Below are 114,021 nucleotides of genomic sequence, written 5' to 3' on the forward strand. Positions count from 1 at the left end.
CAACACCCCACACAAAAGCCCCAGAGGAACCCAGGAGAAAGCCTTGTCCAAGTCCACAAAACACATGTAGACTGGTTGGGCAAACTCCCAGGACCCCTCCAGCAGTCTTGCGAGGGTAAAGAGCTGGTCCACTGTTTCACAACCGGGACGGTTTTGGTTTTGGGTCCCCCTGCTACCGCCTTGTCAGCTTAAGCGTATGATGGGAGACCCGACTATGCACTGACCAACGCTTGTCACTTGATGCCCCTGACGTTAGATCTTCGACCCTGGTAAGAGTTCCTAAATTGAAAGGGAGTCAGGATTTATTAGTAAGGGCCACTATTGAGTATAAAAGAATTTTAAGAAGGAGAGGCTGTGGTCCCAGCTGAGTCCGGCCCCCGAGCCCGAGGTGGTTGAAGTTCGTGTTACGGTTTTTAAAGAATTAAAACCTATGTAGTTCGTTAGGAAGCGACTGAAGGTCTGTGGTAAAGTGGAATGGTGTGAGCAAGCAGGAAGCAGAGCTGTAAGGGGGGTGTGGATACACCGAGCACCCTTACTCACCTGGATAGGCGAGTCTGCAAACCTACCCGTCACTCCATTAGTTGGGAGCGTCGGGAGGTGGGAGGAGTTTTAATTTTAATTCTAAAGTAATTTAAGCGTTAATTTTATTTATTTTGATTCCTAGTTTTATTGGAGGTCTGTGTTATTATTAAGTTGTAATTATTATAATACTTGCAGGTTTTTTTGAAGGTAAGTTTTTAATTAAACCTAATGTGACATTGTATTAATTGTATTGGTGACATGGTTTTCAGGTAAGTTACTGGTAGTGGATCTCAAGTTCGAGCGTCGTTGCCTTCATAGTTAGAGGTCAAAGGTCAATTTGTGGACCCATTATTCATTCAAACATCATAGGTCTGTCAAGTTGTTCCAATTCTAAAGTCCCCATATAGCCAACCACGGTCCAGATGCCCGGATGGGACTTGCTCCACTTTACCGAATGCAGAATGCATTTCCCACCAGCATCAGGGAACAATGGCGGAGGAGACAATACACAACTGGAAATGTAAACTTTGAAATGGTATTTTCTTGAGGTGAGATGTGAGTTGTTTAGGCATCACATCTGTGGTCGGGTTGTCAAGATTAAGCCTCCATAAAAATGGATCTGAGTTGATGATGTCGTCAGGTGAGCTGCTGGTCTAATTGCAGGATGACCGTACTGCATCCTCCCGTGCCTGGGACTCCAAAGTACACATCTGGGGGCGGAGCTTCTTCAGGATGATCTGCACCAAAACCTCTCCTACAGGATGAAACCTATTGCCAACCCCGCCACACGCGAGGGAAGGCTGTCTGGTGCTTTGTCAGTCCTGCCAGACATAAAGGTTTAAAATCCTGCAGCGAACAGGCTGGGGGTCTCAATCCGAGTCGCTGTCCTCCTCCCACTGCCAGTGTGTTCTGTTTGTGGAGGATCCGAGGCCTGAAGAGGAGGGCGGAGATCGTGGTCCTCATCTCAAAACCAGTTCTTGTCTGAACTTGTGAAACATCTCAAGTCTGTCAAGTTGTTCCAATTCTGAAGTTCCCATAGAGCCAAAGTGGGAGGAGTCACATCTGAGCCCAGATGTAACTTGCTCCGCCCACTTTAACAGTGATGCATCCTAAATGACTTGTCTGTACTTGGGATAGACAAATATCCCAGAATGCTGCCTCCTTAAAATTGTGCTGGGACAATTTGGTGGCGTGATGTTAAAAATGCTTCACAGGGAGGAGCCCGAGTAAACTCAAGAGCAAGAGCAGCTGATGTGATGATGTAATCAGGTGAGCTGCTGTTCTAAAGGCAGAATGACCGCACTGTGTCCTCCTGACCATGGGACTCCAAAGTGCACAACGGGGACGGAGCTTCTTCAGGATTGACCGCACCAAAACCTGTGCTGCAGGATGAAACCTATTCACAACCCCGCCAGACGCGAGGGAAGGCTGTCTGGGGCTTTATCAGTCCTGCCAGACATGAAGGTTTAAGATCCTGCAGCAAGCAAGTGGTCGGCCTCAATCCTCGTCGCTGTCCTCATCCGTCCGCCAGTATCTTCGGAAGGTAGCAACGTCCCCGAAGTCCTCTTCTCTGGTCCTCTTGGTGGAGGGTCCCGCGCCGTCCTCTTCCCTGGTCCTCTTCACGGAGGAGCCGAGGCCGGAGGTGGAGGGGGCGGAGTCCTCTTCTGGCCGGGGGAAGAAGGGGGGCGGCGCACCAAGGAAGGGGATGGGAGGAAGGAAGGGCTGGTCATCTTCTTCGTCCTCCCTCTCGGACATGGAGCCGTAGCCGGAGTCCTCGCTGTCCGAGATGGCCTCCTCTCCCTCGTCGTCATCAAATGGGACCTGGGGACGCCACCAACCGCGACCCCAACCACCGCGACCCCAACCACCCTCAGGCATGGCCTGACCCACAAATGCAATCACAGCCTCACCTCGATTACCTTCGTCGTCTGAGGCGATCCGGATGACGTCCAGCGCAGGCAGCGGCATGATGTCGTTCAGAGCAGCTAAGAGGGAAAGGTTCAAACCGTCAGGATTTTTCGTAACAGTAAATAAATATTTCTGTATTACATTTAGCAATAATATATTATTATTAGAAATAATAGAAAATAAAAAACCACAGCGTATCCTAACAACGACAGACCACATAAGAGTGCTTAAGAGCCTTTTATACATTTAACAGTTATAGCCAACATAGTGCAGCTCTGTTTAAACAGATGAGGGAATGAGAATCAAGTAATGCTGCTTCCATGTGACACTTCATGTTAAACTTTAATACATTTTGTAAATATTAAAAACATGTTTCACAAAGATGGACATGTTGACTATATAATAAAGATGTATTCTTTATGGAAATCATAATAATAATAATAATTATCGTTATTGATAATGTCAGCAGTATTTGCATATGCCCCAAACAACAAAGTGGGGTTCATAATGAATTAGTTAATTTAATCATTATTAATTCATAAAGTTTGGGAGCCTTTCACAGCTTCTGGTGGTCAATTAAGCGACAGTTGAGCTCTCGGCAAAGACATTTATTCAGGACGTCGGTGTTTGTGAATAAAAAGATGAATAAGACAATCTCCGGTTGTCTTAACTGTAACTGTTTTAATGTGTTGTACGGCAACCTCGAGTGCCTTGAAAGGCGCCTTATAAATACAATGTGTATTATTAATTATTATAATAAATGGTTCGCGATAAACGGCGTGAACGTATTTAATATACATTAAACCACGCGCGTCATGACGCACAGTGAAACATGGCGACACAGGAACCTCTTTGGTTTATAACTCATTATTCTCCCGTTCACGAGGTGCTGGAGGCAGCGCGCGCTCTGCGCTCCCATCAGTTAACGCTACTTAACAGATCGCTCTCTTGTCCCCCCGAAAGCAAAGCACCGCAACAACGAGCACAGTGCATTTCAATGTTAAATGTCAAATAAATCACTTTAATATGTTAAAGTAAAGGAGCAGATGTGTGTACAGTAAGTCCCGTTTCAACCGGAACAACAGAGCAACTCAGGGTCACGTGCATGCAGGTCACGTGACCGCGGAGGCCCCAGCGCTTCACATCGAACAAAATAAATGCACTTTGCAAATTTTACTTGAAAATTCTATAAAAACGTTCGAGGCGCCATCTTTTTTCTGTAAATGCCAAGTTAAACTTCGACGTTTTGATGCCTTAAATCCACAATCATCGGGGTTTCGATGCCCTACACTAATTGTCAACACACTCCGCACATCTTCAGCAATTTTCAAGACAGTCTGCAGCTCAAATATCTTTTTACACGACGAATCATCGACTGAGGCTCACTTTTCACAAAACATCGTTTTCCCCTCATTGCCAGACACCATTTTAAACCTTAAAAGTCAAACAGTTTCACTGATTTCTAAACTAAGAACACTTTTATGGATTTAAGGGGACACATTAATAATATAAATGCTAAATTAAATGTAAAATGGGTCTTACCGTCACAGTTATAGTCCAAATCAAAGCCCAGTCCGTTCAGCAGGGGCTCGTCCTCGGTTCTCGGTCGTCGGAGGGCCTCTTTCAGGGTCTCTCGTAGTCCGGATCTGGTGTCGTTCGGTTCGCCAACAAGTTTTGTATCCAGCAAAAAGTCTCAAGAAGTGCAAAAGCCTCAGAGTATCCTTCACAGGTTTGGGTTCACAGGAGAGTCCACGGGGGGTTCAGCTCATGTCAAAGTCCAAAGTGCAAAGGGAAGAATCAGAACGTCCGCGGCCTTTTTATAGCCTCGGTCCGGTTTCCATGGCATTGACGTTAGTGCACGTGCGTGCGTGCGTGCGATTGAGCAATACAGAGAGATATTAATTATTTCCCCCATATTTTTCATATATTATATATTTGATTCAAACGAGAAATATTATTATTATTATTATTAAATTACAATAACAAATCACTGACATCAAAACACAGAGTTGCGTTTCATGTTTCGTGTAGGCTACCTGCGTGCAGGTACCGGAGGCAGAGAGAGGGGCTGCCGTCTCAGCCGGTAGCTGAGTTTACAATAATTTGCCATTTTTTAAAGATACAAACTGTTAGCTGAACAGGTCGGCCACATACAGACAGCTTTAGCTTATTTGACAACGATTTGCTGCTAGCTTAACCAGCGCTGTGGTGAAGTACAACTTACCGAGACACCGCGGTCAAAATAGCGGAAAATAACGCTATTCTACAAGTTGTTGAGCGGCCGTTCGCCTCTCATTGGCTTTTACCTGCGAAGGTTGTATTGCAGGTACAGTGACACGGTAGTTGCTGTTAGCTCAAACCTTATCTTTACTTCACCTGGTTCACTGTTTCTTCAACACAGCTTCCCTGCTCTGCTTTGTTACGCCCCACCCTCAGTCAGTATCTAAGTCGAAATAATGAGATAGTATCTCATAATTATGAGATAGTAAGTCGAAATAATGAGATAGTATCTCATAATTATGAGATAGTAAGTCGAAATAATGAGATAGTATCTCATAATTATGAGATAGTAAGTCGAAATAATGAGATAGTATCTCATAATTATGAGACAGTAAGTCGAAATAATGAGATAGTATCTCATTATTATGAGATAGTAAGTCGAAATTATGAGATAGTATCTCATAATTATGAGATAGTAAGTCGAAATTATGAGATAGTTAAGTCATAATTATGACTTACAGGATCTTAATTTTTTTATCACAGTGGCGGAAACGGGCTTCCATAATTATTTCATGAAAAATAATCCAGCAATACCAGAGATGACCTGAGACACCAGAGATCCACTGTGGTTGTATAAAGTAAGTACTAATAATACAATCATGCTTTGAATAGCATTATGCAGAGGGGGCGCTTTTTAGAGGCTTTAATATTTAAAACTAACATTAAAACAGTCTTTTTAAAGAAATGACCTTGCGTAAAATTCAAAGTTTACAAGTGTTTGCACGATGCAAATACTCTACAAAGTACCTCAAAATAACAGATAAAAGCATTGGAGTAAAAAGTACAGCATCTCTTTCTGAGATGTGGTGGAGTGGAAAAATAATTGCTAAAAATGTCCCTCACTCAAGTGTAGTAAATCATTAAATACATATATAATTCTCAGCACTATAGTTGTTGTATTATTTACTTTTTTTCAGAAATGATGTCCGGATGATGTTTTAAACACTACACTTTTTAATTGTTTAAAGATTAAAGACCTTGAGAGAAGGGTCCAATGTAGTGTCCCTCTAAGATGTTTTACATTCAGCTGATGTGATTTCAAACTGATTGTATACTATAACACAAAGTGATGAAAATATGGGAGACATTAACCCTATTATTATGTGCAGGCTGTAGAATAAAAGTGGAAGTACAGTGTTTCCAGTCAGTACTTCACTGGTACTAAATATTGGCAGTATCAATATTTACACTCATTTACAGACAAATCTGAAGCATTACCAACTGTTTTAGTATAACATGTGTGTGAAGCTTTATTCTCACTCCCTCCTTCATTCAGAAGTCCCAAAAAAGGAGAATATAAATGTGTAAATCCAGAGCGCTCTTGTTCTGTATGCCTAAAGAACCTGAGAAGCAGGGGTACCTGAAGGCAGCATGAGCAGGAGACAAGAAACAAAACGAATAGAATCATAATGTTTTATTCTGCAACGTGGGGATTTTTATTGTCATTATTTCATGTGCTTGTGAATTTACAATTCCACTCGTGTGCTTTCTATTACCAAAAAGCTACAATCATCATTTTTCATGGGATCATTTGACGCATCGCCGTGAACATGTTCATCATGTCGCGATGCGTCTTTGCGCAGTAACCTTCCGCCAGGTGTGTCATCGTATTTCGTCTTGCATGAAACCAGGCCATCGTAGCTGATCTCATCATCATAATCGACATCCACCAGCGTCGCGTAAGCCGTGCTTAAAAAAACCAAATCCACAACATCTCTTTTGATCTCCGACGTCTCACGGTTGGTACGGCTTGGCGCCTTTCGATTGGTCACTGGAGCTGAGATGGGAGGTGGAACGGGTCCCTACGTCTGCGTACCTCCTCGGGCTCCCCAACAGCGACTCCATTGGGCTGGAAGGTCTGCGAATGGGGGGGGGCCTATCTCCAATACTGTGTGTGGAGCCAGGGGCGGAGTAGCCAAGGGCGGAGAAACCAGGGGTGGAGTAACCAGGGGCGGACTGACCAGGGGCGGACTGACCAGGGGCGGACTGACCAGGGGCGGTCTGACCAGGGGCGGTCTGACCAGGGGCGGTCTGACCAGGGGCAGTCTGACCAGGGGCAGTCTGACCAGGGGCGGTCTGACCAGGGACCAAGGGCTTAGAGCCGGGGGCGGAGTAAGGGGCATTGTGACCAATGGGGGAGAAACCGGGGGCGGAGTAACTAGGGGCGGAGTAACTCGTGGCGTACTGACCAGGGACTGAGGGCTTGGAGCCAGCAGAAGGAATCAGAGGATCCAGCTTCACCACCGGTTTGGAGGGGAGCGACACGTAGGAGACGCCGGTGCCAGCGCCGGGCCTCGAGCAGCCGCCGCCGCCGCCGCCGCCGCCGGCCCCCGAGCCCGAAGCTCCGCCCGCTTTGGGCTCGCGGCTCTGCTGACCACCCGGGTTTTCTTCCTGCAATGACATCATTAGCTGTAGTGTACGCGGAGAATGGAGTGAGAGAAGGTGAGGGAAGACCCATTAGGGTGAAATGAGAGTCGCATCATTTACATTTAATAGAAAACGTACACTCTTTTTCTTCTTTTCCGCCTCGCTTCCCGACGAGCCGGAACTCTGGAGGAAAAACAGGAGGAAATATAGTCATTTCACATTCACACACGTAATTCGATGGTCATCCCATTTTCTGAGTGTTTCACCTTCTTCTTGTCCTTCTTCTTGTCCTTCTTGTCCTTTTTGTTCTCCTTGTCACTGCCACCGCAACCATCGGATGAACCGGACCTCGAGTCCTGCTCGAACATGAAGCATTTAGAGCTCCATCAACTAGGTTTTGTAAAACAAAAAAATATGCATACACATGTTTCCCCTCACGAATAAAGTGTTTACCTTTTTTTTGTCCTCCTTCTTCTTCTTCTTGTCATCACTGCCAGAAGATTCTGAGTCCTTGACGGATGCAAATATGATAATTGTGTTACTGTATTATTAAGGACTTCCCATCTTGATATACAGAGGAAACATATTAATATCTAATTATTAATATAATAAGCAGGAAGCTGCGTTGGACACATACGAGACATTCCCTTTGTTTTACCTTTTTCTTGTCTTTCTTTTGCTTCTTCTTTTTCTTGTCATCACTGCCAGAAGAATCCGAGTCCTTGACGGATGCAAATATGATAATTGTGTTATTGTATTATTAAGAACTTCCCATCTTGATAATGATATTAAGCCAGAGGCTGCGTTGGACATTCACTTTGTTTTACCTTCTTCTTGTCTTTCTTTTTCTTCTTCTTCTTATCCTTCTTCTTCTTTTTCTTATCGTCATCGCTCGAAGAATCGCTGGACGATTCAGAAGAAGAACCCTGGACACAAAGAGAGATACGCTCTAATAATGAGACGCATAATATTTCATACACGTCCTCGTGATGCATCCTCCTGTTTCATGACCACATCGCCTTGTTATTTATATAATCAACCAAAGACCTGGAATGAAAGACAAAAGGATGAGATATTCTCACCTTCTTCTTTTCCTTCTTCTTCTTCTTTTTCTTGTCTTTCTTCTTCTTCTTCTTCTGAAGTAAAAAAGGTAGACACGTACACTTCATGAATTATGATGCCATTTGATGAATAATTTATTAAGTAGGGATAGTTGTGTGTGTGTGTGTGTGTGTCATTTTACCTTGTCATCCTCACTATCAGAGGAAGAGGAGGAGGAAGAGGAGCCATCGTCAGAAGAGCTGGACTTCTAAAAATAAAAAAAGAGGATGCCAGTCGATCAGAGAAGTGCATCCTGGTTTATTCAGACTCATTTATAGCTGCCGGGGGACGTTTTAGGATGCACTGAGTACCTATCTCCTCTTTTTTCTCTCCTTCTGAATTTTCATCTCTCAATCTTACTAACTCTGCTTTCTCCTCCTTTTGACTTTACGTCTCATGGGGTCATCGGACCCTATGAGAGCAGATCCCATCTGCCTGATGGATCGCCTGGGTCGTGAAATTTGCTCTCATGACTACGCACTGTCCTGTTGTTGAGACTCACCCTCCTCTCCCCCACGCCATCTCTGCCTGGATCGGGAGGTTCCATCGGGAATATGCCTACTATGAACTATTCAGACACTCTGTCATATTCATTGAATGTATTTTAACTCTAAATCTGTCCTTCTGTACACATTACATCTATTGCATCTGTCCATCCTAGGAGAGGGATCCTCCTCTGTTGCTCTCCTCCAGGTTTCTTCCTTTTTCCCCCTGAAGGGTTATTTGGGAGTTTTTCCTGGTCCGATGTGAGGTTTTGGGGCAGGGATGTCTATGTGTACAGATTGTAAAGCACTCCGAGACAAATTTGTAATTTGTGAAATTGGGCTATACAAATAAACTGAATTGAATTGAATTGAATTGAATTTCTTCCACTATTTATCTAGAATCGGGAGCGAGAAACTGATTAATTAATTTGTCCCATGTGTTTTACCTTCTTCTTCTTCTTCTTCTTCTTCTTCTTTTCATCTTCACTTTCAGAAGAGGAAGAGCTGGAATCCTGTAAAGAGAGCAGATGAATGCTTATTAACATAAAACTACACACCTACAAAAGTAATGCACAGAAGTGTTGCAGACACAAACCTTATCCTTCTTCTTCTTCTTCGTCGTCTTCTTCTTTTTCTTCTTCTTCTTCTTCTTGTCCTCTTCACTATCCGAGGACGAAGAAGATGAGGAGGAGTCCTGTTGAGAGATAGAGCCGAGGATGATATAATAACCGTAAAATAAGAGCACAAATACAACAACATTTAATATTGAAACACGTTGTAAACACAAACCTCATCCTTCTTCTTCTTTGTCTTCTTCTTCTTCTTTTTCTTCTTCTTGTCCTCTTCACTATCCGAGGACGAAGAAGATGAGGAGGAGTCCTGTTGAGAGAGAGAGAGCCGAGGATGATATAATAACCTTATAATAAGAGCACAAATACAACAACATTTCATATTGAAACACGTTGTAAACACAAACCTCATCCTTCTTCTTCTTTGTCTTCTTCTTCTTCTTTTTCTTCTTCTTGTTCTCTTCACTATCCAAGGATGAAGAAGATGAGGAGGAGTCCTGTTGAGAGAGAGAGAGAGCCGAGGATGATATAATAACCGTAAAATAGGAGCACAAATACAACAACATTTAATATTGAAACATGTTGTAAACACAAACCGTATCCTTCTTCTTCTTTGTCTTCTTCTTCTTCTTTTTCTTCTTCTTGTCCTCTTCACTATCCGAGGACGAAGAAGATGAGGAGGAGTCCTGTTGAGAGAGAGAGAGCCGAGGATGATATAATAACCGTAAAATAAGAGCACAAATACAACAACATTTAATATTGAAACACGTTGTAAACACAAACCGTATCCTTCTTTGTCTTCTTCTTCTTCTTTTTCTTCTTCTTGTTCTCTTCACTATCCGAGGATGAAGAAGATGAGGAGGAGTCCTGTTGAGAGAGAGAGAGAGCCGAGGATGATATAATAACCGTAAAATAGGAGCACAAATACAACAACATTTAATATTGAAACATGTTGTAAACACAAACCGTATCCTTCTTCTTCTTTGTCTTCTTCTTCTTCATTTTCTTCTTCTTGTCCTCTTCACTATCCGAGCATGAAGAAGATGAGGAGGAGTCCTGTTGAGAGAGAGAGAGCTGAGGATGATATAATAACCTTATAATAAGAGCACAAATACAACAACATTTCATATTGAAACACGTTGTAAACACAAACCTCATCCTTCTTCTTCTTTGTCTTCTTCTTCTTCTTTTTCTTCTTCTTGTTCTCTTCACTATCCGAGGATGAAGAAGATGAGGAGGAGTCCTGTTGAGAGAGAGAGAGAGCCGAGGATGATATAATAACCTTATAATAAGAGCACAAATACAACAACATTTCATATTGAAACATGTTGTAAACACAAACCTCATCCTTCTTCTTCTTTGTCTTCTTCTTCTTCTTCTTCTTCTTGTCCTCTTCACTATCCGAGGATGAAGAAGATGAGGAGGAGTCCTGTTAAGAGAGAGAGAGCCGAGGATGATATAATAACCTTATAATAAGAGCAAAAATACAAATAGATTAAAATCGAGAGATGTTGTAAACACAAACCGTATCCTTCTTCTTCTTTGTCTTCTTCTTTTTCTTCTTCTTCTTGTCCTCTTCACTATCCGAGGATGAAGAAGAGGAGGAGGAGGAGCTGGAATCCTGTAAAGACAGAGAGACCCGAGGAGGATATATTAAGAATATTAAACAATACACATACATAAATATTATATACAGAAGTGTACATTATACAATCATTCTTATTCTTCTTCACCTTCTTACACTTCTTCTTCTTCTTCTTCTTCTTGTCATCTTCACTCTCTGAGGAGGAGCTATCCGATGAAGAAGAGGAGGAGCTGGAGGAGTCCTATGGATCAGATTAAACACAAATATTCACAAACAGACCATTGAACATGTGGTATTCATCCAGAAATACGACACTATAGATCCCTATTTATTTGTGTGACCTAATTATTATTATTTCTTTAAATAAACATTATTCCAGCTCCGTATACCTTTTCTTTCTTCTTTTTCTTCTTTTTCTTCTTGTCTTTTTTATCATCGTCACTGTCTGAGGATGAGCCAGAATCCTGTGACGAAACAAAACAAATAAACGTCATTGATTACCCTTCATCATGAGTATATTTAGCTGTAAGTCTTCCATCAGTACATTTTGGAGATGCCTCATTTTGTTTGTAAAGTGCAGCTTGTACATCCCATAATCACCTTTTCCTTCTTCTTCGTCAACTTCTTCATCTTCTTCTTATCCTTCTCCTCCTGCCCTCCTTCGCCCTCATCGTCACTCAGCTGGCCATCCTCGATACCATCGGTGAATGCGTTGGCGCCCCCTGCTGGACGGGAAGCGTCATTACCACCAAAACCCAACCACACTTCCACCCTCCAACCTGTGTCGTGTGTTTAATACAAGCAGCACACATACCAGCAGTGGGCAGTTTGCCTTCAGCTTTTTCTTTCAGGTCTTTCTTGGCCTGTCGTGACAAAAAAATCAATTTGTTCGTTAGTGCATTGGCACAATTCATAATTATCACGCATACATATATATATGTGAGTATTTCACCTTGTCAGCTGATTCATCTTTCTTCTTATTTCCCTCGGGACCCGACCCTGCAGTCTCACCGTCTGCAGAAAAGTCCAGCAGTACGGCATCAACCTCACGAACACAATGATCGTTAGTGTCTATTTGTTGTTGTTGTTGTGGTTGTTGTCAGTGTGTTGACACTCACTAGCAGGGACACTGCAGAGCTCATTCTGCTCTTCATCCTGCGGAAATCACGAGAAAACACGAGCTGGGGTTTACTGTGTAAGAACGACCCGGTTGTTCCTCTAAAGAAAACGTACTGGATCACGTAGAAGCTTTAAAAAAAAGAACACAATCAGCATTATTTCACCTTTTTCTTGTCCTTCTTCTTCTCGCCTTCATCGCTGCCAGAAGATGAGGAGCAGGAATCCTGGATGAACGAATAAGATCTCTATAGATAAAGAATTAGGTTGCCACAACAATGTGTGACATGATTGTGTGTTCAGCAGTCGAAGCCAATCAAACATACCATAAATGATGTATTGTAATTGTATATGTGTTACGGTAATCCTTCCAATCGTTACCGACACAGTAAGCAACAGCAGCGTTGGTTTACCTTGTCTTTCTTTTTCTTCTTCTTCTTCTTGTCATCCTCGCTGTCAGAAGAGGAGGATGAAGAGCTATCTGAGGAAGAGGAGCTGGAGTCCTTCTGTAATAAAAACGTTAAATAATAGGTAGAACATAGAGATGAAACCCAACGTCACCACAATATTATAACTGCATTGAGTCGAACACAGCATACCTTCTTCTTTTTCTTCTTCTTCTTCTTTTTCTTCTTCTTCTTCTTTTCATCCTCACTGTCGGAGGACCAACTGTCAGATGAGGAAGAGGACGAATCCTGGGACAGAGGAAGTACGGTAAATATTTAATTACATACAATATATATATACTGTATCTATACTATATATATAGATAGAGAGAGAGAGAGAGAGAGAGAGAGAGATTTCTCAGCGCCTGCAAACTCACTCCTCTACAAACTCTTCACTTTAATTATCTCCATGAAACCAAAAAACAACTTTTTAAATGTTTTTGTCTGTAATTCAGTCGTTGCTGTCAATTATTGAGTGGGGGAGGGGATTGTTATGTAATGTCTTAACTAGTTAAAAATATTACTGCAGAAGCTGATGTTTTATTGAAAATGTGTACGTACCTTCTTCTTCTTCTTTTTCTTCTTCTTGTCCTTCTTCTTCTTCTTTTTTTTCTCTTTCTTCTTGTCATCCTCGTCATCAGACGAGTTGAAATCCTGAAGCGAGACAAGGACCAGAGTTACACGATGACATTTGAAACAGCAAAAATGTGGGAAATAAAAGATGAATGAATCTCTCTCACCTTGCTTATCTTCATATCTTCTGCACACTGCTGCTCCACTTGGCCTCCAGGACCTGAACACAATTTAATAAAATGTAAAGCATGTACATGAGAATTATATTCTGAGAGACATTTCTGGGGCAGAAAACTAAATATTTAGACACTATCGACGCAATTGTGAATATATATCATGTAATTACAGCCATCCAATTTTTTTTTTATTAAATAAATAACAAATCTGTAAACACAGATCTTTGTAGACATTTGTTTCACGAGTCACGACTGTAGGAAAGGGCCACATGTGAAATAAATATCAGAGCGTGCATGTCAGATTTTAACTGACAATCCAAGTGAGTCTCTTTGGTGTCAATGCACTCTTAATAATAATAACTTTATTTATATAGCACCTTGAAAAACAGAGTTTACAAAGTGCTCTACAGATAATCAAGGCAAAACAAATAGAATGGTAAAATGCAAATATAAAATAAAAAACAACAGACAAACTCAATTAGGGGAACCAAAGAACTGCATAAAAGGACGACGTCACTTAAAAGCTGTTCTATAAAAACTGGTTTTAAGAAGTGATTTAAAGAAGTCACTGATTCTGTGAGTCTTATCCACTCCGGTGAAGGTAAGGTAAGGATGTTTATTATTATCATTGTAAAAACATACAATGAAATGAAGTTGGGGACTCATCGGCTATGAGGCTCTATAACAGTTCACCTCTTGCCAGATCATAGTGTTGATCTGCACTTCACACATCTCATTTGTTTGCACTACACACATACACACACATTTCATTTCATTTGCTCTGCACTCATACACACACTTTGCTTTTTGCACTCTGTCTATATTTAATCTTTTTGTATTTGATCTGTCAGTGTTGTTGTGTGTTGTGTATGCATGTGTGTTGTATATTTATTTACATATATATTTAGTTTGTATTTTACTTTTATTTTACTTGTATACTTCTATATCTTTCATCCCTGTTTCTTATATTTTGTGTTTTGTTTTTATTCTTGTGTGTTGCTGCTACTGTCACGACAAATTTCCCCTTGGGGATTAATAAAGTATATATCTATCTATCTATCTATCTATCTATCAGTCGGTACAACAGTAACAGGTAAAAACAAGTATGAAAAAAACATTAAGACAGGACATTCCAATTAATAAAAAAAGGCATCTATTTTGGAAATGATGGTGGTTATGGAGATTGTGGTGATAGAGGAAACCGCTGTGGGGTAAAACTGTCACTCCGTGCCATTTTAACCAAATAATGTGCAAATGTGGGCGTCAGGGTGGCGCTCAGAGAAGCGCTGAACAAGGAAGTTTAAACTCAATCCGTCAAGGTGCCCTTATAAGGCGGGCAAGACCCCGCCCCCATCCACGTGGAGGCTGACCTCTGTGTGACAGATGGACTCAACTCAATTCTTGCAAATAATAGTTTTTATGAAGGAGAAGCATGAGAAATGTTGTGTTGCACTTACTAGATATGATAACACTGTTCCAGACGTAGTCTTTCTCTCCTTCATCGTCCTTCTTCTTCTTCTTCTTCTTCTTCTTCTTCTTTTTCTTCTTGTCATCCTGAAAACACATGTTGATTCTTTCAAAAACAGAACGTTTAGATCACAGGTGTCAAACACAAGGCCCGGGGGCCGAATTCGGCCCGCCACGTCATTTTATGTGGCCCCTGACGGCTTGAAAGACATATGATCGGCTTTTCTTTAAAAAAAAAAAAAACTTTTATTTTGAAGATTTCAAATAAAATGGGTTTATGTGATAATATTAGAGAGATGTTTGTATGTGAAATATTTTTACACTGCAATAAACTATAATCAAATGCAATGAGAGTTAGGGGGGGGGGGCTGCATGGTGATCGATTACATATATCTCTTGTTCTGCCTGTTTTGTGATATACATGCCTAAAAGGTGCCTAATATTTCGAGACTGAAATAATATCGGCATTATAATTATTATAACTATGAGGATTTTTTTTGTTACCTATTTTGTGGTGCCCCCTCAGGACTTGGTGCCCTACGCACAGCGCGTAGTGCGCGTTATGGGAGCGGCGGCGCTGCTTGTTTGCCAAGTGAATGTTGTACTTGCAAACATGTAAAAAGATAAAGTCATCAGAATCAGGGTTGGGTGTCACCTAGTTACACATTAAGAAGGATTTGCCTTCAATAGTAAGATAACAAAGATCCACACCTTCTGTGGAGAGGCAGCAACAAACAAGATATGAGAGTTGATATATGTCGAGTGACTCATTACAGACGTACTGGATGCATGAGAATACAGTAAATGCAATTATAATGACATATACTGTTTCCATTAGTATACAAAATGTGCATTTGTGATACAGAAGTTGCATAACACATTGTCAATGGGTGTGTTCCTCTGCTGTCAGTTACCACCTGTTATCAGACCCCGGAGCCTCCGCCTTAAAATGCATTCCAATGTCATGTCCAACGACTTTTTCTTCCACTCGACATTTTTTTATTGCTTTGTCTCAGCGCCGTTAAAGGAGTGAGTCAGAGGTACATAAATGGGTGGCGTAGACGTCGTCTCTTGTGTTGAGCCGAGTTGCTCGCTTTTCCTGAATCACCTGATTTTCCAGCCCACGCCCTCAGTGAACCGGCGGCACGCCGTCGTGTAATAGCAGTCGCTGGAAACGTCGTGAACCGAGACAAAAGAGGTGACGACTACAGTGGGGGAGTTTTGGATTAGAGCTAATTCAAAAAGTGAAACTGTTGACACATCACACCTGGGGAAAGTCGATTTTCTCTTCCCCTCACTTGCCAAAAGATGCAATAAAAGCTCTAAAATACGGTCCATTTTAAAGCCATTATACCCTAAATAATCTTATAACAGACTGTATTTTGACAATAGTTAGAAGGGAATATCCACCCCCTGTGAGCTGATGGGAAACAGTTTGTGCTCGTGGACAAGGACGTACAATTGAATGTGTTTTTTGGTCACGTGACATCTATTCTTCTGTCCATTCTGGAGAGGGATTCTCCTCTGTTGCTCTCCTGAAGGGTTCTTCCCTTTATTTTTCCCCGTGAAAGTTTTTTCTTCTTCTATTTCTTGGGAGTTTTTCCTGATCCGATGTGAGGACCTGGGATAGGGATGTCTATGTGTACAGATTGTAAAGCCCTCTGAGGCAAATTTGTGATTTTGGGCTATATAAAATAAACTGAATTGAATCCAGCAGCGCTGCAGGGAAGACTCGTGAAGGATTTACATCAACAAAACAAAAAACGCATCGGAGAAACGTCACTGCGACACTCCCTCCAACTCCTGTCATAGGAAACATGTTGCTTCCAACTGAGAGAATTCGGGGAGCTGTGCATCAAGCACAATGCTAAACGTGTGCTGAGTGTGTGTGGGAGTGTGTGTGTGTGTGTGTGTGTGTGTGTGTGTGTGGGAGTGTGTGTGTGTGTGTGACATGTTAGAGCAAGACAGCCTCTGCATGGAAGCAAAAGCATCGTGTAAACCACGTGATCCTCGAGCAGCACCCGAGGCTCAACCGCGACTCACCTCGCTGTCACTTTCCGAAGAGCTGCTGGAGGAGGAGGAAGATGAGGAGGAGGAGGAGGAGGAGGAGGAAGAAGAGGAGGATGATGAAGACGACGACGAGCTGGATACCTGTTGAGAAAGAAACGGGGGGAAGTTGTCGATCGAGTCGGTCGGACGGGATTATTTACGTCTTCCTTTTCATTTGGTGAAAGTGATAAACGAGAAACCAAACCAATGAGTCACTGCAGCCGAGAATCAAGGCAACACCTTCAGAAAGCCGTCGGATTAACCGATCTTAGAGACTCGATGTGACCGGGCATGAAGAAAATACCAAATAATTGGCAAGATAAGCATTTTCTTTTAACACGTACTTTCTTCTTCTTCTTCGTTTTCTTCTTCAGCTTCTTCTCCTTCTTCTCCTTCTCCTTGTCTTTCTTGCCGATACCCTCGTCCTCGCTCTCCGAGGGGGACAGAGAGCTGCCGCATGTGTACATCTCCTGGTGACAGATGAAAAAAAAAAAAAAAAAAAAAGGCAGATATATTATCTCGCACGATCTTTAGAATTCAGCCTGGTCGGGAATAATTACATAAACAGAGCTGACAAACAATTTGCATCTTTACTTTATTGCATTTCATCATGTTTGCAGTTGCCAGTGCATCTTTTTATAGTGCCATGACGTCAATTACTACAAATAGTGAACAGTGGAGAGTATTGAATAGAGGGCGGAAAAAGTAACAAAGGTCAGACATTGACCTTTTATCCAAATGAGTGTGCTGCTCACCTTCCCATCCTTTTCTCCCGCAGGGTTTCCAGGCGTGCACTTCTTTACCTCCACCTGGTCCGGTTCTTCGGGCTCTGGTTCCTCAGCGAGGCACTTCAACCCACCAGGAGGTGGGGCCGCCGGCTGCTGGACACCTGCAGCTCCGGCTCCTACTGGAGCTACAGCACAGAGTACAGTGACGCTGGTCTCCTTGTTTTTTTATTTAGGATCCTAAAAGCTCAGCTGATGAGTCGCCAGCCTCCACACACACTGTGGAGGATCAGCTGTTGTAGCAACCTGCACTTCCTCACTGTACGACTTCCTTAAACGGACCGATTACTTTATTACCGTCATTACCGATTGCCCCACTCCCTTCCTTGCAAGACATTTACACCACCCGCCTCACCCGGAGAGCGACCTCGATTGTGAATGACACCAGCCACCCTGCACACAGTCTGTTCAGCCTCCTACCCTCTGGAAGAAGGTATAGGAGCCTCCGTTGCCGCACCACCAGACTCAGTCATGGCTTCATACACCAAGCTGTCAGGAAGCTAAATTCTCTCCCCTCACTCCCCCCAGCCATATCCTCCAGTCTGACAGGAAGCTGAAAATCCCCCCGCCCCCCTCAAAAATCACTCAAAACTCTGCACTTTAATCACTTGTATTCACTTGTCTAAAATTACATTACATATTTATATATAGTATTTATAGTATTTATATATATATATAGTATTTATAACAACTGTACGTGAATCTTTATCTTTATGTTTACTTAGTATTAGGAAATGTCTTGTCTTATCTGTTGTGCCTGTGCACTTTTATATGTTTCACCGTGGGAGAGTGGGAAACGTCCTTTCGATTCCTTTGTATGTCTAACATGTGAAGAAATTGACAATAAAAGCTACTTACTTACTTACTTACTTACTATTATAACATGGAAGAGGACAAAGAAATCAACCATACAAGGTGCTAAATTAATGAAATAGTGCTTGGAGGTTAGTTAATTTGTGCTTCCATTTTTTTCCGCATACATTTAGCCAATTGCATAAGAGTTACCACAATCCAGAAAAGCACGACACCCTGTACTGTATAGAAGGAAAGACATGGTCTTTGTTTTGTGTAAATAGTCTATAGGCTACCTGTCGTAGAAACACCTTTATGTGAAAAACAAATGAACACTAGAACGGGCACTCGGTAGAGCGCATACCTTCGCATATCACAAGATTGGGCATTGAATTAGGAACCTGTTGGCATTAGTTGCCTGCCAATTGGATTTAAATATGGTAAAAAGAAGATTTTGACCTTTTCATGACCTTAACCTTTGACCCGATCGATCCCAATATCTACTCAAATGGTTCCCGGATAATAACCAATCATCCCACCAAATTTCATGCGATTCGGTTTAATACTTTTTGACTTATGCGAATAACACGCACGCATACAAATACACGGCGATCAAAACATTACCTTCCGCATTTTCAATGCGAAGGTAAAAATGGATCATTAGCTTTCTTGCTGAAGTTGTAATATGTTGAATAAAGAAAGCGACGTGCCATAATAATATTAAATCCACACTTTGCAAACTACAAACTAAGTCGATCGCTGAAAAGAAAAAAACAATCATATTAAAAAAGACAGCACACCTTTGAGCTGGGGTGAATCCATCGAGGTCCACACCTGTCCTCTGTCCAGGGTCCCGCTTCTCGTCTCACGGACCCACCTGTGCACTTCTATGGCAAAGTGTGTACCTGACGCTTGAGAGCGTTGTGGGTGTGGACATTCGCAAAGTGTCCAAAATCACGAGTTTCAAAATAAAACCCACTTTGGAATACAATGTTGGACATTAACAGATATGTACCCCGTGCAGGCTATATTTAACGTACCAGCTCAAATGGCATGACTCGGTTTACTGTGACATAACTGCTGACAGATTGGACAATTATATTTCACAGGCTATTATTATGCAGCTGGTTTTATTTTGAAAGCAACAATGTTTTGCACCCATGTCCTGCTTTGTATCTTTCTGCAGGTGTGGCATGTGTGACTTGCAGTCCAATGGGCGGAGCCTGTCAGTGCACAAAGGCACTGAGTGATTTATGAATCCTCAAACTGTAAGTAACAATATTTGTTTTCCTCAACAAGGCTGTTGACAAGACATATGTTTCCTGTCATCCGGACACCCAGTCATACTATAGTTTATAAAGTGAGTTATTAGTGGGTTGAGTTCATTCACCTAGACTTCAGATAGGTCCAGGCGGATAATTTAAAAGTGTAGATATTAGTAGAAATCAGAACAGAGAGACATAACTGCGATTATTGCTAATTACGAGTCAATAAATTAACCGATTTACAAACTTCATATAGAGCAACAACATATGAATTAAGTTACACTAATTTTGTGGGGGTTTTTAAGAACAATTTGCTAGAATTTGAGGAATGGCAAGTGGAACGTCTAGAGTTACATGCCTGACACGTTTTAGTGGTGAGGCTGCAGATTGCGCTCACCCCTCCCTTTCCTAGCGTGTTAGAGAACTACGGGGCCCTGTGGCAGGATCGGGGTGTTGAGTGAGGTTACTGCTTACAAAATAACAATTAATTAATAATTAATTAACACAATTATGAAAACCATCATTTCTGTCATCAGTTGGGACATTGACTTCCACTATTTTAATGGTACAATGGTTGCACATATTATTGAATAGGCATTGACTGTTGGTGGGGGGAAAGTACTTTGTGAAAGAGGGATTACTCACCCTGGACGTGACACACACACACACACACACACACACATACATACACACAAACACACGCTGCAAACTGAAGAAGAGAGCATAACATTTTGAAAAGTGCAAAACGAGTGAGGTCCAGGTGATGAGAGCCTACAATACATTATCAAGGCCTTAAAAATAAGTTTTAACTCAGCAATACGTGGTCTCTCAAGCAAGTGTTGCCTTAAGGCTTTATTACGGCAGAGAGTTATAACAAATATACAATGAATTGAATGATCACTAGCATGGTGTGTTTGGGCCCCCTGATGGTTTTGGGGCCCCAGGACAATGTTCGGCTTTTGTTTGAAGTGGTCGTGTACCTACACGAGTTAAAGTGAATACTGATTTAATTAACACCATATGTTGCTGATGAGTCACCTGATATAAACACATTAAGAGGATATTCAGAGTTTACATCGTATCATAGACTGTATCTAAGAAGGGTAGTATACTCCTTTGATTTCCCACTCCTTTCCAGCTTCCTAAATATAACAATAGCGTAAAGTTACCCAGAAACAACCGAGTGAGCACCATTCCGGAAATTGAATTGTGTTTTCAAAATAAAAGTGAGGATACCAGAATTCAATTAAAATATGATTCAAGAACAAACACTGGGTCACACATGACTATTGTATGTTATATGAAGCACTCACTCATTACACGTAGAATCAGATAAGATACAAACACGGGCTAATGAAGGCGATACAAGACGAGACAACGATTTTATTTTGACATTTTTCAGGAAACGTTATCGTTCAACGACACGAACGACTTGACGTCCGCGTATCTCACACTGGCGAAATAGTCATGGAAGTACACGGCACTTTGTATTCCCACTTTCGTGTGGGCTTCTCTTATTGTTTTGACTTTTTACTGCAACGTAGAGTAACGCGCCCACGTTAGCTCCACTCGGAGAAGACAACAGACGCACGGCCTTCTCTAACCGACACGCCGCCCCTCCGCCGTTACGGGACTTTGCCTGAAAGAAACCTTGTTTTGAGATAATGAACGGTCAGTTCTTTGTCAGCCACTCGGTTGCCAGAGGACCGAAGGGACGCCATGACAGCGGTTTAACCGGGCGTCTGGCCACACTTGCGTGACCATGCCGACGGTGACGGTGACGGTGCTGGCCGCTTTGTGGGTCGGTTCGGTTCGGTGCCGCGTCGCCGGGTCACCGGGGCCGGGATGCGACAACGGAAAGGTAGCACACCCACAATGTGGTACCTGTCGAGGGCATGGTGTGGACTAACACTTCGGTCCAGTCATAACATGTGTGTTTGTGTGTGCGTGCGTACGTGTACGTGTGTTTGTGCGTGTGTGTGTGTGTGCGTATCTGTATGTGTTTGTGTGTGTGTCTGTGCATGTGTGTGTGCGTGCGTATGTGTCTGTGTGTGCGCGTGTGTGTGTGTATGTCTGTGTGTTTGTGTGTGTGTCTGTGCATGTGTGCGTATGTCTGTGTGTGTTTGTGTGTGTCTGCATGTGTGCGTATGTGTGTGTGTGTGTGTGTGTGTGTGTGTGTGTGTATGTGCGTGTGTGTGTATGTGCGTGTGTGTGTCAGCTGTCTTTGCACAGGGACCTGCCAGCGGATGCTGTTTCTTGGGACTGTCCTGGGTCTACATGGCCAAAGTCTTCTCAGGTAACTATGGATACAACCGGCCTCCTCTTCCTCTTCCCATCACTGGCTCAGATGGGTGGGGCCTCCCGTAGACTGGGTACCAGGACGTTTACACAATCGGGGGAAAGTACACAGTCAAATTGTCAGTGTCAATTGAACACTTAAAGAGTAAATGTTAACACAAAGCCAGTGAACATATGGTCCTTATCTACAGAGTGTTAGAGGAACACTGAACATAGTGTTAAACATTTCAGAGTTAACGCAACGCTGGTAAGAGTTATTATTTTGACTCTACACTACACTGAGAAGTGTTCATTTTGATGAACACAAATGTAAATCACATTATTTACATTTGACACTCGGACAACCATGTTTAACTCTGAATATTTATACCAACACATTGAGGGCTAAATTGTTTGTATGTACTCTTGCTATTGTTGTAATAACTGAGAGTCAATATTTACTGTGTAATTGTGACAGTCGGTGGTGTAAAGTCAGCTGCTGACCCCACCCGGTTGGTTCACGTTTGCTCCATCAACCAGTGTCTCTCTCTCTCTCTCTCTTATCCACAGAGACGTCCCAGTGTTGACACAGTGTATGATCCTGTGGTGAGTAAACACTTTATGTGACCTTTGGCCCCTCGAACAAACAAACAAACAAAAATGATATGATAAAATGTTTTAGTTGCGATAACGTAAACGTCCTCCTTGTCCTGTTATTGTTGTCAACAATTTTTAAAAAAAAGGTGCAAACGAGATGGAAACTAACTGAATGTTTGTCTTCGGTGACTGGAGTGTTTATAACCGATGTGATTGGGCAACACAATACCATGTGACCTGATTTCTTTCCCCCTGCAGCCAGCCAGGCAGATCTGCATGGATGAATCCATCTCCTACAACCATACCATTCCCAACAGGTAAGGCTGTGTGGACAGACAGGTGTGTAGACACTGACACACACACACACACATATATTAATATGGACACCTTTATCCACACAAATATATATTATCGCAGTGTTTTTGATGTCCTTTACTGCCTTCGGTTGCTGTGCTTTGTATTTCTGCAATAAAGTTCTCATGAGGGCTTTTGAGGACATTGCGATGTGTATGTGTGTGTGTGTGTGTGTGTGTGTGTGTGTTATAGTGGAGCGTACAGACCAGTAAGGGCCAAGAGTGGAGAATACTTGTACTGTCCTCCTCACCGGTGGCTCAATAACTTGCACGTAAGTCTCAACATCCGACACCTCTTGGTTTTCTGTCTCCACTTCTTCACGGGAGTTGAATGAATCTGTCTGCTTGGAGCAGAGATCCCGGCCGTTAGTGTAGAAACTCCCGTCGGCCCATTTGAAGTGATGATGACATGAACCCAGACATTCCCCCTTCACGAATAAAGTGAAGATGACGAAGATGTTCACACGTGTGCGCTTGTGTTTTGTGTATATTTACCAGCACGGCGCGACTGTGTTGCTCTACCACCCCTGTGCTCCTCTCCGCGAGCGACTGCTTCTGTCTGTCCTGGCCCGCTCCTGTCTGCCAGACCACGTCGTGACCTCACACCCACACCTCAGTGAACACAGGGTGAGCCACAGACGCTTTCTGACTGTTTCTATTGTCATTTTTAGCTTTCAGGATGTTTTAAAACATGTGATGCAAAGTGTCTCCGTTGAGTGAAAGCAACGTGAGCTTTGCGTTCCAGCCGGTAGCGTTTGTGTCGTGGGGTCACACCTTGGAGCTGTCCAGCGCGGCGGCGGCGGACGTCTACGGCTGGCTGGAGACCACCGCGTCCACGAGAAGGGCGGAGGTCGTTGGCGTGAGCCGGAGCGGGAAGTACAACCTGCTGTTGACCCGGTCAGCTGAGCAGCACCGGCAGCAACACGCACATCCAGAGGAACGCGCCGCAGAAATGAAGGTCCGCAGACTTGGCTGATGAATTTATTTACATGTCACTTATCGTGAATATTCAATGCGTCGATGTGTCTCTTAAGGATCTGTTGTTGTAACCCCCCCCCCCCCCAGGAGTCTCTGAGGCAATGCTTCGAGCGGACCGTCTCCTCTCAGCTGACCGCAGCGATGGAGGCGGAGCCGGAGTCCAACGTGAAGAGAGAGAGCTCGAGACGAATGAAAGAGAGAGGCCAACGCAGGCGGATCAGAGCCGCCGTTAAAGGAGAAGAGGGGAACCAGAGAGAAGACACGATAACACACCGGAGCAACAGAACCACAAACATCAGCGGGACACGGGACATCCAGAACCACAACTTCACGCTGGGTCCACCTACGGATCCACCTGAGATCCTGAACTCAAATCAGGGCCTTACTCCCAGGTCCACGACTCCTTCGCGGACACACATGTCCAGGACGACACTGACGAGTGACATCATAAACCCTCTTGCGGATGGTGTGAACGGGGAGGGTAACCAGACCGCCGGGCATGAAGATGAAGATGAAGGTACACACTCAGTGGAGCAGAGAGACGAAGACTTTGTGAAACACAGCCTGAGATACAATGTCTCCAAAGCGAACGTCTTCAGCGAAGACCACCCGGCAGGCGGCGGCAGGAGGGGTGACGAGGCGGTCGATGTCAAAGGGAGGGAGTTGGAGACGGAGCCAACACACGGCGACACACACGCCGACGGCAACGGCTTCCATTCCGTCTCCAAACCTCGATCGGAGTCTCGGCGACACCAGAACCCGCAGCCGGCCGGCCGCCCGCCCGACTGCGACGGCTGCAGCGCAGGCGGAGGCTGCGAATGCGACGAGGACTCGGGGGCCTCGGGCGCCGTGAGTAAAAAGGGGCTGCCGGGGACCCCGAGGACCGACGAGGCGGCGTGGGCGGCGGCGGCGGCGCTGGGCTTCCTGCTGATTCTCCTGACGCTGTCGGTGCTCCACACGCGGCTGTACCGCCACTGGAGGACGGCGCCCAGTCTTTACTGGCGCGACACGCGGCAGAACTACGACAGCGTGGCAGGTAGGTGGGGAACCAGAGAGCTGCCAGTTAATCGTGTTAGGAGATCCCACTAATGTGTGTGTGTGTGTGTCTAGATGTGATCCGCAGGAGGATACGGATCGCAAACACGAGGCGGAAGCGAGGCCGAAGGCGAGAGTGTGTTCTCCTGCCCAGCTCCTCCAGCTCAGATGAATCCCCATAGAAGAATGAAGGACTCAGAGGGCACCCAGGAGTCACCGTAGAGACGATGAACTGAAACTCATCATTAGGGCAGCATTCCTAATAATCAATATATCATACAGTATATATATATAGCATAGAGCAGCGTTCTTAACCACTGCTGGGCCTCAAAGCGTCATCTAGTGGGCTGCGAGGGTACTGGGAAATGATTAGATCGGATTTAAGGAAAAGCTGGCTATTTTTTAAAATCTAAATGGGCTCAAGAATTTACAAAAATAGAGATTTCACATTTACATTATTTTTTAAAGATTGGGAACCTCGTTGTTTTTACCTTCCATTGTGTGTTTCTGTTTTTTTGACCATTCAAAATGAGCGTTGAGTTATGGAAAGTCAGAAGACAGGCCAAAAAGCATCAAAGAATATCTTTATTTAACCCTCCTGTCGCCTTCGGGTCAATTTGACCCGATTCAATGTTTAATGTCGGTGTTCTTTCGGGAGTCAACAAACAAACATAAAGTACCTCACACTTAAACTTGGAAAACAATATTAATTCTAATAATTTTCTGGAGATTTTAATAGCTGGGGTCATATTGACCTCAAGGGTAAAATATGTTAGTAAATATAAAGGTAACAGGAGGGTGAAACATTGAATCGGGTCAAATTGACCCGAAGGCAACACAAGGGTTAAAAGAGGCTAGTGTATATTGATGTGAGCTCACACAACCCCTCATCGGTCATGTGGTCCTGGGTCAGTCCCCTGACCCCCCCCCCCCCCCCAGGACATCAACATCAAAGAGGCCGCAGAGAAGCCCTTTTGATTGTCTTAAGTCATTTATGTTTTTGTACAACTTCTAATGCGTTGGTCTGGTCGTACTCCTTATTGTGCTCTCTCGTGTATTACTACACTATTTGACAATTCTTCTGTCAGGATAATTTTTTATTGTGCTCCATTTTGTACAAACTTTTTTTTAAATATGTCACTTTTACCTGTGAAGGTTTATTATGTGATTATGTAAGTTGCTGTTGTAAGCAGCGCAGTGTGTTGTCATTGAATGGTATGGATGTCATTTTAAGGGCCTTCAATTTGTCATTTTAAGGACCTTAAATGTGTCATTTTAAGGACCTTCAATTTGTCATTTATAGGACCTTAAATGCGTAATTTAAAGGGCCTTCAATTTGTCATTTATAGGACCTTCAATGCGTAATTTAAAGGGCCTTCAATTTGTCATTTTAAGGGCCTTAAATGTGTGATTTTAAGGGCCTTCAATGTGTCATTTTAAGGACCTTAAATGCGTAATTTAAAGGACCTTGAATGTGTAATTTTAAGGGCCTTAAATGTGTCATTTTAAGGGCCTTGAATGTGTCATTTTAAGGACCTTCAATTTGTCATTTTAAGGGCCTTAAATGCGTAATTTTAAGGGCCTTCAATTTGTCATTTTAAGGACCTTAAATGTGTCATTTTAAGGACCTTCAATTTGTCATTTATAGGACCTTAAATGCGTAATTTAAAGGGCCTTCAATTTGTCATTTTAAGGACCTTAAATGCGTAATTTAAAGGGCCTTGAATGTGTAATTTTAAGGGCCTTGAATGTGTCATTTTAAGGGCCTTGAATGTGTCATTTTAAGGAGTCGTGATGAAGATATGAACTGATCAGGACTGCATACCCAATAAAAACGTAGTTTTTTTGAAGACCTATAATGTGAAAGGGTTTCTTATCACGCTGTGGCGGGTAGCCGCGGTCACATCGTAACTACGTACTTCTCCTTCGGCGTGTGAGTAGAATACAAAAGCTGTGGCACCAACAGCGGACGGCTCGTCTTCATCAGGGAAGCGAGATCTCAGCGAAGAACCAGCTCGACATAAAAAGAGCGAATGACCTTTAAAGTGTAGAAGTGTGAACCAATATTCTAGGGGCCATCTGCAAATTACCTTTGTCAATGAATGAAAAAAATAACAAGTAACAATTAAATGCGGCTTAATGTCATCATAGAATGAATTTTTTTTTTTTTTAAAGCCAGAAGAAACGTGACACAAGATCCCGGACAATTGACTTGTTTTACTATTTCATTACAAATGTACAGCTTATGCGTTTCCATTACGTTTGACCCTCTGAGTCGTTTCTTCTACTTTATACAGTTTTTAACGTCTTCTATTAAAAGGTAAACCTCCCGTTATCCATCTCCCAAAAGTGTAGCGCTGTGAACAGACAACGCAGCACAGGCCATAGTGCACTGCCGATGGCCGCGTATCACAAGTGTGTGTGTGTGTGTGTGTTTGTGTGTAATTCACTGGCTGCAGAGTTAACATCTACTTGGCAGAAGGCTTGGTCCAACTGATAAGTTGAGTGTGTTTCTGACGTCGGGGAGTATGTGCTGCATCTTGGACGTGATGAAGGCGTGAGAACGCGTGTTGGGCATGAGGTGTTGAACATTCGGACTAGAGCCCCCCCCCCTCTACGCAGTGTCGAGTGACTAAGGGGGAAAAGGACCGGGCCATGTGCGTTCCCATCCATCAAAATCCTACGCGAAGGCCTTCCTACTTCAAACTTGTTGTTCCGGCTCCTCGTGGTGGGATCGCTAATATGTACACGGTAACTACACAAAGGGCTAATACCACAGTAATAACCGTATTCACAAGACTCAAAACATCTACAGGCACATGTCGTGTCGGGTCTGAAGAAGCTCTCTCCCACAAATAAGACAGAAATATCTCGCAGACACTCCCAACGTATAGCTGAATAGAAAATATAGCATGAAAATATATGTTCGTATATTTATAGATATGGCTCTAGGCTAAAACTTGGGCAACCGTGATTGAAGGGACCGGCAGTAAGGCCCCTTGTGTGTGTGTGTGTGTGTGTCTGGTGTCAGTGAGGAGATGATTGATGATGATGATGATGATGGTGGTGTCCGAAGGGCATCCCAATATCATAACGATGATATATTTCACGAGGCTTCTGGACATGATCGGTTTTGACAGGGTACAGAAAATAAAATAATAAAAATAAAAAAACTCCCATCCTTCCCTGTGCGAGAGAGATGAAAAAAAGGAAACATGAATAAAGCGGCCGGGCCCGCGCTGACGGCATCAACCTCTCAAAGTGTCCGCAGCTAATTGAGGTCTAATTGATTCTTGCTTAAAAGGCAGCAGTACGAGGACAAAGCAAAGAACAAAGAAATAAAAAAGGATTGAGATGCAACAGCTGTTTGGAGGACGAGGTCAGTGTTTCAGGCGAGTCCATTTCATGTGCAGAGGCCCGTCTGAGCACCGAGCCCGGATTGTAGAACCAGCTAGAAAAGCCACGGTCACTTTGAGGTCAACATGTTTCTCTCTCTCTTCGGGTCGGGACGACGTCACTGCAACATACCGGCGTGATGGAGTCGACGTGTGTCTGACACAAGCACCATGAACATGGCGTACTGATGAAGACTGAGATGATTCCACTGGCTCCGTTAGACGAGGAAGATTATAGCATTTTTGATCCGGGTCCTGTCACCGTGCACCGAGGGGCTTTGGGTCTGACAGAACATCAAGAACAAATCTGTGTGAGTGTGTGTGTGTGTTTTCGTGAATCCCAGTTGAGCACATACTCCCACCACGACATGAGAATCATATTTGAGACGATGAGAATAAACGCACACGAACAGTTAGAATCAAGATGACGGTAAAAATAGCAATAAAAAACAGGCATGATAAAAACAACAATAACAACACAATTATTCCAGTGTAAGTGTTTTGTTTGTGTATGTCAGTAATCTTTGTCCATATAAAAAAAAATGAAAAAGAATTTTCAAAAAAGGCGCAGACCAAACCCATCTGCGAATCAAAACACAACAAAGTAAAAAGAAAGAGAGGGGAAAGAAATTAAAACATGCCGGATCATGCTGTGTACCACCGGCAATAGATGGGGGGGGGGGGGGGGTCTCTTCTCTGAACCGCAAGCACATCCTGTCTGGGACGGGATAAGAGACAGAGGAGCCTCATGTCTGGTTGGAGAGAGAGAGAGAGAGAGAGAGAGAGAGAGCGAGAGAGGGAGAGAGAGAGAGAGAGATGGAAGTCCCGACTCGGCCGTGCGGAGCGATGGAGATGATGTGGCGGCGTGTCATGGCAGGTCGTTCTGCTTCCCTCTCGCCGTGTACCCTCCCTCGTTCTCTAGCTCAGGTAAACGGGGCGAGAGAGGGCTCGACGAGTGACGGGTCAGAGTAAATTTGTAAAAAGCGGCAACGTCTCCCGGATCCGGTTCCCTGTACATCTCTCAGCGTCACAGTTTCTCGCGGTTTATGACGTGGACTGCGGCGGGCTGCCGTTCCCGTGACCCTCCCACTGGTCCTTCTTTACTTTCCCTTCTTCCGGTCCTCTGTCGTGTTTCTCCTAAACGATCAATTATCTTTTGCTTTCATCCGATTCCTTTTTTCCATGCATGTTCCAAACGTCTTCTTTCCTCATTGTGCCCTTCCATCACCCCCCCCCCCCCCGCCCTCCTTTCAACACCTTCAGTGTGCTCAGGTCTCCCTCTCCTATATTAGAAGCTCCTCCCACGCCTCTTGGCCCCGCCCATGCATAATCATCCGTTCCCCCCCTCTCTCCCCCGCTGCCCTCTCCGTCCGTCGGGTCACTGTTTCTTCTCCCGGGTCGTGATGGTGACCAGTTGCTTGGCGGCCTTGGCGATGTCGTAGGCGCACTGGATGACCTGCTGGGTGAGGAGCTGGTAGTCCACCGCGGGGCCCCCGGGCTCCGAGGGCGCTGCCTTGCGGCACTCCACCTGCAACCGCGAGGCGCTGGAGGCCAACAAGCGCAGGGAGCTGTGCACCGCGTCCAACGCCGGGCGCTGCGGAGAGGAAAGGGGAAGGGCGTCAACGCCTCCACCGGCATCGAGGAGGAGAGGTCAAAACATCAGCGTCACGGGGGGGGGGGGCACTTACTCTGGGGAACAGCGAGGCCATCTCGGTGACAGCCGAGTGGATCTTCTCGGAGCACGGAACGAAGCTGAAGAGGAGAGACGCCGGATATTTAGTTTATAGCTGAGGAGCAGAGCGACTCGATGACGCTCTGAACTAGAACGCCTCCATTTCTCCAGTTTTTATTGATATGTACAGTTTAATTATTCTTAATGTAGCATGGTACAAATAAACTAAATAAATCATGGAATCGTTTTGTTGAACAAAATGTTATCAAAATGTTTGACACCTTTTGCAGAAAATAAATGCCAAACAATCCTACAATGGAAATCAAATATTGTGATAAAAAACTTCTTCCAGCTGCAAGTCATGAACCAATCACTTGTTCCCTGAAAAAGGCCTTTTGTATAACTCTAAAAATGTACATTATTTTTCAGTTTTTGGTCACCTAAACTTTTTGGTTTAACCTCTGGCAGTTTGCCGCTGACCTTTGTCCTATTTCAGGTTTTTCACTGGACTTGAACTGCTTAAATTTCAATAAAAACTAAAAAAATTGTATATTTCTAAAACTTTTGTTAGTGTATAACACATCAAGTACGACATCAAGATCCCTCAAGGGTGGAAATCGTGGCGTTCAAAGAGTCCTGTGATTCTCAATGTGTTCTCTAAACTTGTCAGCGAGGATATAATGAGTATCTGACTAAATGCCTCCTCCTCCTCCTCCTCCTCCTCCTCCTCCGGGTGGTCTCACCTGTCGTGTTTGAACTCCTGGGCCGCCCTCAGCAGCTCCTGGATGTTCTTGGTCACCTGCTCCGTCTTCAGGATGACGTCCTCCGTGCCGGGCAAGGTGGGGTCCGGCTCCCACGCCTCCCCGCCTCCCCCCTCCTCAGAATCCCCGCGGCCTTCCTCCTCGCTGCTGCGGCCCATACTGACGACAGAAGCCCGGGAATACGCCTTCAATCAACACCTCGGGATAAACGGGTCACAGAGGACATGACAGACCAAACATCTGAGGAGACGGCCTGTCGTGTTCTCACTAACGAGCGTTCATAAAGGCCCTCTTAATGTGTGGCCCAGATGTACGGGACACTCAAACATGGACAAAATATCAATGTCCAGATTGTAACACTTGAATTAATGACCACACGTTATATTAATTATAGATAAGCCAAGCGGGACAACACTTAAATTAAGAGGAGACAATCTGACGTTCACTATACCGGCGTTGACTGCCGCGAGCGATTAAATCACACGATTTCCCCCCCACAAAAATAAATGGCCCCGTCATCGTTGCCGAGCAACGCCTCGCAGCGCGCTGACCTTAGCGAGAAGTCGTACGTCTGCGTGTTGTCGTAGTCGCTGTCGGTGCCACTGCCGTGCTTCTCCGATTTGGTCGACTGGGGAGAGAAAACGCGCTCCGTCAGGGCGAGCATGACCCCCGCCCAATGAGATGGGAGGAGTCTAATACGTTGTATGTATTTTAAAAGGTGTGTCAAATCATCAGTTTAAATATTCATTCATATATTTTTTTTAAAGAAAAAAAGTGGGGACGTTGACATTTGAAGCCCAAATTTGGACGATGGAGTTTCCTTTGATTAAAAAAAGGTCTAATATTCCTGCGTGATCACGAAGGTCAGACACTCACCATGTACCGGCTCATCTCGGTCGACCCGGACAGATGATGGCCCCCGTACGACGCCGGGCCCCCTGTGCCGCCCTTCCGTCCCTGTGAAAGGAGGCCGGGGACGAGGAAGAAGGAAGAGGAAGAGAGAGAGTGGTGGAGGGATAAAGATAAAGAGGAGGAAAAGAGATATATGTGTGGAGACAGATGGAGAAGGGAATGAAATATTAGCAAGACAAGAGATGGATGAAGAAACAGGAAGAAGAAAAGAGAAAAAAAAAGGAGATCGAGGGGACAGGGGGAAGAGATGTTTTTAGAAACGGCAGAAAAAAAACAAGATGAATGAGCCGATGAGAGCAGCGGCAGATCAACTCGGCAGCTCACCCATCATCCCCTCTAGAGGTCTATCTAACACTGACGTACAAAGAACGCTGTCCACTAAAGGAGCTGCTGATGAGGGACTAAAATGGACTCCACACACACTACCGTCGATCTCCGTGACGATGAAGCAGCGGCGGCGCATCGCTGCGTGTGGGAGACTCCCTATTGGACTATTTGATGGAATGGCAAACAATGCAATGAGGTGAGAGAATGCTTACATCCAGAGGATGCACGGCTGCGAGGGACAGACAGGCGAAGAGACAGACAGACAGAAAGGAAACAGACAGACAGGTAAATCTTCGGGTATGGAGACACACACACACACACTTGGACACGACCCCGCGGACGTCTCCCGAGGATGATCGACAGATGAGGTGTGGGTGCTTTGTGTGTCTGCTTACCGTGGGGGAAACATGCTGCTGGTCAGAAATGTCCTTCCCTTGTGTGTGTGTGTGTGTGTGTGTGTGTATGCACTCACAAGTCAAAAATAAATTAAGCAGCTGTCCAGAAGCAGGAGCGCTAACTGGGAGGTTTAAAAAAAAAAAAAGGGTTGAGAAGGTGAAGATCAAAGGGTAGAGAGAAGGCCGGAGAGCGGGGAGATCAGAGGCGTCCCCAGGCAACCAATCAGAGAGCATCATACCCGTGTTCCATCGTTCTCCTTAATGCCACATCTATGCACTTCCCCTCTAGGGTAGCTCGAAATCATAGGTCGAGCCCGGTGATTTCTTTTTTTTTTTTGCCCAGAGGCAAATTTGTAATTTGTGATTCTGGTCTATACAAAATAAACAGAATTGGAATTGGATTGTTCTTAGACGCACGTCACATCTGAACGGGGTTCATGCCCGACTCGGCCTTTTAAAGAGAAGGATCGGGAACTGAGATGCGGGGAGGGATAAAGTCGAAGGGAAATAGAGAGATCAGGATTGGACCCATCAACCAGGCCAAAGAGAGCCAATCATGGCCACCGAAAGGAAGGTGGGAGGTAGAAGGGGGGCCGGGGGGGGGGGGGAGTTCTAACTTACGCTGGGTGTGTTGAGGGGCTGCAGGCGGGCTGCCAGGGAGTCCAGGACTGGGGGGCCATGGGCCGTGGGGCCGGGGCCCGCCCCTGGCTCGTACATGGAGAAGGCCTGGCGGTCCCGTCGGTAGGGGTGGGAGTTGGGGGCGGCTGAGGAGGGCACCGACAGCCCTGGGGGGTCCGCTCCCGTCCCGAACCCACCCGGGCCCCCTCCGCCTACACCTCCTCTCATCCCGCCCCCTTGCCAGTGGCCTCCTCCACCTCCTCCTCCTCCTCCTCCACCGCTGCCGCCGCCAGGTCCCCCTACCCCATGGCCAGCTGGCCCCCCAGCCTGCTGGCACCCCCGCATCGCACTGTTCTCTGTCTGCATCCGTGTGATCTACAGGAGAGGAGGAAGGGAGCAAGGAGGGGTGAGAGGATGGAGGGAGGGATGGAGGAAAGGGACATGGGGGTGTCAACTGAATGGTCAAAGACAAGCATCCAAAATCACAGGCTACAGTAAAAGGCTCACACACGTTAACGCACATTAGTACTGGGGAGGGAATATGTAGTCGAGACAATTAAAGAGGTTACATGTTACATGTCCAGGTCAGGGTTAGGTTTTGGAAATGGGATGGAAGAAAAACTTAAATATGTGTGCATACGTATTGTTTTGGAGGGTAAATGCGGGCTCGCCTGCACTGAGGGGCTGTAACCGGAGCATTTGTGCTACCCGCGGTGTTTGTGCACATAAGTGAGTGCCAACGCGGTCGCATCCACGCGACACTCGCTCCTCCTTCAAATGCCGGAAATAAACGGCCGACTGAATCACCGGTTACATAAGCTGACCCTGGCTCGACCCCGCCGCCGATGGAACGAGTCCCCGCCGCAGCCTCGGCGACAGAGCGACGTCATCTCCCAGACGCGGCGAGGCAACGCGGCGCGTGTCGCGTGCGGAGACATTAAAACATGCACTCGTCTCTCCATCATCCTGCCCTCCTTCTGTCTCAATCAATTGCCAAGTGTCTCGTTTTCGGGTGTGTTCTTCGAGAACCCCCCCCCCTCTCTCTCTCTCTTCCTCTGATTTTATAATATAACTTTTATATTTCAGGTTTTTTACGTCGACCTAAGAACTCATGCACGCTGCCTTCTTCCTGCTTCATCCCGTCTCTCTTTCCTGCCCCGTTTGTTCTCTCCTCTCATCACTCGCTGACCCTCAGACCTTATGCGCCCCCGCCTCTCCTTCCCTCCTTCCCTCCTTTCCTCCAGACTCCCTACCTCCTTCTGGAGCCGCCGGAGCTCCTCGCTCAGGTTGTTGTTGACCTTCATCAGCTGCTGCACCTTGGCTTCGGAGGAGGCCAGCGCCTTCTTCACCTCCAGGTACTCCTGCAGGGTGATGGGGCCGTCCGACAGGTCTGACGAGTCCATGCTCTGGATTGACGGGGACAGACAGATGGACAGAGAGAAAGACAGAAAGACACACGATGTGAGGACACTGACAGAGTGAGACTTGCGAGGCTACTTCAGGGTTAAAAAGCCAACGTGGAACACCTCATTTTTTCAGTGCTTTTTCAAACAAATATCCCGTATACTCTCCACTCCATCATATATAAAGCATGTAACGTGTGCAGTCTGTGGTGAGGAAGGATCGGGGTTAGGAAGTGTGACTCGGTGCCTCTTAAACTGGATAAAACACAGCTTACGACTGTGTGGGTGTGAGAGGAGGAGGGCTGGCATGCAGCCTGGAGGCCAGCACTACAGCTGATGTGGACAGTGGTGCTTCAGTTCGTGTTCCCGAAAGCACCATCTGGGCCCACTTCCTGTGACCCTGGAGCATGCTCCAACACATGTCCACACCACTCCCTAAAAGGCCGCGTGAAAAACATCTTTCATTGACTGTTCTTCAAAGTCCTTCGTTTACAAATGCATCCTCCTCCTCCCCGATCCAGTTGTAGATAGATAGATAGATAGATAGATATATACTTTATTAATCCCCAAGAGGAAATTTGTCGAGCCAGTAGCAGCAACACACAAGAATAAAAATAAAAATAAAAAACACAAATATAAGAAGGGTTAGGGTGATCTGGCAAGAGCGTCGGCAGGAATGTTCTCCTGTATCTGTCCTTGTGCGTTTGGAGAAAGTACTCCTCTCCTGTAGGAGGTGGTGGGTTGTCCAATATGGACACCGTTTCTTCAACGTCCTCCTCCACCACCTGTTCCAGGTGCTCCAGCTGGCAGCCGATGATGGAGCCAGCCACCAGTTTGTTAAGACCCGATGCTGCTCCCCAGCAGACAATGGCAAAGTGCAGCACACTGGCCACAACCGACTGGTAGAATAACTCCAGCATCTTGCTGCACACGTTGAATGAAGCTTTCTCCCACCATGTCCACGTCCACTCCCAGGACACTCAGAGGTGTAGGAGCTGTCGCCTTCCTCCTGAAGTCCACCACCATCTCTCTCTGTATGTTACTCTGGTGCCTCCACTCGGTTCTCTAGATACAACAACACGAAACTGGATACACTGGCATTTGATACGGGCTCAACAAATGTAATGCACGTATTTCTAGAGCGCCGATGAGAGCGGAACCCTCACGCTTGTGGTTCTGACCGATGAGCTAAACAAAGTCCAAAGGGGGAAAAAAGGAGATCGTTACTGGTACAGCTGTTGTTTACTTTATCATTTCTACCACTCCCACTCTGCACCAATTATCCACATTTTTTGTATCTCACTTAATCTCTTCCTCTCAGCACACTCACTCTCTCTCTCTCCCTCAGTATGTATGAACAATGCCTCTCTGACTAGCTGATGATGTCACTCCGGAGCTATGTGGCAGCCCGGACTGCGGCCACTCCCCGCAAAGCATGCTGGGACAAGCAGTCATGAAGAGGGGAATCCACGGAACATTTCCTTGCGCCCCAATGCAACTACCTTTTCGAATAATCCCGAATGAGAGGAATGCGGAATTGACGAGAGAAAAATTGTTGGGTGACATTTTTAAAAATCCCCGCCGCCAAAGAAATGCACGTGACAAGATGTACATCGATCTTCCCCAAATACGGCGGTGTGTTTCGGTGCGTTACCTTTGCCCGGTTGTTGCGTTGCGTGTTGTTGTTGTTCTGCGTGGTCAGCTCGCTGTCCGTGTCTTCATCCGACGCTACGCTGTCGTAGTCGTGCTGGTCATCGTCGATGCCCAGATCTAACGTGTCTGACAAGGCAAGCATGTCCATCTATTACTCCACGAAACATCACAAAGCAGCAGCCCTCCTCGGCCTTTTCATCTGCTTTGAGGAACGGTCGGACTGATCACTGATTTTGAAGCCGGCTTTTTTTCTGGAGTTTCCATGCTAGAACCAGTTATTAGAGGCAATTAAAGTCATTTAAAGTCTCTATTCGGATAAATATACGCATGTAAATGCAACTCTTTAACAACCGATCCTAAAGGAACCATCATGTTGCTGCACCGGAGTCTCCAAAGCTCTGCGTGGTTGTCCAGAGCGGTGTCAAGAGAACTGACATATCTATCTATATTTGGAACTAGGTTAAGTTCTAGGCCCTTGTTTTTGTGTGGCTATTCCTCCCAGTGTCTCACCAGTAGGGCTGCTGAGTCCTTTCCCCTGCTGTCTCCTCTTGGCGTCGCTCAGGATGTCGATGATGAGCGTGGCGAACTCCCGAGCGTTGAAGCGAGCCAGCTTCTGACGGCCCTGAGAGCGGAGCGAGGCGGGAGTTAGAAATCGGGGGGGGGGGGGGGGGGGGGGTTTACTGGCATGAAACATATCCTCGAGTTGTCTCATCAGTCGTGTGGAATACGGATGCAATCCGGCTGTGGGGGCGACTGTGGTGAACGACCATGTGCTGCGGAAAAATACAGTCATGCTTAACATCACACACACACACACACACAGACCATCAGGATTGCGCTCACACATACACAAACACCACTTTCAAATGAAGTGCTGAACTGGGAATACCTCACGGAGCGACGTGCTGTTCATACCATCGAGTTTAACCCAAATATATATTCGTTTTTTTTCTCTCCGACCATATATGGACAGCAGGCGCTGGCCACAGTGAGCCGGCCGCTCGGGGGGCGGAGCCAACGTGAGCGCCGCAGGTGTGTGTTGTTACGGCGTGTGCTAGAAGTCAATGTTTACACTCGACACTCAGGAGCCACACAGATGAGGAGAAACGGCACGAGAGGACATATGGGATTTCTTTCTCACACACACACACACACACACACACACAGAGTGAGGAGGATTACATCCGTTCCTCATTTTTCACGGGCAAAGAAACAGCGCTCGTCAATTTCACTCATTCTCAGCTTCTCCCCAAAACACATAGGCGGGCGGTCCAACTGTCCAAGATATCCCTCTACGCTCTTTTGGTTCTTTCCCTTTAATTTCTAGTTTTGAGTTGTAGGATTGTGCACAGGTAAGAACTATCTGCAACACAGACGTATATACGAGTAGCCGCATGCCACCTGTGCTTGTCTGCACCGTGTATGTGTGTGTGTGTGTGTGTGTGTGTGTGTGTTTACCTGGTTGCGCGTGGCAGAGTATTCAGGGTTGACTGGCAGGAAGGGCACCGCGCTGCGCTCGGTGACCAGAGTGCTGTGGTTCTGGGTCGTAAGCCAAACTGGAGACACAAATATGGAGCAAAGCATACATTTATGTCAAGTGTGTGTGTGTGTGTGTGTGTGTGTGTTCAACCGGGAGCGCCCAGTCCATCCGCCCACACATGCATGCAAACATAAACAAGAGCACAGAAAAAACACCATACAGAAGATCCTAAAGCTAGATTCAGGCCCCTATAATCCACCGTTTGAGGAGTTGAGCCCTGCCTTTGTGTGTGTGTGTGTGTGTGTGTGTGTGTGTGTGTGTTTGTGTGTGTGTGAGGGTGTGTGCGTGTGTGTGTCTTTGTATCCTTGCCACTTACCTGCTGTGTTTCTGTCAGAAAGCACAATTTGCCTGCTACTGCTACTGAAGGAAAAGAGAGAGAAGAAAGGGGGGAAAAAAGAGCAGGAGCCAAGGAGGAGGAGAGACACTCAAGAATTTCTGAGGCAGTTCCTCGTTCCGTCTCTCCTCCTCCTTCCTTCCTCCCTCTCTCCCTCCCTCCCGCCCTCCCTCTCCTTCAACGGGCATTTTCCTTTTCTCGTCACTCTTTCGAATTTACTCTCTGTCCTCTCAACATCTATCTTCCCGTCCTCTTTTCTTCGTAAAGTGCATGTCAGTGATGTCTTGTTGTGGGTGTTTTCTACTACTTTCAACATCTAGCTCCCGTACAAGGAAAAAGGACACATCTACTTCCTAAAGGGGGCAACAGGAGGATGTGAGGAGGGAGGAGATTCGGCTCACCTGCATCGTTTTCTCGGCGGTCTACCTCGTCATAGACGTCCATCGCTAGCTCCTCAAACAGCCGGTTGTTGAGCTGTCACACACACACACACACACACACACACACACACACAATATATATTTCAGTGACAATAACACTCTTAAATTCATGTAAAATATTACTTTTTTATTTTTGTCTCAATTAGGCACTGGTGTTGGTATTACTTCATACTTCCTTACTCTATATTTTTACTCTTGCATTTAAATTGTTGTTGTTGTCATGTTACTTTAACTATTTTTGACGAATTGTTAATTACTCTTATTGTTTTTCTATTCTATTTTGCATGGGTGTCAGTATGACTTATTTTACACTTGGTAATCTGTATTCTATTCCTCATACATGTTTATATTTCCATGTTGTAATCTTTAATCAAACTTTGGCCAAAGACTTTAATAAAGTTTCATCTCATCGTGTCATATTCATGCCAAAACTTTTGCGTCTTGATTTGCGAGTACTTCAAGTACTTTAAATGTTGAGAACCGTCCATCAGCTCTCAGTTTTTTTGTATTCCTGGAATGTGGGGCTGAACAGATGGCCTTGGAGCGGACAATCTGTCCGATACGCCAACCAACTTTTTGAATCGGTTATATTTTGAATTACTCTCTTTTTACATCGATGTTCAAGGACACACGTAAAATGTGCCAAATTGACCACATCTCTGTAGAAATGTGACGTACGATGTTCGAAACAAGTCGTCGTTTAAAATCTCACAATCCGATCCGACTCACCGCTTGGAGCTTCTTCTTGGCCGCCTTGGCCAATTCGGAGAGGTCCAGACTAAAAGAAGACAGAACGGTCAGGCCGTCACACACAAACATGCAGTGGAGGAAAGAGACGCGGGGGGAGGCTCGGGAGGAAGACATGGGTATGGAGAGAGTGGCGGGAGGTGAGGGGATGGGGGGGGGGGTCTGGTTGAAAGAAGGGGACAGAGCGGGAGAGGGAGGGACCCTGAAGTGTGGGGTGCCTTGGGTGTCGGATTGGAAAGGGCTCGATGTAACGCCGACTGGCCTTCTAACCCCGACAGCAGCTCTCTGTACAGTCCCGGGAGCAGAAGGGCATCTGGGAGTTTTGCGAGCAATAGCTTCACATATTTACGTCAAGTCAACTTTCCTACCGTACGTCGCTGGACACTCAAATCCACGTAATGGGTTTTTTAATTTCACGCACACACGAGCCGGAAATCAAACAGTCCCCTGCATTATCTTAAATTGTATTCCAGGTCAAATCTTATTGTCTATGTGGCCACTTATGATTCCTTCTGGTCACAGGACATCTATTGCATTTGTGCATCCTGGAGAGGGATCCTCCTCTGTTGCTCTCCTGAAGGTTTCTTCACTTTTTTTTTACCCCCTAAAAGTGTTTTTCCTATTTCTTGGGAGTTTTTCCTGATCCGATGTGAGAGGTCAAAGGTCAGGGAAGTCGTATGTGTACAGATTGTCAAGCCCTCTGAGGCAAATTTGTAATCTGTGATATCGGGCTCTACAAAATAGCCTGAATTAATTGAATGTGAACATAAAGATATGGATGGTGTGATTCTCTTGAGCACAGCAACACCTTACTCACTGCAGGAGGCCCTCCGCCACTCCATTTCCTCTCAGCTTTTAGTCCTCTCATCTAGATTGTATTTCCTCATAACTAGCTGTATTTTTCCCGCGATAGCAGATGAAGGCCTAACAATCCTCCCCGCTGTGAAACCGCTAAAAAGGAAGAGAAAGGCGTATTGTGGTCCACGAAATCTCGAAAAGATAGGGTAGCAGACGGAGGGAACTGAAATGAAGGAAGAGATTCTGGGAGAGGGGGAGGTGGGGGTGGGGGCGGGTGGGGGTTGAAATAGGAACAAGGAAAAGTAAAGATACCTCTGTGTTGGGCACTTAGGACGAGCTCTGGCTCCACCAAGCGCAGCGAAATGGAGAGATCGGAAGAGGAGTGAGAAAAAAAAGAGGAAGAAAACAGACAGAAAGAGGGGCAGAGAGGCCACATCAAAAACGCTTCAGTTGGTATTTTCAAGAGGATCCATTGACCAGAAAACAGATGCGAGTGGAGTTCGGCGGCAGCAGCTCAGAGGTGAGACGCGCTTAAGCAACAAATGTACATATGCGAGTGTGTTCCTGAGCTACTTCTCTCACTCAGCTGAGAATAACCGGCGGTCATTGAATATTTGAAAGAAGCAGTACTGCGTAGCGCTGAACTTGAACTCCCGTAACCTGACTGTGCACTTCTGCCCCTCTCATGATGCCTTTTCTTTGGGGATCAATAAACCAAGCGCACCTCTAGTGTCTAAATCATCGCGGGTGCCTGCGATAGCTTAGATCGGCGTTCGCGATAAACGGCCGTCCTTTAATTGCGTGCGAGTGACACATACTTTGGTGCCACCATCTGGCCAGAGCACTAAACTGCATCAGCGTCGGGGAGAGGCGGTGGATAAGAGCGATAGAAGTGCGGCAGGTCAGGTAGCTACGAAGTTCAGGTATGCGAACGGAGACACTGCATGCAATCAAACGGCGGCGCGCAGAAAGGAGCTCCTCGCCAGTTTATTACAAAGATGTCATGTCATGGTGCATACCTGTCTGCCATTTGAGGAATGATGTAATGGCCATTCTTGTGATCTGAGGAGAGGGGGGGGGACAGGAAAGAGGAGAGGAGACTGAATGAGTGGATGAAAGCTACCGCATATGTCACTGAGGTGAGCTGCAAAAGGCACAAGGGCATGCGAGGTGGCCACAAACTGGCCGCGGCGGGTTACCTGGACGCCGTCCACAAAGGTAGAAAGCGAGTCTGTCCGTCAGCTCGTACTGACACTCGACCAGCCGCTCCGCTAGCTCGATATGGCCGGCCTGCCTACAGCACAGACACAACAAATTATACCTTCTTGTCGTGTTTTCTTCTTCTTCTTCTTCTTCTTAAATACAAGAGCAGATTTCATTTGAGAGTTGATTTCAATGCGAACCTCGCGTAGTCCATCGGTGTGCGTCCGTTGATGTCAGGCGCTCCGGGGTCAGCGCCGTACACCACCAGCAGCTCGGCCTGCAGGATCTGCCCCGCCTTGGCTGCCACATGGAGCGGGGTCGTGCCTTTCTCCTGGAGTTAGGACACACAGTCAGGAGACCCGGCATAAAGAGAGCGACTTGAACAGCATGGCTCACTTTCTCAATGAAGCGAGTCAAACGGGTAGATTATTATTTATTTATTTCCCTTACCGGGTGGAAGAAGTTGGCCTGAGCGCCGAGTGACAGGAGCCGAAGACACGTCTCCAAACTCCCCGTCCGCACACTCGAGTGTAGTTGCTGATGGAGAAGCAGAGAGGAGAGGAGGGAGAGGAGGGAGAGGAGGGAGAGGGACACAGAGTGACGGGGGTGGAAAGGATAACCGTCACTAAGAGACAGAAACATGCAGCATCCCCTTGTCAGCCCGATGGAGCTCCTCAGCATTAGAGATCACTACATCCTGCTGTGTCATTCAGACCACTTCCTGCCAGGGAGTCAGTGTGCATGAGTGTGTGTTTGTCTGCACATACTATTCTTTTTATTTATTTATTTTTACATACACTGATGTCTTTAAATAATAATCTGTGCTTACACATGCAGTTCAGCATTCTGGCGATATCCAAACGGGCTAATATATGCCGAAATCCTCCCGGGAAAGAGTGAGGCCTCACCTTACTGAGGTCCTTGGTAGTGACGCCATCATCATCACGGCAGGGCAGCTTGTGCACAAAGGCCAGCATCTGGTACTTTGCTCTGATGAACTCTGACTTCGTGGGACTGGAGCAGAGGAGAAGATAAGACGGTATAAGTGAGAAGAACCGATGCAGGACCGACTCCTGATCCCGCGACACATCCCACTGCCACATTTCAACCCAAAGGAAGCCCGACGAATGACGAACACTACCCTACTGTTTTTAGATGTACAAAAACCCTGAGAACCGAACAATATTCACGAGCAAGGTCAGACACGACTACGAGAGGGCCGCAAACACCAGTTGAAGGTTGGACAGCATTCCTGTGCAGCAAGGACACTCGTTTCCCACAGCTACAGCGGAATAGTTTTGTTCTGTGTATTTTGAGTCCGGCGGGAGCATACTTACTGGACTTTGTCCTGGGGGTTGGGTTTCCTCCGACCGCTCTGTACCTGAGCAGGGTCCAGGAGACTGTGTTCCCATATTGAGTTGGCCCCGTTACTGGCCAAGGTCTGAACCATCTGAAACCCACATGCAGCAGTGACTCAGTGACTCAGTGACATCAAAAGAATTATCTGGTGTGAGTTTAACAATGATCTATTGCAAAACTTGCATTATAAAAAAAGAAGAAAAAAGAAGCTGTACAAACAGATGACTATAAATAGACAAAATTAAAAAGAAAATAGTTCTTGCTTCCTCGTTGCCGAGTCAGATTTTTGTGCTAGTCATCACTGTGGTAGTATCCTGGGCCTCAAGCTTAATTTACCCTTTCCTTCACTCTTGATTGCTCAGCCTTTACCTGCAGGAGTGCTGGAGGCCATCCGCTGTGCCTCAGGTGCTTGACTATGGAGATGTGGCGGCCTAAACTGCGGTGGACTGAACAGCATTCATCACAGATCAGGACCCCTCGGTTGATACTGGTCCAGCCCGGGTCTGACAGGGAAACAGAAAGATGTCTTATATTATAGTATTCATAAGCCATAAAATATATAAATCATGCTGGGTGTGAAACGTCGTCGCATTGTTATGAGCAACAACACTTGCAGTGATCCCACGTCAACAAATCTCCAAATTATACGTCTTTTAAATTTGAAAAATTAAGAGGATTTCCGGGACACAGAATATTCCTCACTGCAAGGAATAAGCAGGAAGAACATGCTGAATTGTGCAATGACAATAGAAATATTTTACTGAGATTAATTTACAGTATTTAGACATGATTCATCAATAGTAATATCTCAGTATGATTATATGAATAACATAACCATAATTCTACATTATCAGTAAACCTTTTGTGAGTTGAAAGATGCCATGTGGAAGTATCAAATACATGGATTAAAAATGATCTATACACACATTAAATATTCCATATGCTGGGTTATACTGTTGCTCCCCGTGGCCCCGTGAGTTGATACCTACTAATGAACCAATTCAGGCACATAGCCCTGCTTTGGTAGAAGTGTTCACCAATGTAGGGCTCAATTTAACCTAGAATTATTGTATTTATATTTAGATACATACAGTATATACACACATTTTTGTGAAATGAGGTCAGGATGGGAGTTGAAGCAGCTACGGATCAAATGCCAGTTTACTGACACTGGCAGACCGGTCAGAGAGTCATATGTTACACACCAACACACCAACACACTACATCTGTATTCATCACTCTCAGGCGGGGATAGAACTGTGAGGGCTTAGGGTATTAATGGAGATAAAATAGTCCATCATCAGATGAAGCGACGCTGCGAGGCTCTTTTTCACCCGCAGAAAACGTAGCGGCAATGCAAAATATCTTTGATAAGAGCGAGAGCATATAGTTTAGGACAGTAGGCCCGTGGGGCTTAAAGGCTGGACTGCAGCAATTTACTTCCTTAATCTTTGTAATAAACAGACACAAAAACGCCCAAAGGCGACGCTATCTGCATGTCTCGCTGGATCAATGAGGATACCCCATTAGGCTATTAGCCATGGGACTATTGGCAGCGGGTATTGGCCAATTCTGCAGCGTGACATCATTAAAAGTCAAGTTGACCTAATTCATCAATAAAACATTCACGTTTGTTTTTGTAGCTGTCACTCAAGCCTGTGTGAAAACATGTATTACATGAATGGTGAAAGATTGATGCTGAAATGAACACATAATGTGTCGAGTAACCGGTACGTTTCTACACTCGCTTTATCTCCTCTTACATTTTGCTTTTTTAAACTCGACCGAACGGCGACAGTCACATGTGACAACGTCGCCCCGTAAAAGGAATCCGAGGCCACCGTCACGCTGCTCTAAATGCTCGCATGAGAGCTTCTAATACAATTGCATCGGTGCTCGAGAAAGACTTTACTATCATGACAACGTGATTCATTGTTGCTGTAAACTGTGCAGCTGGCCACAGCATGACATTATAGCCTCCTGAGGCTTGGCACTGGACTGGGAGGAGCAGTCGTCCTTTGTCGCCATGCCATAGACACAAAAGCTGGGGCAGTAGGGAGGTGGCTCGTCACCGGTTGCTAGGTCAGCATTTTGCAGAACGCACTGCGCGTGTGTGTGTGTGTGTGCATGTCGTCATAAGGATACATGAAAGTAAAAAAGTTGCCTTGCAACGTACACACACACACACTTTTTCTCAAACGGGACTCATTTGTCAGGGACATCACACACTGATGAACAGTGTAAATGTGCTACGGCGTTCAAGGAGAAGCACGTTGGTGAGTTAGTGCTGGTCAGTTTGTGAAGAAGGGAATGCAATTGAGGGGGCAGGAGGGCAGACAGCAGGAGGGGGGGAAGTCAATACAATAGGAGCAGGGAATCGGTTCAGGTCAGAAAGCAGGAGCGAGGCGCAGCCAGCGAGCTTTGGGACACTGGGCTCAGGAGGGCTTATGACAGTTCTGCACACACCGACTCCACGATCAGGGGGAGCAGCTGGGAAGAGGGCAGCTGTAGTAATACATGTACATATGAATGAATGAATGCAAGCAACACACACACTTTAAACTAGACATGAGGGCATGTGAGGCGACAAGGTAGAGAGGCTTGGGAGGGGAGATAGGTAGAGTTTGATTTGGCACAACACAGATGGGATAAACGAGGTAAAAAGAAATCTACAAGGATACTCATAGCAGTGGTCATACCCATGACATAGACAATAAGACAGCTGGAGTTTCAACCTATCTAGTCCTTTGGACTTCATATTGACTCGGGTTAAAGGTTCCACTTTGCTCCTGTGGATTTGTTAGAGTTTGTAAAAACTGTGAAATAAATGAGTATTTTGTAGAAATAAGACAATAAGATAAGCTATTTCTGGGGAGGGGAAAGTACCAAGAAACTAACGTCAGATTCCTGTAAACCGACTAGGTGAATCCGCTCAGCAGTAACTTGCTGTCTAGCAAAAGTTAGCCGGGACTAGCTAACACTGAAGCTAAGCTAGCCGGGTACACAGTCTCAAAACGCCGCTGTCAAGAGCCAACATTAAACCAAACGTTAGTTTTTTGTTTGTTTTCAATGAAATCATGATAATAATACAATGGGTGTCAGCTAAATGTGCCATAACAGCTAGAAATGCAGTGAGTCAAAAGCGCCTGCTCCTTAGCGAAGCTAAGCTAACGCGATGGGAAGCCTGCCCCCGGTTACGAGAAATCAAAACAAACGTCTCTTCGAGTCGGAAGGCGACATAAATCTGAAGCTCATATCCGATGCAGACAATTATGTGGTTGTCCTCGCATATGTTCTTGCTCAAAACAAACATGCACACGAAGCCGCTTAATTAACATCGGGCAGCTATGAGCAAAAGGTTTTCTCCCGTTGTGATAACACGCCTATTTTTCACTGTTTATTTTGGGCCTACGCGACGCTCGGGCGCCCTGGCCGTTTTCCTGCTCTGCGTACCCGCCGACGGTGACAGCAACTTCGGCCTTGTCGTCCCAACCACCTCGCCCTCCCGACGTATTTTTTTTCCAAGTAAAGTGCTATTCCGTGTGTTATTCCCCTCGCTCCCTACCTGGCGCACTGCAGTCGGCGCAGACCTCTGTCCTCTGTAGCTTCCTTGACATCTCGAAAGTGGCTGAGATCGAGAGATGGATGTCGGCGATGATGTGGTTGTTTCGCCCTCACTCCCCGGAGCTACCCGGCCGACGTCTGCTGTCTACCGACGCGGCCCTCGAATCCCCGGAAGCCGGGTGGTGAGATCGGTTTTCCCGGCCAGCTGACAGTCGGATTTCCCGTTTTCTCCTGCGGTCTCTTCGCCCACGTCCACTGCCGAAGTCAAGTCTGGAGCCGGGGATACGCGAACATAGTGACTCTGGCTGTTTGCGTGAACCTCATAACGGAATATTTACTAAATCTGTTCGCTGCATTGCCTGCAACTCACCGAGAGACGGCAGCTCACTACCTGTCAGTTTCCGCACACACGCACGCACACGCACACACAACACCCCTGCAGCCTACCTACGGAGGGGCAGGGAGGGGTGAGAGGGTTAACAATAACCCTGTCGGTCATGAGGTGGGGTGGGCTGTCATGGACAGATCAAACTCCAAGAAAAACATAGAAACATCAACTCACCAATATATTGTGTTCACATATTTGTAATATTTACGAACATAATTGAAATGTAAGATATTGACATTTATATTTATGTTATACCCTTAAAGCATCAACATGAGGATTGGTTCAGTAATAGACGATTTACTACAGATATATGTCATTATAGGCAAACTAGCAACAGATGAAAGGACGATTCTGCTTTTTAAAAAGCGTTATAACAAAACTTTTGTTTTTAATTTTCAATTTAATATATATATATTTTTTTTAAAGCTTTAGTATCAACTATTGATTTGCTGTATAAAAATGCAATATAACAAAATGAATAAAATGCACTAAACAAATGTGTGGAAGATCTTTATGTTGTTTATATTATGACTATTGTTGTATTGTTATTGTCAGTATTCCTGCTGTTATTGCCGTTGTGTTATTATAATCATTGTGTTCATTCTGTCATACGACACACAATTAAGCCACACACATTTAAAAACACATATTGAATTAAACATGGGATATTGACTGTCAGAGAAAAAATATGGATTTGATTTAAATAAAACCAACTAGCATGTAACAAAACAATATGAATATGCCTCCAACTATTGGTGTCTTCCAGTCAATGTGTCCCCCCTCCTCCCTCTATCACTACTTCAAGGTGCCTGTAGGGGTTTATGCTATATAGTTTCATTTGAAACATTTGTGTATAATTATTTGCGCGGTTCTTTCTTTTCACGAGGCATTGCTTCTTCTATTTTTTGTGTTCCTCCACAATGTGGACAGGGGATTGGCTGGAGTGTGCGTACATTTCATTGCAGCTTGCCAATGCATCTTTCTCTCTCAGATCACCACCGGATGGGAGGAGAGGAGGAGGATAGATGCGTTTGGAGAGTAGGCAGGAGGAGAAAGAGAGAGGGAGGCGAGAGGTGGAGGGACGGGTAGTTAAGAAATAAAAAAGGTGTAGCCGAACACGGAGGCAGCTCAAACGAGGTTTGCGTCTTATAAAAGCTTATATATTTATATATTCTCACTTGGCTTTGCAGCTTATTCTGAGCACAGTAGCTGGTTCCGACGCGCGAGGCTGCCCTTAAACGCCGCTGGGCATCACCGCCGATATAAAGGATGACACGTTTTATTATATTCAGCGTGAATTGAGAAAAAGTCTCCTTACAATAACCAGTTAAATAAAGAGGAGAGGAGGGTGTGTTTAGGGTGTAGGGGGCAAGCTATGATCCGAGGATGATTTCTGCTAAGAAAACTCCGGAGAAGAGTCGCTATCCTGTCCACTATCTGGTGTGGCACAACAAGCACCGGCAGCTGGAGAAGGAGCTGGCGGCGAACGAGCAGGTGAGACGGCGACGAGCCATCCGACGCCCCTCCAGACCCTCCAGACGCGGGGCCTGGGGTCTTCATTATACGCGTGTGTATGGGCGTGTGAGTCCGTGTGTGTAGGTCCACTGGAAACAGGTCCACGGAGCACCTCGTTCCAGAACCTGGTCCATAGCGCAGTAAATGGTCATCAGTTGGGGGGGAGGGGGGCACCTGTATCCTCCGGCTTGCATTCACACAAATGTTTTCTTTGAAGTGCATTCACATTGAATTCACATGGCACACACTTTATGATGGAAATTGAGGATCTGTGTTATTTTTGCTGCATCGGGGCGTGAAATATATATTTGAATATAGGGGAAGTTGTAACTTGAGTTTATTCCATGGGAAGAAAGAAAAAAATCCAACTGCAAATGACTGTAATTGACCCTGATGGTGTTGCAGTGTGTGTTTGTATATGTGTGTGTGTGTGTGTGTGTGTGTGTATTTGGCTTTTCAGTTGGGCTTTATGCCTGTGTATAAGCAGAAATATTGCGTGATCTCGCTCAAAATTGTAGGCTTTCTACCTCTTCACTCCCCCATACCCCCCCCCCTCTACACACACACACACACACACACCCCACACCTCCACACCATGTTTGAGTGGACCATGCAGATACTGAGCATGTGGGCGAACAGTTGCCAACCACCACTACAGTATAAACAGTAGAAGCAGGACGGTATTGGGTTTAGAAGATGTTTTGTCCATGCAAATTATTTTCACCCACTGGTAAAATTGAAGCACTTCATTTTATAGTTTATAAGGGACTCTATAAAATGCTAAAAGTCACAATGTTTGTTATTTTCTTTTGTAAATGCACTAAAGCGCTTTGCTCTCGGGTTAGCAACCAAACATAACTCTCTTTGGTTGCATGCATCATGCATCCAGACACCACACACTTCCCTGCTCTTACCTTCTCGTGGTTACAGGATCACGAGCCTGTAGGCTTTTCCTTTACAACCAAAAGGGCCCCCCTCGTGCCCCAAAGGCAGCCATCAATTGGTTTACCACAATGCATTTACAGGAAGAGCGTGCAAGTGACCGTTACCTATTTTATCCGTGACCATAATTATAACTTATTGGGAGATAAATACATGGCCAAACTAAGTACACCTCACAGTGAAGAGGCTGTAAGTATGGACCAAGACCTCCATTACTCAAGTCAGTGTCTGAGGTAATGCCGGCACGCCAGGGGAGCTGGAAGTGAACCGTGCGCTCTTGAGGCAGATGAGACAACACCTTTCTCAAACTTATGATTTGGTCCATTTACTGCGCTATGGACCATGTGCATGCCCTGCTGGCTCACCACTGTATTGTAATGAGCAGATGACTTTTCATTGTTTTTTTGGGGTTTAGAAATCATTATCAAATGCAAAGGTTCAATGCCCAAGGATCCGTCTTGAGCCAGTGACTCAAACAATGATCATGTCAGGGCGTGCGAGCGGGCGGTTGGTCAGTAACAGCAGTTTAAATGTTCTGACAAGTCAAAAGTATTGCTTTTATTATCATGAAATTTGAAACGGAGCCATTTGAAACAAGAATATAATTAATTCCGACGACATCGCCGATCCCCTGGCTTTTCATCTACGACCGCCAACTGAAAAAAAATCCCAAAAGTGGTCCAGAACTGATGCAGGATGACTGGAACAGGTGAGATTCATGCTGATGTGAAATCATAACATGCTGCAAATATATTGATTATTGGCACATGGTAATATTTCACATCAGTTTGTCTAAATAGTAATGTTGGCGTGTTTGGGTTTCACAGAGACTCAACATGTGAGTCCTCACAACCTCCATTGTCACTCATTCTTCAGGAACCCTTCTATCTATAAATATTATATGATGAAATTATTATTGCTCCTCTGCCACACATTTGAACCCAGGACCTCATATTGTATCTTAAACGTAGCCACTGCCTTGTAGAAGAACAAATACGTTGAACATCAAAGTGTTCAGAACCCAAAAATATAAGATGTTAAAGCTTTGATTAGTCGCCCTTCTCTTTGTGCTTGTTTATGACTCCTGGTTATTATAACTATCAATGTAAATCCAACTATCAGGGCAAAACATGTTCAAAATATGATGTAACGTTGTTCACCACAGTAGAAACACATGAACACTGTAAGACCATAAAGACATGTGAAATGTCTACCTATATACCTACACACACACACACACACACACGATCTTTCAATGAATTGCCTGGCTTCTTGAATATATTATTTTCGATGCTTTCAAAAGAAGTGACTGACGAAATATAAACCAATTTATTACAATAGAATATTGCAACAGTTGCAAAGTCTTTTGGGCGGACTCCATCCGATAAACCAGGGTAGAAGATGCTGATATCTCAGGCAGGAATCCCCCAAAAGAGAATTATTTTATTAAAAATAAAAAATACCTTAACTACAACTGCAGAAGTTTCCTAGAACCCCCTACCCCCATTTCATGTGAAACCCTGTTATGGTTCGTAAGGATTAATAAACATTAGGGGTGAAGACACGCAGACAAGAAACAGGAGGGGGGGGAACGACCGTAGAATTCTTTTTATTTAAAGGCCAGCATAGCGCGAAATGACAGCCGGATGTCGGAGCCAGCGCAGAGAGGGACCCCTCCCATGAGTTGAGGCGGAGATACCTTGGCGGCCAAGTAGCAGCCCCTATCCCGAATGCCCGGCCGTAGTTAGTTTGCTAGCTAAGCTATTTGGGTGATGCCACCTTCCCGGGGGAGGAAGAGAGGAGCAGTCTTAGGCCGCCAAGTCCGTGTTAGCGAAAAGGATCTGAACCTTTAGCTATGTGAGATACGGCTGTACAAACCAATACTTGAAACGGACACTACAAACAATTTATATGGACTGACTACCATAGTAGTGGACTTGTTGAGGTCAGGGTAAGGTCTACAGCTGTCCCATTTCCCGCATCAGTGCAAACGATGCCTAGGGGGTTACCAAAATACACCTCTGTGCTACCCCTAAAACCACATAATGCTTCGTTGATCGAAGAAGGAGGCCCCCCAGCTGCTGCCTAGACTTGGTGGAGTATTGGAGCCTGAGGTGTTTAGGAAGCTGAGCGCCTCCTAAGCTAATGAGTTTGCTTAATCACCATTGACGGCCTCCAAACTGTGTCACAGAGGCCAGTAACCCCCCCCTCAAATGGCCTGATGTGCCCGTATCCGTGGTAGCCCTTGACACATCATCAGACGCATCAAGCGCCAACTCAAACGAACTCCATACCAGATTGTCCAACAACCTGCCCCCCGCCCCCTCATGCCGATAATAATAGATATTATAGATAGAAAAATTGATTTGAGAGATAGATATCCAGGCCATTATAGTACACGCATTAATGATTCGGTAGATACTGACTCCACGAATGTACCAATAGAGAGTGGAGAGAAATAAGCGAACTCTTTTACTCTGCCGTGCCCTAGACCAAGCCCTCCCGCAGACCGACCGCACTGCACTGCCGCCAACACACCAAATGCATGCTTCAAGATTGGTTTATATCAAGCCATCTCCAGCCGATATCATCTGATACTTACTGATAGATGCTTCTTCTCTCTTCTTTCTTCTTCCTTCTCACCTCATGCAACATACTAAACTACCCAATCATTGCCCTCAGGTGTCAGCTCAGGTGTCTTTCCAGCACACAATTGCCACAATATGAATGCCACTGAAGTTGAAATGAATTGATTCCGGATTAGATCACGATTATCCTGATTAATTTAGTTCAACCACATTTCTCCTCGATTTTAACATAGACAGGTTCTTCTGAAAACTTATTACCACATTTAAAAGACGAGCTGTTGAATTAACGTTTCATGACTATTTAAAGACACACAAAAAACCTACTATACTAATATTATACTATTATTATACTTCTAATGTTGTATCCTATCCTAGCCCACTTGGCTTTTACCTTATTCTACTACAACTACAAAAAATAAACAAAAAGCAAAGCCATCTTTACCAAACCGGTAAAGAAAGAAAGAAAGCTAATCTTTGAAAGTGTCAACAGAACAGATCGACCCAACCCCCCCCAACTTAGCTGCTGCTGCTGCTGCCTGCTGCCTTTAGCTAGCTCACTAGCTCCAGCCAGTTGATCCAGCCTTCCGAGGCTTAATGCTTGCTCAGCCCCGAGGCTCAATGCTCACGCCAGTCTTCCTTTCCAATGCTCAATGCTGCTCCCTGCCCATAGAGGCTCCTCAATCGCCGATCCCAGCTTTACAGGTCACATCTATCCAGCCAGTCTTACAGGCCTATATTTATTTTCATTTGTATACAATATATTTATATTTTATTCTCACTGACATCTTCCCACTAACTATACTTACGCATGAGTCAACTTACGTACGTATTTTTTTTAGTTGCAACTGCATTAAACTAAACCTAAAAACCTACCTTTATTTACACCATACATCATTGGATATACTGTCAGGTCAGGTCAAAACAGAATACACGTTATACAATGCACATGTCACGACCCAGCGACCCAGATAGCGGACTAAATCGCCGGCTGCGATACTTCTCCTCTGTGCATGCCTGGCCTGGTGCCGTCCTACCGACATTAACACTTTGTATGAACTGCCGCCGCCATGTCATTTCACAAGCGCATCACACGCAACACACCCGACTGGTCTGTATTGCTTGAATCGAAAAAAGTCCCGGAGCTGGCGCGGCGCTAGTCTGAACTCCTTATTATTTGTTCGGTTCACCACACCCTCCCACCAGCCCGCCCGCCGAACAAACGTAATACAAAGACACAGCGGTTACCGGGATTTGAGAGAGCACGATGGTGTGCGAAGCTACACCGTACTGCAGGGGCTGAGATGACGCCGTTGTCGTCTCGTAGGAGGAGATTCCTGCACGTACCCAATACCAGAAGCGCCGCGTCTCTCTTCCTGCTGCCAGCTCGGCACCCCGCCTTCCCGTCCCCGTCGCTGAGGCTAGAGGGCCAGCTACTAACAGCCATACTTGCTAATACTTGCAGGAGAGGCAGCTGCTAGAAACACCACACTGGTGAGTACACTGAGCAGGGCAGCTGCCGCAGCCGTGCCCACCACCTCACACGATACACACCTTCGATAACCATAACGGAATCTGACATCAATAATCTCCCAAAATTATAGATGAACCAGAGACCATCAATCTCCCCACGAAATGACGCGAGCTGAAGCGACAACGACAAACAGCAGAGACAACACAACTTTAAGTTACCAACGACTCTGACGATACATCAATCTGGCTGGGCTCTAATGGGTTTGGTTCATTCATCAGCCCCCAATCAATCAGCTAAAATAATAATGCAAGACAAGACTGTGAAATGAACAGCCCCACCCAATGTCTTCCTGTCTGAATTTTCGCTAAGCTACATGAGAAAGGCAGAGTGAATATATGTATGTTTTGTTCCGCCATTTTTTTTTAAACAACCATAATTTCCTGCTCTTTTTTCCTGCCAGCTGCAGAGACACTCCCCAAGACCCTAGGCATCAGTTCTCAGCTATCTGTGTTAGAAGGCAGATCAGAGCAAGTAATGAGGAGGCAGGTAGTAAACAACCAAGAGCTTCACTTCTTTCTTCTCCTGTTCTCCTCTCTATGGTAATTAATTCATGCTCAGTCTAAAACTGATGATTCAAACCACCTCTGCACCTTTTGCTCTCCTGCTATTGTGTGTGTTTGTCTCTATGTATGTGTGTGTGTGTGTGTGTGTGCGTTCATGCACATGTAACACTATACATCATGGCTTTGGACGTGTTGTACAACGCAGTGCTTTCTTTTGCATAGTCAAACATTTTACATCCTCAATTCTTCAAGTATAATGTCACATAACAAAATTAGATGTCATCTTTATGCGTAGTGCTGCTTAAGCGAGGCCAACACACACACAAACACACACACACACACAGCCTTGCACCAACCCCAAGCTCATGCCAGTCACACACACACATGAAAAACGCATAAATACACACGTGTGACGCCGATGACAGGTGTCAAGAAGCCTTCAGTATAACTGTAGGACTCTTATGGCTCTGGCCAGGTCAAATATATCTTTTTGTATAGTTACAGGCAAGTGATGGGAGTTAAATGTTGCAGGAATAATGAACAGAGTGAACTTCCCTTAATATGTAAAATAGTAATCTCTCTGCAGCTGCTGATAGGTCCACTCTAGTAAAACAAGACTCCAATATTACCAGGCCAGGTACGTCCCGGCCCTCGTTGGCCTGCCTGTCGTGCATAACTGGGACATTGTGTCCCATGCATTGACTGGTTTTATTGAACATATTCCCTTTGGATGAATCTTTGGATTGCTGACAGAGATATCTTAGGCGCACTTGAGACAAAGGGAGCATCAGCCATGACAGAAAAAGACTAGGGGAGCATATACTGTATACATATGCACATTATGCATATAGTATATTCACAATACGGTGCATTGTGATAGATCATATGGGATCAGATGATGGCCGTGCTGTGGGTCTGTGCAGATATTGCATGATAATGGTCGATCTCTGATGAATTCAGTAGCTGCCCATCCTGCCCATCCTTCTGGTGAAACGAGGAGAGTCATTTAATTTTCCCAGGCAGCAAATATCCGGCACTGTTTCTGATCACACTCGTATGTCCCTCCAGCACAATAATGCAATAAATGGCTGGTTGATAAAGTAAAAAGACTAAAGACCTTTTGAGACCAGTTAACTATATGTCGAGACATCTACGCCGGGCCAATCTTCGACGAGCAGGGTTTAACAGACTGTGTGTGCAAGTGAGTGAGCGAGGGGAGCAGAAACGCTGCCACAGCAGGCTACAGTGGAATAATTGGTACATCGGATATCGATGTTATACGACGCAAAGCCGGAGAGAGGAAACGGACCGTAATAACAGGAGGAGCGGTTGGGTAAATGCCAGGGAATCACAGAGAGGAGTACAACGGGGAAGACGGAGATGAGGAGTAGTAAACTATAGGCAAAATAACAAGCAGTGAGGGGGGGGGGGGTAAAGGAAGGGATGATGAGTATCTGTGTTCGCCAGATTCAGAACACAAAGTTGACGTGAAAGAGAGAAATAACAGCCGGTAAAGAGATCTGGGAAAAAAGCACACACACAAAAAGCAAGGAGTTCACGTTGGGAGTGAGAGGGGGGGAAGAAAGGGAGTGAGAGGAGGAAAATAACCATGACAAGATTTTGACCGTGAACAGAGTCCATCTGGGTTGCAACAGACGTAATAAACAGTGCACAGTGTGATTGAAGAAGAACAGAGCCGTGAATGGTCTCTCTCAAGGCGGCGGCAGGAAATAACAAAGAGCGCTGCTCATCACTAGTCCTTGTCCTCCCTGTGACTCCGTGTCTCACCCCTGCTCCCTCTTTCACAGTGCGTGCTTTACAGAGTCCTCAGCAAGGTTCTCATGTTATCCCAGCTTTATTATTCCGTATGCTTGCGTGGCTGGCGCGAGGGAATGGAGCCTCAAATGAAGTCTCACGGGTCGCCATTGAATCTTTATGCCAACTATTTTATGTTTGCTTCTCTTCTCAACCTTCTTCTCCCTGTTTCCTCTAATCACATCAACCATTTTTACTTCATATCTCCGATGCTCTGGTGCCCTCCCTTTCTCTTTACCTTCTACCATCCAGCTATCAACCACACCTTCACCCGTCTTACGTTCATCAGTGTAATGAAACACAGAGTCCTAAATGCAGCGCAGAGAGATGCCATGAGGGCTGGGCTGGGGTCAGGTTTAGTTAGGCTGCTGAGAGAGAGAGAGACAGAGAGAGAGAGAGGGAGAGAGAGAGATAATTGTCATCGGCGGTATAATTATAGTAAACATCTCCATGCTGGAGACAACTGGTGTTTTAAATTTCACTCCAGAGATTAAAACTTATGACCACATTTCCAATGAAAGGAATTGAAATCCACAACATTGAGGGGGGGGGGGGGGGGTCATCATTGCTGGTTCGAAGTCCTTGTTCGAAGCCCAAGGGAGGATCAGGAATCATTTTAAGGGTCATTGAGTCCTTTCAGTCCCAATTTGCCTTGAGTTATTCTCTGATAACCCTAAACTATTGACCTTGAATGGTTAAGTTTAAGATAGTTTGTCGGGCAACATGATAAACCTCCATTTAAAAAAAACTCTGGCGAGATTGGTGATGTTTAAATAGGTCGTCAGGCAGCAAGTCAGTATCTCAGGATATTCTGCCTTGATTTTAATCCAGAACACATCAGTTGTTGTCTGAAACGGACCTTCGGGGCCACCGTCACTCATGTTTTCTAGACTGTGGGTTGCATTTTGGGGTGACATATCACGTGACCTCTTCAGAATCAGAATCAGAATCAGAATCAGAAACAGGTTTATTGCCAGGAATGTTTACACAAACGAGGAATTTTTTTGTATCCGGCCATTCTTCGAATTACCGCGGCCCGGTGGCTGGGGACCTCATATCTAAGGTATTCAGTGAGTGTTTTGTTGTTGATGTGCCGTTGCAATAGTGTATGGACAGTGGGATTAGTGTCTTATGGGACTGGTTGTCTCAATCAAAATACAAAAAGCACTTGGTGACATGGTTTGAGTACCAGGAAGTCAGACAGCTAAATAATAAATACTAATACTGGAGGGTTTACAGGCCCAATGTGCCCAGTGCAGGTGTTCAGAACTGGAACAATAGATCACCTTTATCCTCCTCACAGATTGTCAAAAAGTCCCACTGCTCATAAACCCCTTCAAGGCATGGTCTTAAACTATGGGATTTGTCCCATCTGCTGTTTTCAATATTAAAAGATGGATTATGGAGACGTTACCGTATTTTCCCTGATATTCATGGATGATGCTAGTCATCCAGCCTCATTAGCCTGCAACCTCCACTCTGCGGGTGGGGGGTTGGGGGGGGACGGGACTCTTTGCTGTGTATGCATGCGGTTCTGTCTGGTGAGGCTCTGGTCTGCCGAATCTGAAGGTCAAGCTTCTGTAGTGGAAAGATGTTTGCTCATCCTGTTTTTATTGCGTGAGGGTTTGCTGCTGTCCCAGGTGGAAAAGTGCGAGTATACCTCTCAAGAGCAGCTGTGGTGTTAATGATGCCACGTGGGAGCTGATAGTAAAGAGGCAGCGAAACCTGAACGGGAGGCTTGTAAATATCTCCTTTTTTTGTTGTTATTAATGACAGATCTGAACAATTTCCGGTCGTGCGACACCCTGAATCGATCCACTGAGTTTTCTTTTTGCTTTCAGGGACTCCGAGCTCCAATAAATGGAAACAAATACATTTGAGGCCACCGTGATACACTTTGTTCACTCCGACCAGCACATTGTCTGCCAGTTAAATGCTAAAAGTCCGAGAATAAATGACTTCCTCTGATTTTATTATCATCCCAGGCCAAGATCAACCATGTCTTACCAGACCACTGGGTCCACACACACACACACACACACACACATGGAAGAAAGTGACAGCAGCTGTGGTGTTTCACTCCAATAGGCTACAGCCGCTACATTACGTGATTATGCTCTTTTTCAGCGTATGCGCTGTCTGCCTCAAGCAGGAAAGATTTGCTTCCTCCATCTGTGAGCGCGAGGAGTGACAACCAGTCCTCTCTCGCTCTCTTTTTGTGTCGCGTCGAACGTCTTTCCCTCACGCTTTGGCGAGGTCTGCCGGCTCACTGTAACAAATAGGTGTCGTCGTTTTCAGATCCACGTCAGAATAACTGTTGTCATTCTGACAGCTCCAACAGCAGCCCACCCACCCACCCACCCACCCGCTTGCACTGTGTCTGTCTCCTCCCGTCTCGATCTCTTTCTGGCCCTCCGCTTATCTTCTCTCGTAGATAAGCGCAGCGAAACAGAGACAGTACAGTTTCTGGAATGTCGGCCATTCTGGCGTTTTCATGAATTATTCGGTACATTTGGTCTTATTTCTACTGCGTGATCTCGTCGGGCTCCGATGCGGGCCGCGTTGAGATGAGCGCGAGGCCACAGGTTTCGTTACTCTTCGGCGGGCTCTTCATCGCCATCTGTGACGCAGGCTCGGCCCTTCTTACCTTTTTATGCCTCCAGCTGTGCCCCGAAGAGAACGGATCGGGGGTTTCATGGCAGTGTCGCCTTCATTAAAGTCTCCGCCGCGTGGAGATTGGCAGATGGGAGGTAGGCAGGGGGGGGCAGTTATTTTTATTCTCCTCCCTCCCAGAGCCACCCCCTGCTCCTCTGCGCCCCGTGCACAAACATTTTGGGAACGCTTTCTGTACAGTATATCCACAGTTGTGTGTGTGTGTGTATGGGGGGGGGGGTGTTTGTATGAAAGATTGATGTTGGCCTAAGTACCTGCCAAGCTGCATCAGGCCAGGCACACACTGAGCGAGGGAGAGAGGGGGGAGGACGGAGGGGGGGGGGGAGAAGTCGCAGATGCCACGGATAGAGATGCCTATCAATAATGCACCCACCGCTGAGTTCACGATCGAGAGGGAAGGGCGAGATGGGAGAACGCATGCGAGGAAAGGAAGAGAGAAGGAGAGGATAATGAGGAAAGAGTTTGATTATGAGGCGTGGATATGGGTTGAGGATGAATCAATTAGTGAGCTTTAGGGGTGGAAGGCTAAGTTAAGCGAAGGGGGCTGCTGGTCGTAGATTCACATGCAGTGGTATCAGTCTGCTCATCTTACAAAGTGCACCGTGTGAGTCCAGGATCAGTCATACTGTGTAGTTTAATATTCACAACATTTGGTTGTGATCGCTTGCGATGAGAAAACATGTTTTGTGAAAAGGGTTTGCTTCCTCTTTTACTGTAACAAAGGCTTTTTTTATTTCGGTCATAATTGACCCTTTTCTGGTTTTCACTGAAGACATTTTTCTTGTCAGTTGGAAAAGCAGATGTGTAAATAATGTAATGAATGATGGCTGAATTCAGGTATTGTGCATGCTGGGGCGCAGCTCATAGAGGCTCTTGAATAGAAATGAGCCGACTATAATGTTAACACCTGTCCTACGATGGCGAGTTATAATGTCCGCTGTCACAAAGAGCCTTAGAGAGATACATCGCGTCATTATGATGTGCTGGATTTCCTCTCTCTGTGTACACTCCCTCACTATCTGTTATCAGTCTTTGCCCAGAGCAATAATACTTGTTTTAATGGTTTACATTCCTTACAGTTTTTCTCGATTGCTTAAACACATTTTTTGAAAGCATGCCTCGTTTTCTCAAAACTCTAAACACAAATCCCATAACCACTCACATAAAATACAAAACCCTTTATATCTCCTGCAAAATGCAACTTTGCTTTCAAAACAGTGTTATGTCACCTCAAAAGGGTATTTTGTTTTCAAATGACAAACACAGCCCATTATATGAGTAGACATTCTGAGCATGATGTGCTCAATCGAAAACACTACTATGCAATGGGAAAACACCAGTATGAAGGCCTTATCAGAAGCATGCCTTTTCATGTCCAGTGGTACTCTACGCTTTCTCCTGTTGTAAAATATTGTAAATGTATAATGTTTTAACTCAAATTATAAAACAATACAACAAAAATGTTTCTTTCTTTTTTCTAATTTTTTCACAGAACAAACAATAGAAAATAGACCAGTACAGTCAACAAAAAAAGAAAGAAAAGTGTAAATGAAAAAGGACAACAAAAATACTCCTCTGCCTTTCTGGTCTCCTCTACCTTCCATGTTTTCATCCATTCTTCTTCAAATCAGGAGGTCACCTGTGGCCCTTATATTGCTAAAGCCTTGATTCCAAATTGCACAACAGCCATGGAAATGGAAGTTTTGCCAATTGAATAGCAGTGTGTTCTGTCTGAACACAAGGAGGTTTTGGCATTGATGAAGTGTGCACAGTAGAGAGGATGGTGTTTAGTGTTTTGAAGAAAGTGTGGCTAACAATTGAAATCTGTGTCTAAAGCAGATACTTGTGCTTATAGTTTAGCAGAATTGGTTTAGGGAGTTGGCACATGAGTTACAGGTTGTGGTCATTGTGTTATAAGTTCCAGTTTGTGTGTGTAATCAATCGAGAAAAACTGTATGTCACCTCAAAAGGGTATTTTGTTTTCAAATGACAAACACAGCCCATTATATGAGTAGACATTCTAAGCATCAATTGAACACTGATGTGCTCAATGGAAAACATTATGAAATGGGAAAACACCAGTATGAAGCCCTTATCAGGAGCATTATGCCTTTTCATGTCCAGTGTTACTGTATGCTTTCTCCTGTTGTAAAATATTGTAAATGTATAATGTTTTAACTCAAAATATAAAACACACAGATATACAACAAAAATGTTTCTTTCTTTTTTCTAATTTTTTCACAGAACAAACAATAGAAAATAGACCAGTACAGTCAACAAAAAATAAAATAAAAGTGTAAATAAAAAAGGACAAAAAAAACTCCTCTGCCTCTCTGGTCTCCTCTACCTTCCATGTTTTCATCCATTCTTCTTCAAATCAGGAGGTCACCTGTGGCCCTTATATTGTTTGATTCCAAATTGCACAACAGCCGTGGAAATGGAAGTGTTGCCAATTGAATAGCAGTGTGTTCTGTCTGGACACAAGGAGGTTTTGGCATTGATGACGTGTGCAAAGTAGAGAGGATGGTGTTTAGTGTTTTGAAGAAAGTGTGGTTAACAATTGAAATCTGTGTCGAAAGCAGATACTTGTGCTTATAGTTTAGCAGAATTGGTTTAGGGAGTTGGCACATGAGTTACAGGTTGTGGTCATTGTGTTCTAAGTTCCAGTTTGTGTGTGTAATCAATCGAGAAAAACTGTAAGTCGATTAATCAAGTACGGCATCGTGAAACCATAAACCGGGCAATTAACAACAAAGCAAGAACTTCATCTTGCCAGAAAGAGATGAGCAACGATGACACCATGTCCCTACTGTAACGTCAGAACCACGAGTCAAACAAGGCCTGTGTGTGTGTGTGTGTGTGTGTGTGTGTGTGTGTGTGTGTGTGTGTGTGTGTGTGTGTGTGTGTGTGTGTGTGTGTGTGTGTGTGTGTGTGTGTGTGTGTGTGTGTGTGTGTGTGTGTGTGTGTGTGTGTGTGTGTGTGTGTGTGTGTGTGGGGAGAGAGAGATAGAGAAAGGAAGACAGAGAGAGAGACATGTGAACATGAGCCATTAATTTCCTCCAGAGAGCTTTTATTCTGTTAATGGGGGGAAAGAACTCATTGTTCTTCATCATGCTTTAGTTTCATGCGTGTGTGTGTTGTGTGTGTGTGGGTGTGTGTGTGTTTCAACCAAACATTGTTCACATGCGAATGAGTAAGCACTGTATGTCAGTGTGTCTGCAGGCCAGTGTTTAGAGGTGGGAGGACATTAGTGGTTTAAGTGGTGCCCCTGTGTGTGTGTGTGTGTGTGTATGTGTGTGTGTGTGTATGTGTGTGTGTGTGTGCGTGTGTGTGTGCGTTGCTGCTCGATGAATAGCTTAGCGTGTTGCTGTCGCCATCAATAACGGTTGCAGTAGCTTTCTGTCTTGAGCTTTTCAACCAGGAAAAGTCCTGGGGAAAAAATGTAATCGCAAAAGTTTTGAAAAAGTCATGGAAATGTTTTTATTCATATGTTTATTTACGCTGAGTTTGAAATAATTAAAGAAAGAAGCTCAAAATAAAAGCAGGCATACGCTCTCTTTTTTTACAAACGGCCATTATTTTAATCAAACTATTGTCTCTCATTAATTCGTGTCATTTGAGGTTTACTGGATGCTTTGGAATTCTACACGTTCTCACTTTTTCATGTTATACACCGATATTTCACAAGATGTCTGGTCATAAAAATTAGCTGTAAAGTCATGGAAAAGTCCTGGAAATCCATCGGTCAACATGTGTATGAACCCTGTTCTCTTTAGACTCCGCTGACTCTGACCTCTCCTCTTTCATTCTCTCTCTTCCTGACGCTTTTTGATGCAAACTGCACCAAATGATCCGCGGCCGACCCCTGGCTACCCCCCCCCACACACACACACACACACACACTCTTTCTGTCTCCACATGATGCTGTTTAGCCTCGCCCTTATTAGCGGCCCACTTTCACTCCTCTCCAGCTCCCCTTGCGCCTCCGTGCAGCATTTCAGCCCCCCCCCCCCCCCCCCTGTAAAATGAGCTTAAACTGATAATCACCACCATTACACGCAGCCACTTAAAAAGGGGGGGCGGGCGCCGCGTGAAAGGGCCGCACGAGTGGCACGAAGAGACCCGAGCGAAAGAAGAGCCGAGTCGCTCCTCTTCTTTCTTTCACCGCCGGCGGCTTTTTGTTCTCGTCTCTCTGTTTCTCTCTCTCTCTACTTTCATCCCTTTTGTTCATGTGCTGACAACCATATGTGAGTTTTTTTTCTTGTTCTTTCCAACAAAAAAACAAAAGAACGTTTTCACGGTAAATGTTTTCAAAAGACTCAATATTAATATTCAGCGTGGGATTTCGCCTATTGTGTCGTTTAAATAACGCTCCACTTTTCTCCCCGTGACATTGACAGTTCTTCATATTTGTGCTGCCCATGCACGATTGTCCTTTGAGACACTGCTAGGGTTATACACACACGCACACACACACACACACACACACACACACACACACACACACACACACACACACACAGCACTGCATGTGGCTGCATTAGCATGTTACACCATGTTCGTTATCCAGCGCACACAAACAGAGCTTCCTTCTATTCCCCAGTCTGCACGGCTCTGGAGGGACTCCCTCATGTTGTTGTCTCCTTCACCTCCCCTCTCTGCCTCCATCCTCCCTCCTCCATCCTACATCCTCCATCCTCCCTCCTCCCTCCTCCCTCCTCCATCCTCCCTCCTCCCTCCTCCCTCCTCCATCCTCCATCCTCCATCCTCCCTCCTCCATCCTCCCTCCTCCATCCTCCATCCTCCCTCCTCCATCCTCCATCCTCTCCTCCATCCTCCCTCCTCCATCCTCCATCCTCCCTCCTCCATCCTCCCTCCTCCATCCTCCCTCCTCCATCCTCCCTCCTCCTCCTCCATCCTCCTCCTCCATCTCCATCCTCCTCCTCCTCCTCCTCCATCCTCCATCCTCCCTCCTCCATCCTCCATCCTCCCTCCTCCCTCCTCCATCCTCCATCCTCCCTCCTCCATCCTCCATCCTCCCTCCTCCATCCTCCATCCTCCATCCTCCCTCCTCCCTCCTCCCTCCTCCATCCTCCATCCTCCATCCATCCTCCTCCATCCTCCCTCCTCCATCCTCCATCCTCCATCCTCCTCCTATCCTCCCATCCTCCATCCTCCATCCTCCTCCCTCCATCCTCCTCCCATCCTCCTCCCCTCCATCCTCCATCCTCCATCCTCCCTCCTCCATCCTCCCTCCTCCATCCTCCCTCCTCCATCCTCCCTCCTCCATCCTCCACCCTTCATCCTCCCTTCTAACTCTCTTTCCCCGTCTGTTCTCTTTCCTCGCCCCCTTTGCCGTATCTTTTTCCTATTTTATTTTGCCTCTTTCTCCATCTTCGCCTATCTTCCACGTTGCAGTTGTCGCTGACAGGCAGCATCTTTCAATATTCATTTTTACCTCTTTCATTCTTACTCTGTCTCTTCTGGGTTTCCTCGGAAAGAGCAGAGGACTGAGTGGCTAGTTAGTGATCCTACAGAGATACGACAGCCATTACCAAACCCAACCATGACATCATGTGACATGTGAAGAGCCTGTGAGTGTCCTGCTTCATATATGTGAGTGTCTGCGTGCGCCCCGTGCGGTTTTGCTCATTTCCTTTGCAAATACCGGAAACAGAAACCCGCAGTAACTGAGCGATAATGTAACTGCTCCGACTTTTCTCACTCATGTGTGCGTGCTGCTCAGAGCGCAGCAGTAAACCTGTGTTAGACAGAAGCTGTCAGTCATTTTTAATAGGATATTACACACCGGGCGCAGTAAACAGTCACGGCAGATTCCTCATATTGAGATGTTGAGTGTTTTGGTCTTGTCTCGGTCACCCGGAGTACATTTTCTCAGCCAGCACTGCTTTGATTTGGGGATTTAAATGGATCAATAAGTCCTTCCAAATTCACCTATCAGCCATTTATTTTCCAAAACATTAAATATATAAATCATAAACAACTAAAACCCTTATATTGCTCTCCAAATAGTGCCATTTGTATTCCTAGAAAGAACGGCCCACTGCTTCCTTGAGGTCTTTATTCGAGTGCCGATTCTGAGTCGCTTATCTACGAGTAATCACACCTGACCTTGGACCAGCATGAATAATGGTGGCCGTCGGCATCGGTTTAATTGGATGGCAGATCTGAGATCAGTGTGAAAACAGTGGTTCATAGAGCGGCCTGGAGAACCTGTCTAGGTGGTTCTGTACAACCTGTGGCAGAGGGGGCCAATCACCAGCGACTCATCCGCTCATCTTTTCCACCTAAATACACGTGAAGCTACCTAAAGACCTGCGGTCGAGGGTTTCTTTCCAACCGTGGCTCGGTATTCCCACCTCGATGTCCAGTATATTGATTATGAGTCACAGTGTTGTGTCGGTCTTTCTGTTTTCACCCTCCTGTTACCTTTAGGGTCAATTTGACCCCATTCAATGTTTAATGTCGGTGTTCTTTGGGGTCAATTTGTCAAACATATAAGAAATATCAACTTTTTTATATATTTAAAGGGCTATTTAGGTAGTCAACAAACAAACACAAAGTACCTCACACTTAAACTTGGGAAACAATATTAATTCTAATAATTTTCTGGAGGTTTTAATTGCTGGGGTCAAATTGACCCCGAGGGTAAAATATGTTAGTAAATGTGAAGGTAACAGGAGGGTCAACACAACACTAAATGCTCTCTGAGAAACACGTTACGCTTTAGAGGTTGCTGGATGCTGCATGTTGTCTTACTGTGGACATGCTAGCTTTTTTTTCATAGTGTCTTAGTTACAGACACCTGTTTCATCCAACACTGGACGAGAGAAGATATTTGGGTTTTAAAGGGCTCCAAAATTAGACACACACAATTATTAATGTTTGACTTTGCCTGGCACGTACCAATAATCCCCCCCCCCTTTTTTATTTTATTGATTCGCACAAAACCAGAGACATCAATGAGTCGGTATTCTGAGAGTCTTACGTTATCCGTGACCGTCTACCAAATGTGTGTTTACGTGTCTGAGAGGGATCTAAAAGCAGAGATTGTTTTTTTATAAATTCAGTATATCGGATCAATGGAGTGATTCATATTCCAGATGAACACAAATGTATCATGGCTGACAGATGAGATGTGGTTTGGACCATGTTCCCACGTTTTCCAGGGATTCAAACTGACAACCTTCCCTGGACCTTCTGAAGGACCGCGGGGACGACAGAAGGCGGCCCATGAAAACACGTGGGACACGCGCAGCGAGTGTAACACCCAGTGGCGTTGGAGCGGTGACAGAGCGTTTAGCACCGGCCGCTGTGTCTCTTTCCTTCTCGCTATCGCCATCTTCACACTTGTGTCCCGAGTATGTTTTTACCCCCCCCCCCCCCCACCCCTTCCTCTTGTCTGGGATGGAAGAGAACTACAATGATGCCAAATTAAACGTAACTACCGCTCCTCCATACGTCATTCTGCTCCTCTCACCTTTATGCTAACTCCCATTTTTCTTCCTCCTATTTTCTTTTCTTTCACCTCCTCCTCCTCCTCCTCCTCCTCCTCCTCCTCCTCTTCCTCTTCCCATCCAGACTGATTTAGAGTCTCTGGACCCTCGCGGTCGGACTCCTCTTCACCTGGCTGTGACGCTGGCCCACCTGGACTGCGCCAGGGTCCTGCTGCAGCGCGGAGCGGACGTGAGCAAGGAGAACCGCAATGGATGGACCGGTGAGAGAGAGAGAGAGAGAGAGAGATATTATGGTCAAAGGCGGTATCATGATAGTAAACATCTCCATGCTGGAGACAACTGGTGTTTTAAATTTCACTCCAGAGGTTCAAACTTATGACTTCATTTCCAATGAAAGGAATTAAAGTCCACAACATTCGTATCTTTTTAATTGCTTCTTTTATACGAATGTTATGGATTTTAACTCATTTCGGTGTCCGTGCAAATAAAAGTGAAAGGAGCTCCTCATGCACCCACGGTCCATTTAAGACATTTATTTGTATAATTAGTAACCAAGAAATAAAACACAAACTAACCACTAATTATCATGGATATAACCTTTTTATATATTTAATGCTCAATGTTTGATGTCATGTATAATAATCATAATAATATATGTAATGTGCTTTATGAGTGAACAGACGTCGTGTCTCTGTCTTTAATTAAGTGAGCTCACTGAGACACATTCCAATCAATTTGTTTTATTGTTTAAAAAATATGTCCGGAACATTCTCCCTTCCTTAATATAATATTCCTGCATGAGTTCAAGTTGTGGTTGTGTTGTGGCCCCCTCGGTCACAACAAGAGCGCTAATATAACATATAATATGATTTATTACACACCATATTTGCAAAACATCTCCAACATCATGTCCCACTGGCTCTGTTTTACATTGTCGCGAATGAGGTTTGCAGATCTTTGTCCTCGTGATAGTTTTAGAAAGCACGGACCCCTCGTGATGCTTTTCCTTTCCCCAGACTCCTCGTGTCCGCCGGCGCTGTGCACATGTAATGTGGAGGTCTGGCAGTTGGAGACTAATAAAGCATGAAATCAATTCATTTTTTATTCATTGGCTGATTTCCCACCCTCGTCCTTAGGTTTGCTTCTTTTTTCTTCTTCTTCTGTGACACCACGTGTAACATGGTGATCAGTCAATTGCTATCAAATCAAATCTTTGTCATTGTCATGCTCGTTTCTGGGAGTCTGTGGTGCAGATTATCATGAGGTCATTTTATAAATGTTTTTTCCCTCTGATGTCTGATCTGATTACTGCACAGCACAGCAGCTCGTAGATTGTTTCCGCCGTGCGTGCTGGCCTTAACTCACAGGTTGGGCGTAAGAGGGAGAGAAATTAAAATTAAATGAAACCTAATTGTTCAAGTGCAGAACAGCGCGTCGGATTAACAGCAAAGTGGCGGTCTGTGGAATGACGGGCGCGCTGCAGTAATTAGTCGTGCCTTTTCCTTTGGCCGACTTCAACTTTTGGCAATCCTCACTGCCCCCCCTCCCACACACACACACACACACTTAAATTGCTCATGGACATACATTTTAGATGAGGTCTGAGTGACTGGCTCCGTTTTACTCTCCGCCTCTCTCTCTCTCTCCCTCTCGCTCTCTCTCTCCCTCTCGCTCTCTCTCTCTCTTTCAGTTCTCCAGGAGGCGGTGAGCACACGAGATCCAGAGTTGGTGCGTCTCGTGCTCCGTTACCGTGACTACCAGAGGACTGCCAAGAGGCTGGCGGGCATCCCTGTCCTGCTGGAGCAACTGCGCCAAGTGGGGATTTTACACACACACACACACACATACATTGATGCACACATGGAGACTACACACACACACACACACACACACACACACCTGCATGGAGACAAACAAGCCTGTAAGCACAGACACAAGCACATCAAAGGAGGGATGCAGTCACTTGAAATATAGATGAATCTTTTGAATATTCACATCTTTCTTTGAGGATAAACATATTATTGGTGAGTTTGAAGGTATTAATAACTTTGTGTACTCCCCAACAAGGGAAATACACTCAAATGTCTCAATGCAACAACAAAGAACTCCTCCGTCCCTGCGTATTTTGAGTCATCGCTCTCCCCCCGAGGGGGTATGGAGTCTACTCCAGCTACACACACACACACACTCACACACACACACTCTAGCACAACACCCTGGCACTTTGACAATGAGTACTCGCACTCGAGCACAGATGCACTTGCGAACATCGCACGCCGTACTTCCTCTGCTGCTGCTCCACCACCACTCCATCCATCACTTCTATTATTAACCCCCACACACACACACACACACACACACACACACACACACACACACACACACACACACACACACACACACAACCACTTCTCTGTGCCAGCTCCCCCACTTTGCTATTCCCAGCTCTTTCTGTCCATCCGTCTTTAAATTCATCGCTCTCTATCTCCCCAAATCTCTCTCTATATTTTCCTCTTCATCAAAGATAATTGCTACCTCATTTGTCTTCCCCCCCTCCTACACACACACACACACACACACACACAGACACACACACCCTGATGTCTTCCTTCTCTCTCTTCATCTTTCTGTCCAGGCCCAGGACTTCTATGTGGAGATGAAATGGGAGTTTACCAGCTGGGGTGAGTCCAGCCGTGTACCGAGCAGTCAGAATTAATCATGTTATCATCTCCCTCTTGGGCTGGAAGAGGCCGGTTTCTTCCTGTTGTTCGGGGCACTGACGCTCACACACTTGAAGCTTGTCTGTGCAAATAGAGTTAAACAGCGTCTGCTTTTTAGCTAAAGTGCTTTAGAAAACCACAAGTAGATGTCTCCATCGCGGACTTGTGACTAATTGTCTGTTTTTGTGCGTGCGTTCTTGTTACAACTACCGCATTTTCGGCCTTCGACGCTGTACACATGCGTTAGAAGTGGCACGGTTTCATTTCAAGCCCGTCTGTGTGTTGGCCTCAGTGCCCCTGGTGTCTCGTATCTGCCCCAGCGACACCTACAGAGTTTGGAAGAGCGGTCAGTGTCTCCGCGTTGACACCACCCTGATGGGCTTCGACCAGATGACCTGGCAGAGAGGAAACCGGAGCTTCATTTTCAGGGGACAAGGTCAGAGGTCAAACTCTTGACGCATTGTGTGTGAGTGTGTGAGGCTAACCGGCTAGCTGGCTCACTTGTGAATCTCCTTTTTTCTTCTCCTCTTCCTCCTCCCTTCCTCGCAAAGATTACGATCACAGTTGTTGTAATAGTGGTGTCATATTGTATTTAACGAGCTCGTGCGGCGCCATATGCAGCCAGACAAGAATAGATTAGATTTTACTCTATTAATAAATTTCTCGTTCTAGCAGCAAAACATTTTTACAGATTTACAATACAATAAAATAAATAAAAATAGCAGGGCATATTACATTAAAGAATTTCAATAATAAAGGAAATGAACATGTAAAAAGTAAAATTTAAATTTAAATGGAAGCCACTGGTTTAAGTTGAACAACGCTTAAGTCTAATGTAGGACAAAGTCATTTAACTCTTTATTGGCTCTTTTCTGTATTATTTCACCTCGTTCTTCTTTCTTCTTTCTTTCTTTCTTCCTCTCACCACTTTGAAGTATTCCCCCTCTTCAACCTTTTCCCCTTGACCTGCCTGCCTTGACCTTCTATTCATCCGCAGCCTCTCGTCATCAGTTGTCACCTCCCTTGACCTTTCCTCACATGTACATCTGTGTGTGTGTGTGTGTGTGTGTGTGTGTCGTGCAGCCTCGCTTGTCATCCTCTCTCGTGCTCAGCATCGTGTTCTCTTCCTATCTGTCCCCCCCCCCCCCCACCCCCTTGCTCAGACTCCAGCGCAGAGGTGATGGAGGTCGACCATGACAGGCAGCTGGTGTTCTGCGAGACTTTGTGTGTCGCGTCCCTCGCGACCCTCTCGCCCGGCGGCGGTGGCGGGAACGCCGGCGCCTGCGTCGGCAACGCCGCCGGTTTGAACCTTCTGGGGGCGACGCAGCCCAGCGACGAGCAGGTAGCAGCCAGGCTGTCCGCCGCCGTGGTCACGACTCAGCTGGACACCCGCAACATCGCCTTCGAGAGGTCAGACGCACACGGAACGTGAACATGAGAATGCTAGGCGACGGTCTCGCGGTGCAGAAATCCTCCAGTCGTGATTGTGAATCATTTTTCATGATGAAAAGCTGTAAAAAAAAGAAAAAAAGAATACTTTGCTGTTATTGATGTACTCTGCATCGCATTTCTGTCATTTCGTGGTGCATTTATTTTTGAATTTGTGTGGATAACTGGATTTCCGATGCAACTGAAACAGAAAATCCAGCAGGAAATGAAATTCTTATAACTCATATAATTCATATAACAGAATCCAAGAGCAAGGGCTCAGTCTCGCCATTTTGCAACGATATTCAACAGGAAGAAATCTTCCATTGAATAAACACAAGAGCATTTTTTTCCACTAATGGCAGCCTCACATTGTAATTCTGCTCCGAGTGTCTCCTACGCTACAAACCCACAGCCGAGTGCAGCAAGTTCAGCCACGTTCTCTGGTGGCCATATGAATGCATTTTCAAAAAACATAGGAAAACACTAAAAGAAAATAGAAGTGCTTACAGGGGGAATATAGACAAGAAAATACCTTAAAAAATGGCTAAAATGTCACATCAGAAAAAAAGTGTCTGGAGTAAGTGTGGTGTCGAGGTCGTGAGGCCCGACTCCTCTCGCTGTGTGAATCAGCCTCAGGTCCAAAAAAAGCTCAACACTGAATTGCAAGTGAGTTGCGCCGTTGAACACGAGGCTGGAGAGGCAGACAGCGGAACAGAAAGTCATAAACGTGGCAGACAAGCCCACAGAGGAGAGGACTGGAGAAGAGGTTTTAGAAGAGAAATGGGATGAGCAGGAAGCTTGTGCAGTGCGGTCAATTTGGGAGATTTTCATTCTGCTCACGGTTCGGTTTTACGGCTCAGTTTCACATATTGAAAGAAAGTGGAAGGCGGTAAACAAATAAAAAAGGAGCTGGATGTAGAGGAGAGATTGATTGGTGTGACAGAGAAAAGAGAGAGGGACGACAGAAAGAAAGAAAGTGTTGGACATTGAGGGATAGTGGCGAGATAATCGTGGGAGAGAAGTATAAAAAGAGGAGATAAAAGAAAGAGGAGGAGAGGGAAATGGATGAGGGGAGAATAAGGGATGGGACGGAGAGAAGCGAGAGAAAGATAAATGGGACATAAAACGACAGGGGACACCGGTGCACGATGGAGGCGGAAGGAGAGAGAGAATACAATTTGGACTGTGGGGAGACACGTGATCGATGTTAACGGATGAAAAGCAAGAAGACGGAGAGACGGAGAGGAGTGGGCAGGAGGAGGTGGTGTTTTGGGGGGGATCGGACTTGTAACTCAGTGTCACCTCTGTGCATTTCGATCAGCACTCCTGTCTTCATGCCTATAATCTATTTATGAGGCTTTATTGCAAATACCTTTGTCAGAACCGCACAGACAGGAGGCCACGCCCCTCTGGAGTCGATACGTCTTTACGGAGAGAAAAACGACAGCGCTGCAGTTTTGCCGAACTAAAGCATCCAGTAATTGAGCTGTACGGCATCACTTAGACGGGTCATAGCTTCGCCCCGACGTTGGATGAGTTTGGAGAACAAGACTTGAGGGTACACAGCCGTGCAAGTGGCTCCATCAGGATGTCAGACGGGGTTTTTTTCAACGTGATTAGCATCTTATTTTGGCGCGTTAGCATGCTACCGTTAGCATGCTAGCGTTTGGCACAAAACACAAAAGTAGAGCCGAGATTGATGGGAATCCAATGAGTTGGAGCGACATCACCGACATCATGCGGCGCCGGCACAGTGTGGCATCCCGAAGGTGTTGTCGCGTTGCCCGGGGAGACCAGGTGGTCGTCTGAGGGATGCTATTTGGTCATAAACCAAAAGTTTTGGACAAATTGGACATTTTACCAACAAGTCAGGGGATAACCAAAGAGACTGAAATTCACCCGGAAGGGAACTAGAATGTTTGATTTTGCGCCACCAAGAGACACGAGGAGAATCTTTCTTCCAAAACTGTCACATCATTTAAGATTAGTTGGGAATACACCTGATATCACAAGAACTGACATGTGGCATCTTGTCATCCGCAGCCTCTCGTCATCAGTTGTCACCTCCCTTGACCTTTCCTCACATGTGCATCTGTGTGCTGACTCTTTGTTTGCAGGAACAAGACGGGCATACTGGGCTGGAGGAGCGAGAAGACGGAGACAGTGAATGGATACGAAGCCAAGGTAGAGCGGGCCGCTCACTGAGGTCCAGAGGAACCGCCGCCGGAGCTCATATTTAATATTCCCCGAAAGTCCACTCCACTTGAAGAGTGTTATTTCCAGAAAGAATCACTCCCACGGCTATTTAAAACCCTTTGAAGGACATATAACCTGCGTTTTCAAATAATGACGGATGAATGTCTGTACATGGAATTCTTCGCCCTGAAGGGAGGAAAATTCATCTGCCCTTAAAAGACCGGAGGGCCTATGAAAGGAATAAGAAGTCGATCTATCCTGGAGGGTTAGATGGGAGTCTCACACACACACACACACACAGGACCATAAACTGCGGGTTTAAAAGCACCTGAGTAAAATACTGCTGCATGAAAAGCATCTGTTTTCTGCATCGTTGCGTGAGAGTCACAAACGTAAACAGACAACTCCGCTACGTGTCTTTAGCTCCCGCCTCCTCTCAGAGCCCATCCTCTGCGTAAAATACAGAATCAGCAGAATTCCAGCATTCTGCTCCGAGCTGTAGCTTGAAGAGTAGCGTGTTCGAGGAAGAAGGGGAAATAAGTGGATCGCTCGGTTTTTGTAAATGTTAAATGAAGTGACAAAAACAAAAAATCTTTCTTCTCCTATTCTGACAAATGTAAACTGTGGCTCATTTATTCTGTAAAAATGAGGGCACTCTAAAATTCACATGAATAACTAATGAGGAAAACAAAAGGCTGAGTCAGTGTTGCCCCAACTTATGAATTATTTTCTCGCCCTAATTGTTCTTGTATTTCTTTACCTCATAATTAGCTTTGTCACGCCTTTACCATCAATCTCTATCTCTTATAGTTATTTCCTGGTCACACTAAACATATTAAGCATTGTTGGACTTCTTTAATAAAGTATGTCCTTCTCTCATTTTATGAGCTTTTCTTATATATATGGTTGTGTTTTGAACCTGTAAAAACGTGGTCAACACAATGGGCTTTAAACTGCTCCGTATATGTGATTGGTGTCGACAGTAATTGTTGTTCATAAATAAATATGTTATTGGAGTTTGATGGATGGGATCAGAGGTTACACTCCTGGGTCTAATTGGCCAAAGTGACATCACTATGTATAATAACATACGTACACTAGAAACCTGCAGTATGCAACAACAATACTTTATACTCATGTTATGAAATTCATGGCAGAGGAGATGGGTACCACTTCAATACTTGTCTACACATTGGGTTTTAATTAGGTCAGAAAAAGAAAATTTTCTCGGAATAAATGGCTGATTTTCCACTGAACATTATTATAATAATAATTCACTTATTCATATCAGTAAACAAGTAAATCGTCTCCTCCTCTTTCAGGTGTTCGCAGCATCCAACGTGGAGCTGATCACCAGGACCAGAACGGACCATCTGTCGGACCAGAACAAGAACAAGACAAAAGGTGGGTCACTTTGTTCTGTTGGGCCTTTGACCTTCGACCTCCTCACCTCTTAAGCCATCACGGTGTTCCAGCGGCTGAGTCTCTCTATTATCCCCGCGGTAGCCGCTGTAGCCCTTCAGCCCAAGTGCTGCGTGCGCCGCCGTGTCCGACAAGAGGGTCACCGATGAGTAATCCCGCTCACCTGAGCTCGGCGAGATCCGCCCTCCCCCCTCCCCTGTGGGGGCTCCGGCTGGCGGCCCTGCGACGTCAGATCGCTGTCTCCGGCTCGTTTTCTGGTTCAGATGATAAATCAAACCGGATTAGCGGGCTTCTCTCCCCCGGCCTGTCGCTGTCAGCGAGCATCAACCGTCACGGGCTCCTCGGGGGGGCTCCTCCCGCCCAGGTCACAGGCCCCATCTGCGCTCTGCCAAATATATACAGGACGGGACAGAATGGGTGACTCACTCCATTCGCCCTTCCCGTGTGCTACTTATCATCCTTCTGTCAACACCGTAGAAAAGACGTATGAGTTGTATATATTTATCTATATATACACTACCGTTCAAAAGTTTGGGATCACTTAGAAATGACTTTATTTTTCAAAGAAAAGCACTGTTTTTTCAATAAAGATAACATTAAATTAATCAGAAATACACTCTCTACATTGTTAATGTGGTAAATGACTATTCTAGGTGGAAACGTCTGGTTTCTAATGAAATATCTCCAGAGGTGTATAGAGGCCCATTTCCATCAACTATCACTCCAGTGTTCTAATGGTACATTGTGTTTGCTAATTGCCTTAGAAGACTAATGTCTGATTAGAAAACCCTTGTGCAATTATGTTAGCACAGCTGAAAACAGTTATGCTGGTGATATAAGCTATACAACTGGCCTTCCTTTGAGCTTGAAGTTTGTAGAACAAAATTAATACTTCAAATATTAATCATTATTTCTAATTTATATTCATTTGATAAATAAAAGTGTGATTTTTCATGGAAGACACGAAATTGTCTGGGTGATCCCAAACTTTTGAACGGTAGTGTATATATATATATATATCATTTAAAGTTCCCCTTAACTCAAACAATATGTTTTGCTTATCATCAGATCTTTGAGAATGATGTCAGTCAATTCAATTAAATTCAGTTTATTTTGTATAGCCCAATATCACAAATTAAATAATTTGCCTCAGAGGGCTTTACAACCTGAACACATGTGACATCCCTGACCTTTGACCTCTCACATCGGATCAGGAAAAACTCCCAAAAAATAGAAAAAAACGTTTCACGGGGGAAAAAAGGGAAGAAAGGTTCCTGCGTGTGCAGAGTTTCTCCGTGTATCTCAGTTTAATAACTCGACATTTAAAAACAGGATTTTGTGACATCACAACTCGTTTTTTGGACATTCTCGCGTCCGACAGTTGGAACCGTAATATTTTTGCATATATTCGTAGATTCTGGATGTGACGAGGGCAAAGAGTACACGTCATTTTAGAGATCAATGAGCCCATCCTTTGCACATTGTGTGCACCTTACCTTCTCTCCCTGCTGGTCGTCTCTGAGCAGGCGGGAAGACTCCACTGCAGAACTTCCTCGGGATTGCTGAGCAACACCTGGGCCCTAACAACGGCGTGAGTGGACGATGTATTGAGATGTTGCAATTGCAGTTGTAGTGATTGTCGTGTGTTGTGTTTAAATTACGTTGAGTAGGGAACTCGGATGTGTTGGGTGATTTAGGTGATGTCATTATTGGGTGACCTTCATTGGGTGCGGACATCCTGGTCCAGCGTGTCATCAGGGGAGCGTGCCCACCTCCGACCTCCGACCTCTCGAATATCGATTATGTTTTTTTTAAATGTGTTTCTGCTGAAGAGCTTCCATGACTCGTATGTCCTTCCCTCAATCCCTCTTTGTTGTTGTTGTTATTGTTGTTGTTGTTGCCCCTCACTGTCACCTCTGCTCTTCTCAGCGTCACGCCTCTACAAACCTGGCGTTTTTATTTATTTCTTGGCTTCGACATCTGCTCTGCAGAAACTTTGTGCCACTATCAAGCAGCAATGTTTCAATTTAAAGAACGAGCTTAACCACGACTTGATCGTGAAGAATTGACTGCGACTGAAAGGAAAACGCCACGACGTGTTTCTTGAGTCGTTAGCAGGCTGTGCATCCTCCGGAAAGGATGCCCTGCCCTTGACAGGTTCACCAAGGTCGTGCCTTACAGTGCAAGCGAGCAAACTAATTAGAGCAGCGAACCAACGACTCTGCAGTAAGAAAAACTGCCTCGTCATCGGTTCTCAAGCTTTGGCTTCCGAGCAGATGTTTATTTATTTTTATAATTTTTTCGTTGAGCTTTTGAAAATGTCAGCGAGCGAGAGGATAGCCTTGAAACCCCAGAGGGTGGTGACTGTTTTCCCCGTGACAGAGTTACAAATAAAGTTAGTTTGAAAACAGGCGTTTACAGTTTACAGTATGGATGACGGAAGAAAAAAAAAACGTTGTTACCCAGTTTAACTGAATTAACACGTATTCATCATTTCACTTTCCCGCAGGCCCTGGTGACCCAGATGACGTGTCCTGTGATCACCAACCCCGCGGCGCTGACGGCGGAGGAATACTTCAACCCCGGCTCGTCACCGACTCAGAGGGACATCGGACACCCGTGCCAGCTCACCACCAAGACCCAGAGGTGACGGCCCCGAGTCGCCGCCAAGATCACACGGGCTCACGCAGACATGCAGCCGGTCACGGTCAGCTGACCACCGAGATGGGAAAGACGGCACGAAGAACAGAGTGTTGACTATTTCAAAAGAAAACTGATATCTCCTGCAGTTTCTCTCAGGATAAATTGAGGCATTCTATGTTATTTATTTGTAATGCGGCTAACGCTGCTGTTTTTTTTTTTATGATCCTGCTTCTTTAATCCACCGGCCAAAACATGCTGGGCAATCGTCTGCCCCCCCCCCCCCCCCCCCTGTGTTCCTCTAACCGACTATCGACTTTCTTTCATTTGAAAGTGTCATTGTTCTTCGGCACTCGATGAACAGCCGCACGGGACGTCATGAGAATGAGGTGTCTGGAGTTTCACGGCATTGATTGGCCTCAATTTACACACAAGTCGGCGTAATCGATGTCTTGTGTGTGTGTGTGTGTGTGTGGTCAAAGAGCTCAACACTTGATTGAGGACATACGATAAGAGAGATAATATATATTTCTTTATTCTAGACTCCATAAAACAACAAACACAAATACAACAACAATATATAAAATGCAATACAACACAACACAAGGACACAGGTCCAACCATTGCAGCTAAAAAGTCCCCCTTGTTTAAAAAAAGATACAAACACTTGTTCCATTGCTTCCAGAAACAAATACCTGGTGTCACTCGGTGCTGGGTCAGCCAAGGCTTTTAATAATAATAATAATAATAATAATACATTTTATTTGGAGGCGCCTTTCAAGTCACCCAAGGTCACCTTACAATAAAATAAAATAATACAGTATAAATGATTAAAAGCATGAAAGATAGAAACAACATTAAAGCAGAACATCAACATAAAGACAAGTGAAGTGCACAGGGTCCAGTTATAAAGAGTATGCCAGTTTGAACAGGTGAGTTCTGAGTTGAGACTTGAATGATGTGATGGAGTCTGATTGTCTTATGTGTGTGTGGGGGGGGGGGGGAGGGAGTTCCAGAGCTTGGGTTTAAGATATGTACTTTTTTCATTTCCCGGCCACTTCATCAGCATCCTCTTGTTTCCAGGTTCAAAGCCAAGCTGTGGCTGTGCGAGTCCCACCCTCTGTCCCTGGCCGAACAGGTGGTGCCCATCATCGACCTCATGGCCATCTCCAACGGGCTGTTCGCCAAGCTGCGAGACTTCATCACTCTGCGTCTGCCGCCCGGCTTCCCCGTCATGATCGGTGAGCGCCGCGGAGAGAGAGAGCGAGACGGATGGGGAGCGCTTCGAGGGGGAGGGAGGGAGGGAGGGAGGTCAGATAATGTCGGACGATGGGAAATTAGAATGGATACACAGGTGGACGGAGAGAAATGAAGACAAAGCGAGTGGAAAGGACAAACAGAAACGTCTATATATGCTCAGTTAAAAGATAATAATGGATGTCAGGACGAATAAAGACGTCGCCTTCTGCTCACCCCCCCCCCCCCCCCCCGCAGAGATCCCGCTGTACCACATCCTCAACGCCAGGATCACCTTCAGCAACCTGAACGGCTGCGAGGAAGGCTCCGGCAACCGGGCGGACAACGACGTGGGGGTGGAGGGGGACGGACGGAGGGACGCCCCGAGGACGGAGACCCCATCGCCGGGCAGCGACTCCTCCAGCGTGTCCAGCTCCAGCTCCACCAGTGAGAAACGCCCCCCCCCCAATGCACCTGTATGCATGTTGTATATCGGAAAATCTTCTTCTTCTTCAACGGATGAGTGTCCACTGCAGATTTATTTTCCAACGAGCTGTTGTATGAATCTTCACTAACTTTTACTGCAGAATCCAAGCGTATTTATTGGGAGTTTTCTGTATCCCTATGTTCAAGCCTGCATGCACGCCGAGGGGGAGATATCATTTATTGTGGGACCGCTCAGAAGGAACCTCTTTATCTTGAGTTATGGTCCTGCAATAAAGTGAAAAACATCCACTGTGGATGAGAAGGGGACGAAGTCACCCATTGGCCGGGCCCTAAAACATACCACGCTACCTCACATTACTTATTGAACATTATTCTGGAGTGAAGATGATTTTAAACTCGCGTGGCGAGGCCTTAAGGGAGGGGGAACCAACAACGCCACCTCGGGACTTACAAGAAATATAAGTTTAACCCTCCTATTACCTTTGGGGTCAATTTGACCCCATTCGATGTTTAACGTCTCTAAAAAATGATTGACATCATTTTGTTTGCTTCGTATTTCATGACTTTTCCTAATTTATTGGGGACAACTGGGAAAACATCAAATTCACATGATGATATGTTTTCAATGTCCTGAACACAACTTGTTCGCAGCGGTGTTCTTTGGGGTCAATTTGACCCCAGGCTGTTTGTCACCTTGTCAAACATATAAGAAATATCAACTTTTTTATTTATTTAAAGGGCTATTTAGGTACTCAACAAACAGACATATGGTACCTGACACTTAAACTTGGGAAACAATATTAATTCTAATAATTGTCTGTATGTTTGCTGGGGTCAAATTGACCGCAAGAGTAAAAGATGTTAGTAAATTTGAAGGTAACAGGAGGGTTAATAACCTCAATATATAGTTTGAGAAGTGTTAAGGACGCCGATTCGTTCCCGATATTTGGCCAGAGTAAAAAAATACATAATTTTAATACAGGAAACCATGAAAATAATCAAAAACAAAACAATTAAAAGCCACACATACATTTACAACGGCCAAACCGTGCACAACAGGAGTAAAAACAAGCATAACGGAGACAGCAGCAGGTGAACCGAGAGCCGCCACAGGGCGAGGACAGGGGCCCAAAGGGAGCGAGGCCACGGCAACAGGGGCCTTTTATATGCGGCCGCTGATTGGGGGGCGGAGCCAACCTGAGGCCTGCGTTCAAAACCCTCCCCTTCCTTCTCTGAGGAGCGTTCCCCACGAGCGATGGAGACTCAAGTTCACGCTGAATGAATGAATGAATCCTGTACGGTCATTTTCTCATGCACGTGCATACAATTTCATTTGAGTAAACGAATACATATGAATACAAGTTTAAGACCAACGTTATTTTTCTCTGCAGTTTCTTTTACCTTGTTTACTCGTAACTTTTGCCCTTCGCCGTGTGCCGCAGCGTCGTGTCGAGCCGGAGAGATTCCCCCGTGTGTGTTCGAGGCCCCGGCCGGATACTCCATGCTCACGGGAGGCAAGCAGAGAGACAGCATGAGGGACGAGGAGGAGGACCTGCTGCAGTTTGCCATACAGCAGAGTCTGCTGGAGGCCGGCTCCGAATACGACCAGGTGAGAGGATGTTGCCATGGCGACTGTTGCTGGGAAGGTTCAGTTTAATCAACCGGCCTACTAATTAAGCTCAGATTGTATTTGTTATTGACCACCGGCTCGCTGTGGATAGCGAATGAATAGCGCCTTGGCTTTAGTTGGCTGTAGCAAGCTAGTTAGCTTTTTATCAGATTAGATTAGAAAACTTTATTAATCCCAAAGTGGAGAAACTAATTTGCTCAGTTCACAGAGCACAACAGACAAGAAACACTACAAACCAGACGATGCCCCATGAAACCTGACCATCAGAAAGATACAAAATCTAAATAATTAAAAACAACTAAAGGTGTTCATTAAAAAAATCAAACTGCTGTTTTTTTTTGGTGTGTACAAGTTTACAAGTTAAAGATAATTAATGGGGTGCCGGGGCTGTTTTTGTGTGTTTTTGTTGTTGTATTTGAGTGTATACTCATGTATGTGTATGTATATATATATATGTATATATATATATACATATATATATATATATATATGTGTGTATGTATCATTTTGCCCTGTTTGATTTTAATTCAACATTTTCATATCTGTCTGACATTTTTGTATTTGTTACATGTTAATATATCTAAACGAATAAAAAAATTAGGTGAAAAAATCATAAAATCAAACTGCTGCTGGAACATCAGACGTCTAATACATGACACACCTGGCTCGCCGAGTTATGTTTGCTATACGCGACGATTGGGCAATCGCAATAAAGGGGGCGGGGCTTACAGACAATCAAAACCGTCAATCATCTCACATTTGATTTTGTTGAAAAGGTTGCGCTTGTAAGTGCGTGTATTCCTCCCCTGCCTCCGTGTAAAGTTCGACATTACCGCAGATTGCAAACGTTTTACATCCCCCCTGTTCAAGGTTCACGGAGCCACGTTGCCATGCCGACCGAGCTGCCCGATACTCCCCCTATGTAATACCCGGTATTGTATAACAAAATGACAGCAGTCAATTCACCAACAAGTCCAACAATACCAGACAAACAGCACAATACTGAAGCCAAATTAATACGCAGAATAAATTGCCTTTGAGGTGTGGAGCCCGGACCCTTTATATTCAACACGGCCCCGGGATAGGTGCTGTTTTGAAATCCCAGAGATCGTGGGCCTCATAGTCCTTGACCTTCCTCCAGAGGTGCGGGGAGGGAAGTATAAATAGGCTCCGTGAGAGCGCTGCTGCTGAGGATTTGTTGCGGGAAGTTGTAGAATCATCCTCCGCAGCCTCCGGTCCTGATGCCTTAAAGGACCACACTGCTAATGCTTCACAAGAAATAGCATGAATGACATATCGCTTTTCATCTTGGTTGTAAATCCTTATCTTTCCTTCACGATTTCCTTTAAATTGACACAAGGAGTCGAGAGAGAGGTGGGCCGCATTCAACGCGGTTGTTTTGCCTCATGCCGCATAACCACACAACTTGGGGAAATTAACCAAGATTCGGATGAAATCATGTCAACTATCTCAACTAAAATATTTAAAATTAGAAATTAAATGATGGACCCGATAGAAGAAGGTATAGGAACAGAGCCGGATTGACCGGCTCTGGGGAGCTAAAATAAAGGGCCTCAGATACATGTTACAGAATAAAAGTAAATATTAAAAGTATTCTAACGAGATGAAAAAGCCATACATCCTCAAAATCGTGATTTAGAGCAAATGGTATTCAGGTGCCGCCTATCAATATTAATAGCTGTATCACTCATAATAATATTGGGTGTGTTTAACAGGTGTCTATCAATATTAATAGCTGTATCACTAGTCATGATATTGGGCGAGTGTACAGGAGAACCAAGGCCAGCTGGATCGATCTAGTTCCCATTCAGTCGGTTCATAATTCATAATCAAGCCGAGAGGTACTTTAGCGTACATCAACATGGAAAGGCCTGCTGGGACCGTGCCGTTGCTTTAAATGCAGCGCCGTCTCTTTACTCGTCCGCTACTCACTTCCTGTGTCCGCTCTCTGACTTCCTGTGCCTCCTCTCTGAGTCCAGGTGACCATCTGGGAGGCGCTGACCAACAGCAAGCCGGGAACACACCCTCTGCCCTGTGAGCCGAGTCGTCTGGAGAGGTCAGACGTCTCTTTTTCTTCAATCTTTTTTGATTTATTTTCCTCTCTTCATCCTCCATCCTTCTCTCTTTTATATCCTCAGGCTTGCTCTCTGTTCTGTAAATCACGATACAGTCCAACCCCTATATTATCAGGAGAGAAAAGAACAACCAGCAGCTGCAGATAAAGTCGGATCAAACGCATCAGTTGTTTGAAATGAACGGGACTTTTATCTTCAAAAGAAAAATAACATGAGTGTCAGGAGAAAGGCGATATCCTGCTGTTCTTTCAACTCTATTGTCCCCGACTTCCTCTCACTTCTGTTATTCACTGTTTTACAGTCTTCCATTGTATTCTTTTTTTTCCATCCTGCAGATCTTTCCCGCCATCCCTGACTCACATCCTGTATTCCTGTCCTGTCCTCCCCAACTCCATTCTCTTATCCATCCTGCTATTCTCCTCTCGTCTCCTATTGTGTGTGTGTGTGTGTGTGTGTGTGTGATGGGGGAGTTTCCTGCAGTACTGCTGTTGACTTTAGCGCGTTATCTCTCGACGTGTTTTCTCTCCCCTGTTTGCAGGCGAGGGGATGGATACACACTCTTCCCCTTGTTTGACACAATCTTGCTGTTGCAGTGTTCACTGACATCAGTGTTACGATGTTTGAGGAAACCGGGGTGGTTATATAATTCATGTCCTGCGAGGGGTAAAGAAGAAAAAAAAGAAAAGGCAAGCTTGGCTGTTTTTGATTGAACATGTGATACCGTGAAACTACATTATTCTGCAGGCGTTATGGAAACTATTTAGACATTTTAAAAAGACTCTTCGACATGTCCTCTTTGTGACAAGAAATAAATGATCCTAAAAAGTTCTAAAAAAAAGGAAAACTAGAATATAGAACATGATACCACTTTTGGGTAATTATGGATTAGCTATCATCTAACTTTTGGCTTTCCGGGTTGTGAAGAATGTTAGCTATTCCCCCCCAACTCATTCAGAATCCAAAGGTCACTCTCTCCATTTGAATCCATTTCACAATATCAATATCTTTCCCCGTATGGATCGGCGTCGCGTCAACAGCTCCGAGCAACGCCGTTGTCCCGTTTCCGTCTTTTTCTTAAAGTGACCGTGGCGTAAGTTATTAATAAGCCATCGATTCCAAAGCCGCCGCCAAAAGGTCAAAAGCAAACGTCAGAAATGAATCTGCAGCCATATAAACGTTGATAAATCAACAATCCAGTCAGCTTGTAATAGCAGTTAAAGGAGCTAAATGCTACATTCCCGATAGTCATGTGACCTCCTTCCAGCCTTAAAGTTGGAAAGGCGCATACAGCGGTCATTGCATGAAAGACATATCGCATTAACTTTGGTGTTTTCTACGGTCGCTATAAATTCAATAAATAATAATAATAATTTTTTCCGTCTTTCATTCACGGTTGACTTTAATGTCGTGAGCTGCGGTGTCATGAAAAGTTCATTCAAAGTTAAAGAAAAGAAAAGGAAAAAGGTTTTTTTTGTTTGTGTTTGGTGTGGTGTGGTGGTGCAGCGTGCACCAGAAAAGTGCAGCAGCGCAAGCAAAGCAAACAAACACAAACATGTGTGCATTCAGGTGCATTCAACATGGCCGCCGGAGCATTCCATCATTTCAATATGCAAATGAGCAGAACAATCATGGGAGGGATGTTGTGAATAGTTTGAGTGGAAGTTTGACTCCAGTGTCAGAATGTGTGTTTTCATGGTTCCCAGCTTTCACAGCTAGATATTCACACACTCAGTCATGTGACCAGCCTCAACTAAACTTCTAGTTTCTCTGATTGACACAATGAAATGAAGTGGGCGTGTTTTTCGTCCCAGAGCAGGTGTTCAGCGCCTCTGTTCTTCCATCCTCCCCCTCCCCCCACACAGGACCCCCCAGCACAAGCCCCGAGCCCCCTCCAGCCTCTCCTCCACCCCCTCCAAGAAGCCGCCGACCGCCTGCAGCTACAACGAGCAGCTGCGCATCGCCATGGAGATCTCGGCTCGAGAGCAGGAAGAGGCGGAGCTTCGGCGGCGGCGGGAAGAGGCCGAGCTGCAGCGCATCATCCGGCTGTCACTCATGGAGAAATGAGAGCCGAGCGGCGGCCCAGCATGGGGTCTGAGGGAGGGGGGAGGGGGGAGGGGTTCGGACCAAGGGCACATGGGAGGAAAGGGCAGTAAAGGCTCTTTTTCTTTTTTATAAAAGCACACACGCCGGAAGTAAACGGCAGAATCATCTCGCTGGCTCCACGCCACCAATCGGCCTCCTTCTCTCTTCTCTCTCACCCGTCTCCTTCTCCGGACCTTTCCCCCCGGGAAGCCACGCAGAGACGTCACTTTGCTCCCTCTGGGGCCCCGGGGTCTGGTACTTTAGGCCGGTGCCAGTTTACAACCAACGATACATCCAATACAACACGTCTAGTGTGTGTGTGTGTGTGTGTGTGTGTGTCAGCTCTAAGCACAGTTAACAGGTCACCTTCTGACCTGAAAACACATCGACACACACAGTCGAGCTGTGTGGATGTTTCCAGTCTTAACTGATATTTTAGGAAAGAGAGAATACTGTAACCTCGTTTGAGTCGAACGTGGACAAAACCCCGACGTCGAATGAAAACTAAAGAAGAAAAAAAGACTGACTTTAAACTTTTCGTTTTTTTATTTGCACAACATCCAGATGTACTGTATTTAGCTCGTTGGCAGATGGCGTACAGTACATGACCGTTAATGGATGTAGATGACGAGCACAAGCTCGGCTCTGGGTTCAGACTTCACAGACGGGGCGAGACCGAATGAGTGTGTGGCTATACGCCTGCGTGTGTAATTCAAATAATAAAGGGACTCGATCGTGGGGGTTTTTTTGGGAAGTGGATTGTGGAATAAAATGTGTTACGTGTACATTTGCATCCTCTCACCTTACATGAGCGGATGATTTCCTTTCAAATGCGTGTCGAAGCATGCTCTGCGCTCGCGTGAGGTTCATCGAGTCCGACTCGAGCCTGGAGTCGAGATGACGACATCACGGCACGCTCTCGGAGGGCCTCGCTGGTTCCACAAATCTGAAAAATCACCCGCGAAAACAACAACTGTGGAGCGCCGTGTTCTCAAATTGGAACGATTGTTTCGGTCTTGCTCTCATCATTGTGAGTCGCATCACATCACGAGAGCTCGAGGCCGACCGAGCACCGAGGAGCACATTTGGTAGTTTTGCGGATGCGACATTTTGAATTTTTTTTCCATTTTTGTTGTTGTGTTGCATTATTTCTTCAAAATAAATGTAGGCTACAACTTCTGTCACTAATATCAGCACAAAACAGAGGAGGACCACCTCGGCCTCCTCTCCGATTCACATTTATTTAAGCTTGCCTGATCGATTACGATATGTTCAGTTGTTGTTTTTTTACTTTTTAAAAAGAGACGCAGCGAAGATGTTTTCGTGGTGAACGCCGGGGACGCGAGTCGAGACAATGATTCAAATAAAGAAACATCTTTTTTTGGAACATGAGTGGCTTCTTCTTTTCTTCAAATCCCTTGACCACACACACACACACACACACACACACACACAAAGTTCCAGCTGCAGCTTTTCCACTGGAAAGTTAAGTTTCCTCCCGAGTGAAGGACGCCGACAAAGGCACTTAATTTCTCTGCAGCGTCACCAGAGGGTTGATCTGTTTTTAGCAGCGCCCTCCTCCATCATCATCATCAGGCATGAGAATCCCTCACCTTTCGGCGAAATTCGCCGTTTTGAAACCAAAATAGGTGACTTACGTGAATCGTGTAGATCCGAAGAGTTTTTATTTTGGGGTGGGGGGGGTCAATTGGCCGGCCGGCGTTTATGAGATTGGAGTGGGACGCGGAGAAAGTGTGAAGTGTTGCTCTTCGCAATAAAACATCTTTGATGGGACGTGTCGCGTCTCGGCCAATCAGCGTCAAGATGTCTTCAGCGTTTGGTGGTTTAGGTTAGCTTGAATGTTAGCCGCTACTTCTGCTGCTGTCGCGCTGCACGGTGGAGCGATGCTAACAAAGTACCCGTACGTTAAGAGCGATGTGATTTAGCATATCTTTAGTCTGAATACTTCATTAAAAGAGCGATCAGAGCGCACGCGCTGCTCCGTGTCAAGCTGTTTGCACGCGCAGCGCTCACAGCGAGGGGCGTTAAGTGGTGGAATTTTCGGCTTTAAAAATAAAAATAAAAAAAGATGCCAGAAGTGAAATGTTTAAATTCAGTCTGTAAAGTTCTGTAACTCTACAGCTGCTCTTCCTGATGAACTCTGTATCCTCTGGTCAGAGACTAACGGCCTCATAGACTGTATAATCATTGATCAATGCTATGATGGCTCCATGTAGTTTCATTAATATCTTGCTGTATTAATACTAATATTACTGCTATTTGTTAAGTGTTGAAAAAGTTGGTAAAAAGTGAACCATACAGATATTTTATTTATTACTATTATAGATAAATATACCAGTATCGTATTTATGGTATACTGTTTTTATGGTATTGTATCATATTTATGGCAGGTATGGTTTAGAAGATCGTGACAACCAGGTAGAGGCAGAACAGACTCGAGGAACAGACTCATGACTCAGCAGAGCACAAGACTTGAAGACTTGTTCACACAAACAACAAAAAGGAAGTTGGTTCATGAATGACCATATTATACACAATATTACTATTATTATAGTATTATAGGGCCCGATCACTGACTTGGTGTCAGAATGGAGGACCTATAGATTATCATACAACGTCCAACATCGATGTTCGTGGAAGTCACCCCCCCCCCCCGCGCACCTATCCTCCTCACCTTTTTCACCCCTGACCCGTTTTCATGCCTGCATCATCCTCACTGTGACATGGAGTCCCGGCACCTCGACCTAATCCATTATTCAAGGCCCGTCGGGGAGGAACAGGGCAATTTAGAGATTCTAAACCCTCCAAGAAACCCCACCGCTTTGCTTTGTGTGCAACGGCTGCTCTCTGTGGGTTGAGAGACTCGCAGTGTGAACAAGTCCTCCAACCAGCTGCTCTGCCCACCGAGGTCAGTGGAGTTGGTGAAAATCAATCAACCAATTAAGGGATCCGAGCTTACCTCTTGATACATGACAACCAGCTAAGATTATATGTATTTATAAAGTCATAGTATTGTATGTAAACATACAAAACGTAATATTACGGAATAGAAAAAAAAAGTTTCATTCAGAATAGAAAGTCAACGACATTGCAAATGTCATAATTGATGTGCAAGTCTTTTTTTTTTAAGTCATAAAAAGTCTTCAAAGTTAATGATATAAAGTCATACTAATGGAACAAAGAAAAAGTCACTATGAAAATCATATAAAGTCTGTATAAAATGAGTATAATAAAAGAAATATGCCATCTATGGCCGCGGCTACAGCGCGAAGGTGACACGTTGAGTCCGACAAATTTCCCCTTGGGGATTAATAAAGTATATATCTATCTAGCACATTCTCTCATCTCACTAATAGTCTTGTCTCTTCGTCGAGCCACATCCTCCCGCCGAGGGGGAGGAAGGGGAGAGGGGAGTTCACAGGGTGGCCTACATCTCAGTTTAATTACCCACATGAAACGGTAGGTAAATGTCAGCCTGAAATAAGCGATGCTGAGCGCCGATGGAGACCTCCTCCCCGAGGAGACGGGATTGGTTCATATAGGAACACACAAGAATGACAATATTATGAACTTAGTGTCCACGCATTTAAAAAAAGGACCATGTGACTGGCGGGGGTTGGTTGTCACACATCTGTAAATTCCCCACTTTCTTCACATATTACACCTCCTTTCACTCGTGCTGCAGTTCTCTACTTGGCCGGCAGGGGGCAGTGACGCTGCCCATACTTTGTTAATCTGTAGCTCAGTCGCCTCATTTCTTTTCTCCCCTCCTCAAATATACGTGTGTACTTTGAGATGAACACACGCAAACAAAAGTACACCAGCCGAGCAGTCAAAACAAACGCAACATATTTATTTACTGCTGAAGCATAGAATTAAAAAAAACAAGTCATCAGCTTTTGTCCTGGTTCAATTAAAATCTGAATAAAGACATCTGTGCACAACAACAACGACGAAGCACGCATACAAAGACATGTCGATTGAGATCAGTGCAAAATAATCCTCCCCGGGGTAACAAACAGTTCAAATAACATAATTGATACAGTAAAGTGCATGTTTGGAGAAAAAGGCCCTCTGGTTGTTGTACAAACTCTGAACAGGCAGTGAGGGACAAACACTGAAAACAAATGCTTCTTAAAAAAAGAGAGAGAGGGACAGAAATGGCGGAGCACATAAAGTATGCACTGGTTCAGTCTTCATTTGCACATTCAGATTTCATCCCTGTACAAACAAACCTGAACTCCAGTGGAAGCGACTCATCCAGTGGTGTACATGCGAACATCGGGAGGTCACGCGGTCTCCAGTTTTCCTGCTACACATTCACACGCCGAGGTCACATGGTGTTGTACAGCACGGCCCCCCGCTGCTGCTTCTTCTCAGCGGAGCCTTTGCGAGATCGTCTCGCCGCGTGTCCCCGGGCCCCCTGCTGGCGCGCCGGGGCGACCGCGCCGCCCGGCTCCTCCCTCTCCCCCGTGTCGTCTTTGGGACTACGGTGGGCGGCGGAGGGGCTGAGGAAGAGGGAGGGCGACGAGGACGACGAGGGAAGCCCCCGCGGGGCGAGCCGGTCCCCTCGGCGAGCGCGTGGCGAGCCAACACCTTCTGCTTCTTCCAGGTGTCGTCGGGGTGAGACGCGGAGAAGGAGTCCTGGGAATGTGACGCGGCGCCCTGGTGTGCGTCCTCAGGTCCATGTCGCTGAGGTCATTGGCCGACAGCTCCAGACGGTCCAGTTTGGCCAAGGAGGCCGACCGCTTCATGAGGGACGGGGGCGTGAGGCCCGCCTGGCGGATGCGGGCCTCCAGCTCCATCGCTCGGCGCCACGCGATCGGCTCCAGGAAACTCTGACCCTCTTGCCTCTCTCGCCGCCGCCCTACTTCCGGGCCTCGGGGGGTCTGCTCAGAAGTGGACCCGTCGCACAGTTCCGGCTCAGTGTCCGTGACGTCTCTCGGCCCCCGAGGCCGCTCCGTCGTCTCCGGGCCGACGCCCTCGTGGAGGAAGGCCTGCAGCTCGCGGAGCGTCCGCTGAATCCTCTCCAGCTCCTGGCTGCCGCGGGCCAGCCGGCTCTCGGCGTCGCAGCCGCAGCCCCCCCGCCCGCCCCGAGAGCCGGACTCCATCCGCTCGGCCGTGTCCGACTCTTGCGCCGCCGCCCCGTCCAGACTCATCCGGTGGGAGGCGTCCTGGGTGTGAAGCGGCTGGATTTGGCGTCGTCTTTGGGACTGGGCCGAGGCATCGAGAGACGATTCTTCCGTTGACGTGAACACACGGCCGCCTGCGGGCACAGCGACGGGGACTCGGCTGATATCAGAGTCAGGGGAGCGCGAAGGGTCCGGGAGGTCGTCCGTGTCCGAGGAGCCGGGCGCCGCCCGAGACCCCGTGCGCTCCCCTTCGTCCGCGGCCTCTCCCCGAGCGACCCATTGTTCCGTGCGGTCCCGAGGCGAGCGGAGGGGAGGAGGCTCGGCGCTCGGGGGACACGGGGACAGTCGGACCGGCGGCTGCTCGGCGCTGGGGGAATGCAGCGGCGAGCGCTGGGACGCAGCCGTCTCCATTTCCTGCTTCAGCTTCTGCTCCAGCTGGTCGGCGGCGCGCCGCACCGAGCCCGCCGGCCAGTCGTGCGGCAGCATGGAGGGGGACTGCGGGTGGGAGGGCGGCGTCGGAGGGCCGGGCGCGGCTTCCGGCGCCTCGGCCTCCGGCGGATGCTCAGAGCGGACGGGCGGAGGGCTGTGGGAGGGCGGCGGGAGGGACGAAGAGGAGGGGGCGGGGTGGCATATGGCTTCGATCTCCGTGACGATATGGCGGACCGACACGCCGTTGTCGTGAGGAGCGCGGTCGGGGCCGGCTTTGTCGACGCCGTCGTCGGACTGCGGAGACGCCTGAGCGACAAACAGAGAGCCGGCGAGTGAGTCATGTGCACGTCACATTAGTCATTGTGACATAAATACTTGTTTTTTGAAAGTTATACATAAAACGGCATCGATCGGACAGCGAAATGGAAAATTAGAACACAAGCGGAGACAAACGAGTGACACGTGGATCTGGACTATTCTCCCACCTTCCAGAAGGGGTCACTATGATTCACGAACATGAATCTGTGCTCTTGGCTCAGCTCGTCTGCGACCTTGAAGACCCGAGGCTGCGTTCACACACAGTGGAGCGTGACCCGGACACGAGGCCTTTTCAAAAACCTTTTTTTAACACTAGTGAAGTTCACTCATCTCCCGCGTGGCCGTCATGAGATTGGCCACCGCGGCCGTCAGGTTGATTCCCCCCCCCCGACGCTGCAGCCTCAACCCACCGCCCACTGACCGTTGTGAACGCAGCCTTACGAACCGATTCTAGTGCAGTCAGACTCCAGTATTGACCATGATCAGACATAACATGTAACCTCCTGAATTAAATATGCAGTCCAGAAAAAGAACACAAGCTGAGAAGCCGCATGCGCAGCCTGAGGTGACCTGTGCATACTAAATGTGATGCAGCAAAATCGTTCAGCACGTTCTACGAGCAAAGACAAAATGCGAACAGTATATGACGCAATGATCGCGTACCTGACGACTCGCATAGCTTTGCTCCTCTTCCTCCTTCTCGGTGTCTTCGTTCTCCTCAAACGACAGAGGTGCCCTTTGCTGTGCCTGCTCAGAAAGTGTCCGGGACCGGCCATCTTGGGCCGGGCCCAGGAACTTCTCCCTGGCGCTGAAGAAGTCGATGCTGTCGCCGCTGTGGCTGGACGAGCCGTCGGCCTCGCCGCGCCAGAGCTTAAGCTCGCTGGGGTTGTTGTTGGAGTCGCTGGCGGCGAGCGGAAGCGCCGGGGAGAGGGCGCCGAGGGGGCTCTGCTCGCCGCTCGCGACGTCCGATAACGATCGCTCGAGGACGTCCGAGTCGGCGGAGCCCAGAGTGAGCGTCGAGGTTTCTTCCGAGCTGCTGCGCTCGGGCAAATTCAGAGACGGTTCCGACGCTTTGTGTTTGGCCACTGAGATGGAGAGCTGTGTGGGAGGAGCCCGGCGGGCACGTTGGAGTTCTGGAGTGGGCGGTAAGATGTGGAGTGATGGTGGAGGGTGGGGTAAAGCAGCGGTCACAGCGACGGCCACGCTGGGTGAATTGTCCAGCCCTTCCTCGGGGGCGGCGGCTGCTCGGGGGAGGGGCAGCAGGCGGGGGCCTCCGCAACCCGAGCCAACCTCCTCCGGATCCGGCGAGTCACACGCGCCGTCGGAGTGCGAGTCTGAGTCGCACGGGCTGTTCGCCTCGCCAGAGTCCTCGGGTGCGGCGCCGAGCGCGTGCAGCACGGCCACGCCCAGGAAGTGATGCAAGGAGGGGGAGGAGGCGCTGGTGGTGTTGTTGTTGTGAGAGTTGGAGCGGCCCAGAGAGCGAGACGAGGCTCTGCACATGGAGTCCGGGCGATCCGATAGGTCGCCGTCAGAGTGCGAGCGCCACAGCTTGTTATGCCTCTGCTTGCTGCGGAAGGAAGCACAACAACAACAACAAAACGTTGGTTAGCGCCACGATGCGCCCGGGAGAACGTGCACAGTGCAGAGCCGCTGCCGCCACGCGAGCGCACACCTGGCCAGCAGAATGCCCTGATACTCCTCCAGCTGCTTCATGAAGGACGGGTTGGGCTTGGTGACGGCCCGCTTCTCTTTGACGTAGTCGAAGGCCGTGTCCAGGTCCCAGCCGTACTCCTTCATGGCGTAGGCGATCACCGTGGAGGCGGAGCGACTCACGCCCATTTTGCAGTGAACCAGACACTTGGCACCAGCTTTCCTGAGATGCACACAGAGAGAGAGACAGAGAGGATTTGTGTTGGATCACAGGATTTGAGAAGCCAAGTAGGACCTGACAAGCGTGTGTGTGTGTGTGTGTGTGTGTGTGTGTGTGTGTGTGTGTGTGTTCAGGCCTACTTGGCTTTGGTGATGAACTTGTAGGTCTCGTTCCAGTACTCCAGCAGGTTGGTGGCCTCTTCGTCGTACACTCGGATGTTGTGGTACTGAAACATCCCCGGGAAGAAGTTGTCTATCTCCCTGGTCACGTTCAGGATGTAGAGCACGCTACATGAGAGACGGGGCAACGAACGCACATTATTCAGATGACGAATGCTTCACAAATACAATGAATGGGGGACTTGAACTTGAGCTTCACTTGAAGTGGTAATGAAGATGTAGATGAAGTCTGTGAGGTATTCAATCCCATGTTTGAACCCTTGCAGCAACACTTTCAAAGGTAATGCATTTTCTCCAATTAGAAAAGCGTAGCCTCTACGTTTATTAAAATGATATTAGCGAGCGTGCGAGTGTGTCGGGTGAGTGACTGACTGATCTCTTACCCGCTGTTCTGCAGCTCCTCCAGATTCGAGGCGTTCCACTCGGAGCCCTGGAGAGGTCACAAGTCCAGTTAATATCAATGTCTAAACTCACAAGTAGGAGCAAAACAGAATGAGGGAGATGTTGGTTCCTGTGCATTGTTCGTTCCAAACATCCACACGTCCTCACCAGATAGACGTGTTCAAAGATTTCGGTGGGGCTGTCCATCTGCCCCAGGATGGCGATCATCTCGTTGTCTATGAACTCCTTAAACTCCCTCAGGTTACAAACCATCTGCATCTCCAGCTCCGTTCGGATCTGGTAGGACGGCAAAATAAAAATGTCACTCGGGTGTCTCGACAGTCGAAGCTGCATTTGCAAAAACAGAGATGCATGCGCACAAAAAAACCAAAAAAACAACAGCTGCTGCATTCCTCCGTGTGCCTCTCACCTCCTTACAGGTGACGTTCTCCAGGTCCTTCTGTATCATGATCTCTCGGAGGCGCATCTTGATCAGCCTCTCCGTGCGCTCCCCCTCTGTGGGCCTGCACATGGACACACACACACAAACCTTTATGAGAACACAACATTAACACTTTTTCTCTGAGCCTACAAAAAAACAAAAATCCCACTTTGACACAATTAACCACCTACACAGTCGCGGCAACGGCTCTTTGCGACTGCTCTTTGATTCCCGTTTCGCTCCGCTCTCAAAGAGGTCACTTGTTCCGCCAGAGAGTCGCCACTTTGTCCGATTCTCAGAAACGGGAGAGGGAACAGACAAAGTCCTCTTGTGGAGCGTGTCTGTTGTTGTGCCTGGCGCTGTTTCTAACCACTCCGCCGGGGGACGCATTTAGCCTTTAGACGTCACACCGATGATACAAACAAGTGGCCCAATTACTCCTCTGGAGAGAAGCGCTCAGTCTGTCTCCTGTCGCGCTCTACATTCATTTGGTCTCGCCCCTCACTGGACCCTCACAGTAGTAGTAGAGGGCAGTGTGGGTCAAGTGTGTAACTGAAGGCTTAAAAAGCATCCGTCCGCGTTGAAGAATCTACAAAACGTCGACTCGTTTACCGCGACGCTCGCCGTCTTCGTCGCCCCGAGAGATCGAGTCCACGGGGGTAAGAGGAACAAATACGGGTTGGTGACGGTGCTCCCGTCAAAACGTTAACCCCACGGCGAGCCTGGACACTTGCCCGCAGACAACCTGAAGGAGGGATGGTGGGGCATAAAAAAAAAGAAAAAAAGAGAAGCACAGTACACGTGTATGACGACGCAACGAAACGGCCCTGGTGAGTCACTGAAGAGAATGGAAATTCCAGGTCACTTCCTTGAAGGGCTGAAAGGAGCCCCGCCTACAGTCACGGTATCCCTCGATAACGTGGCACTTCCTGCCATCTGAACATCGCGTCCAGTGGTTATACGAGGACACAAACAGACACCGGCGAGTCATGTGGCTTTGGCAGCCTCGCCGCGAGGGGGAAAACACACTTGCGTGGATCGGAGCTCATAAAGTTCAGGTGGCAATCTTACGGATAAGTGCCCTCGAGTGCAGACACTCCCCTTCCGAAAATAGAGTGCGCAAAGTATTTCTGTTTTCAGGCGGGCGGTGAACACGGGTGTTTCTTGTTTGTCAAGCCTTAAGTGGCCCTTGATTCTTTTTCTGTCCGTGCTTCTCTCTCTCGCTCTCTTTTCCACCCAGGGGCATCAGGTGATTGTTCTTTGTAATCCGCCCTTAAGGCCTCCTTCCTCGAACTCCTTCCCTCTGCCTACCACCTGCTTCTGTCCATCCTCTCCCGTCTACCTATTGGTCTGTCTGGTTTCCATTTTTCCAAACGTAAATCAAGCCGACCAAAGCCTCAGCTATTTTGGACCCTGGAGGATGTGTGAAGTGTGTGTGTCTGTGAATGAGAGACGCTCCAAATAAGTAGCGAGGCACGTGATGAAGCAGCAGAGGGGGGAACTTTCTGCTATTCGTAAAGACATAAATCCAGCCGCCTGCGTCTGTGCTTTCCAGACTCCCTCCCGGATCCCTTGACATCTTTGTCGCAGACTCAATGTGTGTGTGTGTGTGTGTTCATCGGCGTGCGTCTACATGCACATCGTGAGGGATTCGCTACTCTGACTCCACTCTAGTTACATAGAGCTGGCGAGCCTCTGAAGGCTGATGCCCCGCAGTATTCTGCTGTAGTAAGAAATATGTACTTTTCTTTGTTTTCACATTCAAATTGACACGTGCGTATTCATTACATGAATTAAAAAAAAGTAATAAAACAGGCAGCGCCGCTTGCTATTGAATTTTATTGATTGTTTCGGAATACAGTTCAGTCGTTTCCAACGCTTTTCCAATTTTCAGTACAGTGCAAGTTAAATTACGGTCCCCTCAAATACACTATAATAAAGAACAGTGCTGTGTATAATAGAAATAACGTCTTCAAACCCAGTTTAAGGGGGAATTGCGTCACCAATTGAATTCTAGGTGCTGTCCCCTGTTTTATGCCATATGAATGAACACCATACCACTCAGATAAGTGAAGGATTTAAATAGCTTTTCTATTGGAATGATTACATCCTTTGAGTGGCTGATCACCGTCAATATATGACCAAGATAAATGTCCTATTACTTTCAGGAAAACTATAAATAAACAATGGTCCAAAACGACTATTGCGGTAGAAGTTTTGTGAATTACACATTTTTTGTACTCTTTAGTTCATGCATTAAATATTGTCTTCTGGAATGAAATGCAATGCGTTTGTTGCACATCTTTTGATTTCACCGTTCACTCACTCAATAGGAATGTTCCACTACACATCAACGGGGGACTCAGCCCCACAAAACAAACAATAATCCAGATATGACATCATCGGTATGAACTGTGGATCTGAGTAACGTGTGTGTGTGTAGTCATGTGGTCTCTACTTACAGGTCTGTGAAGAGAACGGGCGAATTGGCACGGTGCGACTCGACGTCCTGCATGGCGTTCCACTCGTTGACGCAGACCTGGTTGGACGAGAGCCGGCTCTGGTAGTAGCTGACCCAGGTCAGGAACAGGCTGCCCGGGTAGTGGTTGTGGCAGCGGGCCACATCGCATGCTTTGTGGAGCGACTGGAGGGCTGACCTGAGGCAGCAGAGGAGGAGGATGCACACTTGAAAAGGCCCAAAAACTGAAAATAAGTGTTCTTCAAATAAACCATAGAGTGAAATGATTTAAACCATGAGAGGCTGTATTACACAACAAGAGTAAAAATACAAAAAAAGGGGGGGAAATTGTGTGAGGAATGAATAATAGCACATGAGAAATATAATAAGGGAGGTTTATTATCAGTGAGGAGGAAAGAACGGAAAGATTGCAGCGATGAAGAGACATAATGGAGATTGATGAAGGTAGCAGGAGATTATCGAGGGAGAGGAAGGGAACAAAAGGGACGAGGGAATGAGGGCCAGTAAGGAAATAGAGACATCTGAGACGGGGGAAGATAATGTAGAGACTGGAAGGAAGAGATAATGCGAGAGAAATAAACAGCAACAGTGACAAAGATAAAAGGCTGAAGGTCAAAGTCAACGGGGGTCGGGGGGGGGCTACAATGGATACACTCTTCACATTGGTGTCGTTTACTGGAAACAATCAAAGGTCACTTACCACATGGCCTGGACAGAAACTGGCTTGAAAACATGAACCCTGTTCACCGTCGATACACTAAAACCCCTGTGACACACACACACGAGAGAGAGAAAGATTAGAACGGGGATGCCTTTGATAGTTTACAGCCATTTTACAACACCAACAAATATTCCCTCAATAAAATGACTGGATGCGAGTCATCAGAGCGGGTAAGGTGTGGCGTCTTACCCGTCTCCATCCAGGTGGATCAGAGTGTCACTCCAGAGCGGCAGGACCAGGCCCACCGTGCAGCTGCGGGGGGGGAAGATCGGCACGTTAAGCAACTAAAAATAGAAAACATCGGGATTGACGCGAGACGGGGACGTGTCCCGGACAACAGCGAGGAGACAAAAGTCAGACTCGCGTGTGGGATTCGTTGGGTTTTAAGACCACGCACTGACCCGTCAGAGGAGACAAAGTCCACGCCGAGCACGATGCTCTCCTCCGTGTCCTGCCTTCCGTTGGTGGAGACCACCACCATGTAGCGGGTCACCTGAGGGTAGGCGCTCTCCAGACGCACGGCCTGCGGGAAAAGACACGAGGAGGAGATTGTCCAACAATGCTGGAATAGCTCTTTTTCAAAGAAGTTACAGAGAACAAACATGAAAGGAATGTGCATCGCTCTAAATACTTTGAGGACTGTGTGTTTTATGGAGTGAGTATGTTTGTTATTAGATTTCAGCGCGAGGACATTCGATGTCCAACAAAAGCTTTTTTGTCCAGCTCTTTTTGTTTATCAACAAAGAACTGAAACCGGCCCGTCCGTCCGGAGGATCATCTCCCCGATCACGATGCCAACTGGCTACTGTGTGTGTGTGTGTGTGTGTGTGTGTGTGTGTGTGTTACTGACCAGTCGGATGGTGTCCTCCGGCCGCAGCACAGTGAACATGGTCTGAAGATGTTTCTGGAGGTCACCTGGGGAGACAAGCGTTTCAACATCCTCGTTCAGTTTCAGGTCCTCGAGGACAACAATTGCATTCTTGGAATTGTGTCGGTTGACACGACACCTAAGATAACGCGTCACTGAGCCTGTAGGCGAGTGCCTTCACACTGGAGTCTCTGTCCCTCGGGGCACACACTAAACTCTACGTCTGAAGCCCTTGACAGCTTTTGATAGCAGTGGCACATCACAGAAGGTCCAAACCACAAAGGACGTCTTCATCCAGACGACACACCTAACTTGTATTCTTTCCAAAATGCCGAAACTTTTGTTTTCATTCGTCTTAAAGTGTGAAGACGTGTTGACGATGTATATATTCACACAAACAAATCTGGCCACGGCGGCGGACTCATCTGCCGCGTTGGGAAACGGCTCCGGTGGAGTCGACACCAGCTGTTACCGATGATGCCGTTGAGGAATGTTTATCTAAAAAAACGGCTCGCGTTCCTCCGCATTTCCGAGGCCGAGAGTTGGCGAGTTGGGAGAAGCTGCAGGTGTCGTTACCTGTGTGCTTGTTCCTGCGTTGGTTCATGTGAGGCGCAGAGTTCGGCGTGGGGCTGTTGCCCCTGGGAAGGAACAGGGCGGCGCCTTTCACGGTGAGGAAACTCTCACTGATACTGGGGAGGAGAAGAGAGGAAAGAAAAACACATGAATAGACGCCTCAAAACAGAGAAACGCCTCCCAAGTTATCCAGTCACACTTGGCATTTACTGTCACTTGTGTAATTTGTTATCACTTTCTTGCATGTTGTGACCCCGGCTTCGCATTTTTGGCCAAAGATGGGGGGACGGGGAACAGACGAGCATCGTCGTGGGCTTATTATGTCACACAGATCCACTCGGCTGGCCTCTGGTCCCCAGGCTCCCAGACTCAACGCTGACAGTCCAGTGCAAGCAAAACCAGATCCACGCCCAATTTTGAACTCGGAACACAATGTTCTCCTCCACACAGCTGGAGTACACACACACAGACATACTCACACGTGCAGCTGCCAGTAGGGAGGGATGGGGATGTGGAGGGAGGGCGAGGAAGACAGCGCGAGTCCTCTCCTCCACAATGTTTGTGCGGAGAGAAGCGGGGACAGGATGTATGCAATAATGTTGTGCGTGTGAGCGAGTTAAACATGTCACGTGACTGCATCCATGCTAGTGCATGATGACCATCGTGGAGCAGGGCCATCAGGCTCCGTCTTTTTCCGAACCCCGCCTCCAAAGTGACTTTGAAAAGGGAGCGTTGAGCAGTTGCCAGAGAGCAGAGAAGGTCTAGACTGTGTTAGAGGGACTGCTTTTGTGCATGAATACATGAAAACAAGCTGCAGGACCACCGGCTGAGACCGCTTCATTGATTAAAATGAGTGGTGGAAGTAGAACTAATACTATGAATGAAAAAAATAACACTTAAGAAAATGTAGCCTATGACGGTAAGTATGAAACAGAAAGGACTCATAATGCAACCAAAATTACCTCTTTAGTTTTTTCATTAATATATTTGTGTTCCTTATTATCTACACAGTTGCATATTAAAGTTGGAGCTGGCTGCAAGAGAGCAGGTCGGGTGGGTGGTTCATCTACTATATAGCAAAGCGTTGCATTTCATATAACCAAGTACATTTATTATGACGTAAAAAGTACTATTTTTCCGCCTGAAATGTAGTCGAGTAGAAAGTTTCATAATGAAGTGCAAAAGTACTTCAATAAATGCACTTAGTTACCTTCCACCGCTGATTGACGCCATGCAGCACATACAATCTTATTTTTATTTTTTTTATGCGACCAACTTTCTCAGAGGAAAGGTTCCTCCTCACCAACGCAGGTCGCATCAAACGGGGCTCTGTTCCCCTCTGGAACTCCTAATCATATCAACTGTGACTGAGGAGGAGGAGGAGACATAATAAACTGAGGCCAGTGTTTCGGCTGGACACCAAACATTGAGTGCGGTTGTGTGAGCACCTGCTTCCATTTGTGAAGAACGCGGCTTCTTCAAGTCTCACAGCGGCACGCGAACCGACGGCCGCAAAACAGGTTGGAAGAGCCACTCGGACGGCGGCCATGGGACCAGTGAACCAGAACCTTTATGATGCTCAGCGACTTGGACACCGAGCACTCGGGGGCAAAGGTGCTCTTTCAGTCACACCACGGGATGCAGAGAGCACGACAACAAATTTAAAAAAAGAGCAATAATGTCAGATAAATCGAACCACGTGGAACGTTTCATCGCACACTCGGTGGAGCAGCTCTGCGGGCTTTTGCCAAAATTGAGACCGCAAATCACATCGGTGGGAGCGCAGGAACAGGAACATGCGCGAGAAAAACACATGTTGGTTACTTCCACAGCATTTTAGAAGTATTTAGTCAACACTTTACAAAGAATTTGACGGAAGGAGATTTTTTTTTAAGAAGTCATGTTACGTGCGTGCGCTCTCTTCCTCCCAGCGTCGCTACTGGTGCCGCCCTTTTCCAAGCCCAGCAGCTGCAGTGTGTGAACACGGCTGGACTCAATCACTGATTAGGAACCTGGCGGTAAAGAGGCCAGTGTGTGTGTGTCTGTGTGTGTGTTTTCTGTGTGTGTGTGCTATTCGTTTGCCTTTTACAGTAGTATTTAGATTCAAGTCTTAAAATTGCTGCTTCTGATATCCCGTACCGGTTTCTATTTTCTTCATAAATTCCCTACTTTGTTTATCCATCCGTTGCCCGTGACTTTCTTCCCCTGGGTTTATTTTTAAACAGTCACTCCACCCGTCCCCTGGACCTTAAAATCGGAGGAACGTAACCGGTCGAATGCAGTAGATGTCAGGTTTAAGCTCCCTGACGTTTGTCCAGAACACGGAACGCATACTGGGAACACGAGCGCGTTAACAGGGCGAACGCCGACCCGTTCTGCTAAACCTTCATCGGCGGGTTATGAGAACCACACACTCACACTGCTGATCGCTGGCGTCAATCCAAGTGGGGTGACGACATCAAAGCCACACACGTATTTAGAAATTGCGCTAATAGGTCGACATGGTTATTTTGACGGTTAACCGCAGCGCTGGATAAACCACGTCGGCCTCGGCAGCGAGTCTGAACTCGAACCCGATATCTACGGTTCGCTGGGTTCTGCGGCTCGTCGGTTTCACACCGTCTGACTTTTAGCCTTTTTCTCTGTAACTTCATCTCTGCATCCTCCTGTCCTTCCTGAGTTGTGCTGAGGCCGCGCATGTACAGGATCAGGAGACACAGACAGCGGAGAGAGAGAGAAGAAAGAAAAACACAGCTTTGTGCTGAGCTAACTTTCCAGAATCCACTCACCCTTGACCCAGCCGTTTCCTCTCCCTCTGCCCTCGGACACTTCCTCTTTTCTGCATTTCTCACAACTTTGTCCGTCATACTTAATTCCGACTGTAACCCCCCCCCCCCCAGACACACCTGCACAAAGACACATCAAGGACGTGGACTCTAAGCCTGATGCTTAGGAAGGTGGCGGTGGGACTGTGAACGACTACAGTTTCTAAAAATACGGTAGTCCTTTAAACGTCTCAGCTATTGATAGACTGCATACCGGAGCGTACGGCTGGCTTACTGTACATAACAGCGCTTCGCCGATACGACATCTTTCTGCAGGGGTTGAACACTGAAGCCTGCTTTTAGGCTATACAGGTTTAGGCACACCACGACCCGATTCCAGCCAGAGCTTCAGCGATTACTCGACGGATGAAAATGTACCAGTAATCAACGTTTAAAAAAAACCCAAAAAAACCTCACTTTGATGGTTTCTTTGACATACATGACGGTAAATTGTTTATTTTCGATGAGGAACCGTTTGTTGCAATATTTCTTTTTAACTGACAATGAACCCAATTTGCAAAATATCGCTGCTTTACTGCATTAGCAATGTCGGCTCGTGCAATACAGCTGCTTTTGGAAGCCGATGGGTCATCACAGCGTCACTAATGTAGCCCATCAGAGACTCGTAACGCCACTAGCCGGCCTGTTGGCACGCACCCAGATGAACGACAAGACGTGCGTCTTGAGCTTCGTCACGGCAAACAACAAAAGGTGCCAATTGCAAAGCTCATTAAAAAAAAAAAGAGCAACAAATATACACAGAAGGATAAAGCTAGTGAAGATAAGAGTAAATGAGCAATAGGCAATGAAGGGAGGGAGATACAGAATGAAGAACTAGTCTAGAGTGCGTAGAGAGCGGGCCGGTTCGTCTTCATCCCGGGCTTTGGGCTGAAGAGAAGCGATAGGTGCTTGTTAGGACAACAGTCAGACACAATCATCACTATGCAAGGACCACTCCGCATATAGTGACCCCCCCCCCCCTCCATGCCCATATTAGTCACTCTTAGGAGGAGAGTGGGATAAATATAGGCCCTGGTTCTATGGAGGACGAGCCCCGCTAAGGCCTCATGAGTTTGCGCCAGAGACGGATACAGCCCATGGGAAAGACAGGGAGTTAACGTGTGTGTGTGTGTCTGTGTGTGTGTGTCCCCACAGGTGCGCGTTAGGCCCCGCTACTTGGAAACTGGGCCATGGAAAATGTGTCACAAGCAGAAGATAGGAACAGAGGGGGAAACGGTCAAGCTCATGGGGCACCGTGTAGCAGAGGCCCCAAAACGCCCAAGGCGCCGTCTCACTCGCCAACATTACAGTTACGGCAATGTTGCCCTAGAAATAAGCTCAAGACTTATTACACTTGCACAGCAGAGCATTAGACTGATAGCAGATAAAGAGAAAGGAATACCAGATCACACTAAACATCAGCAAGCACCGTCAACCCATTGTCCTCTGCAAGTGAGAACCACATATTTTGTGTGTATATATATATATATACTCACACACATATATAAATATATTTATAAGATATATATTATATATATATTTATAAGATATATATTATATATATATGACATCTGTAGCTTAGTCGGCAGTAACAGTTTCATTAAATTGTTGCACTACCATTTCAATAGCTTGTGGTAAAAAAAAAAGAAAGAAAAGGGGAAACGTATAATTCCAGGAACCACATCCATGACCAAAGACTATCGGGTCGCTACACAGGTGGTCTGACCTGGAGCCATTTACTGAGCCCAGTTCATTTGATGGTGGACCCATCACACACACACACAGGGACCCACATCCAGCTGCTCAAATCCCGTCACACAAACACGTTTCGAAGCTCTTCGTTTGGTGGAAGACGCGAACGCAACACAAAACACACGAGTGCAGCGGAAGAGGGGGGGTTGGCATTTTCTAAAATTGCCGGGAAAACAATGCAAAATGCATTTAGCCACAGGTAACACTTAACTCCACGGACGGCCCTCAAGGCTTGTAATTACTCATTCAACCCCCGGTTAAACAGTGTGGCGCGTACAGACGTTCACGCTCGGAACAAACATTATGTGCACAAACATTAGACGCGGCGACGCACACATGTACACACTGCAGTCACAGATGAAAGGATGCCAAAATCCGGATCAACAAAGAAGCGGCGATTAAAAACAATCGTGCAACGTGGCCAACGAGGAAGTCAGAAGATTCCCACATCTGCTGCCGTTTACGAGACGCACGCGGTTGTGCGCGCGCGTCGTGCAGCAACATCTTCCCATAAACCTTCTTTACGCAGACTTGCGGAAAAAAAGTTGAGAAAATGAACTTCCTTAAAGACAGGGTGCAGCCCTAATAAAGACGACATGTTCAGTTGACTCAATAACCTCACTGCACAATCATGTGTAAAGCTGCTGGGAAACGATGCAATCAAGAGGCGGGCGGACCTCGACTTTTTGCTGAAAAACCACCAATTATCATGCAGGGCACAAGCAATTACTGACATGCACGAACAGGTTGCACAACAACGTCCAAATACAGACACCGAAACTCAATAAATTGGGTGATGTTGAAATTAGTCATCTATTAATTCAGTTGCAGTCATTTTCCACTTTGATTTCTCCCCAAAACTTGTCGAGGCATGTTCCACAGGAAAGTTTGGAAAACACCAAGTCGTTGAACCTGACCTTAAAAAAAGAGCTACAACTCGATTTTTTTCACCGCGTGTAAGTCAAATAAATCCATTTTTAAATCTCACAAGCACAGCGGAGCCTTTACCTCACTTCGCCTTGATGTCTCGCCGACACTGAAGACCGCGGATTAGATCAGGGCGAGACGCATCAGCGGTAACTCTCTTACTTTGACCTCAAACACTGCATTGGTATCACTGAAGCCACAACACAGAGATCAGGTCGGCAGGGCGAAAGTTAACGCCAGAGTCTCTCTCACCGGTTGCACAACAGGCAATTATTTTCAGTGCAGCATATTTGGGATTTGCAGGTACATACAAGTATCCGGATTTCCTAAATCAAAGCAGTGTTACGAGTGTTGGTAACTACACAAACACATCAAGGCTGTCAATGGGGAACTGTCTGAAGCATTTATTGATGCATGTTATTATCAGAAGATCACAACTTAATGTGAAGTCTTTTGGTTTTGCAAGGAATCAAAACACATGCAAAGCAAAATCAAGCACATTTAAAGTTTCTATGCAGCTTTAATGAAACATCCACAGGATTTCCAGTGAACGTACGGGTTATGAATTTAGTTTGCAGGCAGACAAAATTATGCAGCGGAATAAACTTTTTGAGTTTGATTGAAAAAAGTGTGGGTCGGTGTACAAATGTTATCCCAAAACATTCATTCTAAACAACAAGGCTGTCTTTATTTAATCTTCACCTGGCTTGTTTTTTTTATATATAATTAAAGATAATAATCCAACGATGGTCATCACACCACCCACTAAAGGGTTCAAAACACACAGTGTCCCAGCCTTGGACAAACAATAGAAAAGGGAGGGACGAAAGCAGGTGCTCATTCCAGTAAGGATTTAGTTTTCCTCGAATACGAGTCCTCTGGACCTGAGGAACAGGTGCGATGAGTCACGACACGGATGTTGCGAAACGTCGCTCTGCTTCCTCAAAAGTTGTTACAACCTTCACATTATGCAAAACGTCCTTTTCCAAAACGCAGACACGTTTAGACCCACGTGGAAATGTGGTCCACAACAGAAACAATTCAAAAACACACACAAGAGTAACTTCACAGTTTGAAGTTTGAGATGACAAGTAGTTTAAAGTCGTTTAGAAATGTATAAACCCGTTCTCAAAGCGCATTATAATCTCAAATAATATCCGCTCTTCAAAACGTGCCACTTTACTTTTCTCTTTTCCTTTGTGTGAAACTTACAGCTGGTTGATCCGATTGTTTGACACCCCCGCGTCGTGGCTGAAGTAGGGCCCCATCTTGGCCCCGCAGCACGAGCAGAAGCTGCCCGCCGGCGAGCCGTCGGGTCCGGCCACCGCGCCGAGGGTCATGCCGGCGAGAGGGCGCGGAGGACTCAGGTGTTTTCTTTAGCTTCCCCCGAGAGAGAGAGACAGAGAGAGAACTTCTACTCGGTTCCCACGGTCATGTCGAAACTTCTCGCCACCTCCTCGGTCGTAATACAAATGACACGGGAGTATCGCCGCGAGGTAAAGGCGCTCGCGCTTCTGCCCCAAACTAAAACAACCGTTTCAGTCTAGCGCACGTTGACCCGGCACCCGCCTGGCTGTCCGGGGTTTCCAAACATGGCGGAGGCGAGGTCCATAATTAACTAGTGTCCGCAGCGCGTCCGAACCATTATTAACAGTCTCCCGTTTAGCTGCACCGAGCGACGACGTCCTCCACCGCGTACAGTACGGACACTTATGACAGGCGTCCAACTCCCGCAGCGTAACTTATAAAGAGGGAGGAGTTGGAGACATGTGGGAATTTGGTTTTTGGGGAAGGGGACGAGCGGAGAGCCAATGAGAACAACGGAGGGGGCGTGCGACCGCCCACACCGCGTCGACGCACGGGTGGCAAACGCTGGCAGCCGTGCAGGTATTTAGTCCAGCAGTTTATCAGACTGCGTGGGTCCTCCTCTCTGGAAAACGCGCCCCCTGCGCGTGGTGTTTACCTAAACGCTGCGCGCTCTTGGTACCACATGGATTACATAATGCTGGAGGTTACTGACACCTGTTGATTAATCCTAATATCGTAGTTATATTGTTTACAACCTGTGTCCTGGTACTGCGGGGTCATTCAACTAATGAAGTAGAGTAAATTGAACCCACAGGGGGATTTAGTTTTGCGTTTGATGCTCACTCCTCTCCATCCGGATGGTCCGAGGACGTCGAAGAATAAACGGATCGTGCCGCGAGACGGACGCAGTGCTTTGGTTAATTTTCACAGCCTATTAAAATGTGTATATGCTGCCGACGTGGAGGGTCCTGTGCGGTCCGACAACAATTTGGAAAACACTGTAAAACTGCAGCCGCCTCATCATTATTCACCCCAGCGTGCGCCAAAAGCCCGGGAAACGAAACGGAGACGTCGGAGTCTCGGATGTAGCCGAGCCAAGCTCCGCTGTCGTGCTTCTGAAAAGGCCTGCTTCGTGTTTGGGCTGTTTTTTGTCTTCTTCCCAAAGCACAGTGGTTATCATTAGGGAGTTTGACGGAGACACGGCGCTATTAAGGGAGCCATTATTAACCACCAGGTCTGAACTAACTTTGCGGCCCGCTGTTGTTCTCGGTCTCTGAGCCTCCCCTGACCTGTGAGGATGTTGTTGATCGTGGACGGACCACAGTACAGGAAGGCCCGGAATAGAAGGAAGTTTCTTATTTGTAGCTGATGCATCTCAATCAATTTACATGATATTTTTAGAGGGACCCAGCTACATGTCTGGCCAAAGGAAACAGATTTGTCAGATTTGTGCAAGTGGATGTGACTTGTCTGAAATGTCTCTTCTCAGTGTTTATGCATCCCATACAACTCTTAAATCTATCGTATTGTGACACTTTTTGTGCGGTGCATTGAGTCACACGTCAAAAAAAGTCTGCAGGCGAACATTTTGTTCCGTCCTGCATTAACCACCGCGTCGAGATCAGCCTACATCCTGTGTTTTTTTTTGATAACAGACAAAGGAGGACTATTTGTAAGAGCCGGGTTTCCTTCACACAGGGAATCAGATCAATTACATTGTTTTTAAATTGAAGTCAGAGGTGAGTCCCCTTGTCCTCCCTCTCCCTTGAGGACCACAACAACGGCTGACACACAAAACACAACAACACAGGAATGCCTCTGGCAAATCTCTTTTTTCACACAAGTGTGTAACCAATCAGAAGAACCTTGTTTACACTCTAACCGAGGGGAAATTACAATTTTATCAAACACTTTCAAACTAGTTAAAAAACATTGACCTCTTGCCACGAAAATAATTGTTTTTTGTCCCGACTAAATTGCAAATAAACTCTCTTCTTATCACTTTAAAAGGTTTACATGTGCAAAAACAGAAATAATTCATACCAGTGTTATCAGTTGATTCTAGACAATAAAGTGAAATGTACACAATGTTCTTAAAGCAATGCCATTGTTAGTTGATGTCGTCATGTTTAAAGGATTCCCTGAAATAACTGATAAGATCAACTTAATGGGATATTGTAAACTACTCAATTAATCATATTAGCAATGTGTTTCAGGTTAGCCTGTCACAATAACAATAACCAATATCGGGGAAATTACCTCAATTATTTTTGAATTGCCTGTTGTGTTTACATGCGTGTTTGTTGACATAAGAATGACATTAACATTTTGGTGACGCCAGAATTAACAGCAGGGTTTTCCAAACTATTAGAAGACTATGGCATTGCGCAGATATTGCACATTATATTCATTATTTTGGTTGCATGGTTTTATAAAATGTATTTTGAATACTTGTATTACACATGAGTTGCAATGTTCTCTGTAATTAATATCATATAAATTACCCAAAATGGCCTTAAAATGACATGAAAATAATATTGTCCGTCGCAATTATACCTCGGAACATATTATTCAACCGAAGCTGTTATTGCAACAGTCCTTTAGCAACTCTACATGGGACTTCTGCTCAGCTACACACACAAACACCTGCTCTCACACTAAAGTAAGCTCCATCTTACCCTCCATCAACAACTGTTGCATCACATGGCAGCTTGCCAGCCACTGTGACCACAACACACACACACACCGGCTCTAGTCATGTGGTTGCGTTTAGTCAAACTGGCCAGTATACCCGGTGCTGTGTGAAACATAAGAGTCTGTTGTGGCGTTCGGCCATGAGACCTGGACGAGTTGCACAACTTTTTACCGACACTATGATGGGAATTGGCAGAAACAAGTAGGTCAAAGGATATGTTGTTATTAAGGTGTGTGTGTGCACACACACACACACACCTTAATACACACACACCATAGAGTATATCATCATGCTTCAATCGTTCAGTGCATGAAGCCAGATGTTTACCACATGCCGAGCTGGCGATGGGCTTCTGTTCTCCAAACTAAAAGCTATATGTGCAGAATGATTTACTCGATACTTCAAAAAAAATCCCCCCCGTCAGGGATTTGAAGCTGCGGCTAAAAACACACCGGCCTCAAAAACAGACAACATCCAACGCGGCGGTTCCTTTTTTTTTTTGCAAACAGAGCAAAGCAAAGAACAGCTGGACTGCAACGCCTGCAGTTCAAATGTTTGCGGACTCCTCCTGTTGCGATAGCAGCACTTAACCTTGCAGAAGCAGGCAGCGCTCCTCCCAGCCCGATAAGGCGGACAAAGACGGCCCTGTGAGCAGAAGGAGCCCCGCGTACGGTCAACAAACACGTGACGCGACTGCAGCGAGGAAGCACCGGCTGGAAATCTGTTCGCGAAGAGGCGAAGAGAGGAACGCACGTCGATTTGCAACGCTGACATTTTAAGAGGTGCGTTTAGGCGTGCTTTAAGAATCCCGATGGTTCAGAGCATATCTCAATCTTGGGACGCTGCGACCTTTGCGAGTTGTGCCGCTGCATATAGTCCCCCAAGAACGAGAGGAACAAAAAGGGCATCGGCAGCATTCATCATCTTTCCAAATATTGATTTAGAAGAGAACAAAAACCTAAAAAGTTTCCTTTTCAAGAGTCCTTGACGGTCAGTGTCAGTCCTGAGGCAACAGTGTGTGGCCGAGCTTCATTATTGCGCTGCAGTGACGCTACTCTTCATCGGTGTGTGTCAGTGGGTAAAGAGAAGCGTGTGTGTGTGTGTGTTTAACCGAGACGTGGACAGAGAGAAGGAGGAAGAGATACGGGTTTTGAGTAGTCAACCGAATAAGAGTGATGCATCAAGACGGAGTGAACATATGACTGCACTACAAAACAAGCCAAAGCTCCCCTCAGTCTAACTGGCTCCTACACAATAGATTGGCCCCTGCTGCTCGTTGGATCCATATGCAGGGTGGAGAGTTATTGGACCTCAGCTCCTACGTGAAACGCATTAGGGGTCACTCGGCAAGGCCCTTGGCTGCACCATCCATGTGTGTGTGTGTGTGTGTGTGTGTGTGTGTGTGTGGATTTGTGCAATGCAGAGTAAATGGTAAAACAGGACTGTGATGATGTTAGGCTTATGGGGAATGAGTATGTATATAATATGTATGTATGCACATCCTGCTATTCTCCTCTTGTCTCCGATTTGCTCTCTCTCTGTGTGTGTGTGTGTGTGTGTGTGTGTGTGCACATCCGTGGGTATGACTTCACCAGCTGCTGCTGCTTTGTTGTATTACCTAACAGATAAGTGGGACCACATGTCCTTCTCGGCACTATTGGGGTGTGTTAAAGGCTCGCTGGAGTGATGTCACCAAGTTTCAATTTCCATACATGTGTGACATTGCATCAAACCTTTTACAGTGCGTTTCACTTTGGGTTGAACCCCACCGTGTTCCAGCTCTCACGCACTATAGGTGCGCCGCAAGAGGCCCTCGGCTCAAAACGGAAATCATTATCATATGGTGTGTGTGGGGATTCAGTGAGGTCATGTTTTCAGACCAGCATAATATCGTGAGCAGGATTTCTCAAAAACGTTTGGCCTCATCCTCATGTGTGATGCAGGAAGTTCATATTAAAAAACAAACAACATGTTTACTACTTTCCTGTGCTGTAACAGTTGTATCGTAGATTCAGGATGAGCACTTTGCTACTACCCGCCCCGAAATGGTTTTGCTCCACCATAAGGTCAAAAAAATGGTGAACCCCAGCCAGATACCAAACGGAAGACAGAGGACACACTCAAAGTTATTACCTTCACATTGAAAATGCGGAAGGTTATGTTTTGATCGCCGTGTATTTATTTATTTGTATGCGTGTTATTCGCATAACAAAAAAAGTTTTAAACCGAATCGCATGAAATTTGGTGGGATGATTGGTTATTATCCGGGGACCATTTGATTAGATTTTGGGATCGATCGGGTCAAAGGTCAAGGTCACGAAAAGGTCAAAATCTTCTTGAATCGCATGAAATTTGGTGGGATGATTGGTTATTATCCGGGGACCATTTGATTAGATTTTGGGATCAATCGGGTCAAAGGTCAAGGTCATGGAAAGGTCAAAATCTTCTTTTTATCCAATTGGCATGCAACTAATGCCAACATGTTCATAATTCAATGCCCAATCTTGTGATATGCGAAGGTATGCGCTCTACCGAGTGCCCGTTCTAGTTCTTTACTGCGACTACGGCTTATTTAGAGACGCAATTGTTCACGATGCCGTCGATAAATCGCCTCTCTGATAATAAGGCTTCTTTAGCAAATGCATTCAGAAGGAAAAATTCTTTAGCCTGATCGTAAGTGCACATTATCCTGCTGTGAATGAGTTCAGGACCGGAGACGTTGACCCTGCTAACGACTCTGGACCGGTGGGAGCCAGAGCAGCTTTTTCCTTCGGATGCAAACTCTGGCTGGGCTCACGTTCTGCGACAGGGATCCAAGACACGCTGGAATGAAATCCGAGAGGGATGCAGGGCAACGGCAAAAAATCCAACGGGTGAAGAAATAGAAAACGACGCAATAAGGAAGTTGAATCGGCCCCTCGGACAGCCCGACTCTGCCCTGGTGCAAGCCGGAGTAAGGACTCCAAATGACCCATTATGTCGGGTTTGTTCAAAGCGTTCCGTTTGACCCTGTATCCCAGTCTCCTGAGAGGACACCGACATGTCACTCAAAACAGTCCTTAAGTCTGACATGAACACTCCAGTGTCCTAGTCAGTGGTAACTTATGAGTTATTACTGAGAACAATAACAAATAAAAAACAATCGGCTGTTTAGATTGTACGTAAAGATTTTGAGCGGTCCACAAAAGTCGCCCCAAAAAGAATCCATGAAAAAGGTGGAAAGTCTGTATAGACCGATGTTCCACTCGCTGTGTATTGATCGTGTGCTGCCGTCTCCACGGACATGACCGTAAGGTCGGGATTACATCGGAAGTGATAAAAGACGGCGAAGACAAAGTCCCCGTGTTCGGTAGACGCTGGCTCGAAGCAAAAAGCACTCAAACAAACGATTAACTCTTTGTCCCGTGTAGTCTGTAGATTTCATTCTGGAGAGGGCCTTGGCCCAGGACACAGCACGTAGACCACCACCTGGGTCCTCCACACACATGCACCATAACAGCGCGGACGGCCTTGTCCTTTATGAAGCTGCAGATACGCACACATCAAAAGAAACCACAAAGTCATGCAAATCAACTCCGTGGCATCAGTGGACTCGCGCAATATTGACAAAAGCACACACAAATACATCATTTGTTCGCAGAATGAAAAACTACTACGGAAAATCTATATTAAAAGTTTAAGTACCCTCGAACTGCTGTGTGAAAGGTTCTTTGTAATTCAAGGGCAACACACAAAAACGTAGAAATTGGTTCCCAAATTACAAAAACACGAAAGCTTTCACATTTTGTATTTTCTCTTTGACATTAACTGCTGTATTATGGTTATTATTGTTTATAAACTTTCATCGTTTAAATCACAAATCAAAACCCACCTGTTCAAAACTGCTTTTAATGTGTGATTGTGTGCTCTGTATGTTCTTATTTGCTTTTATCGTTTGTTTTTATTGTAATTTTTAATGCATAGCTTTTAGGATTTTTTACAATTATGTGTTGTAAAGCGTCTTTGAGTACTATGAAAAGTGCTATAGAAATTTTATGTATTATTATTATTATTATTGAGCAACTAGTAGCAAAGGAACAACATGCCAAAGTGAATCTGTTGAATAGACTCTTTTGTGAACAACTGGAGTGAGCAGACACAACTTCAGTGTGTTACATACTTGGTTTCTCAGAAAAGATAATAAAGGGAATATTATTTTTTCATTAACTGGGTTTATTTCTTGACACACTAGTTGGCCTTTTGCAGGTAAAAAAAAACCTAAGAAATGTGCTTGCAAAAATTGCATGAACGCTTTAGGGGCTGCAAAAGAAAATGTAGTTCATTAACTGAGGAAACGCTGCCAATCTGATGCGCAGTCGCCCCCTAGTGGTCTGACGCAGCCGATCCGGGTGACGCTATTGAACGGCAGTTTGTGGTTGAACAGAGTTTATTCCAGGAAAACTGGAGACAGAGTATGACAACACAGGAAGTGGTCTCACCTCCTGGGCTGGGAGCGACGGTCATCCTCACCACTGCCCGACTCCTGAAGAGAGACAAGACAGAACATGTCGGAAAAAAATAAACCGTACAAATGAAGACCGTCAACAACATCAGTCCTGTACCAGTAGCTAGAAAAGACACACTGTATCACACTGATCAAAGAGACTGGGGAGGCTGTATGCATCACACGCGGAGTCAGACTCAATTAACCTTGCATTAAAAAGAGGGCTCGATAGACTGGCGGCTGGCGGCGGCGACGTCGAGCCTTTCATCTGGGATTTCAGTTACGAGGCCGGGCCAGCGTGGAATTTTCACTGCGGCTCAGAGGATGAGGGATGAGGCTGAAACGGACCGAGTGGCCGTGCCCTCCCCTCTCTGTTTATCTTTTTCCTAAATGCAATCATCCTCCTCTCCCACCATTGCAACCAGTTCGCCACGCACACGCGTACACACACACACAATTTTAATCCCCGCCTGTTTTGGTAATCCCTTAGAAAAACTCAGGGAACTTTCTCTTTGGCATCAATCCGTCTCTCCCGGCAACCAAATGAGCCAAAACAAACACACACACACACACACACACACACAGTGTGGATGGTCACACAGGGACACGCACACCGGACGATGGACAATGACGAAGACGCTTAACGTGCTGGCGCAGACGAAAGATGAGGATGCGTGATGATGGATGAGGAAGATTAGGTGGAGAGGTCAGGAGGTGCCCGAAGCTTGAGGATGGGAGGGCGGGATTTTGTCCGCTCCTGCGTGCGCCTCCACGGACGTGATGAGGCCCGAAGAGGCAGCCGGCTGAATGATGCTCTCTGCATCGGCAGCCCAACAGCCTGCCGTCCAGGCGAAAATATGGTGACACAGGAGAAATAGGAGCTCGTGGATGGACTCCTATGCTTCCTGCGCGCGCACACACACACACACACACACACACACACACCTGTAAAACTGCCTCGTTCAGCAGATTTCAAAAGGCAATGTGATAGCGGTATAACATTACGCCGCTGGGTCGCACTCAACCACAGATTGCAGACGATTTTAGGGGCTATATACCTTTAATATGCGATTAAAACAGCATGCCATGATGAGCCCGGCCATGGCTGGGATGTAATGCACGGGTTAATCTCCATGGCAACCATGCCACTGCACAGATGTGTAGGGAGTGGTCTTGAGAGCCAATGAGAACGGGGGATTTGGTGTGCTGCCAGGCAGATTACGCCACCACTGTAGGGTGGCTGTTCCCCACTGTGCTGAAGGCAAAATGATGTCTTTATTAATTGATGGGTCAATAATGTAAAAAACGGAGTATAGTTTGCCAACGCCCTGATGAAATGTTTAGGAGGCAGCATGCAAGAAAACACCGCTCACAGATATGCTGAAGTGACAATGGCATTCCAGCGGTGCCTCTCACGACTGCTCATCTTTCCCATTCCCAGCACTCCCAGCACTCCCAGCACTCCTCCACACAATTCTCTATTCTGCAGCCCCCCCTCCTTGTTATCCCCCCCCTCTTAGCATCAGACATCTCACAAGAGCACTCACATGGCTGCTCCCCATCAGGAATGAGTCTCATGACAAGCAGCTGGTAGCCTCCGCATGGGTTCCTTTCCATGCCACAGAGCTGCTAAATTATTAATCAAATCATAATTCATGTCTGGTATTTCCTTGATCTGCCGCCAACCAGTCTAAGTTTTAATGGACACGAGTCCAAAATGTCTCCAAAAGACATAATAAATAAAAAAATTGTTAAAGCTCTCCACTGCAGCCATTTGAGAAAGCCCCCAATTATGTTTTTAGGTTCTATGATTTTGCAGCCAGGGATTTCCCTAATCCATTCTCAATAACGTGCACGGCTGTCCGATGGGACACTCCATCATCAAACTGGCCTTGAAATCTGGAGCACAGCCAGACTGACTACAAAAACATGGAATTTGGCTAAACTCTTGTCATGAGGCGTTAACCAGAGGCGAGGATCTTCGGGATCTTCGGGATCCCCCATCTGACAGACTAATATCCCCGTGGCCAATATCATATTCCTGGGTGATGGGCATGGGGCCACATCATCACCCTCCAGTGGTCTGGGTCAAGAGCCTGAAGTGTCCGAGGGGATAAGAGGACAAGTCCCACTGCCTCCAACCGGGTCTGACAGGCCTGTCACACTAACCCTCTTTCCCAGTCCAGCTCCTCTCTCCAGTCACTGTCAGATCAGCTAGTGACGTGGAGCTGACGTCACACACGGCAGCCCAGTCCAGGTGCATCATCACAGAATAAAACCAATTAATGTGTACAGTTAATTGAAGCTGAGGTTTAAAAAAAATGTAAATTAAAACGGTTTAGTTTGTCTGGCTGGTTCCAGGGTGAGTTAACAAACGGGTCCTTAATGTTTTTAGTTACATCATCATCTGCGCGTGAGAGGAAGTTAAGTTTGCAACCAACAACAAATAAAAAATAAAAACACATTTCAGCACAAAGCTGTTAACCAGTTAACTTCGCGCAAAGCAATTGGAAGACATACTTGCCGGGGACTGTTTGGGGCTATACGTTTAAGTTCCAGTGCGATGCTAACAGCTAAGTTAGCCACCCATGTGCACACGCACCCGTGGGTGTGCACGCCGAGCACGAACCAAACGGAACCGAGCCAACATGTCAAAGCCCCGGTTCACGCGGGTACTCACAGACACGCTGGGGCTGGAGGTGGTGCTCGGCGTCGGCGACCGCTGGACGGTGACCAGCGCCATGCCGGCTGCTGCTCACGCCTCCGTCACCTCGGCGAGCGCAGCGTCGGGATACCAGACATCTTTTGGGGCAGCAACACACACGTACAGTGCGCGGTGCGGTTCCTCCGGTCGCTGCTCCGTTGACCCTTTGCCGTCAAGTTCAACAGAATCCGTCAGCGTGTCCGGTCTTTACCTCTTTTCAAAATAAAAGTCTGTATTCCTTGAGCGTTGAATGTCACTGAACCAAATGTTTTGTTAAACACTGTATTTGAGGATTAAGATATCACTCGGTATTTACATGTCTTTCAAATTATTCATTTGCTATTTTGTATGTTTTTTGTTGGCCGTTGTGGCCAATAATCCACATGGGCTTTTAAAGAGGACGATTATACGCCTTTATTTTGACAATTACCGTTCATAGCTGTCCACAGTGTTTTGCCAGTCAGTGTAACACAAGGATGCACATGCGCAATGGCGACCAGCTGTCAAACAGGCCGGCCCCTTGAATACACACTGCCATTCATACTAAGGTCACCAATTGATCAAATAAACTGACGATAATACAAATCAATGGGTGCTGCTACTAAACTAGAACTCTAGCTTTGTATCTGTCCCTCTTGTGTGTGTGTTTGCGCGCGTGCGTGCGTGTGCGTTCCTGTGTGTATATGCATAGGCTGAGGAATTGGATAGGTGACATAGTGCATTATGAATGATGC

The 114,021-nt window shown here is 46.2% G+C and overlaps 5 protein-coding genes across 23 annotated transcripts; 2 read left to right on the forward strand and 3 right to left on the reverse strand.

Moving 5' to 3' along the window:
• Window positions 1-6,111: 6,111 nt before the first annotated feature.
• On the reverse strand, window positions 6,112-19,131 carry LOC130211163 (nucleolar protein dao-5-like). 13 transcript variants are annotated; one of them, XM_056441830.1, is made up of 34 exons: window positions 19,022-19,131; window positions 17,400-17,557; window positions 16,989-17,114; window positions 16,639-16,746; window positions 14,586-14,682; window positions 13,120-13,172; window positions 12,941-13,033; window positions 12,533-12,628; window positions 12,347-12,439; window positions 12,101-12,160; window positions 11,936-11,972; window positions 11,770-11,831; window positions 11,632-11,680; window positions 11,418-11,542; window positions 11,207-11,281; window positions 10,966-11,058; window positions 10,758-10,853; window positions 10,575-10,661; window positions 10,386-10,475; window positions 10,199-10,306; window positions 10,016-10,099; window positions 9,829-9,918; window positions 9,640-9,729; window positions 9,453-9,542; window positions 9,259-9,357; window positions 9,110-9,175; window positions 8,321-8,386; window positions 8,160-8,240; window positions 7,905-8,003; window positions 7,736-7,798; window positions 7,531-7,587; window positions 7,344-7,433; window positions 7,198-7,260; window positions 6,112-7,101 (listed from the first exon to the last, which is right to left on the reverse strand). In XM_056441830.1, the coding sequence occupies exons 1-34, from the start codon at window positions 19,041-19,043 to the stop codon at window positions 6,445-6,447; spliced, it is 3,423 nt and encodes a 1,140-aa protein (XP_056297805.1). In that variant the 5' UTR covers window positions 19,044-19,131; the 3' UTR covers window positions 6,112-6,444. The 13 variants fall into 13 exon arrangements, with proteins under 13 accessions (XP_056297805.1, XP_056297801.1, XP_056297803.1 ...); XM_056441826.1 differs by having other exon boundaries at window positions 11,418-11,539; window positions 12,101-12,181; XM_056441828.1 differs by having other exon boundaries at window positions 10,199-10,288; window positions 12,101-12,181.
• A 1,816-nt stretch (window positions 19,132-20,947) lies between these two features.
• tp53i13 (tumor protein p53 inducible protein 13) lies at window positions 20,948-26,585 on the forward strand. Of its 2 annotated transcripts, XM_056440713.1 has the most exons (10): window positions 20,948-21,347; window positions 21,705-21,782; window positions 22,334-22,369; window positions 22,619-22,677; window positions 22,907-22,985; window positions 23,212-23,340; window positions 23,459-23,671; window positions 23,779-24,208; window positions 24,278-24,727; window positions 24,802-26,585. In XM_056440713.1, exons 1-10 carry the CDS (start codon window positions 21,249-21,251, stop codon window positions 24,906-24,908), a joined length of 1,680 nt encoding a protein of 559 aa, XP_056296688.1. In that variant the 5' UTR covers window positions 20,948-21,248; the 3' UTR covers window positions 24,909-26,585. The 2 variants fall into 2 exon arrangements, with proteins under 2 accessions (XP_056296688.1, XP_056296687.1); XM_056440712.1 differs by having other exon boundaries at window positions 23,779-24,727.
• A 343-nt stretch (window positions 26,586-26,928) lies between these two features.
• Window positions 26,929-46,268, reverse strand: git1 (G protein-coupled receptor kinase interacting ArfGAP 1). 4 transcript variants are annotated; one of them, XM_056440707.1, is made up of 22 exons: window positions 46,218-46,257; window positions 45,849-46,117; window positions 42,653-42,786; window positions 42,262-42,374; window positions 41,833-41,938; window positions 41,375-41,461; window positions 41,125-41,255; window positions 40,921-41,015; window positions 40,741-40,783; window positions 40,034-40,060; window positions 38,906-38,954; window positions 38,138-38,210; window positions 37,321-37,418; window positions 36,373-36,484; window positions 35,864-35,988; window positions 34,060-34,212; window positions 32,810-33,181; window positions 31,431-31,511; window positions 31,106-31,182; window positions 30,537-30,713; window positions 29,810-29,873; window positions 26,929-29,715 (listed from the first exon to the last, which is right to left on the reverse strand). In XM_056440707.1, exons 2-22 carry the CDS (start codon window positions 45,898-45,900, stop codon window positions 29,500-29,502), a joined length of 2,385 nt encoding a protein of 794 aa, XP_056296682.1. In that variant the 5' UTR covers window positions 45,901-46,117; window positions 46,218-46,257; the 3' UTR covers window positions 26,929-29,499. The 4 variants fall into 4 exon arrangements, with proteins under 4 accessions (XP_056296682.1, XP_056296683.1, XP_056296684.1 ...); XM_056440708.1 differs by lacking the exon at window positions 32,810-33,181 and having other exon boundaries at window positions 45,849-46,267; XM_056440709.1 differs by lacking the exons at window positions 32,810-33,181; window positions 40,034-40,060 and having other exon boundaries at window positions 45,849-46,267.
• A 1,066-nt stretch (window positions 46,269-47,334) lies between these two features.
• Window positions 47,335-84,572, forward strand: ankrd13b (ankyrin repeat domain 13B). 3 transcript variants are annotated; one of them, XM_056441519.1, is made up of 16 exons: window positions 47,335-47,729; window positions 65,405-65,540; window positions 66,971-67,095; window positions 67,916-67,961; window positions 68,293-68,436; window positions 69,164-69,410; window positions 71,549-71,615; window positions 72,950-73,031; window positions 74,576-74,640; window positions 75,559-75,695; window positions 76,773-76,930; window positions 77,184-77,372; window positions 78,815-78,981; window positions 81,003-81,079; window positions 81,637-81,784; window positions 82,961-84,572. In XM_056441519.1, the coding sequence occupies exons 1-16, from the start codon at window positions 47,622-47,624 to the stop codon at window positions 83,249-83,251; spliced, it is 2,187 nt and encodes a 728-aa protein (XP_056297494.1). In that variant the 5' UTR covers window positions 47,335-47,621; the 3' UTR covers window positions 83,252-84,572. The 3 variants fall into 3 exon arrangements, with proteins under 3 accessions (XP_056297494.1, XP_056297495.1, XP_056297496.1); XM_056441520.1 differs by lacking the exon at window positions 81,637-81,784 and having other exon boundaries at window positions 82,961-83,213; XM_056441521.1 differs by lacking the exon at window positions 82,961-84,572 and having other exon boundaries at window positions 81,637-82,354.
• Window positions 84,573-87,033: 2,461 nt separating this feature from the next.
• Window positions 87,034-113,713, reverse strand: ssh2a (slingshot protein phosphatase 2a). The gene is given in 17 exon segments (XM_056440917.1): window positions 87,034-87,746; window positions 87,749-87,865; window positions 87,868-89,068; window positions 89,744-90,647; window positions 90,753-90,953; window positions 91,091-91,237; window positions 91,513-91,559; window positions 91,679-91,807; window positions 91,941-92,034; window positions 94,415-94,609; window positions 95,132-95,197; window positions 95,342-95,404; window positions 95,554-95,675; window positions 96,003-96,067; window positions 96,597-96,709; window positions 110,579-110,622; window positions 113,264-113,713. Coding segments are annotated over 17 exon segments (3,783 nt in total). The 5' UTR covers window positions 113,327-113,713; the 3' UTR covers window positions 87,034-87,534.
• Between the last annotated feature and the right edge of the window lie 308 nt (window positions 113,714-114,021).

Source organism: Pseudoliparis swirei, chromosome 20 (genome assembly GCF_029220125.1).
Source record: "Pseudoliparis swirei isolate HS2019 ecotype Mariana Trench chromosome 20, NWPU_hadal_v1, whole genome shotgun sequence".
Lineage (NCBI taxonomy): Eukaryota > Metazoa > Chordata > Actinopteri > Perciformes > Liparidae > Pseudoliparis > Pseudoliparis swirei.

Coding starts and splice junctions, on each gene's coding strand:
- LOC130211163 (XM_056441825.1), bottom strand. CDS start 19,043: ATGGATTCACCCCAGCTCAAAG. Junction 17,558..19,021: donor GGATTCACCCCAGCTCAAAG/GTGTGCTGTCTT, acceptor TCTGTGCTGTAG/CTCCAGTAGGAGCCGGAGCT. Junction 11,543..11,631: donor AGGCAAACTGCCCACTGCTG/GTATGTGTGCTG, acceptor CTTCCCGTCCAG/CAGGGGGCGCCAACGCATTC.
- tp53i13 (XM_056440712.1), top strand. CDS start 21,249: ATGCCGACGGTGACGGTGACGGTGCTGGCCGCTTTGTGGGTCGGTTCG. Junction 22,678..22,906: donor AACCATACCATTCCCAACAG/GTAAGGCTGTGT, acceptor TGTGTGTTATAG/TGGAGCGTACAGACCAGTAA. Junction 22,986..23,211: donor GGTGGCTCAATAACTTGCAC/GTAAGTCTCAAC, acceptor TATATTTACCAG/CACGGCGCGACTGTGTTGCT.
- git1 (XM_056440707.1), bottom strand. CDS start 45,900: ATGTCAAGGAAGCTACAGAGGACAGAGGTCTGCGCCGACTGCAGTGCG. Junction 41,939..42,261: donor AACCCCCAGGACAAAGTCCA/GTAAGTATGCTC, acceptor CCTCTGCTCCAG/TCCCACGAAGTCAGAGTTCA. Junction 29,716..29,809: donor TGGCCTCGCTGTTCCCCAGA/GTAAGTGCCCCC, acceptor TCCTCTCCGCAG/CGCCCGGCGTTGGACGCGGT.
- ankrd13b (XM_056441519.1), top strand. CDS start 47,622: ATGATTTCTGCTAAGAAAACTCCGGAGAAGAGTCGCTATCCTGTCCAC. Junction 74,641..75,558: donor ACCTGGGCCCTAACAACGGC/GTGAGTGGACGA, acceptor ACTTTCCCGCAG/GCCCTGGTGACCCAGATGAC. Junction 75,696..76,772: donor CTCACCACCAAGACCCAGAG/GTGACGGCCCCG, acceptor TCTTGTTTCCAG/GTTCAAAGCCAAGCTGTGGC.